The sequence below is a fragment of the Bacillus rossius genome, chromosome 1, assembly GCF_032445375.1.
Source record: "Bacillus rossius redtenbacheri isolate Brsri chromosome 1, Brsri_v3, whole genome shotgun sequence".
Lineage (NCBI taxonomy): Eukaryota > Metazoa > Arthropoda > Insecta > Phasmatodea > Bacillidae > Bacillus > Bacillus rossius.
This window is the reverse complement of record NC_086330.1, coordinates 307,267,742-307,389,981: the sequence shown is the minus strand read 5'-3', so window position 1 is coordinate 307,389,981 and position 122,240 is coordinate 307,267,742. Positions and strand designations below refer to the sequence as shown.

General features: G+C 37.1%; 1 protein-coding gene across 1 annotated transcript; it reads right to left on the bottom strand.

Annotated features, from left to right (window-relative positions):
• Positions 1 to 556: 556 nt before the first annotated feature.
• On the bottom strand, positions 557 to 76,286 carry LOC134527873 (synaptic vesicle glycoprotein 2B-like). The gene is made up of 10 exons (XM_063360857.1): positions 76,155 to 76,286; positions 39,603 to 39,764; positions 33,520 to 33,682; positions 32,546 to 32,667; positions 24,639 to 24,877; positions 14,286 to 14,461; positions 4,869 to 5,164; positions 2,212 to 2,371; positions 1,905 to 2,032; positions 557 to 663 (listed from the first exon to the last, which is right to left on the bottom strand). The coding sequence occupies exons 1-10, from the start codon at positions 76,237 to 76,239 to the stop codon at positions 623 to 625; spliced, it is 1,572 nt and encodes a 523-aa protein (XP_063216927.1). The 5' UTR covers positions 76,240 to 76,286; the 3' UTR covers positions 557 to 622.
• Between the last annotated feature and the right edge of the window lie 45,954 nt (positions 76,287 to 122,240).

Genomic DNA, 122,240 nt, shown 5'->3' with positions numbered 1-122,240 from the left:
ACAGGCTGGGAGTGAGTGAGAACGATAGGATGATGCATCAACCAAAGCTGCAAGTCAGTGAATGTGTAAGAATCTGGCACTAAGTGAAAGGTTCTCACACATTCACCTATTATTATAACACAGCATGCTCTTGAGTTATATATAGGCCCCGATGCATAGCTGTGAAGTCAGCCACGAGGAGTCTGCTGCAAGAGGCAGTAGTCTTACAATTTGTATCGAGGAATGGCTGGTTGATTTTGGACGTGTAATGAATTTTTTGTCGTATTACCAAAGAGAAACTGAGTAGTTAGATGGTTCGGATCCAGGGCCTTCAATACCTGCGAGTAGAATAGGTGAGTTCACTGAGAGTTCAGCTCATGAAAACGTACGAGTGACAGAATGATTCCTTGGTAATGCCCCAGGGGAATATATTGGACGAGACTACAAGAAGCAAGTCACCTCGCTTGCCCACCTAAGCAGTTTGTGAACTAAAAATAATAAATATATTTTGAACTAATTTTTCTATATTTTTTTTTAAAAATAAAAATGGATATATAGTGGGGAAAAAAATAATTAATTGCGAGATAAAAAAACGCAGGATTTATTTGAAAATATATATACACAAGTATAAAATTAACATATCTTATTTTCTCCCTGGTAGCAGGAACGTCAGAAGTGCACAACCTGAAAAAAATTGCACTAAATTTAAAAAACAGTTTAAGAACTTTAGTTATATTTAAAACTTCTTAGATTATCTTAATAAAACGACAATCATATAAACGAAACTACGTTTCCGAATTAGCAAACGTATACGAATAAGTTTTACTGTTGTCCAGAGAAGTACATATCAAAATTAATTATTACTTTACCGTTTTTGCAATTATTTAAATACTATAATTAATGGTCTTCAAAAGTATATTGATGTCAATCACAACTATTCGCAAGCCCAGTGCAAATAAATTAAAATATGTGTAAAAAAAATTACGACACAGAATGTCAAAGGTACAATATTAACTTAAGAAAACCTTTTACACAAATGATTTTGCAGAAATCAATAAATACACCGGTGCACCACATATATGATGCGAATTCTGATCTTTAAAGAAATTTTTTCTTTGTATGTGTAATTTGAACACCATGAAACTATAACTGTACTTGACAGAAGGCTGGGACAACATTCATAATAAGTAACTTATCTTCTTGACAATAATTTATGTGAATTATAGACCATAACCTTTTCTTAGTTTTAAATTATTTCAGTTTAAAATGTGCATAGTTTATTTTGTACACAGAATCACATGTTGAGAACAGCTTTAACCATGCCTAGAATAGAATTTTTCAATGGAATGGAAGAATTTAAATCGTCAAATAAATGGTATGAATATGGTACTTGGTAGTACAGTGAACGATGGTTGGTCTTGCCATTATAAGAACACTACTCAAACCCCTACTCATGATTTCCTGTTCCTCCATACCCTTAAAGGAATAATTTCGCATGAACAGAGAAAGCTGGCCCATTTACACGATCCTCAAGTTACCTTTCACTGCAGGATAATAAACTAAATGAAGCATAAGTCAAGTTAGACCATCCCTCTTAATTTATATCTCTGTGAACGCAGACACTCATTAAGCAATTTTCAGAAAGTCAATTTGTTTAAACGTGAATGTACAGGATTATCTCACATTGCCACAATCTATACACCAGTGGTTAGTCGTTTTATAAAGTTGGCTTATGAGCATGATGCAAATTTTGTTATTCGCAGGATAGATAAGAATGGTAATATATGATTAAAGACCAGTAAAGGTATTACAAAAGTAATAATTATAAAGTTAAACCAGATTATAGCTATATTATATTTTCTGCTAACCACAGAAGACACGCAGACACTCGGTATGATGAAGTGGCTTAAGACCACGGGACTCACCCAGGCAAATGGCAGCGATGAAGTAGAAGACCACGTCGCAGTCATGCTCAAGGAGTGCTCCCAGGATCATGTTACCACTGACAGTTCCGATCCTCCCTGCCATCAGCCCTAGGCTCATGGCCATGCCTCTGCAAAAACACCTTGTCCATCAGTTAAGAGTCCACCCAGCCTCACTGCGTTTCACACACTGTTCATCTTAACATGATATCTCTGCAATTATCAGTGTCAATATTTTTTATAAACAGAGCATTTTAAGTTTTCAAGCTCAAAATACTATTTATATATCAGCATTAGCAGCCAGCCTCACCTGAGATGAGTGGGAAAGACATCGACGACAAAGGAGCTGACAACACTAACGCCGGTAAAAAGCACGGACACCATCACACAGGCGAGCGCCGTCACCAGTGATGGCATGTTGACGAAGTCGAGGCCTAGGCCGCAGGCCGCTGCTACCACCAGCACCAGCACTGCAGGCACATCAACAACCTGGATTGCTTGCAACACTTTGTTATTCCTTGTCAATAATCTTGTATCACATCCAGTTACTTTTCTACATCCATCTTTCTATTACACATTAATGGTACCAGAACCAGGATAGTCGGTATGGTGACAATAACCCGGTGCCCTGCTGAAACTGCATTATCACCGATCCCTGACTTTTTTTCATGGATCCATCGGCAAGCTAATTGCCTACATCTACATGCACTCACATATGAATTCCACCAGCCCTGCGACATGGTAACCATCTAGGATCCTGCTGAACTTGAGAGATTTTCCATATCTGCCTTTCTTAAATGGGGCACACGGCCAGTAACTTGCGTACATTCATGTGTCCTTCAAAGAAGTCTTAGAACACTAATTGCTGTGCAATTACAACTACAATTTAGTTCCTGCCTACACTGCATGATTCCCCATACCTTTTGTGAATATAGAGCACATATTTTAAGTAGTCTGCATTTAAAAGGCAGTTGGGTTTGAAGATATTCAATTACGATTACCTAACAAACAACAAAACAAGTGATCACATTAATATTAACAAGCCGTTAAATATTGGCTCAAAACCCTAGACACCTGCTGCATGTGTGACTATTTTGTAAATTACAGCTCAACCATTTTAAACAATCATGACAGACATTATGAAATTTATTCATCACCATGACATAACATTAATTGAATGAAACTGAATCAATTTTATTACCTATGACCATAGTGTTGATTTAGGTCTTATATACCATTGACACTGAAATAAACTGCAGGACTCCAAATCATGGATGATGAGACAATAGTAGACTCACAGGTGAATGACATCTTGCTGATGAAGTGCTCAGCATATCCGGCCGCCAGGTACATAATTCCAAAGAGGTCGCCAGTACCATAGTACAGCGATAGGACTAATTTATCATGGAAACTGAGGTAAACTAAAGGATCATGTTTTAGTTATATTTTGGCTTGTGCTGGGTCGCCTCGGTACCTGCACCACAATGGTATAACCCGAATAATTACCGGTGCATCTTTTAGTGCTAGAACAAGGTTACCAGTCTTTCAAAAGACTTCCTAGAGTCTTAGGGATATGGATACACTATTTAAATGTGGCATGGATACCAGCAGTACTGGACTGGCATCATTGCCACCAAGCACCGCCAACCTACTGTAGGATGGCAAGTGCATAGAGTGCAAAGTTCCCACAGAACAGCTTTCCAGTATGTTTCCTTGCCTCTCACTCTCTCCCTGGGACTCCTTGGTTACCCAGAGAACCCATGATCCGGTCGAATACTGTGCACCCTCCACTAGCTGTGCATGCAAGTACCTGAGCTGTATGCCACTTAATGTGCCCACCATTAACTGGGATTATAATGCCTGATTGGTGCTCTCCAGCAAATGAGTTACCACTGCCAAACCTGAGACCTATACAAATCTGATACATAGCTGTTGGAGGAAACATTAGCAGAGATCCATCTTGTCAAGTGTCAGATCCGAGGCACCCTTCATATTTCCAGGACAGGTGATTTCCAGAACTTATATCAGCTGGGCCCACTACAGCCCTACACCAGGCCACTGATATTCTTGGTTACTCACCTCAGAATCTGAAATATGTTACAGCCAATGAAGACCTGGGCTGGCTTAGTATGGGCCTGGTACAAGGCAAAATACCCACTGTTGCTGTTACCATGTGAACTGTGGGGTTTTTACAGTAAGCCCAGTTTCTTGAGACAAACATCCTGAGTATGTTTGTGTGTCCAAACCCCCCAATGAGTATTCGGGACCATTGGTGTAGCCCCAGGAAACAACCACTAACGCACCAGATACCAATATCGTACTCACAGAGGAATTCAGAGGAGCGGAAATATATATATATATATGTACATGCCATTGGTGCCACAAAAAGTATACCGGCCATAGGTGGGAGAGGCTACATATTGGCTTCAAGCGTCCATTATGGGGCCTGGAGTGTGTGCCCCTAAGATACTAGAGCTGTCTTCAATTTCATCACATTCCAGGTCGACTCCTATTCCCAAGTGAGTCAGTTCCCCTCACAAGCTTAACTGTATGAACACTCCACATCTGGGACACTAAAGAATGTACAGATAGCAGGTTCAGAATTGAACGACCTCTTGCTGATGAAGTGCATAGCCAATCCAGCCACCAGGTACATGATGCCAGACACCCCATCGGTGTCCATAGTGAGGCGATAAAGCAAATTTACCATTGACATTGAGGTAAACTGTAGGAAACTCCATATCTCAGACACTGACGGATTTGAAGATAGTAGACACACAGGTGAACGACCTCCTACAGATGAAGTACTCAGCCAAATCAGCCAATCCGGCTGCCAGTTAGATGATGCCAGACATTCTGCCAGTGACAATAATGTTCCGATTGGGCTACTTTATCATGGAAAATGATGTAAACTGCAATAAAAGTCTACTTTTTTGGCTCTGAAAAATGTGGCGATAGTAGACTCACGGGTGAACGACTTCTTGCTGATGAAGTGCACAGCCACTCCGGCCGCCAGGTACATAACGCAAGACACCCCGCCGGCGATCAAGGTGTTCTGGAAAGCGATGGGGTCGATGGCAGTGGAGCAGAGCATGTCGCCTTGGCCGGAGTCGTTGAGCTGCAGCAGCGCATGCGCGGTGGTGTTGAGACTGCCCAGGCCGTGGTAGGAGGCGCACACCGAGCTTGGCTCGTCCGGTGCCAGCGCAGAGAACTGCGACACCGTGTTGAAGATCTCCGGCAGCCACAGCATCACGCCGTTGCCCCTGCCGCCACACACGTCAGCTCGTCAAGCACATATTTTCAGATGAAGACTTATGTTTTATTTTTAAAGTGTACATTTCAAACTGCTTGTAAAATCATTAGATTACCTGCTATATTGAGGTTTGAAGTTTGATTTTTAAGTCAGACTGGAAATAATTTTTAATGCAGTAATACTCTTTTTTACAATGCTGGGTGTTCTCCGTGTTTTTACAACCTCATTATGGATAACAATAGGAAGCACAGCTTAATCACCTGCCTAATATGTCTTGGTCATCCATAATAATAATTATTCTAACAGTAATGAATGGGAAACCAACAGCTAGCCTTCAACCCGAAGAATCCTTCATATCACTGACAGCTAACTACAGGATGAAACCAGTTGGTAGATTTCTAAAAAAGACTATCTATTGTAGCCGTTACAGTTTATATATATATATACACACACACACCAGATGGCGTTCCTGGTTTCCTAGGCTCAACACAGACTGGAGGGAATTATTTTTCGAAATCTTATGTAGACATTAATTGTCTACTTAATTTAAATTGCAAGTGTGCAATATTATATCAAAGGTTGCCCAATTTCTGATTAAATGGGTAGAAAAGGTGGATATATAGGGGTGGGGTGGGTAGGAGTGGGAGGAAAGTAATTTTTCAAAATCTCATGTATTAATTAACTTGTTATTAAAATCAGATGTAGATAGTAGTGTTTTTTTTAAGTGTTAACATCAAGTCTGCTAAATTTCATTGAGTAAAAGAAAATATCCTTAAATGTGGGAAGATGTGGGGTAGGGTAGTTTTATTGAAACATCACATATTCAAACAATTGTTTTATTTATATCAGATGTAGAAATTAATTTTCCTCTTCTTTTGATTGTCAAGTGTGCGAGATGTTATCAAGTTGTACCATTACTATACTTTAAATGGCGGGAAAGTTAAAGAGAGGTGGTTTAAAGAAATCTCACGTAGATAATTTGGTGGGGGTAGATTTTTAATAAAATACAGACAGTTAATTTTCTTTTAACTTTAACGGCGGGTTGGCCTATATTCACAAATAATTATTTTAATACTGCTTTAGGGATAATAAGGAAAAATAGAGGTGGTTTTTCGAAATCTCGTTTAGAAGGGTGAATGGAAGAATTTTTTTTTTAAATCGGACACAGACAATTATCTTCATCTTAATTCTTATTTTTAGTGAGCAATATTTCCATAAATAAATTCCAATATTATTTTTTTAAGGGATGGAAAAGGAGGATGGGGTGGTTTATAAAACCTCATGTATAGGCCTACTGTATACAGGAAATTGAACTCAGCTATTCAGAAACAGGTAAAGCAGTAAATGTCCTCTTGTTTTTAAAAAGAATTGTGCTTATTTTTTAATTTGTACCAACATTATGCGTTAAGGGATTAAGATAGGGGATAGGGTGGTTTTTTCAAAATCTCATGTTGGCAGTAACTTTATTTTTTTTTTCTAAATTATATGTTGAGCAGTAATTTTCTTCTTATTTTCAATGCAAACTGTGAAAATTTTCATCAAGCAGTACCAAGGGTGGTAAAGTGGGATGGGGGTAGTTTTTTGATATTCCTTCCTATTTCATTAATTATTTAAAGATTTTGATTTCCCCTTTTATTCAAATTCAAATGTACTAAATTTGATCAAAACAAAACAAAAACTCTAGTTTTAGGTGATGGAAAAAGGGCGATAGGTTTTTTAAGACAGATTTCGAAAAAAAAATACTACCTAATGTAACCGTTACCATGGTGCGACTTCCGGAAAATTTTAGTGTAATTTTTCGTTTCATGGTCCATATATCCCAAAACCATCATCAACTCAAAAGTGTATATATATATATATATATATATATATATATATATATATATATATATACAAATATATTTCTTTATAGTGGACACGATAACTGCCGCGACTTTTCACAAATATTTTCCAAATTGATACATAAAATCTAATTGTGGTAGAACTTGGTGGAGTTCGTTAATGGCCAAGTTCGACCAAAGGGATAGAAATGGGGAGGTTTTTTTTCAAAAGAGAAAACTCGCTGTAACTCTCATAATATGGAGAATATCACAACAGTTTGAACGTATTATAACTCGTAGGAGTAATATCAAAAACGTTTGTCTAAAAACATTTTTGATACGACCAACCATAATTGCAAGGGTTGAAAGAAACAAGGGTTGGAGGACAAAAAAAAATCATAACTCTGTTCGTAGGCATACCACCGGATTCATTCCGATAGATTGTAAATCTTATAATTTTTATCAAAAAATTTGTCTCAAACAATTTTTTATAAGATGAACCTTTGCTGCAAGGGATTGAAAAAAAAAGTGTTTTAAAATAGCAAAAAAAAAAAAAAATAATCCATACCTTTTACACTATTCAATACATTTTTTTATTATAAAAATATTATCTACAGCTTTCATCCGAAAATATATTTTATATGACCAACATTACTGCAAGGGGTGGAAAATAAAAAATGGTTGAAAGACAAAAATAAATCATTCACTCCCATAATATGCACACTATTGAATCCGTTCAAATGGATGCTAAACCGTTTACATATCATCTAAAACTTTTGTCTGAAACAATTTTTTACATGACCAACTATAGTTGCAAGGGGTAGAAAAAAAGGGTTGAAGACAAAACAGTTAATAACTCTCTTGGTAAGAAAACAATAAAATCATTTCTTATTGTTTGTAAATATGGTCGCGGTTCAGAATTTTCCCGGGTGTTTGACATCAAACTATTGGGACTCAGGGGCGGCGGCTGTGTCCACTCTGCGGCGCAAGTGGCGTGACCAAGTGTTCGGGGCGCGGGGCTGGTGAGGCGCGCTGCTGGCTTGCAGATTGCACATTTACTTGTAGTTGGTTTGTCCGGCCGCGCGCTGGCGCAGCCACTGGCCGCAGTCACTGGGGCGCGCTGTCGCAACAGGCCGCGCGTGCGGGTGGAGGGGGTAGCCTGCTCAGCTGTCCCGGTTAGTTGTTTGTGCATTTGGTTTCAACAACCCAGAATTGTTCTGGTAGGCGCGGTACGCGGAAGATTTTTCAAGCGGCCGAGAGTGGTTGGTCGGGGCTCACTCAGGGAGAGACTATTCCCTCTGTGGCAACGAGTAGGATTAGACTCACTCCGGCGGAGGCTATGCCTCTCGGAGGAAATGAGCTGGCAGTGTTCGCGTTCGGAGATGTAAAAGTTTTACACTCTAGAGTGAGGCTTTGCCTCTCCTCGTCAGTACTGGTTCCAATCGAATTGAAAACCTGCCTCAATAGTTGCTCATCATGAAACTTGTGAGTAAGGTTAAGTTATTAGTACTTTCAAATAACAGTTATATATTAAATTTAAGAAACATGACATAATGGTTAAGGTAAAATTTCGAGATGCTCTCTATAATTTCTCGTTGTACTGTTTTCATCACTACCTAAATCATTATCTAAGTTTAATAACCATGGCGCCAATTTTTAATTTTAACTGTAATCTATGTAGACATAGTATTTGTAACAAGTTGTTTTAACTCTTTTAAAATAAATGTAATTAGGTTTTGAATTGGTTTTAAGTTATATTAAATAAGTTCAGCCCTAAGTTTTAGAATTAAAACTTCCGTCAGTACTGTCCTGTAAATGACGATGAAAACTATGATCTGAATATGTACATTGGTACATTAAAAATCTCGCTGGAAGTGGTACTCTTACCTTTTTGAGAAGTAAATTCAAGTTACGTTTCCCCCATTGTTGTGTGAAGATGTGAATAGTTTTGGTAAGTTACTTTAAGACAGAACGTCTTACATTTTTAGTTTAACGTAACACTTCTACTTTTAGGTATGAGTTTTCATCCCTGTATTTGCTATTTATTTACATTATATATTTTCGTTTTTTTAACCCACCTTTACAATACTATATTTTTTATCTAAAACTTTTGCCTGAAAACATTTTTGATAAGATGAGCCATTGCTGCAAGGGGTTAAAAAACAAGGGTAGAATTTTTAAAAACTCATAATTTTTATACTATATACACTATCATGTAGTTCTGATTTATTGTTGAACCTTTAATTATTCTCCACGACTTTTGTCTGAAATAATTTTTTATTTGACCTACAATGACTGCAAGGGGTGAATAAAAAGGGGGTTGAATGATAGCAAATTCATAGCTCCCTTATTAGATACATAATCAAGTCCATTAAAATTGTTTGTAAATCTTATAATTTTTATCTAAATCTTTTATCTGTAACAATTCTTGATTAAAATAAAACATTATTGCAAGGGGTTGAAAAACATGGGGTTGGAATAAGAATAAATAAATAAAACTTCCCCACCATGTACACTACTGCATCCATCCTTATTTTTTGTTTTACTTTTTAAATATTGACTAAAAATTTTTTAAAATAAATTTTTATGTAACCAACCATTACTGCAATGGGTGAAAATAACAAAATTTGTAGGTAAAAAAATGATCATTACTATTTTAAAAAATAATTTACTATCAAATCCGTTATAATTAATTGTATGAGTCCTAAACTTCATCTAAAACTTTGGCTAAAACAATTTTTGATGAAACGAAATATAACCGTAAAAATAGGAGTTAAATTAAAAAAAATTCCGTGGTATAAAATTTATTTTAATTTATTTTAATCCAACATATTATCTTAACGCTTGGTGCAAAGCTAAATTTTTATACAACCACGTTATTAGTGTAAGGGATGAAATACATTGTTTGAAGGTAAAACAATTAAATAATTACCTTAATTGACGTACAATAGAAATTCGTTCGAAGTTATTCAATGGTGGATAGATACATTGAGTTAAAAATAATCGGAATATTTTCGCTGCATGGAAAATATTTAATTAATTTATAATATTAATAATAGTCCTTTTGTAATTTTGAAGAACATATAAGATATGTTAGGTACATTAAGTTCTTAAAATTTTCCAGAAGTTTATCGAAGTTTCCATTATATTTCCAGAATAAATATATTCTTCAAAATCTACCTACTCATGTTGGCTGTACCGAAAGGGATTTTTCTATTGCATATAGAAAGTGATCCGGCTAATTTTTTAGAATAAATTATAGTAAAGTAATTTTCCCCTTTTTTAAAACGTAATATAAACCAAATTTCATCAAGTAGTGTCAAAGATCCTTTTTAAGGTGTAGGAAGAAGGGATGGAGGATGTTTTACAAAATCTCACCTAAATAGTGACCGTTCTCATGTTTTGAAGATCAAGTGTGTAAAGTTTCATCGCAACTTTTAATTCCGTGTCATAGATTCAGGTTGTTAATTTCGCAAGTTATGAATGGAAATGTTGCACACTAAAAAATAAAAACAATTTGCATCGCGAAAATGTGTAAACGTACGTAACGTTTATAGCATTCTTCTAAAAAAATATCACTTAATGATTTACATTTTGGTGAAAAAAAGAAGAATTAATGCTCACGTCTCAAGGCTAAAAGCAAACTTCGTAAACTTATTCCAGTCGTAGTCTGCAGTCACTAATTATGCGAGCAATAATTAAAAAGTGTGTTTTCAGTTTCAATAAATTACTTTAATTATTCTGTAAATGCAACATTATGAATTCGAAGTATTATCTTATCTAAATTAAAATAAAGGGTTGGTTGTTTAGGTATATGTTTAATATAATGAAAAACGTGTTGAAAAGTTTATTTGGTTAAGTTAACTAAATTTAAAATACTGTAACAAATATTTGAACCTTTTTTTAAAGTAAGATTATGTGGGATAATCAAAGAATTATAGTTGTAAAATATACAATTATCAGATATTTGCCATGGGATAGATTACACGATATAATATTACTTTTACGTCAGAACACTCAAAACCTTTAAGAGCCTTAGTCCTTACTTTGTCAAGCAATTGGCAAATTTAAACACTATAATTATAATTACACAAGTATGTTAATTTGTTTGTCAAATATGGAGACCACAAGATTTAAATCAAATGAAATAAATTTTTATTAAAATACTTTACGTGTAAAAAAATAGAGCACACCAAGTTATAGGATATTGGCTATTTTAAAGCTACGACTTGTTTTTCTAAATATTACTAATCAGTTTACTTCAACTCCAGAACTGACATGCGATCCATAGACAAAAAACGCAATAACTTAGGCACGTTATTTCTCTCAGTTCTAATGCATTTATTAATAATCCATTTTGCGCATTAAATATCAATTAAAGTAAAATAGAAAACAAAAAATTTCGTCCCAACAATATTGTTTACATCGCTAGGTACAGCTCATGCCACCATGATCGCTTGGCGTCACTAGTGTCACGGATTTTCGACGAAATTCCTATGTTAACCTACTACAGTATTTGACTGTAGACTATCCTTGAATCACCATGTTATATATATATAAGGCCTGGCAACTCCATATTCTTTAACTTAGCATGACCCGTCCGCTTAGTGAAGCTCGTGGCGACGAGCGAACTAACGGCAAATATTGTAGTAGGTTAATACAGAAAAGTCATCGCAAATCCGCGAGACAAGTGATGCTAAGCGATCCTAGTGGGATGAGCTATACCTAGTGTTGTAAACAATGTTGCTAGTACGAGATTTTTGAAGTTTTTATTTCACTTTAATTTCTTAATGCGCAAATGGTTTACTAACCAATGCATTATAAGTGTGTGAAATTTTCGTTAAGTTAGTGATATTTAAAATACTTAGCTGTACTTTACAGCACAAGACATACTCTAAAAATACTATTAATGTTCATAAGGAAGAGCGCCTGCTCTAGGCAATTACAAATATATTTATTCTAAATATTGTACTCTATTACTGAAAGGTAGGGTTACTGTATCCATCATTTTCATGGGTAGACTATATAAAATCAAGTCAAATTTGAGAAACAAGAATGTTCAGAGTTTCTGAAACTTTTGAAACATGAATAAAATTTTTCAGAACTTTGGAGTAGTATAAAAAATACAAATTATATTCTCTCTACAAGAAAATTAGTTCCAGTAATTAGGGAAAAACCTTGCATAAGGCATCATTAAAATGTACACAAACTAGAATTTCGCTCGTGCGCCGCTAGGGGCGCTGTAATCGGGCTTATTGTGCTTGGCCCATGTTACAGACCTGAGTATCCTTTATTGCTTCTACAAAATTTGCTACAGTTCACGAGGAATAAAACCACAAAACAGACAGTTCCGAAGTTCACCGAAGTAAAAAACTAGGTTAGGTGCTTTCATTGTAATAAATAATAGTTTTTTTTAATGGTAGGTTAGGTTGGGTTATCGTAACATAAATGAAAGTTTGGTTATGTTTGGTTAGCGTTGTTTAACATACTCTATGGCCGTAAAAATATATAAATCCTTGAAATATGGAACATTTTTACAAGTGATCCGCCAACTTTGGAAAACTTCGAAAATGTTCGAGCGTGTCTCTCATCGCTGTAAACTGTAGGCTTCCTGTGATTCAAGCTTCGCGTTCTGTGCAGCATGTGCCACTTCTTACAAATCAAGCATGCATTTATCTATGATACTTACGTTGATACTGAAAACATGCGTGGATTCAGTTTATGGTTATTTCTCCCACAACTGCATGAAAAAATGTTTTTTTTTTTTTTAAGTTCGACACTTTATAATGTTCAACAATTCGCATCACACTACACACATTTTCAACCTTCCACAGTTTTTAAAGCCGTGTTCGAAACAATATAGCATATAGCAATATAGGTTTAATGGTCTAAGGAAGCCGTATTAGTTTTCACGCCTAACCCTAAATAACACTTGAAGTATTCAAACTAAGCAGGCATATCGATGAAATATGCAAATGTGTTCTAATTAGGTTTTATCGTAACTCCATCTGTTATAAGTATCTAACCCCCTTTTGGGGGTTTGGGAGCTTCGCCCCCAACGAGCGAAAGCGAATCCACATATATAAAAATGAATGTTTGTTTGATGGTTTGTCCCTTATGCATTCCGAAATATTCATCCTCTTGCGATGAAAATTTTCACACTTAATCTTCGAAACACGAGGAAGGTAAGATTTCGATAGAGCTAACCTTTTAAAAAGATAATATAATTATTATTCATGATATTTTGCCATTTCTTTGTTAACGCCCATGGTTAAAACATCGTTCATCCGATCTCTATGAAATTTTGCAAACGACCTTTGAAACATGAGAAAGGTTACTGTTTAAGTAAGATAACGTACAATAGGTGGCGCACGAGTCTTTTCAACACATGCGTCTATTTAATATAGTTTAGTGGCAGTTCAAGTGTTTTCGTTATATGGGGGTGCAAGTATAATGGAATAGAAATTAATTAAATATAAAAGAAATTGCTATAGACATAGAAATAGATATATATATATATAGTGAGAGGTATAAATAATGAAATATAGATATATATAAAGAGATAAATATATAGACATATATAGCACTATATATATAGATATATAGAGATAAAGGTACATAGACGAGATATATAGAGATAGTAGGGTATATAGAGAGATACAGATATATAAAGAGAGACAGAAACAGAGAGATAGAGAGAGGCGGAGGGAGATATAAAAAGAGGTAGAGGTTGATATAGATATATAGATGTAGAGAGAGTTAGAGAGAAATATATAATGATAGTATGAGATATAGAGATTTATATAGAGACATAGGGAGTGATGAAGAGAGGTAGTAATAGCTAGACAGAGAGAGGTAGTGAGATAGAGATAGAGGGAGATATAGTGATGTACAGTAGATAGAGAGACAGATATATAGAGAAATGTAGATATATATTGAGAGAATATAGATATATATTGAGAGAATATAGATATATATATAGATATAGAGATTTAGAGAGAGCGATGCTTTACTAGGTGTACCTACATTAAACATGTTTCCAAAACAAAGTAACGAGGTATTTTAACGCATGCCGGGCATTGGCTAGTTATTGAATAAATAGTAATTACCCAGAAATAGTATAAATAGAAAATGTAATGAATAATAATTAAAAAAAATCTAATAGTATACGCAGAATCGCCTCGCTGATATAGCTTTATAAATTCTCCCATAAGTGTACTCCATTAGGCACTTTTTTTTTTAGTCGTGAAATTATTTTTTTAGGATCTTAAGACAGCCACATTTCACTCGGCATGATGTCAAGACACTCACACGCAGAAGAAGACGAAGAGGAGGAGGAAGCTGATGACGGTGGAGAGAAGGTGAGGAGGCACAAAGAGAGGCGCGGTCTGCCTCCACACGCTCCTCATGACGTCCTGGAAGCTCTGCGAGGGTTGTTTGCTGGCGGGGGGGTCGACGCTACTTTCCGACAGCATGAGTCGCTGCACCTATGGAAGGGAAAAAACCAGTCTGTCTTCAGGCCCAGTTGCCAGAAGGCAATACAACCAGTTTAGAAGAGGGCGTATGAGGTACATGTAGGAAGGCACAACCACGGTCATATGCATAGGTCTGACAACTTACCTTCATTCTCCGTCGACTTAGTGAAGCTCGCGGCGGCCTGCGAACTAACGGCGCTGGTAGTAGTTGAACCCATCATTATCTCTGTATTAAATGGGAGTTTCACATAAAAGTAGGTATATTCTTCAAAACCTGTATCGTTTGAAACGACGGGTAAAGTTTAGGGTTTTTAATTTATTTTGAAACTTTGTAGAGTTTCAATACATAGGGATTGTTAACTTGTAACTTTTTCACAACTATCAGTTAAAGTTTAAATGCATTAAATACACTATGTAACCATTATTTGTTTAGTTAGTGGCGTTTTGTAGTGGTAACATTCATGGACAATCTGTGGGCTCGGGTTCGATTCCCGCTATGTTATTTTACAATTTAATTTTAATATTTCTCGCAAAATTAAACTATATATACAGAAATAAAATATGTATATACAATGAAATTACATAATTAGGCGTTATTTGTATTAAAATAAACATTTACGAAAGTAATAGCAATTAATTATCTACTCTGCTTTTTATTTATTATCAGGAGAAACTTTACATTTTTTAATTTTCCAATAAACTAATAAGTTTTAACAGAAACTAAAAATATTCAAACAGTTAAAAACGTATTATTTTATTGGAAAATGAAAAATGTAATGCTTCTTCTGATAATAAATAAAAAAAACAGATTAGATGATTACTTGCTAGAATTTTCGCAAATGTTTATTTTATTCCAAATCCCACCTGATTATGTAATTTAATTGTTTAGAAATATTTAATTTCTGTAATTAATAGTTTAATTTTAAGAGAAATATTAAAATTAAAAGGTAAAAATAATCCTAGCGGGTATGGAATCCGAGCACGCAGATTATCAGCCCATATATGTTACCACATTTTTTTTTTTATTGAGAAGATAATAGCTGGTACATTCGCATAAAATAACTAAGTTTAGAGGAAGGGTATACAAATGGGCTAAATACTCTCATACCATTAATGTTTTCATAACAGGAAAAAGTAACGTCCATATCGTCTTCTTAAGGTGTTGTTCTTGACCATTAACCACCTGTTACGTCGTAAATGGGCGATGAAGTCCCGCAGTAGATATGGCACTGGCGTTCTGAGCACGAAAGCAATAAAGTTTGTCATGAGCCGTACGGCAACCCTCCTCTTCACGGTAGGAAACGTTATTATGTCAAGATAGCACATCCTGTCCGTAAACACGTCTCTCTGTGGCATGCCTAGAAGTCTTGCAAGTGTTCGCTGACACCATTCACACAACGGGCGAGAGAAAGAGCAGTCATACACTCGATGTATAGCAGTGCCACGATAGCCACAGAGTTCACATCGTTCGTCCTAGGTTGATGCGATCCGTTTCCTGCGATATTTTGTGTTAGTCAAGTCGTTTACGAAAGCAAATGCTCCGGCACAGAGATGAGTGGACAGTTCCGAGTCCGCGACATTTTTCCATATTTGCGTCCAACGCAAAGAGAGGATCTTGGTCTAGATTTTCGTTATGGTGTTTGTTGTTCTTCGGTGCAAATCATAGAGGACACAAGTTCATACAGACGTTCCATATGGGAGTGAAGAAACGGCGGTCCTCAGATGCTCTGCGGCTGTGCTGTAGTGCCAAGGAAGCCTCCCTATAGCATCCCATGCTTCTGTGTACAAAGCCGATGAACATCCACCCGTTAAGACATGCTGTATGATGGACTTCTGGAATAAAGCTCTTGCTTTCTGCTCGTGTTCAATGAGCCCTAGACCTCCTTTGACGGCAGGAATCGTTATTCTCTGGTGACCTTGAAAAGGGAACCTTTCCAAATAAACCATCCTGCATACTGCCTGATGCGAGCTGCTATTAATGCTGGCAGTGGGAACACCTGCGCCATGTACCATAACTGTGACAGTGAGTAGGTGTTGATAATGTATATTCTCTGAATAATGTCGTGATTTCGGAGGTGATATTCGAGCATGCTGCCACGTACCTTTTGAGCAACTTTATCCCAATTCTCTTGAATTGTCTGCTCTATGTTGCTGTTAAGCTGTATCCCAAGCGTTCGCATCGCATTCGCGCTTTGGAAGGGATGCCATGGAGTGAACACATCGGGTTCCGCTTTCAAGTTTAGGACAAGCATTTTTGATAAGTTGCATTTAGCCTGCGTAACTTGGTGATACCCTGAAAGAATATTGTGAACACATGTTATTTCCGTCTCATTGCGCCCAATAATTGTGACGTAGTCTGCGTAGCCAATGCATGTTAATTGGTTACAATTATTACTCAGGTTTGAGAGTGAAGCAGTTGCTTCGTTTTCCGGCACTGTCCAGCATTCCTTCCCCTCCTTTCCCTTTCCCAATCCTCCTTTCCCCTCCCTCTCCAATTTCCCCTTCCTACCCTCCCTCTTCCTCCCTACCCCGCCGCCTCACCAGCGCTCTCTGACGAGTGGTTTACCGGGCCTATATATACTTCGGCTCCTAGCTTATTCTTCGCAGTCTCTCGGTCTCTGGACTCGAAGGCTGTCACTCCGGGGGTGGCGCTGCGTTCTGGTATGTACTCGGCTGTGAAACTTAGCATCTGTATTTAAGTATGAAGTATTATTCTTGCCTGCGCGTTGTGGCCGCACCTTCATTTTTGTATTCCTGCCATGTAATGTAATGTTTCGTAATTGCTATCAATGTTGGACCCTTAAGGTCATTTTGATTTGAGTTTCTTTTGCTCACGCCGAGTACTGCCCGTAGCTATGCGTAATATTTCTGGGTTGTATATAGGCATGCCACGATGGCATTGGACACTTCTTGTCAAGCCGCATTATAATTTCTTTCTCGCTTTTGCTTTCAGCCTAGCGGCCCATATTACTTGTTTGCTACTTCCAACGCTTCGCCACCATGTCCGCTTTACTTTTGCATTGTTATAATTGTATGTGTCCCGCGGGAGCGCATTAGGAGTTGCCCCAATGATTATTATAAATTGCTTACCTGTAATTATGTCATAATGTATGTCATATGATCCATTTTCTCTCTAGAGGCATTTTATGAATAAAAGTATTGTATTTTTCTAGATATTTATATTTTTTTGCTAATGCACCAGCTTCCCACTGTCGTTGGGTTTTAATCTAAAAAACCCCTCCCTGCTTTGTCTTTCTCAGTGGTAGTCTAGGCGGCTACAAGAGAGTGGCATTGAACTTCCTTATAATGGGATTGATGTATATGGCGAAAAGCGCCATCGAGAGCGGGCACCCTTTTCTAACCAAAGACAGGGGTCGGGAATTTGTCACCAAAGCTACACCATCCGGGTTTTTTCTGTCACAGTATCTTAACATCCCGAAGTGCGGTGGTGGCGTGTGCAATGGACGTTCTCTGCACTGCACAGTTTTGATCAGGTCCAATGACATCCTAGAGCAATGTTTTAATTCGATAAGCATACACCTGTTCGGTTAGTTTGTAGTCAGCGCAAATACAGGCCTCTAATGAGTGATTTCATGCTGTTGTTTCACCTTAGGAAGGAGAACAATAATTCCTTCTGTTTGTGTGTGTCCCAGGGGTCCTCGTTGGATGACTGTTCGAGCCATTTCACAGAATTCACCTCGAATTATCGGCCAATAATGTTGGTAAAATTCATATGGTATACCATCTACACGAGGGGATTTTGTTTTCGGAGCTCGACGAACGATGTGAGTCATTTCTTTCTCCTTCGGCTCTGCCACTAGTCCATAGGCTACTGTGCTACGTCATCGAGGTATATGTTGATAAATTGAGTTCCTGAATCAAAGTCATAAAGCTCCTTGTATGTACTCGTAAATGCTTCTAGGATTGCAGCTGAATCTCTAATCACTATACTGTTCCTATTCGTTTATAGCGCTTATGTGCCTTTTGGTCCGCATATTCCGCTCCCGCATAGTAGAGGTACCCAATAGGGGATTTTGGGATTCACTCGATCACGGCAAATGAACATAAGGAGAGATACCTTTCATGTTGTTGAGTACCTCCATCATATATAAGCCCTTTATATATGAACGTGCGTCTAGGGAAACTCATCAGAATAGTAAAAAAAAAACGATCGTCAGAAATACTCAAGTGCATCAGATTGAGGAAAGGTGGGTTAGTTACTAGCTGAAAAGTATGCATTTAAATAATTTGACGATTTGAGCGTAACGTACGGAAGTGGGAGGGTCACAAACTTCCAAAAAAAAATCGTCTTGAAATTCTCGAGCGTGGTTGATTGTTTTTTTTTTAATGATATAATGAAAAACTAACGGGCAAAATATAATCTGCCGATTTCCGCAAGCCGAAGTAACAAAAATCGTCTAAAAAACTTAGTGCGTTCAGCTGGGGTAAAGCATGTATTCCCCACTCCACACATTTCTTTCACTTCCACTTTTTCCCTATCTATGACTCTCTCGCACCTGGTACGTTGGTAATCACCTACCAGAAGCCTGTGAAGATGTTGTCATAACACCAGTTATTCTAGGAGATACTTCTGATTTAGGTATATTTCTTTTCAATACTTTAAAAACACGCATTTCATGGAATGAATAAAATATTGTTAAGTGTCATAACGATTTCTTGTGACAAATATGGAAACCGCAGTTAATATAGATGACCCAAATAATCAGTATATTTATAGTACGACGATAATTCCTCGGATGACAATGAAAATTGAAAAAAAAAATTTAAAAAATTCATCAATTATATATTTTTCTTCTGAATAAATTAAATTTCTAAATAGGCTTAATTTTTCGTGCTTTTATTTGTCACATTTCATAGTTATTAGGAAAAAAATCATAATATTTTTCCGTCAGATTAAGAATTCCCCTTCAAATAATCTTCCGATTTAAGGCTGGCACGACTGGGACATCAAGCTAAACCGTCTGTATAAAAATCTGACACGCTCGAGTATTACAATATGGTGATTTTTTATCATTTTCAAAAGTTGCTACGAGCCTGCGTCACTTCCGAATCGTCAGTATTTTGAATGGGAGCATTTTCAGGGTTCACTTAACATTTCCTCTGAATATCCGATGCGCTCGTATATATATATATATATATATATATATATATATATATATATATATATATATATATATATGCTCTTCTGTTTGGCCACCCCCACCACGCAAGCCGGCAGATAAGTATATTTTTGATATGTTGGGGCACCTAAAATATCAATATCTGACACGCTCAAGTATTTCTATGTGATGGTTTATTTTTACATTTTTGGAAATCTGTAGACGCTTACCCCACCGCTGAAAGAGAAAACATTATAAAACCTTTTACTCTTCTTATCATCTAATATAAAAAATCCAAGAGGTCCCACGACGCTTAAGCAAATCCTCATTTAGCCTCATGGGCTCCCCTACTATTAACCCGGTCTTGCACTCACAGCACGAGAGACAAAGCGCGAGACCCGTCGCGTAGCACACGTCCGCTCACCTCGCGAGCTCGGGGTGGATTGTAGACTACACCTCGCCGAAGACATAATATATCGAATAAATAGTGTCTTTGATGGCTTAAAACTTTAACTGACAATCGCGGGAAAGATACAAGTTATTGATTGCTATGCATTCAAACCCTACAAACCTTTCAAATAAATTAAAAACCCTAAACTTTACCCAACGTTTAAAACGAAACAGTTTTTAAAGAATATACATACTTTTATAAGAAACTCCCATTTAATCCAATGTTATTGAAGGCGACACCTACTGTTACGCCCCTCGTGTACTCTTAAGTACATCATCAGATAGTTCATGAAAATCCCAAGAAGCTGTTCGGGCGGAAAAAGGGAGTACAAGTAAACCCGAGTCGAACACGAGGGTGAACATTAAACTAATTTAATTACTCTCAAAAAGGAGGAGAATAAAGTAGATCAAGTGGTGATTCAGTTAAATAAATAAAATGTGGTTTATTTCAAAGCTTACTCTGTTTATTTGGCATTATAGTTTTCATTGTTTTATTTTTATAGTTTTTTGGTACAGGTTCATCTTTTTTTTGCTTAACATTGTTGGTTACATGATATCGCAGACCAAACGTTATATTTTAACAGTATTAGAGAACTAATAACTGATTAAATATTAAATTTAACCTCATTAGTTTCAAAAATTACAAAATTACACATAGAAAAGATACTGGGGCCCCGGCCGTCAAAACTATCGATTACAAATAGATTATTAATTGAACCTGAAATAAAAATTTAACATTTTTATTTGACCAACTAAGACATATCATAATCAAGCTTTTACAAAAAGAAACAACGTTTAATTTTAATTCGATAGTTCATGATTAAACTACTGCCTTAAAACGTTTGTTAATCCAACCAGTGCAGGACTATGTATAATTTAGGTAACAGTTTCTGATTTAACATTATCAGATATCGGTGACTGTTCGCTGGCCCCGACTAGAAGCGAGGAGAAGAGGAGGCAGCTCAAATGTTAGCCGGTTGGAGAGACGCGTGGACTCCATATCAATTCAAGAAACAAGAGGATGTAAACTAAATTTAGCGGTGGACTGGAGAGCCGGAGAAATACCCGAACTCTTGGACCATCACTTGAATCCCACTGGAACCAAACGAAAAGGACGCCCAGTGGTCAAGAATATGAATAAAGGGTACAAGAAACATGGATTGTGAAATCAGGGTAAAAATTAAGTAAAAAGTCAAACTGTAGGCGAAAGGAGTAGAATTTCCCACTTACCATTCTGGGGGTAGAATGATAAAAATAACTCCCTCTGGAGATACATTAACGCACGCGGGAGCAACGCGGGAGTCATACTAAATAATTACCTAGTAAAAAAATAACACGATAATTAACCAAGAAATAAATAATATATGGGTCGTGTCCCTTGGCGAGTCGGCCAGTCACCATGAGTTTGATTCGCGTAAAGGTTTCGCAGGCGAGAAGCACCGGAAAGAACCGACCGCGGTGACGGCATTAGGACCAATCCCTTGTCTCTTGAGCTGCATGTAGTTATAGTAGACATAACATAACTTCGAGCCTGGGTGACAGTTAGAAAATCGGTGTGTATGTGTGTCACGACATTGGGGAAGGCAGACGTGGCGCGGTAGTGAGCGATAATGCGTAACTTGACAACAGGGGCTACACGCTACTGCACAGAATGAAAACTTAGTCCTTCGGTGAAATCCGACGAATACGTTCGTTAACACATCCGTGGTACTTACTAAACGTTTTCGTTTACAGTTTGGATCTGAGGTTTGTGTGAACTTTTGTTCAGAGCCAGTGTTACATATGTAGTGCAGTACTTCAGTAAAGTACAACTTTATACATAAAATGCCTCCAGTGTTGTCAAAAGTTAAGAGTAAAAAACTGCACTCGCAGGCGCGGGAAATCGTCTATAACGTTCTGCAGTTTGTGGAAAATGAAGCGCGATTGCAGGAACCCTCCATTTCACTAGAGAAAGCACAGCTGAGAACAGCTATGGTGACGGGTGTGTCTCGTACGACTGTACAAACAATTAAAAGGGAGGCTAAGATGAATGAAGCTGGTGAAGGAACATCTTTCGAGATGCCCAACAAGAAGCGCAAGAAAACATGTAAACACGAACTTGACACCTTTGATGAAGCTGTGGTACAACGTACTGCATACAATTTTTACTTACTTGAAAAACGTGTGCCGACTGTCGAAACTGTACGACGTAAACTAAAGAATGACATAAATTACCAAGGTAGCAATACAACCTTAAGGACGACTTTGAAGAAGCTAGGATTCAGGTGGCAGAAAACCAAATCGCAGCGCTTACTATTAATAAAAAAAATCAGATATTCGGCAAAAACGTATAGAATATCTCAAGAGTATGCGTCAATATAGAAACGATGAACGCACAATTATATACATGTATGAGTCGTACATAGTGTCGTCTCATGTAAAAAATATAATGTGGAGTGACATGTCCTCAAATGGTTTACTAGTGCCTGTCGCAAAGGGTCAAAGATTAATAATGATTCACGCAGGTGGCGAAAATGGTTTTATCCCAAATGCTCTTGCAATGTGGAAGTCGCGCCAGGCAACAGGGGATTATCACAAAAACATGAATAAAGATAATTATGAAAAATGGCTCACCGAACAATTAATATCAAATCTTCCACCAAACAGTGTTGTTGTGATAGATAATGCTCCCTATCACCATGTAAAAATAAATAAAACGCCTACCTCCAGCTCGACAAAATTGAAAATGCAGCAGTGGTTAAGTAAGGAGAATAATTCCTTTACTAGCGACATGCTCAAACCAAACTTGTATAACCTCATAAAGAAGCACAAACCTTCGCAAGTGCAGTACTCGGCAGACAGACTATTGGTAAATAGTGGCCACACATTACTTCGTCTACCCCCTTATCATCCGAATTTGAATCCGATAGAAAGCATATGAGCTAAGGTAAAAGGAGAAGTCGCTTCAAGAAATGTTACTTGCAAATTGGCAAATGTAAAAAAAACTTTGCGAGGAGATATTTAACCGAATGGGTCCAGAAGATTGGATACCGATTTGCAATCACGTCAATACACTCTAGAACGAATACTGGGATAAGTATGTGCGTTTTGACATTGAAATTGATAAAGTGATTGTTCAGTTAGGTGATGCAAACAGTGACAGCAGTGACGTTTACTCATCAGACTCTTCGGATGGAACAGTCAGTGGCGTTGAAAAACTGAGGTAGTGCTTGAAACGTCAGTGTTAAGTGGTCAATGTTTTCTGCTTTTCTCTACCTGCTGTGCAAGGTCGCCGTATCTGCTTATACCCCCTCCTCATCCACCCGACCCCCCACACGTGTTGCAGTCCCTACTCCTCATGCGTGACGTAGCTAAAGCTCGGAGTTATATTGCGCCTTGTGTAAAACTCGTGCTAGGAGCTCGGAGGCCTCGTAAGTTGGGGAACTGGCCTCTGATTGGCTAGAGGTTGCGGTCGAGAGATCGCGCCGACGACAAAAAAAAACTACTGGTAGCCTAACTTAAGGGGTATCGGAGGTAACTTGTTGCACTACGAAAGCAGCGCGCTCTTTCGGGACACGTGCAAAACAGACTCCGGGATAGTTCCGTGAGAGGGAAGGGGCGGGCGTAGTTGACTCCCATAAGCCTGCTGCTTACTTAAGTATAGTAGTTGGCATCTTTGCCACAAGAAGGCGAAGTCAGAACTTTCACTGACCAGCGAGATGTCCTCGATTTCGGCCCGTCAGGAGCCGAGTTTTTAGGCCCAGTCAGTGCTCTCGGTGAAATTCATGGAAAGTCTGGAGATTGGGAAGGGGGGGGGGGGAGAAGCTGTCCTGATGTGAAGTGGACTTGACCGGAGCCCAGATCATGCCTAGCAGGTCTGATACCCTAAACATGACCGTGACAAGATTTCTCACCTCAGGGCAGCTCTCGGAACGGAGCTGCCCTGGGAGCACGTTGAGGAAGGCCTAGGGAGCACGAAGTAGGACAAAGTTACAAGAAGTGGTCGAGACGGTAAGAAAATGAGTCTAGCTGCTTGCACCGCAATGGGTTTGCAAATCCTCAATTTAGGCACTGTGGAACCTCTCGAGGAGCCCGGTGGAAAAAGATTTAATGGGCGAGAACAATAAGATAACAAAGTTTACGTTAAGCTATAAATTCACTGTCAAAATTTAAATGCAAAATTAAACTTTAGGTCAACAATAAATTCGTGCCGATAATCCCAGATTGGCAGCACACTACTACTAGCCCCATTAGTTCGCAGGCCGCCGCGAGCTTTGCTAAGCCGACAAGACACGCCAATGTAAAGGATAGGAAGTGGCCAGAACTATCTATATGACCATGGGCACAACACAATGACGGCTGTGGAATGAGAAGACAATGAAATTTCATGCATCAACCAGGTTCGGTATGGAAGGAAAAATAATGCTATAGATAAGCCAGTTGTTGTACTCAATTGAAATTTTTGGCCAGCTCTTACTCACATGTTTTAGTGTGGCAACGTGATACCAAATCGCAGAACTAATATTTACATTGAATAGCTTGTAGATGGTTTGTACGGTGGTGTTCTCCTGGAGGAGATTCTTAGCGAGCAAGTGCTGTGCGAAAGGAAGACGACTCGCGCAGCAGACGAGAGGGCTCACCGGGTAGGTGTCAGAGGGCTTGCTGGTGTTGAGGCTGTAGATGCGCCGCAGGATGGCGAGCGCCTCGTCGTGACGTCCCTGGGTGAGCAGGAACTTGGGGCTCTCCGGCATGAGCGTGAAGAGCGCCGCCGTGACGAGGCTGGGCGCCGAGCACAGCAGCAGGAACACGCGCCACGAGCTGAACGTGAAGGCGGGCAGCTCCACGCTCCACGGCTGTGGGATCACCACCCAGGCGAGCCCTGCGACCAACAGCCAGGGTTTACCCTCCCAGTTGCGCGGCTGTTCAGCCAGGCAACACCTAACATCTCCATGTCGTCTCCAGATGTAACTAATAAGTTAGTCGGAGTGCATCAAAGAGAAAATATGGGTTACAGCGTCCAAACCATTCGATAATTAGCTTTTCACAAGAACTTCAGTCTTTTAAGTATATTCTGCAACATGAAATAGTTTCACAGAATTACTTAGAAACTATTTTTTTTGATTAACTGTAATTCAACAGCAAAAAAAAAGGTATAAATATTTCTAAAAATAATTCATTCAGGATACTCTACAGATGTTTAATGTTTCTCAAATTGTTTACTGCCTTGTAACGGAGTGTACATCCTTTGCGAATGCAATCCCCGCAAACATAGTCTTAGTTATAATTTAAAAGTAGCGAAAACAGTGGAAAATCGTCGCGTGTAAGTGTTACACCTGCCCTAGTCCCAGTGTGCTACCAGGAAGGAGAAAAAAATTGACTCCACGCCATATATCGGTTATATATATATATATATATATATATATATATGTGTGTGTGTGTGTGTGTGTGTGTGTGTGTGTGTGTGTGTGTAGGTATAAGAGCAGTTCCCCAGAGTAAAAACGACAAAGTAGCCAGTAGTCACTGGAGAAACTAGTCGTCCGCTCACCAAATCATCGAGGTATCGTTGCAGGAACGGAGGTCGGTAGCGAGTAGCGAGATCTGAGGGCAGCGCCCGGAGTGTCAAAAAGCATCCACGACATCATCCCGGCTCGAGACAAGTGTCCAGTTACTCGCTAGCGACGAAAATGTGTGATCTGCCAGATGCACACACCACAGCGGACAGGTGACTGCGAGTGAAGAGGATGACTAGCAAGCAGGAGGTTTCCAGTTGGTCATCGGGCCGCTTGCAGCCGCCACCAGTCCAGTAAGGAGTTAAGAAAGCCAGCGAGTAAGATCGCTATCCGGAAGGTTGTGTGGTTTATGGGATGCATGCACGTCAGTGGGTTGGTGCCTGCAAGTTACGAAGACGACTTTAACACAGAAGGTTAACAGCGTGTCATCGGACCGCCTTCAGAAAGTTCAGAAAATGCAGAGCGAACGTTCGAGCAAGTCACCAGGAAGTGACGTCTTAGTCTAACGGGTCGGCGAGTGGAAACGGGCTGGGTATCAGAGTCGTCTTGCGTGCGAAGAGCGACGATTACTAGCAGTGAGTGTATTCTCTGTTCTGTTCATCTGAAATCACCTAGCGAGCCGCTAACTAGGATTCCAATCTGCCGCCAGTAGCAAAGAAGCTAACGTAAAATGTTGGTTGTATTAATGTTTTTAATTGAACAAGTGGTAGAGTAAATTTACAAGGGGTTAATTGAATCTTTTGCTAACTGTAATAATATTAGTTTTTAGGTTAATAGTCAACTACAGTGTTGATCACATATCACATGAACAGTCGGCTTTAGCCAGAATAATTGGCATTTATTTTGTGCTTATGTTTGATAAATGTATTATAAGTTAATTTTGATGTTGAATCACAAACTGCCAGTTTTTCTTTGATTGTAGAAGATTGAAGATAGACTTTCATAGTAGTTATAATACATATTTAATCCTGCAGATGACTACGGTATCACCCGATGGCTGCAGTAGCATCAGCGACGTAGACATCGATGACGCCCGTACCAACGGCAGTTAAAGCTTCTTCGGTTCAGTCTGGTATGTCGCTTACAACAACGGCAATGTCAACTCCATCATCAACAGATCCTGGTGGCAGCGACGCTTACAAACTCGGAGATATCAGAAAAAAGTACCTCCAATACCGTCTACAGTCACAGCACTAGAAATACTTCCATCAATACAATTTCGACAAAAGCGTAAACCTTGATGGCGTCTATGACATCATGGCAGTGACATCGTTAACACATGCATCATAACCTGTTAATATTCCATCACCCAGCTGTACTTGCTAATGAAATGATGCAAACTTGAAGGTTCATAGGTGTGTAAAACACAACTGTAATAATAACCCTTAATATATTATGTATCAGTGCAACATGTCTTCATACACTACCCTGTTTACACATTATGGAAACTTGAAAGTGCACATAAGATATTGCAGGTGAATGGTTGCACATTCGTCAAGACCAAACTTTATATTTTGTGGAAAGAGAATTGTACTCATTATCAATGGAAGGAATCATGAAATAAATTACTGTCAATAACAATTTATAGAACTCTCAGATGTTGTAAATATAATTCTATGCCCCACTTGGGACTACTCTCTGTGACAGAACTATAGCTCTAACTCTGTTACATAAAACTTCAATCTGTAACAACACGGGACTGTTAATTGTTTATTCTTTGCAAAGATTTATCACTCTCGTTATTACTATAATAAAGCTCTTTGAAAATAAAATACTTAATAATTTCTGTAATGAATGTATCAAGTAGCGTTTGACATGCATTGACAACAAACATGTATGGGAATATAAATGGCAAAAATTTATCACTAAATAAAAGAGAATATTATTTATGTAGACAATAGACCGTTCCAACACTATTACGGAAATAAATAAAATGTTGAAGAACAAAAAAAAATTCTATTTATCGTTGCTAGATATGTTGGTCACAACCTATAGGTACAAATTAAATTTAGTTTTCAGTAATATTATCAAAGTTGATTAAATTTTTAAATTGTTATTTCTCAGGGAATTTTTAAAATGTAATTTGACCAACTCAGAGAGATAAAGCAATTCAAATCCGTTGCTGAAGTCCTCTGACCTTGATTGTCTCGGTTTGACTGTTTATGTATACAATAAATAGTGTTCAAAACACAAAACAGTTAAATAAATATAATTTGTATACCTGTAAACAAAACAGATATTTACGTCAGGCATCGTAACAACGGTAATCGAAACGTAAACAAAAGTTTTTATAGAACAATGTAAAAAGAAGGTAATCAACTGTCATATAGAACCACCCTAAAAATAAATGCCAAGAATTACTAAAGACTCGCTTCACACTCTTATGAGACTGAAGAAATCGAGAAGCGCTAAAGTACTAATACTTCATGTACTTGTAGTAGAGCACAGGGGCGTAGCCAGGGGGGGGGGGGGGTTTAGGGGTTCAACCCCCCCCCCCCCTTGGCACCAAATCTTTAAATAATTTCCTATTCATCACTCAAACAAATTTCATATTAAAATCAATAAAATTTTTACCATTACAATATTTAAATTTAAGAACCGAAAACTGCTAAAATAGCACTATTTTACACCTTAAAATCCAAATGTTTTCCGGGGGAGGACCCCGGACCACCCGCTTCAATACGGGGGGGGGGGGGCCATGCTTCTTAACCCCCCCCCCCCATTCACAAATCCTGGCTGCGCCACTGGTAGAGCAGAATTTTAATAAACAAATATTAGTTTTCTAAAATTTGCGTTTATTTATTTCTTGTAATGTCTCAGTCACTATGTACCTAATTAGTTTATACCAAACAAGCAATTGAAACAATTAATTAATAGAATTAATCTGTATATTTAAAGGTTAAAATTTTGTTTGGTAATTATGGATTTTCAAATTGAAGGCAAGATAACCAAGATAACCGACAATGAAGCGGACGCAACAAATAAACAAATATGGCTTTAGCACATTATAGCTGAAGACCAGAGAACCCAAGATGGCGTGTCCAAGATGGCTGCCTTGACGTCACATTGTCAGTAATAATATATAATTATTACCTCAATAAAAGTCTAGGTGTCAATCTGCTTGTGGACACTATGGGTGAATTATTATTTATATTGTTCTCTTTGGGTTTGGACCGAGGGCAGACAATAATGTTTTAAAGAATTTTATAAACTATTTTAATTTACTTTTATCTAAAAACATTATCTCAGTGTCAAATTGCAGTCGTAATATCATATGTCAGTCAAGAATAAAGTTCATTGTCACGACCTCATAAGCTTAAATTTAAATTTTTAAAATTATTGAAGCATTTCTAAGGATTTTCCAAGCCACCTGCAGTTTTGGAGAGGAAAACGGGCAGTTTACATTGAGAACATAATTTTTAATAGAAAATGTTTAATCCATTTTGGTAAATTTTGCGTAAATTTTAAGTTGGTTTTAAAATCAAAATTAAGGTCAAAAGTCAATGCAAGGTAATGGTTAAAAGTCATAGTCATCCAGTATGGTGGCCTTTACGTCAAAATCCAAGATGGCGTAAACCGACGGATACACCACCTACCAGTATCAGGCACAGGAGTCCCATAAGAATTTACTACTAACGTCTTCACCCAGAGTTGCGGTGTTTCTATCAGCATGCAGTAACAGCCCAATAAGTCACCAGCATGTATCAAGTTAATAATACACCATTCAACACCAAAACAATAAAACAACTTTAAGATATATTATTATTACTTAACCTGCAATTGGGCTTTCACCCGGTGGCAAGAACTCCCACTCACTCCCCTCTCCCCCCCCCCCTCCATCAGCTTTCTCCTCAGCTCCCTCCCATCCCTGACCTCCACCATTTCCTCCCCCAGCCCATTCCACTCCCTCCCCGTCCTCACCAGGAAGGTGTTCCGCCCTCTCTCTGTCCGCCTCCACACCCTCTGGAGCTTACATCTGTGGTCTCTTCGTCCTCTGTACTCCCCTCTATGTACTTTGCTTCCCAATTGCCCCCATCCCCCTTCCCCCTTCAGCACCTTGAACATCCTGACCAACCTTTCCACTCTTCTTCTCCTCTGTAACGTTTCCCACCCCAACTCCTTAATCATTTCCGTTGGGCTATGCAGTACTTTCTAAAAATGTTACTTTAACATCTCCTAACAGACCATGGTTATCATACCTGCATATAAAATCTTGTGTACACAAACGTGTACGTGATGAAACTAAGATTTTCCATTTTTAATTACTCAGAACGTTATTCCAGGACTTAATACTAGGGCGCCAGAGGTCATCAAGAATTAACAACAAAATAACACAAAAAACTTATTTTATTGTTTTAATCATAATGAGAAACCTCGAGTCATGGAAATAATAACCAAACAAGCAAATATTAAATAAAGTCTATGGGATGTCGTAGATAACCTGACTCTTGAATAAAATACAAAATAAATAAAGTTCCTGAAATTGTTCACTGAGTAAAAGTTTTGGGGTTTTGCTCCGGCTTGCTCGAGCATGAAACGCCTAACCAAAAGACTTCTGGACTTGTGTACATATAGTGTGTGCCAATGTGAGTAAATTTGCTGTTAATCGCCGAAAGTCAATGTTCTACTAATTTTATGATAATCCAAAGTTTATATAATTATAGTTCGCGTATGTTGACGGTAAAATTTACGCCAATTTTAATATATAGCGATGATGCAGACCATACCTTAACTATAGATGCTTAATATCGTTCGTAAAATACTTCGTCACTCACGTGAATTGAATGCGATTATTCTGCATTCAATTACAGGGCGTCAATTAATATTGCCCAGTATTTTGACGTAATTTCCAGATCAATAACGCCGAAATTAGCATCGCCACGAACGAAATATTCCCAGAGGGAATACACTACCACACGCACTAAATGGCGTCATTTTCCACTCTCTCTCTTCTCTCTTGCCGAAATTAAATTGTTAATTGAAAAGGGCCAATCACGGCCGCGACACGTTAGCGTCCTTTTTAATGAAGCCAATGAAATGTCAATATCAATCAAGCATAGGCTCGTTAAAGCTGTTCCGAACGCCGCGCGATTATTTATTTTAGCAGTTGTCATGACGATACAGCACGAGATGCGCGCGCCGCCATGCGTGGAACAAAACAAAACACTGCCGAAAGTATCGGGAAGCGGTATTAACCTCGAACGTAAAACAATAATAAACAGTTTCAGTTAGTCTGATAATACCGTAGTATTACACTTGAACAAATTATATGTTTTTGAATGATTCTTGCAATGGAGAGGATTGATGTAGAACAGACGATCACACTAGGTTTCCCATGAGAAACAGCGTTTGCCGTCATCATTGTGTTGTCCAAAATATCTGTTTTTTGTGTCATCGTTGGTTCCGATCGTTTTGTCGCTGTGATGTCCAAGTGTCCGTTTCTTCTGCTCTTGTTACAATTGCCTCGTCATTGTGAGCCCAATATTTTATGTGACTAATTACTTCCACTGAATTCTCAGTGCTGTTGTGCTGTTTATGCATTCATACGTTTGACATCGGCTAATTATGTATTTTTTTAATTTTTTTTAATTTTCAATATTTTTTTCCATATTTGTTGTTTCTCTATGACATACATTAAAAACCAGCAATAGCGTTTGTCGATTAAAATGCTTTAAATTTGATTGTTCCATTGCGCCACCTTTTTCTTACATGCATGTAAACAACTTATTTCAATAAGCCCCAGTGATACTACCAGCGTGTAGCAACGCCTCGTATCCAGGGCCCGTGCTCACTTGTTTATTTGCTTCTATTCTGTGAGCGATAACACGGCGCGAGCATGAAGAGATTAGGCACACGTTTTCACGGCCGCTTGCGAAACACTTTCTGTTGAGAGTTTGTTGACGACTGACTGTGTATGAGTCGTATCCGTTTGAAAACTCCTGACCTTCCTTACTCTTTTTTTCTTTCTTATCTTATTAAAGTCTAACAATGCAAGTCATTGTCACCATTTTGTTTCTCAAAACCAAATGACTCTAATTCCCAAATGGGCAGCTTACCCGGTAGTAAAAATTTTCTCTTTCAATGATTCTGTGGTTTCTATCAACCTAATGCGTGTATGGCTGGCAGGAGGTTATAAAGATTAACTTCTTTGTAACGTTGTCGTTTCTTTTTTGTAGCCAACACTGGTACATTACATTGTAACTGGACTAAAACTTTTATTGTTCAAAATAAGCTTTGGAATTAGGCATTTATATTTCACACTTAATGGTTTCGATGAAAAAAAAAAGTGAGTTGCGATGCTAAGATAAGACAGAGGATGAACTTTTAAGTAACAAAATCGCTAACGTTGGACTTAAGACTCGTTTGGCTCTAAGCAACTGCTTTAGAACAGTTGAATAAACATGTAGATTATTTAAACATACATATATATTTTTTTAATATGGTTTTAAATGCAATTTTCGAATGATAAATTTTGCTAAATTAACTTATCACATTTTGAATTATTGCACTTTCTATTGGATTTAAGAAAGGTACGTCACTAATTTTCTTATCTTAACGTAAATACAGTAAATAAATGTTTACCAACGACGTATCTGTTTATTAATTTGAAGCATTAAGAAATTTATTTATTTTTTTAGCTGTTGACTTCAAATACCAAACGAAGGGCATAAATTTAGGTCACATATCATGACATCCGAGACCACAGGTTCTGGTAAACCTAATCATTTCAAACCAAATATTTTATATCGGTCATAGTTCTAAAGAAAAAAAAACTTAAATGACAGGAGAGAGATAATAATGGTTTATCGCCAAAAGCTAGATGGTACAGGGATGCATGAGTGGACACGCATTACGTGGGATTTTACTCCAGGTAAATGCTGGTATGTAACTACCATATCCTCGCCTCCTACATCTCGTGTGCTGGATGTCTCCCTTGAATGACCTCGCTCGTGCCAGAAGTCACTCTGGACTCCAGGAAGTGCAGCACACAGATGATATAGCAGCAGGTCAATGAGCCAGCCAGGAGAGAGAGATACCTGGCAGCAGGATGCTGGCCAGCGACACGAACACTCCGCACCACATGATGGCCTGGGTGCGAGTCGAGGCGGGGTGGAACTCCCCCAGGTAGGCGTAGTTGATGGCGGCCGTCGCGTTGATGCTGCAACAAACACGCAAACACACTACAGATGAACCGCTGTAAGGTAGCTCCCACAAAGCGAGGTTACTGTCGCAAACATGCAGCAGATGCGTCGACTGGACAAGTCAGGGGGGAGGGGCATTTTGCCATTGGTTAAGTGAGTGTTGACTACACCGAACTCAACTTGCACTGTCAACATACAATATACATATAGGCCTTAAAGCCTGGGTCTCTCTGCAGTGCCAATCACTATAATATAAAAATTTTGTTTTTGGAACCTCTGACAAAATTGTTTTTGTTACGTATTTTTTAAATCAGAAAGTATTTGAGTTTAGAGAGACAGAGAAAGAAAGTGATAACTTTTGCACGTAAAAGAGATTAAAATAATTTAAACTAAGAAAAAACCACTGGCTAGTTTATTCATTTAAAGAATCCTTGTGGTTTAATTGTCAAGTGGGTTACAATATCTTCACCTGAACCCGAAAAAAATTAATGCCCATTTGCGTATGCAAAGTGATTGGCATATGATGGCATGTGATTATAATGTTTAATTTGCAATGAAATATCTGCGTTTCAGGCAAAACACTGAACTGCCTGGTTTGCAATGTGTTTCAAACATGCTTGACTGTGTTACAAGTAGCATTCAGTAGTCTGGTCACAATATGGCTGTAACTGGTTCAAATATAAGTGTCTGATTCAACGAGATAGCATTAATAGTCCGCTTGGTTTGGTTTACGAGGAAGAGGGGGATCATATGCCCAAGACCACAGTGAGATGAGTCCCGACTCGGTGCTTTAGAACTGACCTCTGCCACAGTACCATACCGAGCACAGTGAGCAGAGAGTGGACTGGGAGGACGAAACTGAGACTCACGCGAAGCCATTGAGAAAGCGCAGCAGCAGGTAGAGCCAGTAGGAATGCGTGAAGCTGGAGCTGATGGTGCACACAGTGTCCATGAGGAAGCCGGCCAGGATGATGGGCTTCCTGCCGCGCGTGTCCGCCAGGAACCCCCAAAGGTGCGAGCTACAGATCATGCCTGCACATACACACATGATACTAGGGTCACGTCGCTTTGTTGCAGCTACCATATCCTGTTCTTGCATAGTAGCAGTACATATTGGCCGGAATTGGCTGTGGTGCTAATGTCCGCAAACTTGGATTGTAATGTCACGGCGACCATTTTTGGTGTCAAATATCATTAAAGTTCCTCAAATTTGACTTAAATTCTTAGAAATTTTCCTATTTTAAAATAATAACTCCCATTTCGAGGAAAAATTTCCAGTTTTATTCTCCAAAAATGTCAGAGGCTTCAAATGTCCCCAATGATGCTTAAATTCCCCATTTAAAAGCTTCGAATAAGCCTCTGGACTGATGCTTTGAACTTGACCTTGAACTCAACTGCACTCATTGCAATTTTCGGTACAGCCACCATTTTGAATGTTATAAATATTAACCTATAAATTTGGGAAAATATATCCTGACTTTCTAGCTTAATGTTTGCGGATTTTAAATATGACGGCCATAACAAAAATTGCAATGATAGTTGTCGATGTAAATTTCAAGGTCAAAGCTCTCATACCGAGGTTTATTAGAGGCTTGTAAATGAGGATTTAAGACTCAATAGGAACATTTCAATTCTCTGTCGTTTTATGGGAAATACAACGGAAAATGTTTCCTTAAAATTGAATTTTTTTTCCTCAAAATAGGGACATTTCTAGGAATTTTGAGTCATTTTTGAGAAATTTTGAGGAAATTCGACAAAAAATGGCCACCGTGACATCACAATCGAAGATGGCGGACATCGGCACCAGCACCTCGGCCAGCTCCGGCCAAAATTTACTACCTACTCATAGTATGTGGAAAAAGGAAGGATGAGTGTGTTTAATTTAGTGTCTTACTAATGAGAAAAGACTGCCATAATAAACACAAAATGGGTGAGTAAATATGATATAGATAAATACTTAATAAAATGGACTATCTTACATGAAGTAAATTAAATCAAGATATAGTCCCAGATACCTATACATTAAATGTGTTAAATGTTAAGAGTCTGCTAGACGTGTAAGTATTGATGTTTAAAAAATAGAAAAGTAAAAGCTATGCAAGAGAATATTATGCATCTTCACAAAACTATTTTCAGCATTAAAGTGTAAAATTTTTAAATTTGATTTAAAAGTTTATTGATGAAAAATGGTGCAAAAATGTTCTCTTGGTTAAATTATAGAAAAGGCGAAGTTCTCGTAGCCACAGGAACAATATGAACTGCTTGCTAAATAATACCACGGCAAGATCCATCTTAGAGAAGCGTATCACTGATCGCCACACTGAGTACAATAAGATGTCAAGATAGCCTGCGAAAAATAAAGAGACTTGATGTAAGTTTTTGGACATACGCCATTGCTAAGATTTTTTTCTGTTGGAGAAAAACTAATAAATAAAATAAATAAAAATACACAAGAAAGACAAAAAACACACAAAATTAAGCAAACGATTGCTGTTGTCAACAAGAATATAAACACCACAACATATTCCGAAACAGAAATATGGTCAACAAACAAAGAAAAAACAAAGAAAAAAGTACTAAGTGAACAAAAAACACACAAATGATGACAACACAAAAATATTGAAACCAAAATAATTCAGCACAACAGTTGAAACGAGACAAAAACACGACAAAACAAAAAGACAAAAAAATACAATAGTTTTACCAAAACAGAAACAAGCGACGTTTCGGGAACTGCTATCTGTTCCCGTCCTCAGGCAGAGACGCACATGGTACGGAAACACAGGTGCGACTGAGAAGAGGCTGGAAAATGAGGGTATTTATCAGAGAAAGGGCTACATCTGTCTGGATTTTAGGGTTTCACCCTTCTTGCAGTTGTTTTTGTGTTCTTTGATTCGGGTGGATAGAGCTCTGCCAGTTTCACCTATGTACATGTGGCCACATTCACAGGGGATCTGATACACACAGTTGTGAGTTTGTAATTTTTCTGTGGCTGGTTTCACCTTGGTAACAATACTTTTAATAGTAGATTTAGAACGGAATGCTGCTTGAAGTCCATATTTGTTTCCCAGGCGTCTTATTTTTTCTGAAAGCCCTTGAACATACGGAATAACTAGGGTTCCTGCAGGTTTCTCAGTTTCTGTGGATTTGAGTGTTTTGTTGGATTTCATATGCTGTTTGATGGTGTTGACAGGGTAACCATTGGCTATGAGTTCTTTTTTTATACGATTGTGTTCAACCGCAATAGATTTCTCATTAGAACAAATAATCTCAGCACGGTTGGTTAGTGTGTGAATTATGCCAGTTTTTGTTGTTTTGGGATGGTTGGATGCAAAATTAAGGTATTGGCCTGTGTGCGTAGGTTTCCTGTATACTTTAGTTTCCAGGCTGTTGTTTTTTCTGCTGACTAGTACATCCAGGAAAGGAATGCTACCTTTGGTTTCTTTTTCATATGTGAATTTTATTGATGGTCTCAGAGAGTTGAGGTGGTTCACAAATTCCTCCAAAGTTTCAGATCCATGTTGCCAGACAGTGAAGGTGTCATCCACATAACGGAGCCAGATTTTAGGAGGGCTATTACTTTTGCTAAGTGCTTCCTGCTCAACGTTTTCCATAAATATATTGGACATAAATGGTGAAAGAGAAGAGCCCATTGCCATGCCATCGGTCTGTTTGTAGAAAATATCCTTGATCTGGAAATATGTTGTGGTGACACAGAGGGTGATCATTTCCATGATGGATGGGATTGGTATTATAGTTCTGTCCTTTAGGGTTGGATCAGCTTCCAATTTGGCCTTGACAATGCTGAGTGTTTCGGCTACTGGCACATTAGTGAAGAGGCTTTGGACATCAAAACTCACCAGGGTATCGTTGTTTTCTATTTTCAGTGTTTTGACTATAGAAATAAAATGATTAGAATCTTTGACAAATGTATCTGTCTGTCCTGCTAGTGGCTCAACAATTTTCAGGAGATATTTTGATAGTTTCTGGCATGGGGAATTACAACAACTGATGATCGGGCGCAGAGGCATGTCGGGTTTATGAATCTTTGGAAGACCGTAAATGTGGGGTGCTTTACTGCTGTGTGGTGTCAGTTTTGATCTAGTTTTTTCTGGGATGTGATTCTGATGTTTTTTTTAGAGTTTGGTACACTTTTCTTTCAATGCTGGCTATGGGATCTTTTACCAGTTTTGTATATTGATCTGTGGTAATCAAATCAGTAATTTTTTGCTCATAGTCTGATTTGTCAAGTATGACTGTAGCACAACCTTATCGGCTGGGAGGATTACAATGGTATGGTCGGATTTCAGAGTTTTGATGGCCTTGAGTTATCAGGCGGCAGATTCGTGGTGTTTATATTCTTGTTGACAACAGCAATTGTTTGCTTAATTTTGTGTGTTTTTTGTCTTTCTTGTGTATTTTTATTTATTTTATTTATTAGTTTTTCTTCAACAGAAAAAGTTCTTAGCAATGGCGTATGTCCAAAAACTTACATCAAGTCATGCGCTCCCATTGCACAAATCTTTTAAAGATAACAAAAATAAAGAGGTTGAGAAACATTTTGAATGGAAAAGTTCTCTATTAAAATTGTATGTTAGAATATAGTTACTCAGTCTCATGTGCAAAGTAGGCGCTGACATAAATGAACCCTTTAAAATGATTAATAAGTTTGTAAGAGATTTAGAAGAAATGGGAATTAAGCTGGACATTAGTGACGAAGTTTGTGAACTTCTTTTGACCTTGCCATTTTAAAATGACACAATTATTTTATCTTTAGAGAGAATCACCAAAAACCTGACCTTAGATTTTGCCAAGGGAAGGCATATTGACGCTGAACTAAAAATGATGAACGGAAACTCTGGTAGAAAAGAATACGAGCGTGTTTCCAATGAATTAAAGTATATAAATCGACAACGGTTTGGGTGTAGTGATTTGGGAAACTGCGTCACAAATCCCTAGCAGAAATCCAGGTTTTATGCGAGGATGATGAAGAGATACTACAATCCTATTAGGCAAAGCTGTAGTTAAAATCAAATCAAAATTAGACTTAAAGGCAATTAGGTAAACGTTGGCCTAGAATTAATAGCATTGGCGGCGGTGCTGGTGGCGGGGACGAGCGGAGAGTGGCGTGCATCAGTGTTATGTTTGTATTCGTAAGGCATCTTTCTTACCTTTCATTTTTAACACAACACAATTTAACCCCAGTGCTTCACTATTCAATCATTGACAATTTGTGTTCTGTAACAATTTTTTTTGCTTGATATATAGATTAGCCTACTACTTTTTGTTGTTATTTGTAAACAATCAGAAAAACCAAATTAAAAAAAACCGAAATAATTGCGTCGCGGGTCACCCTCTAAAAGGTTTTTTTTCCCCAAGTTTCCACAGACGAGCAATCAATGAAAAAAATACAATTGCTTCTATAATCTCATTTTCAAAATTTTCTAACACAAAAATTTTACCATTAGAAAATATATTCTAAATGGCAGGTGAAAAGAAGCTAAATTCAAGGAAATTTAAAGATTACGGTGGCATCCGAACTACTTGACTTACGATTAGGAGCTCATGAACTTGAGATCTGTTGGACCGAACCACGAGCGCGACGTGTCGCTGGTACCTCCAACAGCCCTGGGCGCCACTGGGGCGTCTCGGACCGCCAAACGGTGTGAAAATAAACGACATAAATCCTTCATGCGCGATGGAACAAAGTGAGCATACGTATTACTTCGGCGAGACACCTCGTTTTGGGTGTATATATATATATAATGTTGCCTTGATCTAGTAATAGGCATGTATACTGTTGGCGTCTTACGTGTATTTTCATAATCCCGAATTAAGCCAGAAAATTATCATAGGACGCTTTTAGGTTCCATTGACACTGAACGTTTGTCACACATTTAAAAGAAGCTCGCAGAATATATATTTTAGGCTATTGCGAATAAAGTATGTTCTAGCTTATCTGAATAGTGCTTAAAATCTTTTTTTTAATTTCCATGCAAGAAGTTAATAAAATTTTTAAATATTTATTTAATTATTTTGTTAATTTGAAGGAGTTATGTCAATATTTTTTAAATAACGTTTGGACTGGGATGTATGTTACAAGTTTATAATCAAGTTTTCTGATTGGCGAGAATTCGCGATGTGCCATTTAAGGTTGGTTATTTTAACATTATTTTCACAAACTAAATGCTTTATCCAGGTAAACAAACTTACATTATATGTAAGTTTGCTTAGCAAATAAATGTTAGTTAAACCAGTTGATTGTTATTCATACACATTCAACATAGTGAATGCACGACTCACCATAGTGACACTAAAATTGTCTACTGAATTACTTAAAGGATGAAGCAACAGTGAATGTTAACAGAGAATGGCTACCAGTAACATTTCCAAACGTTTACCATTTACTGTCCTCTGCCTTTTGTTTGCCTCTTATGGCAACCGTCATGCACTGCCAAGGGTTGCAGATATTGGCATGAATATGTGCCACGATGTTTGAATACACGACTCGCAGGAACAAAGCATGTACCGCCAGGAGCGCATCGCTACCTGTGCAGTTCCTGTAGCCGAGTCCTACCCAAGGAGGGTGGAAACAACGGATCGTGTAAGTAAAAAGTTAGGTAGTTGGTGTTTGCAGCCTTTGAAGTCAAAAAGAGAAGAAAAAACAGGACAGCAAAATATTTGATTTTTTTAGTGAATTTAAACATTTATTCCTTGCTGATTTATTATTAACATCTATGTTCTAACAGTACGCGCTTCGGGAATAAATTTTTACGATTATACCTAGCGATTTCCTCAATCTATTAAAAAATTTCAAAAATCGGCCTTTGTGCAGAATAGATGTGTTTTGCTAATCAATTGCCAATTATCGAAACTTTAACTTTAGAACAGACGCCCACTTCATACCAATACCTCCATGCAGTAGACTGCACTCAGGATCGCAGATACTGACCTATGTAGACCATGGAGTTGAGCAGGCCCTTCTCGTGGGAGGTCATCAGGAACTCGCAGCCGACGGAAGGCATCACATACGAGGTGTTGATGGTGACCGCTATGACGGAGGCGAGTGCCATACCGCAGCACACCAGGAGCAGCCGGTGGAATCTGCCGTGGCCTGCAACAGTGTGCCCGAAGACCATTTTCCTAACATTAAAACAATAAGTAATGTTCAATTTAAATATTTATGTTGGCACTGTTGTAAGTGCTTCTTCTTAACATATTCTATCCTGAGCTGGCAATAGCATTTTTGGATTTTTTTAAGGTTTTGAAAACTGTAAATTATATATAGGCTATATTAATATTCTGCAACTGGTATTCACAGAAAAAAATAGATATAAATAATTTGTAATATTTCAGTTAAAATGTTTATGCTTGTGATTATAATGGATAACTGAAATGTGTATCAGCTAAATAAAACAGAACTAAAAACATTTTATTTTTCTATCATAATCCTGTTTTGTTAAAGCTTTGAAAAATAATTTACTAAATCATACATGAAATATAGCACTCACAAAAGCAAGTTTTGTGTGAATGCTTCTAATCACTTTAATCTATGTGCGGTAATTTGAGTAACACAAACATTTTAAAAATGAAGTGTGTTTTTAATGATCCATGTGGCAGCACTGAGAATAGTGGCAGAAAAATCAGATGATACAAATACAGTCGTGCTAAGCCAATGAGACAATAAATCGAGCAGCAAGTGTCCCAGAATTCATGAGGCGGCTACCAGAAGAATGTGGTAGAGACTCGATTGACAAGGTGAAGGCCCCAAATACCTGTAGGTAGACCAATGGACGAGATGAAAACCGAAGGACCAGAATAAAGCCAAATGGAAGGCAGAGACCTGATGGTTAATTTGGGGGCCTGATTAACGAGGAAGCAGTCCGATAAAAGAAGTAGAGTACTGATGAATAAGCAGGCAGCCAAATGGAAAATATAGATGCCTGATGGAAGAAGTGGAAACCCGATGGACGAGAAAGCAGTCCAAATAAAAAGTAAAGGCCAGATGATTGAGGAATGAGCCCAATGGAAGTGTTACAGGCCCAATAGATTAGGAGGCAGCCCAATCTATGATGTAGAGCATTGGTAAATAAGGAGGAATTCCCAAAATATGAGATACAGTCACAGTGGTTGAGCTGGAAGACCGATCATCTATGTGAAGGCCCGATGGACGAGGAATGAGGCTAATGAAAGTGTTCAAGGACTCATAAACAATAATTCAGCCTCATAGAGAGGGGGAGGGCTAATGGAAAAGGGATCTGCCCGATGGACAAGGTAAAGGCCTAATGAACGAGGCAGAGATAGATGCGGCAACCCGATGACTAGGTTAAGGTCCGATGGAAGAGGAGGCAGCACATAAAACCAGGTAAAGGTCTGTTTGACGAGGATGCAGTCCGATGAATGAAGTGAATACCCAAAAAAACAAAAAAACAGTGGAATGAACAAGGTGAACACCCAATGAATGAGGAGGTATCCTAATGGAAATTTTAGCGGCACAATGGATGAGGAGGCAGCCTAAAGGTGATTGGGAGGTCTGATGAAAAAGGAAGCTGCCCAATGGACACAAATTTGTAGTGTCTTAAGGAATTGCTCCTCCTTTGTTTGTTAACCTAGCCCTCTTAGCATTAGCCCTACCGGCCTGGGGCTCCCATAGGCAAGGATACAGAAAATGTCATATACACGAATCGGAAAAGGGGTTAAAGCTTTAGCTATGACCAGAGGCTAGGGCTACCCATCCCAGCATGGTCACCACTATGGCCCTCCGCCACACTCAGCTAACCAGACAGTTGGCTGTGTTCTTAGCCTTATTACCTTATCAGTACTGATGATGCATACCCCGATCTACCACATCACACTGGGACTCCTCAAAACACCCAGTTAACCCGTGGTCCGGTGGATGCCTATCCAACCTCTCCTGGCTATCCAGGCTAGTACTGTAGCTGTGTCGTCGCTCACAATGTCGACTTGTTAAAGACCTAGGGAACCCTTAGAGTCTGCTCTAAGCGATCGGAGCACCCCCACCAAGTATGGGTCCTACCCAATCAAATCCAGGGCCTTAGAGGTAACATCAACAGGGATTCTTTCACTTTCAGTATCGTTCCCATCTTACTACCAACTTCAGTGTCTTTAATGGGCATAGTCTGTTCGCCAACAGCTAACCTAACAGTCATGTATCAGAGCCACTCCACTGGATCCATCTCATATCCTTGATGATCCTCTGACCAATCGTACTTCGGCCTGGTGGGCTTACAGCCGATTAAGGCCCAGATGTGCCCGGACGTGCCCAGACTCCTCCGACGGCGAACATGAAGCCATGGCTGTAACTAATCATCTAGACTGTGTAAAGAAGCAGGAGGGCCTCGGAGTTGCCTTGGTACCTTCCCCGACTGTTGGACAGAGCTCAGACGGTTTACAGCCCTTTCGGCCTGGGTGCCCCCATTCACGCCAGTGGCATTATCAGTCCTTACCATTGCCATGGGCCTTTCCTCATTCCCTATAAGGGGCCTTTGGGACCCAGAAACCAGGGCTCGGCAGTCGGAACCCCCATAAAGGTTTCAATCGCATCTTCTGTTGTCCGCAGATTCCCCACTGGACACAATTGATTTATGATAAACAAGGTAGAGACCTATTAGACGAGGCAGATCGGTGGACGAGCTGAGAGCCTGATGGATGAGGAGGCATTGCGATTAATGAGGTGAAGGTCCGATAGAGGAGGTTGAGGTCAATGGAAGTGATGGAAGTTCGATAGTAATGAAAAAGCCTAATAGATGATGTAGAGGACTGATAAATGTGAAGGAAGCCAAATGGATGAGGTGATAGCAAGATGCTAGAGAAAGCATCATTATGGACGAAGTTGAAGCATAACAATGGAAGAGGTGAAGTCTCAATGGATGAGGTGGATTACAGACTAAAAAGTAGATGGCCCAATAAATAGACGAGATAGAGACATGAATGACATGGAGGCAGCCTGATCTATGTTATATAAGCCAAATGGACGAGAAGAAAGCCCGATGGTCAATGTGCAAGTGCGATGTACAAGGAGGCCGCCTGATGTACGAGGGGAAAGGCCCAATGGAGAGAAAGCCTCGATGGATGGATTGAAACCCCAATTGTGGCCGGCAGGGCCACATTTTTACTTGTAATTTATTTTGTTGCTGGTCTCTAAATTTTATATGGTTTTTTATTTTACGTATTTTTATGCCTTTTTTAATTATTGTTAATTTATCTGTAATTTTTTAATTATATTTGTTTCTGTTATTTAGTTATACGCCTTTTGGTAGTTATGGATTATAAGCTTAAGAATATCGATTGTGTTTCACGTAATTACCACTTGGCGAGCGCCCGGCGGTTGGCTGATGACGTCAGACATTCGGCTTGCCGGGAATGGGAAATCAGCTGGGGCCGCAGGAAGTGGGTGGCCAGCGACCGTGGAGGACAGAGCTATGTGACGGTGTGGACTGGTGTGCCGGACGGCAACGGGCGACGAAGAGTATTGGGATGGAGGATCCACGCTGGGTGGCAGGGCAATGGATTGCCCTGTGATACAGAAGAAATCAAGGTAAAGAGAGGCCGCAATTTTGATTTTTACCCACGTGGTGCTGCACTGGTTTTTGGCAAACCTAGTGAACTGTGTATTTTCCCATACTAAATTTTATTTGGACGGAACTTTTATTAGCCTGTTTGGTGAAGAGGCCCATTTGTTTCACACGTTGTTCCAGTGTGGGATTTTTTTAAAAAGGTCGCCCGTTTGCCTGTTTGGAAGAAACGAACATTTTGCAATTTGTTTTCGAGACTTTGTCTTCGGAATTTGCATACTTAAAGTTGGCTTTAGCTATTATAATCAGCTTGTGCAGTATTATTAAAAGTATGCGATCGGTATTGGACTACATGCGCAGCCTGATGTTGGTTGGTGCGGCCATTCTACGTTTTTATGAAATCATTGGCAAGTTAATAAAGAAGTAAGACTTTGTTTGAAGTAGATGATAAATACTTCTGTGGTAACATAGTTATGTTACGTGAAGAGTTTTTGCGACATTTCCCTTAAAAATAAGATAATTTTTTTTTGATCATCGTTCACGCCTTTGTGAATTCGTACCTATGGCCCGGCGTGGCATTAGACTCTGGAGTTGGTGAGGAAGGTCAGGAAGCCAGCGCACGCCTAGGATATTAACTTTGTTTTTTGGCAAGTCTTTAGCAACGAACATCTGAAGAAAGACTAAACCGTTGATTGAGAGTTTAAGAACTTTATTTAAATAAATTTTTTTGTACTTCAGTTTTATTATTGTAGAATTTTTATATATATGTATTGATTGTCTTTTTTGATTTTTGGTATTAGGGCAGTCAGTAAATTTTGATATTTTATAGTGGCCACGCCTCACGCCCTTATATATATTTTTATACTTGTTGTTATCAGTATTTATATTTTTACATTTTTTTAAAGGTTATTGTTAGTATCGCAAATGGGGATAAGATGCTGCCATTATTAACGTCAGCTTTTGTAACTAAGCTTGTATGGTTATGTATAGTAAATACTATTTTTGCAAATTTCTATTTTTTACTAACATACGTCCAAAGTCTTGCCTCTTGTTTGTTTAATGGTTACTCTGCTTTTATATCCTTTGAAGTTTTTGGCCTGACCCCTGGGCAGTGGTGTGGGGAATTTATATTGTTTAGCTTTTTAATATTTATTTTTTCCCTTCGCGCCCAGAGTGAGTCGGGGACGCAACCCCTCTTCCAATTAAGGAGGAAGAAGGGTTTCACAATGAACGAAGTGGAAGTCTTACAAATGAGAAAGCAGCCTGATAGATCAGGTGAAGCTCCGATGAATGAGGAAGAAACCCATTGAACAAGGTAAAGGCCCATGGATGAGACAGTCGATAGACAAGGTGAAGGCTCGATGGAAGAGCAGTATGACTAATGGTTAATTTAGAGGCCTTGTAACTACGCTTTGATCTCCATTTATTTAATATAAACAAAGGCATCTTATATACAACCCCCTTGGATAGGTTTTGAAACGTGCTCAGCAAAAACAGTAACTTATCCAGAGAAGGAGGTATGAAGAATCACATAAATTTAGCACACACACACCTCAAGTTGAGTGTAAATGTGGATCGGCAAAAGCACACTAAATTAAAACACTGGATATCAGGATCTAATTTACTGATCTAGTTTCGTTGTCACCATAATAAAGCATACAAAGATATATCAGATAAAAAACAGGTTAATTTTTGTTATGGTTAGAACTAGGCAATCACTATTTATGGATGCTTAATTTGTAACATTTGACAATTCATTTTTACAGAACAGAATTATAATTTTATCAATTTTACATAATAATTTATCTCAGGCCGGCCTGTTAGTTGTGAAAATACATTATGCAATATTTACATGATACTAAATAAAGTCAAGGCTCTAACTGTATAATATTACAGATGTATATTTGTCTATTTTTATAATTTCTTATGATCCTAAAAGGTCCATTATGAAAGGTCTTCGCTCTGTGGCAATCTGTTGATTATTTTCGTTTTTTAAAGAGTCTAGAGATAATATTGTTTACATTTCATATTTTTTTATCTACTCATCCTGCCAGCCAGTACACGACGGAAGCACCGGGGATGGCACTGGCGGAGAGTAGGGGTCCGTCCGAAAACTGGTCCTTGGACTGGAGTGGAAACGATTTCCGTTCTTGACATGGAACCCAAAGTGAAACAGAAGGTCACACAGTGGTAGAAAAAGGAAAAATAATTTAACTGGAAGGATCAGAGGTTAATTTTAATATGGGGAGGGTAGTGAAATCTTAGTGAGAGATAGAGAGGGAGAGAGAACACTTACCACAAAAGTGGGCACGATCCAGAAGATTTACTCCATAGATGGGGATCGGAGCACCACAGGAGCCGATCCAAAACGCACTACCGCACGCGACATGGTGACGACTTTTAATACTACTACAGATTGTAAAGTGAGTTAGTATAACACCCTTACTTTAGGTAACTACATATTTCCGAGTCGATGGGTCGCGGAACTTCGTCGCGAAAGAAGACGATTAGTAGTAGTGGCGGATGTTGAGCCAAGACTCGATGATAGCAAAAATCACAAGTACCCAAAAGGAACTGCGCCCCAGGGTGTCGAGACCAGAAGGGAGGGGAGAGAAACAAAATAGGCGGAGCTAGTAAAACTTACCGGGGGGAGAAACACTTTATGATTGGTCAGTTGTACAGCCTGGGTAGGCCCTACAAGAAAATTAAAACAAACCGCTGCTGTGCAACTTGGTTCACGAGGCTGCCGCTGGCTCGCGATACTAGTTGGGTGCTCTAAGCTAGTAGCACAGCATACAGGACTCCAGGAGGTGTCGCCACCTGGTGAGCAAACCCAGGAGTTACCAATGATAGTTCTAAACATTTCCAAGAGATGACGCACGGCTTCAGTTAAAGGCATAGAATACAGCGGGGAAGGAGGGATGTTCAGAGGTTCTTGGGCGGAGCAATGGTTCATGTAGACTCAGCATGAAACTTTAATTGGGCGGGGGGGGGGGGGGTGAGGGAAACTGCGTGCGCTTGCAAAGACAGCACGATACGTTATCCAACGAGCGTGACCCATCGTGGGACAAAAAAGACAAGAGAACTGATTAGGTATGTTGGGCACCAGCGAAATATTAGCAGGAGACCAGACTGCAGGCGCTGAGGAGGCATAGACAAGTCTATTTCGTACGTGAGGCGAAACGAGAGCTACATGAAGCTGACAGCCCGCAAGCGATGGGAGCGAGTCTTGCTTGGAAACTCCCAGCCCTGATGGAAATGGCGACGCACTAGCTGTCCGGACCGACCCGAAATATGAAAGAGGTAGATGAGTTAAGTTAATTTAAAAATACATTTGGGCCAATGGATGGTCTACAAAAATTAACCGGTATAAAGCCAAAGGTGAATTGGTGCCGAGGCAAATGCTGATTTTCGGTACAATCTCCCCCACTGATGACGTAGCACAGGGTAGATAATAGGTCAGACTCCTGAGGTAACTACCCTGATAAATTTGCATAAACTTTCATGTAATGATAAAAGTTAAAATTGAGATATCTGTATTATAGATTGTTAAAAAAAACTCTTTGGTGAATAAGGAACTCTAAGAATGTTGTTCTCAGATGTTGGACATGGTGTAAATTCTCCAAATGGGCACTATGAGGAAGGCCGAAACACACTGAGGAAAATCTGGAGCTCTGTCCTAGGAATCTCAGTGAAAAATGTGGATTGTATACCCATGTAACTTAAAACTGAAATGGGAATGAAAACCCCTGTACAAAATGTCTTTTCACAAGAAGCCGAAGGCATTGGGGCTTGGCCCGCTCAATCAGTCTATGGACAGAACGGAATAAATTTGACGCTTGCTCAAAAGCGAAGCGAAACCTCGGTCCCAGAATGAGACTTATTAGCTTAGCATAGGATCCTATTGTCCATGCTCTGAAGGGTGATCAGCCCAACGGGCTGGAACAGTGAGGCCTAAGCGGGAAATTCCCGAAAGCTAGATTGGGTTTGAAACCCAAAAGAACAACTACAATTTCTAGAATGATAAATTTAGAAGAAAAAAAAATTTGTAAAAAAGGTGTAGGAGTTTCCGCTAAAACGACTCTGATATTTAGAAAATAGTAAGTTTAATATTTACTACTTAAATGTTTCTGTAAAAAATAAACGTAAATCAATTACTCTTAGCACTCAAATTTAAATAGTTATATAAAAATTATAAACCTAAAATGAACCACATTATAAATCTAAAATGGTTGAATTTACTTAATTGAGCAATCGGAGCTTCCATGGTAGGCATTTAGGTTTTACACTGCCTGAAAAGGGATTTGAACAGAGGTCGTCCAAATGTGAGTGGTGGGACTGGAACCCAAAGAACACTCAAGTGGTCATGAGATATTTCACTCAGAGGACCCGGATCATGGCGCGTTTTGGCTCAGTGACCAATTTAGTGCTGCACTGTGGCTAGTGTGACCTAAGTTCTACTTTAGAACACACAAAAATAAAAACTAGTTTGCCGTCTGGAAGTCACAAGGCTCTAAACTATATAAAAAGGTCATGTTAATTATAAAAAACAAATTACGAACTTTGGGGCGAGTGCGAAAGAAAAACTGTTTTTATGTACCTAGATGTACCAGCTATAGTGCTCAGATTTTGTGTACATCAATATTTAATTTTTATTTTTTAAATATGTTTTAAATTTAAATTTAAAAATGAGAAATTAATATAAATTGCCACAATTTAAACTTAAAATTCACTACTAAATGCATGAACAGGAAACATTCAATTCCTAAAAAAATATATTAGTTGTTTACTTTGTAAATTATTGACTTGGTAATACCGCAATTAAATTTTACATAATAATTTTACACATTGAACGTTATCGTTTGTTATCAAAATAAATACAGACAGTCAAATAATAAATTGAAAATTAGGTTAAAATAAACTTTTGCGATTAAAGAGGCTTCGCTGAGCTACCTTAAAAACATAGGAGAGAGAAAGAAAATGACGATCAAAACTGTGTCAACATTAGTGAAATGAACAAAGTCAATAAAGATGATCACTAAAAAAATTAATATTTGATCATCCAAATGAGAAAATTAAATTTGTTGCTTAATAGTAGATATAAAGTTCGATGTGAACGAAAATTCATAAAATATTTTGAGTGTCACCAAGATTGTGCTAGCCTAGGGAATGTGTTGAAAACATGACCTACACATACATAAATTGATTTAAGAACCTTTTCAGGAAAGGCAAGTGTGATTACACCAATTTCAGCACTCACAAAATTATCAAAACAAAGCTAGACACATCGATAGGTGCTTATTTAAAAAATGTATAGTATCATAATTAAATCACATGTATTTTTGTACCATTGTAAAGAACAAAAGTTGATGGGAATAATACTGTATTATTATAATAATTATTTTATGTTGCATCTATTGGAGTAATGTGTAGAGTCCCTTTAGTCTCAATCAAGTTCTTAATAAAAAAAAATATAGATACTTCTTTAAATGTCAAGTGATTTTTTTTAGATATAATTTACAAAACATTTTCTCTGAATGTTATGTACTTAAGAGAAAATAGACTAAACTATAAACATAGGGCGTGAAATAAATTGTTATTTACTTAATTATCTGAATAAAAAAGAATTCTTAATTTTATTATTATAAGTATATGTTCTTTTATAACAATACTGTTTAGCATACACTTAAATTCCATGTAGTTAAAAAAAAATAATCGTAAAATATTAAATTTGTTTTATTTTTATTTTATGAGACACTGTATTTTGATATTATGTGCTACCTTTATGCATTAATGTTTACTGTATACTTAAAATCTACAAAATTTAAATACTAAGTATAAAACACTTTATTTTAATCTTATATGCTTAAGAGTAAATGTCCTTCCACATAAATAAAGAAATTAGGGAAGTTATTTCGTTTTATTTATTTTATAACTATTATTACTAAAATTATTTGAAGTTACAAATTTTCAACAATCAAAATTTGATAATGTATTCATTATTTCTCACACTATTAGGTTAATATTACTCAAGGAAACATGGTAAATTGCCTTAACACAGGGCTCGTGTGTTGGCTACAGCTAGCAGCTGACATGAGTTTATCAACAAGGACTAACGTCGTAGACCAGGTGGGTGTCGCAGGTCACCGACCACCAAGAGGAGGGGGGAAGGGTGGTCTATTTACGTGTGGGAAGCCTACAACTCACGTAGTTTCGGTTCCCTGCAAGAATTTCCGAAGATTTCCGAAGTTTTGCCTTTTGGTATTAACGCCACTTCAGCCGCTAATTCAGAAGTTTCCAATGAAAACAAGCATGTTGTGACTGACCTAACCTAACCTAACCCTCCGATTTTTTTAATTTAAATTTTTGAGAGAAATCCGAAGTTGCACTAAAGTGGTAGGGAACCGAAACTACGTGAAATGTAGGCTACCGTTTACGTGTGGTGATAAGACGCGCCACTTCCGTTCCTCTGGCGACTGCACGCCAGGTCATTGCAGGAGGGGGGAGGGGTGGCGGCTGATAGCTCGCCCAGGGCTGACGACGCCCAAAGATAATGGTGTGCTGGCATCGCGCAAGGCAAAAGACGTGGCGTTAGACGGCGGAAAATTTAGGTACGCAGATTTGACAGCCTTGTCAAAATGGCTGCTCCCTTTTTAGTCAAGATTCAAAAAGTCAATTCAAGTGTGTCAAACACGGCACTGCTAAGCTATAGAAATAATAGAAATGAGCCTTAACAAAACACTGTATGCTGGGAAAAACCGATAGCAAGCTGGGCGAAACACCTTTTTTTTTTCGTGGTGTCTACTTGGATAGATAATATAAGAATTCACGTCTCCTGCGATTTACGATGGTGCGCTGGCAATCAGTTTACATGAAATTAGATAGAAAAAAAATCTTACAAGATTTGTGATAACAAAAGGTAACCCGAGTAAACGAAGGTGAAACATGATAAATGCGATGAACCACACTAAGTGGTACCAGATGTAACCACGCTCTGCTACCAGATGCAACTACGCTTTCATCTCCTTTCATTAAATATAAGCAAAGTCATCTTATATGCAACCCCCTTGGAGAGGTTTTGAAAAGTGCTCAGCAGAAACAGTAACTTATCCAGAGGAGGAGATCTAAAGGAGCATATAAATTTAGCACACACACCACTCAAGTTGAGTGTAAATGTGGATCGGCAAAAGCACACTTAATAAAACACTGGATATCAGGATCTAATTTACTGATCTAGTTTCGTTGTCACCATAATAAAGCATACAAAGATATATCAGATAAAAAACAGGTTAATTTTTGTTATGGTTTGAACTAGGCAATCACTATTAATGGATGATAAATTTGTAACAGTCGACAATTCATTTTTACAGAACAGAATTATAATTTTATCAATTTTACATAATAATTTATCTCAGGCCGGCCTGTTAGTTGTAAAAATACATTATGCAATATTTTCATGATACTAAATTAAGTCAAGGCTCTTAATGTATAATATTACAGACGTATATTTGTCTATTTTTATAATTTCTTAAGATCCTAAAAGGTCCATTATGAAAGGTCTTCGCTCTGTGGTAATCTGTTGATTATTTTCGTTTTTTAAAGAGTCTAGAGATAATATTTTTTACATTTCATATTTTTTTATCTACTCATCCTGCCAGCCAGTACACGACGGAAGCACCGGGGATGGCACTAGCGGAGAGTAGGGGTTCGTCTGAAAACTGGTCCTTGGACTGGAGTGGAAACGATTTCCGTTCTTGACATGGAACCCAATGTGAAACAGAAGGTCACACAGTGGTATAAAAAGGAAAAATAATTGAACTGGAAGGATCAGAGGTTAATTTTAATATGGGGAGGGTAGTGAAATCTTAGTGAGAGATAGAGAGGGAGAGAGAACACTTACCACAAAAGTGGGCACGATCCAGAAGATTTACTCCATAGATGGGGATCGGAGCACCACAGGAGCCGATCCAAAACGCACTACCGCACGCGACATGGTGACGACTTTTAATACTACTACAGATTGTAAAGTGAGTTAGTATAACACCCTTTCTTTAGGTAACTACATATTTCCGAGTCGATGGGTCGCGCAACTTCGTCGCGGTAGATGACGAATAGTAGTCGTGGCGGTCGTTGAGCCAAGACTCGATGATAGCAAAAATCACAAGTACCCAAAACGAACTGCGCCTCAGGGTTTCGAGACCAGAAGGGAGGGGAGAGAACAAAATAGGCGGAGCTAGTAGGACATACCGGCGGGAAAAACACTTTATGATTGGTCAGTTGTACAGCATGGGTAGGCCCTACAAGAAAATTAAAACAAACCGCTGCTGTGCAACTTGGTTCGCGAGGTTGCCGCTGGCTCGCGCCAATAGTTGGGTGCTCTAAGCTAGTAGCACAGCATACAGGACTCCAGGAGGTGTCGCCAACTGGTGAAAATACCCAGGAGTTACCAATGATAGTTCTAAACATTGCCAAGAGATGGCGCATGGCTTCAGTTAAAGTCATAGACTACAGCGGGGAAGGAGGGATGTTCAGAGGTTCTTGGGTGAAGCCATGGTTCGTGTAGACACAGCATTAAATTTAATTGGGGGGGGGGGTGCGAGGGAAACTGTGTGCGCTTGCAAAGATAGCATGATACGTTATCCAATGAGCGTGACCCATCGTGGGACAAATAAGACAAGAGAACTGATTAGGTATGCTGGGCACCAGCGAAATACTAGCGGGAGACCAGACTGCAGGCGCTGAGGAGGCATAGACAAGCCTATCTCGTACGTGATGCGAAACGAGAGCTATGTGAAGCTGACAGCCCGCAAGCGATGGGAGCGAGTCTTGTTTGGGAACTCCCAGCGCTGATTGAAATGGCCACGCACTAGCTGTCCGGACCGACCCGAAATATGAAAGAGGTAGATGAGTTAAGTTAATTAAAAAAGACATTTGGGCTTATGGATGGCCTACAAAAATTAACCGGTAGAAAGCCAAAGGTGAATTGCTGCCGAGGCAAATGCTGTTTTTCGGTACAGTCTGATGTACAAGGATGTCCTAGATGAGGACCGATGGATGAGAAGGAAACATCGATGGATGAGGTGAAAGACGAATTGACGAGGAGTTACTCTAATGAACAAGGTGAGAGACCAATGAATATGATTAAACTAATTAGAAGTTTTAGAGGTATGATGGTCGACGAGGTATCCTGATGGCCAGGTAGAGGCCCGATGAAACATAAGGCTTCACGATGGATTAGATATATTATAAACCTTGTAGAGACTCAATAGGCAAAGCAGTCTGATGAATGATCTGGGAGCCGGATGTATGAGTAGGCATCCCGTTGAATGAGGTTAAGGCTCAATGGAAGTGGTACTTGACAAATGATTAGGATGCAGATCAGTAGATTATGTAGAGGACTGTTGGACATGGAGCATCCAGAGGGACGAGATGAAGGCCCGATGGATGATTAGGCAGCCCGAATGCGAGGGGGAAGACCCAATGGAAGAGAAGGCTTCCCAATGTTTGAGGTCGAGACCCGAAAGACTAAGGTCCAATAAGAAGAGGCATCTCAGAAAATTAGGTGTAGTCCTGTTGGACTAGAAGACATCCCGATGAACTAGGTGAAGGCCCAATGGACATGGAGACAGTTGGGAAATAAATAGACCATTGCACATGTCATAACGAACCACCCCAGTATTTGCCTGGAGTGATTCCATAAACTATGGATAGCAGAAATAAGGATAGCCTAGACTCAGATTGGAATGAGGTGAAGGTCTGATAAAAAATTAGTAATCCCAATGGAACTTTAAGAATCACGATGGGCAAGGAGGCAACCTGATGGGAAGGGGCAGTTCGGTGAGAAATGAGGCTGACCAATTGCCGAGGTAGAAACATTAAAAACAAGGTATAGAACCGATAGTCATGGAGGCTCGATGGACGATGTGGCAGTCCAATAGGTGAGGAGACAGGATGCTGGTCACGTACACTCCCCCTTCCTCTTATTTGGTTCGGGAAATACTTGGGAAACGCTGGTGTCACTCCGTGGGCCATCTGTTGGCAGAATTATAACTACCAGATATCCTTCCACCGCAGTAGCGGATCCATGATTTTGGTTTGGGAGGGGCTTAACCCAGCTGAGGCTAGGCTTTATCAAGGCAAACACTAAAACAATAGAGGACCTAGATGCTTTTGGAGGGGGCTTGAGCCCCTTAGCCCCCCCCCCCCCCCCCTCTGGATCCGCTACTGTTCCGCCGGTTCTTCTTTCCAGGTTATCATGCGGCATCCTGCTAATTGGACAGCACTTATCAAATTCGTTCTGTTTACCGATATGAAGATTCATCACGCTCTATATGTAGTCGTTTAGTGTCGGAATAAATTCCTAAATGCCTTTTTATCAATATGTAGTGCTAGTAAAGTGATTAAATAATTTTGCGCCTAGATATTCTTCATTCAAAATTGGAGGGTAATACATACATAATAGTGAGTCCAGTGCCTGGATTTTCGGTTTGGATCCGATAGCTGATATCCGCCATCTTTGATTGTGAATCATGTTGGCCCATCTGGGATGATATTGACATTTGACATTGGCCCTAGCCACCATTACCTTGACTTAAACAGCAGTCTGTCTTGGATTCCGCCATTGCCATCTTTGATTATGACATCACAGATGATATTTTGTTCTCATTAACTTTCGGTATTCTTCGACTACTCTATCTTAGATCTTATAGAGTTCCGAAATTATTTATTCCACCATTATGATAATAACATCTCGCCCATAATCTTGGAAGTGTATTATTACTATCAAAAATTCTTATTTAACTAAAATTTTAATAACAATTTTAATTTTAAATGTGACATAATGATCTTCGGAGTGCTCGATTCGACACCAGTGATTGTAAAACTGAAAACATATTATATATTTTCCCCATGGTGACTCCTGGACCACTGATCCTCTGCTATTGTTGCATCCTCGAACTTGTCGGTATTCTTGACCCCCATATTAAAAATCCATAATTATTAATCTTAATTTAATAAAGAAATCCAAATATCATTTTAAAATTAGTTATTACCTTATTGCTAAATTTCACCGATTCTTGCCTTGGTTATATCTGTTTTATGCAAAAAGTAATTTAAGTTAAAATCTATTTATTAAAACAAATGATTGTAATCATCAGAGTAATTGTAGTGGATAAGGGGTGGTGAGATGAGCAGTGAAGTCAGGAATACCCCGAGGAAACTTACAGCACTCGGCCACGTCCACCGGGCTTCCCCCTGGAGAAACATCCTAGACTGACTCCCCGGTAGTCTAATCATTGTCAGGAGACAAGACCTGCTCCCTGGTGATGGAGACTGCAAAGTCGACCGAAACGTCGGTGATATCCTCACCTTCGACGCGGCTACAACCCAGAAACCAATCAACTCCAGACAAAGGCCGTGAAAGCCTGCGATATTTATGTATGAGTACTGTTGAATGCTGTGAAATAAAGTTCTTCTTTATTGCTTTACTCGCAGGCTTAAGCTGTCAATATGGTGCAATCGCGCGTGTAGCAGCATGTACCCGTATATGTTCGAGTTTGTGGACATCGAAGAACGTACCAAAAACATTAGTGTGGAAAATTAAACTTTGTCATAGCGAAACTAATCTGAAATATACTTTGTCAACTTAATATTAAAGAATCACCACTTTAATTTGTGATTTTAAAAAATTTATTATATTTAATAGGTAGCTTCTCAAAGTTTAGGTTATATTTTTCTGCAGCGCAACGCTAAAGTGCATGGTGTCAAATCAAAAGACATGTTTGAAATCTTATCAATGCATTAATTTTGTATGTACTTCTCCTTAGAAAACAACTTAATAGCATCAGTAAAAGGCTGAAAAAAAAACCAAAAACTAACGGTATTAGGACCTTTACGATTTTAAAATAATCTTATATCTTACGTTCTAATATAGTAAAAAAAGAAAACAAAAACACCAATGAAAACAATAATCATTATAATTAAAAACGAAAAAAGACAAAAAATATCAATACTATTTAATGTTAAAGACTTTTACTTAACCTTAACGAAATTTGTTTATAATGATTGTATTTCTTTATCGAATTGCTTTGTAAACATTTATACATATTTCTGCCTGTTTGTTCTGTTGTTTTATACAAGTTAGGACTAAAGAATTTTTTTAAAATTGCTGTTAAAATAAACATAAAACACAAATTATTCAAAACATATATAACTGTATATTAAATGTGTAACTGAGTAACATGTACAAGGAAATGAATGTCCATATGAAGGATTTTCAAACAAACAGTTGATAGGAACTGTAAACCTGTTTAATGAAAATGCGTGGTGGTTTTCTTTCACTTACGATTTTATTTTATGATGTTAACTTGTTTCTTGGTTATAACATGAAAAAAATATTTTTTGTTTATTACAATTTCTCAAAAAGATTGAGGAGTAATGAAAAATATAATAATACTTACATTTAATTAAATATAAAAAATATATAATTTGTTGGTAATTTTAACTATTAAGAATGAACATATTTATTACTGTAGACGTGGTCTTTCTCAATTAAGTAAATGCGGGTTATTTTACGATTAAGTACATATCAAAAGAATCTTTAGTTAAATCAAACGCAATTTCTCTTGAAAACTTTTAATAGTAATATTACGTTACTACGTTTATAAATTAGTCAGTCAAGGAAAAAATTAATCTTATTTAGTCGGGAGTTAGGCAGAATGTTTGTATCAATTGACGACACATAACTTACAATATTTTTAGCAAGTGAAGTGTACTAGAATAGCATAAAAAATATATTCTGCTGGTTTAATTCTTTTAGAATCAATGGCTTACATTTTTATGTATTTTCAGTATTTGGTTAAATTGACAGCAACATGCGTATTTCTACCCATATATACAGCTGCCGCACAACTTTAAATTTACAAAGATTAAAAAAAATTATAAAAATCATGTAAAAATATGTTTCTTGATTCGACCTTGTTGACATAACAACTTGCTTGTCTAAGTAACATAATAATTGCTGTGTCAAAAGTGAAATGTTAATGTAAAATATGAGTTATCAAGCTTTATTCTTGTGAAATTCTATATAATTTTACAGTGAACAATTCAGAATCGACGTCTTTGTGGTTTTAATATCATTGAAGCTTAAAGAAAACCTTACAAAATATAATATTTTGAAATTCAAACAAATTCGATTATTTATTTCACAGTTTAATTTTTCCGTGTTATACCACCAATGAAATAATTAATTGCTCAAATTAAAATAAGCGTAATAAAAGGCAATACCACGCATATTACATAAGCATAACTAACAGAATTTTCTTTGTATTTAAATTAATTTTGTGACATATCGACCAGCAGAGACTTAAGGTAGCTATTAAGCCCGTCCTAAATGCTGTTTAAATTCAGTCGTAACTTATTTTATGTCCACGAGCAAAAACGTGGGTATGATAGTTTGTATAGTAGTTGAGAAAAATGAATAAAGTTTCTTCACACGCGCGATACCAAATGTGCTGTCAAAAAAAACAACTACCATGTTGAAATAAACTTATGGCTGCAATTTAAGCAAATACGGAAGAAAAAAAAAATACGAAAATTTCCACAGTATAGTCTAAAATTATGTAACCCAGGGAATGTTAATTTGTTATTTTATCTTCTATACTTTACTTACAAAAAATGAAACACTTTATCTTAATAGATGTAAAAATATTTCTGAGCAATTTTTTACATGGTGAAATTTAACTTTTCTGTAAAGCTAGATTAAAATTTAGTAAAATAAAATAAATATAAAGAATAAATTTATTTATGATATAACCATTAGTAGTATATGAATGACGGAGCTGGGACAGGCGGCAGGCGGTGGAGCCTGTGGAGCCGACCGCCATCTTGGATTGTGACGTCACGGCGGCCATTTTTGACTCAAAATTCCTCAAAATTCCTCAAAATTGACTCAAAATGACTCAAAATTTCCCGTTTTCGAGGGAAAAATTCCCGTTTCGAGGAAAAATTAGGATTTCGAAAAACCACAAATGTCTTTTGCCTTAGAAAGAACACAAATTCCTGATATAGGCTTAAGCATCCTTAACTCAAGCCTCAGTTAAGCCTCTTTTAGGATTATGACGTCACCGTTGCTATTTTCGTTACGCCCGCCATCTTGAAAATCCGCAATTTTTATGTTAGAAAATCGGGAAAAAATTTAAAAATTTTTAAAAAAAATTATTTGATCGAATTAAAAAAATATTAAAAACCACTGTTGCAGTTATCGTTACGGTCGCCATCTTGGATTATATAAATGTTGCATATTTCGTTACACCCGCCATCTTGGTTGAGTACCATGTATTTCTTACACTTTACGTTACGACCACCATATTGGATCCTATTAATGTTGCAATTATCGTTATGGTCGCCATCTTAAAATTTAGACGCCATCTTGAAAATCCGTAATTTTAATGCTAGAAAAGCGGGAAAAAATCCAAAAATCATTAAAAAAATTAACTAATCGAATTAAATAATAAAAAATCCTTAAAACCACCGTTGCACTTTTTCGTGACGGCCGCCATCTTTAAATCACCCGCTGGAGGTCACCATCTTGTTTTCGTCTGCTAGAGTGTGCTGATACCATGTTAGTATAAGTATCTAGTCACCATACCTTTGTCCTCAACTGTTGACATTGAACTTTGACCTTGACCTTGGACTTTGACCTTGACCTTGAAATTTGACCTTGACCTTGAACTTTGACCTCGACCTTGAACTTTGACCTTGATCTTGAAATTTGACCTTGACCTTGAAATTTGACCTTGACATTGAAATTTGACCTTGACCTTGAACTTTGACCTTGACCTTGAAATTTGACCTTGACCTTGAAATTTGACCTTGAACTTGAAATTTGCCCTTGACCTTGAAATTTGACCTTGTCCTTGAAATTTGACTTTGTCCTTGAAATTTGACTTTGTCCTCGTCGTCCATCATGAATCCGTCATTTTATGTTTAGTACATGCTACCAGGAGCTACCGCCTGCTAGTGGTCATTGCCACCATCTTGTTTTCGTCTGATGGAGGACGCCATCTTGTGTGTACTCATCTTACCATCATGATAGTTTTATTCTAACCCGATACAGTGCAGTAATCATTTATTACTGAGGTGCCCACCATCTTGGAAATTCGTAATAACTAACACATAAATTCGGAAAAAATTCCAAAAGTCTCCGAAAAAATCACTCATTAATTTACAAATTGAATCGATGGATTCGTGTCCACGGTTCTATTCTTGACCAGTGACAGTTGTAACTAATTATTAAATAAATTTTAGATTCTGTTTACCATTACCTTTCGCGGAGTTTATTGTCCATTCACTCCTAAATTCACCTAAAAAATCACCCATTCAAGTAATGATTGATTCGATACTTGGTTCGATCTATGGTCGAAGCTAAAAATAAATTTAAATACCAGATAAGTGTAAGGCTCGAGAAATAAAACACTGCAAGTTATTTTACAAACATAATATTTATTACATCATTTCTATTCTACTACAGGATCACTTGTGAAAGCCAGCAATCTTATAAACATTTAACCCTGCATATGCGTGAAATGACTAATTCTTAACTCCAATCGGTTTATACTAGACAGAGACCAACCAGAACCTTTACTAACATAGTTCTCCTCTTCTTGACAGAGTTTCTGGATACCGTTTTTAACAGTTTGCTTCACATCGTCAGAACTGTAAATTACTGCAGCCGATGTCTTGAATGCACATTTCTTCAATTTGTCATCTAACGGATATGGCTTTCCATAGGCCTATATACAGTCCAGCCACAAGTTATATTTTAATGGTCCGTTTGATGCTACATCATCAGTAAGCTGATTGATTATGTCCTGTCTGATATCATCGAGAAAAGTACAAATGTCCTTCGACTCACCGAACGTATTTAAATAATAGTAGTCTTTCAACGTTCCACGAAATGCTGACTGCGCCAAGTAGAAGCCATTATCATTCACCAGTAGAGCACCGACCACAGTCTTAGGTTTAGTTCCATGTCCAGATACCATAGCAATCGGTTGCTGCACAACTGTTTTTTTGCCTGTACGCTCACGAGCCTTCAACCTAAACCGAGGAGTTGAAATTTCTGCAGGTACTTCTGCAGTAGGCGCACGGACTTCACCTTTACATTTTTTCACATGTCGTCGCAAATTATCAATTCGAGTAAACCATTCATGACACTCATCACAGCGAAACTTCATGCGAGAAGGATTCTTCATGCATTTGCTCCGTTCATGTCTTCGTGCATCATGGGAAAATGCGAACGACGTATCTATCACAGTAGCTGCAAGGATACCGTGGTGATGAAGACGAACCTTTCAGACCTGATCCAGATGTCGATGTTACTACGATTTTACCATCTCCAGGCATACTCTTATGAACATCAATGCATCCTTGTTGCACCGAAACCTTTACTTTCTGCCGCACAGCAGGACCTTTGCATGCCTTCATGTGCGTTTTCATATTATCTTTTCTAGCAAACTGCTTATGACATTTCTCACAACCAATCATTTTACGATAAAGGTTCTTAGCACATTCGCTCTTCTCGTGTCGTCGAGCATTGCTGTTGTTTGAGAAAATCTTGTCGCAGTAACAGCACCGATGTTCGTTAGTTGTCAAATCAGCATCCATTGAAGTCTCCATCGAGGTCGAATCGTCGTTCGTCGTGGTTTCCTGCACAGCCAGCTCTGTAGTCATTAAGCTCTCTTCTGCTGGTGGTACCACGACTGATGAGGTCTCCTCCAATGTTGTCGTTCTCGTTGCCAACGGGATCTGCACCTTCTTCGTCGTCGCTGACGTCAAGGTTCCCGTAGACGATGGTACAACGTCCATCATGTTCGTCGTTAAAGTCGGTAAAGATGCCATCAAGTTCGCAAGATCAAGTAATTACGCGACTTATGCACCAGATGAATCAAATTAGGTGATCCTTGCAACGTCGTCGTCAGTAACAAACTGAGCGACCAGATGTCTAGTACTCGCTTATATACAAGCACCGGATGGAATAATACGCTAGTCAAATCAAGATCAATTTACTATAATACTAGAGTCAAATCATCATTAAAAATAGAAGCACCATCAAAAAGGCAGCACATTTTGGACGCGCCGTCAATAAAAAGAGAAGCACATTCTACAAAACGAAAGCTCATTTAACGAAAAGGAGGTACATTCGCACTTACATTTAACTCGATAGGATGCGATCGTCAGTGTTAAGCTAGGATATAATGTCTCCATCAGTCTATGAATCAACCAGTTTGTAGTTCTATAAGTAATTGGCATCAACAGTCTTTTGGCTCCAATATTCGTTGGCACCAATATTCATTGGCTCCATTATTCATTGACTCCAATATTCATTGGCTCCAATTTTCATTAACTCCAATATTCATTAACTCCAATATTCATTGTCTCCAATATTAATTGACTCCAATATTTATTGGCTCCAATATTCATTGACTCCAATTTTCATTGGCTCCAATATTCATTAACTCCAATATTCATTGGCTCCAATATTTATTGGCTCCAATATTCATTGGCTCCAATTTTCATTGGCTCCAATTTTCATTGGCTCCAATATTCATTGGCTCCAATATTTATTGGCTCCAATTTTCATTGGCTCCAATATTCATTGTCTCCAATATTTATTGGCTCCAATATTCATTGGCTCCAATATTCATTGACTCCAATATTCATTGGCTCCAATATTTATTGGCTCCAATATTCATTGGCTCCAATAGTCATTGGCTCCAATAGTCATTAGCTCCAATAGACATTGACTCCAATAGTCATTGGCTTCAATATTCATTGGCTCCGACAGTATTTTGACTCCAAAAGTCATTGGCTTCTAAAGTCATAGGCTCCAACTGCTTTTTGTCTCATCAGCGCCAAATATATTTGGCTAGAATGCTACGAGTCTAAGAGACTATGAGCCGCAAGACTACAAGTCTAAAAGGATCTAGCTGGTTACGAGTTATACATGCCTGCGAGGCTACAGAGCTACGAAGCTTCTAGAACTCAAGTTTAAGTGACCGCGAGGATACTGGACTACAAGTCTGCATGAGTACTTGACTACGAAGCTACTCATCTACAAGGCTCCAATTGACGCATCTGTCTTCGTCGGAATTTTCTCTTTTGATCCATCTGCTCCAACAGCATTATGTTATAAGAATTACAAGGCTACTTGATTACGTAGCATCAAGTCTACAAGGCTCCATTGCATCATTACTACGAGAATACAAGCCATGAGGTTACGAGACTATGCGATTGCAAGTCTTAAAGGTTACGTGATCGCGAGGCTATAGGACTACGAAGCTTCCAGAACGCATGGTCACGAGACTGCATGACTAATTGGCCGCGTGGCTACGAAACGTCATGTCTCTAACTGACTACAATAGCAATATTCAGTGGTGAGAGTTAATTTATCTCATGCAAAGGTACTTGGTGCAAGTAGTTCCACTTTTCAACATCAGATGACGTTACGTGTTGCTTGTAGGTAAATAATATTTCCTTTATGCGGAATGCGGGATGCTCACTATCGATCGCATAAGAAGGATGGCTTCGATAGTCTCCAAGGAAAAGGAAGTTCATCCTTCTTGCTAGTGCTTCTCAGATTTCTCACGGTCCGCCATATTGGAATGCAACGTCAAGACGGACATATTGGATGGATGTGACCTTGACCTTTGTCCTAAACCGCAAGATTGATCGCAAGCACACGGATTAACCATCAAAATATTGATAAGAATAATCAGGAGCACACGGAGAAAACCACCAAAATATTGTCATGAATAATCAGGAGCACACCGAGAAAAACGACACACATATTCTTTGATATCATAAAATTACAGGAAAAAAATATTTAATAAATAACAAATAAATTAATAAAAAATTAAAATGACAAAAAAATACCAAAAATACATAAACAGATTCTGCTAGCTTGTGAACTTCTCATTGTTGAGCAAAGATATAGTTCTAGTACAAGCCAGAATTTTATGTATTTTTGGTATTTTTTTGTCATTTTAATTGTTTATTAATTTATTTGTTATTTATTAAATATTTTTTTCCTGTAATTTTATGATATCAAAGAATATGTGTGTCGTTTTTCTCGGTGTGCTCCTGATTATTCTTGACAATATTTTGGTGGTTTTCTCCGTGTGCTCCTGATTATTCCTATCAATATTTTAATGGTTAATCCGTGTGCTTGCGATCAATCTTGCGGTTTAGGACAAAGGTCAAGGTCACATCCATCCAATATGTCCGTCGTGACGTTGCATTCCAATATGGCGGACCGTGAGAAATCTGAGACGCACTAGCAAGAAGGATGAACTTCCTTTTCCTTGGAGACTATCGAAGCCATCCTTCTTATGCGATCGATAGTGAGCATCCCGCATTCCGCATAAAGGAAATATTATTTACCTGCAAGCAACACGTGACGTCATCTGATGTTGAAAAGTGGAACTACTTGCACCAAGTACCTTTGCATGAGATAAATTAACTCTCACCACTGAATATTGCTATTGTAGTCAGTTAGAGACATGACGTTTCGTAGCCACGCGGCCAATTAGTCATGCAGTCTCGTGACCATGCGTTCTGGAAGCTTCGTAGTCCTATAGCCTCGCGATCACGTAACCTTTAAGACTTGCAATCGCATAGTCTCGTAACCTCATGGCTTGTATTCTCGTAGTAATGATGCAATGGAGCCTTGTAGACTTGATGCTACGTAATCAAGTAGCCTTGTAATTCTTATAACATAATGCTGTTGGAGCAGATGGATCAAAAGAGAAAATTCCGACGAAGACAGATGCGTCAATTGGAGCCTTGTAGATGAGTAGCTTCGTAGTCAAGTACACATGCAGACTTGTAGTCCTGTATCCTCGCGGTCACTTAAACTTGAGTTCTAGAAGCTTCGTAGCTCTGTAGCCTCGCAGGCATGTATAACTCGTAACCAGCTAGATCCTTTTAGACTTGTAGTCTTGCGGCTCATAGTCTCTAAGACTCGTAGCATTCTAGCCAAATATATTTGGCGCTGATGAGACAAAAAGCAGTTGGAGCCTATGACTTTAGAAGCCAATGACTTTTGGAGTCAAAATACTGTCGGAGCCAATGAATATTGAAGCCAATGACTATTGGAGTCAATGTCTATTGGAGCCAATGACTATTGGAGCCAATGACTATTGGAGCCAATGAATATTGGAGCCAATAAATATTGGAGCCAATGAATATTGGAGTCAATGAATATTGGAGTCAATGAATATTGGAGTTAATGAATATTGGAGCCAATAAAAATTGGAGCCAATGAAAATTGGAGCCAATGAATATTGGAGCCAAAAATATTGGAGACAATGAATATTGGAGCCAATGAAAATTGGAGCCAATAAATATTGGAGCCAATGAATATTGGAGCCAATGAAAATTGGAGCCAATGAAAATTGGAGCCAATGAATATTGGAGCCAATAAATATTGGAGCCAATGAATATTGGAGTTAATGAATATTGGAGCCAATGAAAATTGGAGTCAATGAATATTGGAGCCAATAAATATTGGAGTCAATTAATATTGGAGACAATGAATATTGGATTTAATGAATATTGGAGCCAATGAAAATTGGAGCCAATGAATATTGGAGTCAATGAATAATGGAGCCAATGAATATTGGTGCCAACGAATATTGGAGCCAAAAGACTGTTGATGCCAATTACTTATAGAACTACAAACTGGTTGATTCATAGACTGATGGAGACATTATATCCTAGCTTAACACTGACGATCGCATCCTATCGAGTTAAATGTAAGTGCGAATGTACCTCCTTTTCGTTAAATGAGCTTTCGTTTTGTAGAATGTGCTTCTCTTTTTATTGACGGCGCGTCCAAAATGTGCTGCCTTTTTGATGGTGCTTCTATTTTTAATGATGATTTGACTCTAGTATTATAGTAAATTGATCTTGATTTGACTAGCGTATTATTCCATCCGGTGCTTGTATATAAGCGAGTACTAGACATCTGGTCGCTCAGTTTGTTACTGACGACGACGTTGCAAGGATCACCTAATTTGATTCATCTGGTGCATAAGTCGCGTAATTACTTGATCTTGCGAACTTGATGGCATCTTTACCGACTTTAACGACGAACATGATGGACGTTGTACCATCGTCTACGGGAACCTTGACGTCAGCGACGACGAAGAAGGTGCAGATCCCGTTGGCAACGAGAACGACAACATTGGAGGAGACCTCATCAGTCGTGGTACCACCAGCAGAAGAGAGCTTAATGACTACAGAGCTGGCTGTGCAGGAAACCACGACGAACGACGATTCGACCTCGATGGAGACTTCAATGGATGCTGATTTGACAACTAACGAACATCGGTGCTGTTACTGCGACAAGATTTTCTCAAACAACAGCAATGCTCGACGACACGAGAAGAGCGAATGTGCTAAGAACCTTTATCGTAAAATGATTGGTTGTGAGAAATGTCATAAGCAGTTTGCTAGAAAAGATAATATGAAAACGCACATGAAGGCATGCAAAGGTCCTGCTGTGCGGCAGAAAGTAAAGGTTTCGGTGCAACAAGGATGCATTGATGTTCATAAGAGTATGCCTGGAGATGGTAAAATCGTAGTAACATCGACATCTGGATCAGGTCTGAAAGGTTCGTCTTCATCACCACGGTATCCTTGCAGCTACTGTGATAGATACGTCGTTCGCATTTTCCCATGATGCACGAAGACATGAACGGAGCAAATGCATGAAGAATCTTTCTCGCATGAAGTTTCGCTGTGATGAGTGTCATGAATGGTTTACTCGAATTGATAATTTGCGACGACATGTGAAAAAATGTAAAGGTGAAGTCCGTGCGCCTACTGCAGAAGTACCTGCAGAAATTTCAACTCCTCGGTTTAGGTTGAAGGCTCGTGAGCGTACAGGCAAAAAAACAGTTGTGCAGCAACCGATTGCTATGGTATCTGGACATGGAACTAAACCTAAGACTGTGGTCGGTGCTCTACTGGTGAATGATAATGGCTTCTACTTGGCGCAGTCAGCATTTCGTGGAACGTTGAAAGACTACTATTATTTAAATACGTTCGGTGAGTCGAAGGACATTTGTACTTTTCTCGATGATATCAGACAGGACATAATCAATCAGCTTACTGATGATGTAGCATCAAACGGACCATTAAAATATAACTTGTGGCTGGACTGTATATAGGCCTATGGAAAGCCATATCCGTTAGATGACAAATTGAAGAAATGTGCATTCAAGACATCGGCTGCAGTAATTTACAGTTCTGACGATGTGAAGCAAACTGTTAAAAACGGTATCCAGGAACTCTGTCCAGAAGAGGAGAACTATGTTAGTAAAGGTTCTGGTTGGTCTCTGTCTAGTATAAACCGATTGGAGTTAAGAATTAGTCATTTCACGCATATGCAGGGTTAAATGTTTATAAGATTGCTGGCTTTCACAAGTGATCCTGTAGTAGAATAGAAATGATGTAATAAATATTATGTTTGTAAAAGAACTTGCAGTGTTTTATTTCTCGAGCCTTACACTTATCTGGTATTTAAATTTATTTTTAGCTTCGACCATAGATCGAACCAAGTATCGAATCAATCATTACTTGAATGGGTGATTTTTTAGGTGAATTTAGGAGTGAATGGACAATTAACTCCGCGAAAGGTAATGGTAAACAGAATCTAAAATTTATTTAATAATTAGTTACAACTGTCACTGGTCAAGAATCGAACCGTGGACACGAATCCATCGATTCAATTTGTAAATTAATGAGTGATTTTTTCGGAGACTTTTGGAATTTTTTCCGAATTTATGTGTTAGTTATTACGAATTTCCAAGATGGTGGGCACCTCAGTAATAAATGATTACTGCACTGTATCGGGTTAGAATAAAACTATCATGATGGTAAGATAAGTACACACAAGATGGCATCCTCCATCAGACGAAAACAAGATGGTGGCAATGACCACTAGCAGGCGGTAGCTCCTGGTAGCATGTACTAAACATAAAATGACGGATTCATGATGGACGACGAGGACAAAGTCAAATTTCAAGGACAAAGTCAAATTTCAAGGACAAGGTCAAATTTCAAGGTCAAGGGCAAATTTCAAGTTCAAGGTCAAATTTCAAGGTCAAGGTCAAATTTCAAGGTCAAGGTCAAATTTCAAGGTCAAGGTCAAATTTCAAGGTCAATGTCAAATTTCAAGGTCAAGGTCAAAGTTCAAGATCAAGGTCAAAGTTCAAGATCAAGGTCAAAGTTCAAGGTCAAGGTCAAAGTTCAAGGTCAAGGTCAAATTTCAAGGTCAAGGTCAAAGTCAAGGTCAAGGTCAAAGTTCAATGTCAACAGTTGAGGACAAAGGTATGGTGACTAGATACTTATACTAACATGGTATCAGCACACTCTAGCGGACGAAAACAAGATGGTGACCTCCAGCGGGTGATTTAAAGATGGTGGCCGTCACGAAAAAGTGCAACGGTGGTTTTAAGGATTTTTTATTATTTAATTCGATTAGTTAATTTTTTTAATGATTTTTGGATTTTTTCCCGCTTTTCTAGCATTAAAATTACGGATTTTCAAGATGGCGTCTAAATTTTAAGATGGCGACCATAACGATAATTGCAACATTAATAGGATCCAATATGGTGGTCGTAACGTAAAGTGTAAGAATGACATGGTACTCAACCAAGATGGCGGGTGTAACGAAATATGCAACATTTATATAATCCAAGATGGCGACCGTAACGATAACTGCAACAGTGGTTTTTAATATTTTTTTAATTCGATCAAATAATGTTTTTAATGATTTTTAAATTTTTTCCCGATTTTCTAACATAAAAATTGCGGATTTTCAAGATGGCGGGCGTAACGAAAATAGCAACGGTGACGTCATAATCCTAAAAGAGGCTTAACTGAGGCTTGAGTTAAGGATGCTTAAGCCTATATCAGGAATTTGTGTTCTTTCTAAGGCAAAAGACATTTGTGGTTTTTCGAAATCCTAATTTTTCCTCGAAACGGGAATTTTTCCCTCGAAAACGGGAAATTTTGAGTCATTTTGAGTCAATTTTGAGGAATTTTGAGGAATTTTGAGTCAAAAATGGCCGCCGTGACGTCACAATCCAAGATGGCGGTCGGCTCCACAGGCTCCACCGCCTGCCGCCTGTCCCAGCTCCGTCATTCATATACTACTACCATTAAATTAAATTACCTTATAGAGAATTTTTTTTAGCAATAATAATGCTGATTTAAGGGGCCCGCCTCGTCAGGGGTGTATGTGTGTTAGTGAGGCGGGATGATAAGCGCGACGCTCGCTGGTGCTTCCAGCGCGGTATAGCCTCTAAGCGTAAGGCTCTGAACTGGCGCGCATTCGTCTTGTCGTCACAGGATAACTGTGAACTTTGAGCGGTGACCGTAACATTATATGGCGGAGAAATGAAGATAAAGGTGTTATGCAAGCCCCTTAAGTGTTTTCAAGAATCTGTACTGATTGTTTTATGCCTAAAAATTACTCTGAAAACACGCGTTTTAGGCATTTTAACGCTTCTAAAAATACAGTTTAAAAACTTAATCCGAAATTAAAAGTACTTTTCGGTCATCAGCGAACTCTTAAATGCTATTCGTAAATAGGCCCCACTCGGATATGTTGAGTAGATTTGAAATCGCGTTGTTTTTCCTGAAGCTCTGCACACCGTCTGTGTGACCAGGTAGGCGGGCCCCTTAAGGGGATTCGTTACTGAAAATGTTAACTTTTTTATTTATCTTGTGAGGCATTCAGATATATATTTTTTTTCTTTTTTAAGTGTATAAAAAACATATACACAAAATAAGAAAAAAATTAAAATGTGTACGGTGAAGGCTTTTTGTAAATTTTATGTAATATATATGTAATGTACAAAATTTTATATAACTCTGGAACTTTTTATTAGATTTTCATGAACCAAGTGTAATTTTGCAGATGATGTCCTCTTAATTATTAGGTAGGTTCATAATTGTACTTTTAAAAATGTGGATATAATACAAATAGAACGATTTGTTTTTATAATAATAAATATTTACACTAACAAAAAAATTAAAATCTCAATTTATACAAAAGTTACATTCATAAATCTACCTAAATACTTAGTTCAAATTCTGAAGAATGCACTATAAAATTTTAATCCCCGTGCAACAATTACTTTTTGAGTTATATCAATTCAAATTTTTAAAAACACGAAATATATGATTTGCAGGAATCACCTGTTGAAAGTTATAGTACCTAACATTTTGCACAAATTCAGTTTAATAGACCAACAAACTTTTGTTTTGATGTCTCTGCTTTTGTTAGTTTATGAGCCTGATTTATTTTACACAATAAAATTCTTATAAGAGTTTCTTGTACATTATTTTTTTGTATATTTTTAAAAAAAAAAAAAAATGACAAAACTTACTCCGGAAAATGAAAACTAAGAGAAAGTTTGTTTGGAAATAAATAAGTTTTGCACGGCTTCAAAATTCACCAGCACAATAAGTTAGGCCCTCCTGTTGTTTTTTTCTTTCTTCTTCTTGAAGTTGTGCTTGTCTAAATTTATTTTTGTATTCTGAATATTTTTTGTGTTTTCGGACCCTAACAAGGCAGAGTCGTTTCCGATCAAAGCTTTTTGCAATTTTTTCTGTCTGTGGTCCTGGACTAAGTCCACCTTCCTTTTGAAAAATAGACACAGACTTCATGCATCCAGTGTTATATTGACAAATGCCCTAAATGACTCCAATTTCTAATTTCTTCTTTGAAGCAAAAGTGGTTTTTGGGCATTTCGACCATACAACACCGTGGAGTGATTCATTTGCATTTTGTGTTTTTCCTGTTACACACTTTCTTAGTAAGTCATCTGAAGATAACCTTTCATACAAGGGAAGTATTTTATCAAATACTTTGTCACTAATAGGTGTTCTAATCATTTGGTTGTGTGGTCTAGGTTTTTCCATTTTTGCTAATGCTCTGTTGAAGAAAAACCAAGAACTCTTTCCTTCGGGACATTTCTGATGTTGGAGATTTTGGTCTGTTGAGTTACAGTGATGTAATGTAGCAAAAATTGCACCTTTCATTTTTTTAGTATCTCCTAGATTGTTCTGGATAGCATTTATATAGTATCCTGTAAGTTTGTCTATAGTTGTAGCCTTCAAACTTCCATGTTTTCTCCCTCCAAGGGGATCACCTTTCCCTGTGTTCTCGGAGACTATTTTTCTGAGGCCTGTCCCTAACCTTTTAGCCACATGATTCAAGCATTAAACTTTTTATATTGCTAACTCCCCGTAAGGCTTTATAGAACTCAAGTGAACAAATGTTTTTGAACCCCCATCTGATACCAAGGTAGTGTACTGAAAACAATGTTCCTCTGACCTTTTCCAAAGCCGTTCCGCTGCAATAACCTCCATCATTGGAGAGGACCCTTCATAATTTTGTTGACAATCTGTTATTTTATGACTGTCAAACCAGTTCTGAAATTCTACAGAGTCTTTTCCCAGCTAGATTTTCATCTTCTCACATACCCTACAGTATTTCGATAGAACCTCATAATCAATAACAAGTCCTGTTACAACTTCCACGCAACAGCCAATCCCATTTTTTGACGTGAATCCTCTCTTTTGCCAACTTCCGTCATACATTACGCTTATATTGAAGGGACCTTCATCATCCATTCACCTGCCATCAAGTTGACAATTTGCTTTACGAACTTCAATTCGAGCAGCTTCTAAATTTTTCTTGGCAGCTTCAATGTAAATTGTGTGCAGTTTTCCAATGTGCCAACTGTAGGCTTTACTTTTAGTGTTTTCATGTTTAGGTACATTCCAAATGTTTCTAATGTTCTATGACCCTTGCCAATTGATGAGAAAGCCTGTACACTGAGTTTATTATTTTAATTTCAATTAATTACTCTTACTTTTAATACTAGTTAGATAAATTGTAAAAACACGTTTTACCGTTTGAGACAAAGAACCAGACATTTTTTAACATAGCATTAATGCCCATTATTCTTAAATACTTAGTGAAATAAAACCAGCTAGCTTTTACTTTTAACAGGGGCGCAGTTTCTATAACAATAAATTATTTCCATTAAAAAATTATGGAAGCTAATTTACTACAAACTAATGCTTGTTCAATTTGAGACTTCTTTGTTTGAGGTTATTGTGCTCATATCATTTACTTTTACTTTAAGTAACAAATAAAGGCCACGAAGTGGAAAATAACTAAACAAATATCAGAGATATGTATTAAATGTTATTAAATAAATTAGACACACATTAAAAATAATAATACATTATTACTTACAGTACAGTTAATTCATATAAAAAAATTAAGATATTCCAGTGTTAGAATTCGAACAAAATCAGAAAGAGCTAATAAAAAATTTAAACCGTACGCTTTGTCACTGTGCTATAAAAGCATAATGTATAATGTACTGCGATTGTGAGTACGGTAATTAATGTAATAATGCCTCATTTCTATCATATTTTTAAGTTTTTATTACTTCTTGCTACGAATTTTTAAGTTTACACTATATATTCTGAGAATAGTTTTACTACTATACGATTGTTCACGAATTAATATATATACATATATATATATGTTTGCGCTGCAACGTGTGGGTCCGCCATGTTGACGACTTCATTTCGGCGGTAGCGATGACGGGTTCTCCCGCCTATGGGCCTCATTGTGGTAGTCTTAGATACTAACGACAAGCCACCACAGGCGGGAGTTCCACCGCAGCTCATCACAACTCGTCAATTCCCAAGCTCCCGTGCACGAGGCTACCATCACTGCCCACGTGAATGAACTAGTCAGTCCGCAGGCACTGTCATCAGCGGGTATAGCCTCGCAACTGGGGAGCTCGTGAAACGACGCCCTGGTGGCAGAGAGCGCCCGTGGCTTGTCGCCAGTATCTGAGAGCACCACGGCACGGTCCGCAGGCGGGAAACCTGACAACAACCACGCCTACCGCCTGCTCGCGGTGAGCCGTTGGAGAGCGAGTCCTAGGCCAATAAGCCCCCGCGGATACAGACAGCTGGAAACACTGTGGGACAGTGGGTCTGTGAACAGAAAGACACTAGAGAGTGTTAGCAAGAGAAGTTTGTGTGATTTCTGATAAAAATTGAGGGTAAAATTACTTGGGGACATTTAGACGGTACGCACGTGAACAAGCCCCAGAAGATGCTCAGTAAAAAGCGGACGTCGGACGTGATATCTCTGCAGGATGAAGCAATAGCTTGAACATCAACAACAACCGCAACATCAGCTCTGTGTTCTTGAGTAGGTTTTCGCCGTTGTTGCAACGGCTGAAAGAACAATCAGAATACTGGTCTAAACAAAAGAACTGAAGCTCAGTCAGGTGAGACGTTACACAAGGAGGCTGAATTAGCAGGGTCGGCAGTGATTACGTGACGTCACAGCCCTACAGATCGCCGCTCCATTGGCGCTGACGTAACTGCTGTTGCGCAGTTCTGGTCGCTACACTTGATCGCGTGGACGCGGCGAGAAAGGAAACAGTGCAGACGAAGCTTTTAATTAAAATATGCTAGTTTAAAATGTTGGTCATGTAAATCACAGGAAAATAAAAAATATTTTAAGTTTTTCGTAAATAATCCTTATTGAGTAACGATAAGCATTAAAAAGATTTAATAAAATAAAGTAGGTATTTCACTCTATAGTCTACCGTTGGTTGAGTCCCGCTTCCGGAACTTGTAAGCCATGCTCCACTAAACTCCTGAATTAAGAAATTTGAGGCCCATTCTCTAAAACAACAAACTAATTAAGAAAGTTTTTCAAATTCACTTTATTTTCAATAAAATACAGTAATTACGAGAAATTATTTTATAACTATACAAATGCCGAATAATTTAATGGAAAAGTCGCACACAAAGTCCAAGACGACAAAAAATTTTAAAACAAATTTTTTGCAACTTTAAAGCTACTACAACTATTTAGACGAATCTTTTTATTAAGAACTACTAAAATCCTCCTTAAATAGACTAGGTACAGCACGCAACTTTCTGGACTGCAATTTTTAACACGATTTTATTAGCTTCATACTTATGTATGTTAGTATGTAACGGAAAATTTGAACATGATTTTGATCCCCCTTCAAAACATCGGATTAACTCGAAATTTGGCATACTTTTCAAGGACCGATGACAATTCAATATGTTAAACAGTTAGACCCGTTATCCTTAATAGGATAGTCAGGATTAGCGATTTTTTGTTTTCCTTAAACTTGTACCTAGTGTCTTTGCGCCAAGACCAAGAAGGGAAACTACCAGGCGCGCCGATCACCTATTTCTCATTAAGTTACCGACTTTGAATAAGATGAAATTTTCGGAGAGGAAACTTGAAAACCGGCTTCTCATCCAAAGGAGGCAGCAGGCGCCCAAATTGCTCATTTATCGGTTAGAATAAACATCAATGACCTCCCAATTTTATTGAAAATCATTGATTTTCATAGTAGGATATTGAAAATATTGTGTACTATAGTTCTTCAACACGCTGTATCGAATATATATTTTAAAAGCAGCCAATATCTACTCAAACTCACTTTAATAGTAAATTGATGTAATAAAGAAAACCAAACTAAAAAAATAAAAATAAATACTAGATTTAAAAAATTTAAAACACACTTTATAGAAAATCCGACAAAAAAATTAAAAATAAATAAATAATAGTGTCAAAAAACTAAAAACCACGTTTCTATAGAAAATCCAACTCAAAAGTGAAAAATAAATAATAGTAAAAAACTACTGATAAACACGCTTTATAGAAAATCCAACTAAAAATTAGAAAATAAATGTTAATAAATTTGAATTAAGAATAGTGCAAATAAGAAAAAAATTATTTTATTGTAAAAAAAGCGTGGGGTGCATGGTGTCAATAGTTATAAATATTTTATTGACAGATATGAGTAGAAGAAGTATCATTTTGATAATATCTTAAAAAGCACCCCACGCTTTTTTTTTTACAATAAAATACATTTTTTTCTTATTTACACTATTCTTACTTCAAATTTATTAAAATTTATTTTCTGATTTTTAGTTGGATTTTCTATAACAGCGTGTTTTTTTTATTTTTTAAACTATTATTTATTATGTTTACTTACGCAGCATATGCGTGGGCTCTAAACAGTAAAATACATATTTAACGAAAAAGTCCTAAAGTGAAAAAGATACGGTAAATTTGAATAGGTGTATAAAAAGTTTTCCATTCTTTTCCGCAGCTAAACATAGTAATTAAATTAGTTACGAACCTTTATGTTGTTTTTAAAGCACGGTGAAATATTTATAAATTGAATGCGCCTAGATTGTTTAAAAAAACAGGTTTAAATGGCATTATGCTAAGCGCGTTAAATAAATTGCCATAAAATATGCTTCATAGCTATCTAAATCTCTTGGCAGTTGTAAGGTCTGCATTTACATATTCAAACATATTATAATGGCCAAAAAAGGATGCGACTAATGGCTACACTTAAACTACTATTGTTTTTCTGGTAACGTAAAATAAAATTCAAACATAACTTCTCAATATGATTGTCATTTTTGTATCCTATAGTAACTAAGTGTTAAAAAAGTTCACGTTGGAATCAGAAACACAAACAAAAAACATTTATTTTCAGTATACTTAAAACGATACTATTTTTTTTATCCACGATTCCACTTCTGGAACAAAAATAAATAGTTTTAATATAACGGGTCCCTAATATGAAGTCCCGTAAATCCACAGACAATTGTGGAAAATGTTTGACACTGTGAAAAAGACGTCTTCGCAGTACTGCATGGACTTCTGGGTTAAGATAAGCAGTCGTTTCCTGAAACTCACGGGAGTGTTGAAGTGAAACGATTTCCTCGAGAATGAATCAAGGAAGAATACAGTAATACAAGAAAGGCATTAACAGAGAATGTGATGCAGGAGCAGAAAGTATAAATAAGGAAGCAGATGTGAAGTAGATTACAGCATATTTATGAAACTGATCGTGGGCTTTCATGGCAAGAGTGTTGACAATTTCTTTATTTGTGGGCTGAAGCCGTGTTGCTGTAAATATGTAGTGCTCGACGTTTCGGCATTGGCTGACACCCGGCAACTAGACGATACTTGGTAGCTTACAAGCAAACAAATCCTGATTGGCCGGATCCTTCTCGAATACACACGAACCAATCACAGCTGTGAATGGAAATGTGTAAATGTTGTGAAAAATCACTTGGTAATCGCTCTTAAAGGCGTCGGCAACGAAACATCTCCAAACGTCGAGGCCAGCATATTTTTAAGGTTATACCTAAGACTTCAATTGCTAAACAAAAAAGAACAAATAATGAATGTGACATTAGCAAAAAAAAACGTAGTTCTCAGACAGTTCATACGTTCAGTGTTTGGGTTTGGGCCTTTTTCGATATGGTAACTGAGTCTGCATATGTGCCCATCAAAATTTCTGACTAAGTTTGCGTATTTTGTGCGCTCTATTTGATTGTATTGCGTCCCACGCAAGGACGTAGCCAGGGGGAAGTCAGAACCCATCCCTTCCAGGATCTAAAAAAAAAATAAACACAAGCAAAGATATAATGAGAAAATTGAGGCAACTTAGCTACATAAGTGTACAGAGAGATTATTTTAGAAGAATTATTGTAATCCTTAGTGGACTGCAATAATATGTTTCCTTCCCATTATAGCCCGATATGTATCATACACAAAAGCGGTGGGAATTGTGTTTCCAAGTAATCTATATTTAATGCTGCTATGCATATATTATTTTAACTTGTTTCAGGGGAAAACATCAAATAATTGTCACAAGAACATAGTATGAAATAAAATTTAATAATATGTATAAATGTTCAGTTTTATTTTATCAAGCAAAATCATTAGGCCTACTTAAATTTCTATGCGTGAACGTTGGGAGTTCTAAAAGTCCACTGCTCCCTGAGCTATCAGTGTGGGAGTCAATATTTATTTTCAAATTCCACTATAGAGAGAACTTGCTCATAAAGATAATGTGGTGGTTGAACAAGACCCCTCCGCTGCGGGCTTGTCCAGCACTCTAGTCACGTGGGGCCTGGCTGGAGACACAAGGCGGTCCGGAGGCGGCCGGGGTCTCGATTGTCGACATTTCATTTTAACATACTGTTTGTATACACCCTGCTGTATCTATTAAACCCATTTTACAGTACCTATGTAATATCCGTGTTTTTGAGTGTGTGGGTAATCCCCATTTTCAGAGAATTTTTCTTTTATGAGTTTGGTTTCATAAGCCAAGAAATATGTTTGAAGAAAAGTGTTTAGGAGATGGAAACTGGAGGGTAGTAATACACGGATTGCATTCATTATATTGTTACCTGTGTAAAATCATGGGTGGCCCATTTTTACACCCCCTCGAAGTAAAGTATTGTTGTTTAACTTTTTAAACCCAATACTATATCTGGTCAGCTTGTACGTATTTAGTCTTAAATGTGTCGTCACACGAGGACGCAGCACGTGATACCAGCATTTCGCTAATGGTTTCGTGGCAAGACATTCTCTCCACCTCTTGTTTTGCATTGCGGACTTTCAGTGGTAGCCTATATAAGTACTAACTGTGTTCTTGTCGGTCCAGCCAAGCGTGGGGAAAGTAGGTATCTCCCGCCGACCGCAACCAATCTTCAAACACTTTGAGGAGTTCTGATTAATGTCCGATGGGCCCCATTCCCCAATAATGGTTAAGATTTTTCCCGAAATAATTAATGCCGCACGATTTAATAGGCTTATTTCAAACATTCTTAAAAAAAAAAAGGCTGAAAGTACTAATGGACTATCACCCCGGGACTCTTTAATAAAATTGTGTTAAATATTTATACACGATGTTTAGGTTTAACAAGCAGTTATACTAACACGAGCCGTGACCTGTTGTGGAATCCACGACAACAGTTGCCTGAGAGTAGTTAGGACTCACCCGTCAGAGCTATGGCCTCCTCGAAGGAGGTGGGCGTCGGGCGTCCCAGCCCGGGCAGTTCCACCGTGAACACTTGTGGAGCCATGCTGCCCGGCCTGCCGCTCGCTGAGCACTGAGCACAGAGCACAGAGCACTGAGCTGCCTTATCGTGGCGACCCCCCTCCCTCCCTCGGGCCTTCCCTCGTCACCGAGACGACCTCGGTCAAGGCCTCCAGCGCTCCGCGCGGGCGATCTGCGCAATCGCATGTCTTCGGCAATCGGCAGCGGATTCGGTTCGCAACGGACACAAACAGCCCTGCTCTCGCGTGAGGTCTGTTCGGCAGCGACAGACAGAGGACATGACCCGGCTTGTGCCCGAGCGACCTCAGGAAACTGCCAGAACAAGTTCCGAACCCTGGTCCTTCGGAATGCGAGTTGAGTGGTATGATAAGTTTAAAAAAAAATTCCTTTTGGCACAGCCAACAGGCGTAGGTAAATTTTGAAGTGTGTACCTATTTCTTCTGGAAATGTTTAGGAAACTTCTATAAACTCCTGGAATATTTTTAGAACGTAATGTACATAACGTCCTATATGTTCGCCTATATTCAAAAAAGATCTATTAAACATTATATCATATTACATGCACCGAAAAAATATTTTTTTTTTGTTAAATGCATCCAGCACTAAAATAGTTATGCAATTGGCAATTGTTGTTTGACCTGCAATCACTATATTTCATCCTTTGCACTAATATGTGGACATATAGTTTTTTTTTAAAAATAGGTTACGATGGTTAAAAATAAATTACGAAAATTTCATAGTAAGTAAGTTTTAATTTTTTTGTTTAATTCCAACTCCTGTTTTTACGGTAAGAATTCGTTTCATAAAAAAAATTGTTTCGGACAAAAGTTTTATTAAAAAATTATAAGGTTAACAAACAATTTATATAAATTCAATTTTGTGCCTACGAAGCAAGTTGTGATATTTTTTTTGTCTCCAGCCCTTGTTTATTCAATCCCTTGCAGTTATGTTTTGGTCGTAAAAAAAATTTTTCAGACAAAAGATTTTGGTATTACTTCTACGAGTTGTAATACGTTTAAACGGATGCAATGTTTTCCATATTATAGGAGTTACAGCGAAGTTTCTGAATTTTCCAAAAATAAACTTTCCTCATTTCTACCCCTTTGGTCAGATATTGCCTATTAAAGAAATTGACCGGTATTTTTCACTTCTAGATTTAATGTATCAGTTTGGGAGCGATTTGTGAACAATTGCGGCAGTTATCGTGTCAATTAAATTGTTATATATATAATTGTTATATATATACACACATATATGTACAAACTTTTGAGTTGACAATGGTTTTGGCGTATACGGACCATGAAACGAAAAACTATAGAAAACAATTTTGGAAGTCGCACAATGGTAACGGCAAAAATATGTAGTGTTTCTTTGAAATCTACCTAAAAAGAGAGAACAACCCAATAAGAACTAAGTAAAATTAGACTTCTTTCTATTTTATTTTTGGCATATTGTTAATGCTTTATTTGATTTTAAAAAAAACACAATACATGTGTGAAGTCTGATCAGTCAAAAAGACTGGCAATTAGTTATACCGCAGATTGCAGTAAGTTTGCATCTATACTCCTCCCTGCTCGTGGCTTGCAGTGGCGATAATGGTAAACAAGGAATACCTGAGAATCAGCATTTTCTCTGCTGTAGAAGTAGTGTTACTGAAGGAAAATAGAGAAATTTTAGTGCGAACTAAATTAAATAAAATTACCTATAAAATTTATAAATGTATTTTATGTAGAAAGTTTTATGTGTATATAAAATTATGTACTTTTTCACACTTTAAACATGTATATTTCTGCCAATGTTTAGTTACTGAAAGTAATCATAACTTCCAGCTTCCAAATATTTATAGTAGTGGCACACTTCAATCTAAACATGTTAATAATTTTAGTGACAGGAAATAAATTAAATAATTAATTAAAAGGCTTAATATGTTTTCTAAATAAAGTACATTAACGATGATACTACATGTGGTAAATACTAAATGTGGTATTGATGGAATGAATAACTAGGAGGAAACAAGGAGAACTCTGAGAAATCCCACCAACATCCGGCCGCGTCTACCGCGCTTCCCTATGGCGAAACATCCGTGTTTGATTGTGATCTGATCACTTAACCACAAAGGCACTAAAATTGAAGGATTTTTGCAGAGTTACACCAAGGTAAGTGTATCCAAACATCAAAGCATTGTCGCAGGGTTACGTAACTAGCGCAAGTAAGCTCATAAACTTCACCTTGGCTGTCATTACTCCAGAAGACAGCCTTGCTCCCAGGATATCGAACACATAGTAATGTGTCAATCCTAGTGAGACGTCGTCTATTTAATGCACGGGAACGCTTTTATTTCATTTTGACGCTTCTAAAATAATCATTGCGCTGTACAATGTTATAAGAATTGGAAACAAGAACACAAATAATTTGGACTATAAAGGCTTCAACATAACTTTTTCAACAATTTCAGCCCGTGGAAATGGGTAAGATCTGCAATTAATTACTCATTAGAGTAACTAGGTAGTCAGGTAATTTGTAAACATATTTTTATTTTTTTAGAGAAACATGTTGTAATGCATATCAACAATAGCTATCTACTGACAATGTTTGGCTACCAGCCATTCTTGCTAGAGCGTGGTTCAGATAGGCCTAAACAAACACTCAAAATAAAATGTTTCAAAAATGATAACATTAAATCTGTGCACGTGCAAACACTGTTTATAATTCCTTCTAAAAACTGCTAGATAAATTAGTACCTATCAAAATCAGTGATTTAGCCCATATTTACAAAGATAAACATTCTTGTTGGACGAAAAAGTTCCAAGTTCTATCAAAACTGGCATTACCTATACGCAGGCAAAAAACTAGTCAGAACAATTATATACGTTGCAAATAAAATAATTTACAATGAATAATTCGAACATTTGAAAACCCCCAATGGTATGTAAACCAGTTTTTTTCCTAGTGAATAGCCAAAATTATAGTTGGAAATGTCACAATTGGTTACTTTTTAATTCCATCTCTAAATCACTATGTAATACTACAGTATTAGCAGATTGACTGAAACTGTTTGTTTATTATTTATTACGTTCGAGGTTATTCCGCTTCCGGGACTTTTCGGCAGTGTTTTGTTTTGTTTCTCGCGTGGCGGCGCGCGCAGACTTTTCTGCGTCGTCATGACGACACCTCATGTAAATAAATTGCACGGCTCTGGGACAGTTTCGATATGCCTATGCATGTTTTAAAGTGATATTTAATTGGCCTACTTGAAAAAGACGCGTACGTGTCACGGCCGTGATTGGTCGATTTTACTTAACAATGCTATTTAGTCAAGAGAAGAAAAATAGTGAAAAAATGACGACATTCAGTGTATCGTGTTAATTCCCTCAGGGAATATTAACATATGTCGAGTTAATTTTCAGTGTTTTTATCGTAAGAAGTACGTCTTCCGCAAGAGAAATTGTCGGAGCAGCCCTGACATTGAATGCAAATCTCAGACATTTATTTTCCGTGAGTTACGGCGGATTTTTAGACGGTAATTAATCGTCCAGCTATCAGGTATGGCCGGCGTTAGCATCGTGTAGTGACGCCAACGCGATTTTACCGCTAATATCACCCCAGATATTAATAAACATTGATCGGTCCATTCCTAATTTCATGATAAACTAAATAAACAGTGACACTTCGGCAGAAAACTATAAATTAATTCAAAATACTTCATAATAGCTACACACAGGTCTAGAGGTCTTGAAGCTAGGACTATCGTTCGTGAGCAAACCGGAGCAAAACCCCAAAACCTTTACGTTTCAAAGACTTTAAAGGAATCTATTAAATTTTATTGTTTTAATATATATATATTTTTTGTTTAACATTCAGACATTACGCAAGAAATACCATAGACTGGACAATCTTAGCTATCTCATATTTGTTTTTGTTTAATTATGACTAGATGTTTTTTCTTTCTGAGATGTGTAATTTAATAAAATAAGTATTATAGTTTTTGTTCAATAATCTTTATTTTTCTTTGTGTTTAACATGTTTTACTTTTCTGGCGCCCAAAGCAATTAGTTCCTTTATTGATAGTTCGTCCGTATTAAAAAAGGAAATTAATTAATTAATTCGAAAACACGTTTGTGTACAGAGAGTAAAATAAATATTTTTTTTTCTGGCGCACAAACTGTGGGGCATGAAAAGTGTGTGGTTATTATGTGTGTTTTTTTTTTGTGTTATACTCGTCATTGTATATAAGATATGGAAACAAGGGGTAGGAGCAAACTTGTCAGTCAGGACAGCTCTAGGGACAGTAGTGTTGAGTCTACACACTCTTTAAAAGGATCTGTCTCCACATCACCTAGCCAACTACCTCACTCAGATTTTGATACCCCAGTAGCACATGCTGGAGCGGCTAGTTTGGAGATGACACAACCCCAAGCTATCACCACACCACACACATCCTTACCTATGTTGCCAGCTGTCATAGGTAACGAAACCAGTGTCAGCTTGCTCATTATGCTGCAAAGCATGTGGCAACTGGTGAAAGCTAATCACCAACAACAACAAGATAGTCTCCAGGGCACTAAAGATAGTATTAAACAGCAACTGGAATTTATAGATAACACTCTTCAACGTGAAATGAATTAGGTCAAAAATAGTGTGTGTGCAATTTATGTGCGATTAACCGAACACGAAAATTACACAGAAACACAGTTTCAATTGATACAACAACAGTTTCATAATACTACAACTAGGTTAGCCACCGAGTTAACTACCCAGACCAGTCAGCTGAGTGACAGACTGAACCAGTTAGCTGAGCAAGCTGCTCAGAACAGCTGTGGCCTGGAACATGTACAGGTGGACACACTAGTGAAAAGTCAGACAGAGTTTTCACTAGATATAGAACAACAGGTAAGCAAGCTACAAGAGAAAGTGTTGCAGTTAAGAGTAGAAAACCGCACACACACACTGCCAATCACCATGTAGTACTGACACCAGCCCTGAACACTTATGCAACTGAAGTTCTCAGTAGCTGTGACTCACCACAGGTCGAGCCACTTGAGATCACAGTATCACACACCAACCCGGCCACCAACCACACAACATTGGATCCAGTTGCAGTGATGCATCACCCGGCACACCAATGGTCAGAGGCAATGCCTAGATTCTCTGCCAACAAAGGAGAGAATCCGATGCCATTCCTTCGCCGTTTTGAAGAGTATTCTGATATGTTCAGGCTAAGCGATTCTGAACGTCTGAGAGACCATGCATATTATTGGTGGGAGGTACTGCAGAGCACCATCACTTCCTACAACGAATTCAAAATTCATTTCAAACAACAGTTTTGGAATGTAAAAATACAGGGCACACTGCGAGCACATCTGCATACCGAAATGTATGATAACAAAAAGAACCGAACACTGGAGACCCACTTGTCTCACATGTTCGAGAGGACAAGGTATATCGAGCCAGAGATGGGTGACATGGAGTTTATGGCGATGGTGACATCCCAACTACCCATCAAATATCAAGTTCATTTGACAGGACGGAACTTTAATAACAACCCAGAGTTCCGCGAACAGGTCCTCGCGTTCGACAGGCTGGAGCGGCTATCCAGACACAACAGTAATGAAGTAGAGAAAGAATTTAAGCCGGCGCACCGGAAAGCAGCACCACTCTACACACTCTGGCAATGCGGGAACGACAGCGGCAAGGCCAACGTCAACTGTACTTCGTGGCAGCCTGCAAAACAGTATAGAACAGGAAAATGGATGAACAGGAGGGAGTTCCAACCACTACACCAGAGGGATCGCCAGCAGCAGAAGCCCTACCCCCACAACCAGAACCAGTGGTGGGGAAAGCAGTACCATCCGGAAAATCAAAATGGAAGGCCACCCAGGTGGGAGTACAGGAGTGACTCCAACCGCCAGCCGCCCAACCACATGCAACAACAGCGTATGTTGCATTCCCCAATAGCAGAAACCGCTCCTGTAAGTCAGTCGCCAGCGAGTTTCTCTACCATCAACCACCCCATGCAGCATGGATACTTTGCTCGGCAACAGCCGATTCCACCGAACTGCACATCCACGCAGCCTCAACAGACTGTGGATTACAGCTACACACAAGCTGTAGCTGAAGAGCATAAGAAACCGTCAATCTAGAGAGGGTTGTTGACGTAACACCCCGATCACCAAACCCTATACAGAGCAAAGGGGGTAAAGTTGTTATGCCAAGTTACAATTGTTTGCCATATCGAGTAATTTTAGCCACAGTCTTACTGAAGGTAAATTAACGGGAATTCCTTAGTCAAGAGTACAGTGAGGACACCATAACACAGTTTTCTACAGTGTGTCCTGAGGTACAATTAAAACATTATTGACCAAACAGTTACTGTTCTCCTAGATAGTGGTGCAGAAATATCCTGCGTGAATGAAAATTTTGCTAAACATCTAGAACTAGGGCAGAAAACGCACATTATGCCTGTTCCTGCTATCAAGATAATAGGTGCCACATCTCGTTCCAGTCCTGTTGTCAACAGACAGATTTTACTGCAAATAAAGGGCGTAGGTGAGGTTAAACACATCACTGCACTAATAGTGAGAGGACTAGCTAAAACACTCATCCTAGGAACTGATTTCCTATAGAGCATCCCACTCTTAGATTGCAGTATGGAAGTAAATGGGCGCATTCTCTCTCTCTCTCTAACACACGCCGATTGCCGTTAGCACTGTTAAGGTTAATTCTACTACAGGTTAGGAAGAAAACGGGTTTTCTTATGGGCGAGTTTGGCACAGGGAAAAATTCTGCCGCTAGGTGCGCTGGCGTAGCGAAAGGGTAACATTTTACACACTGCCATGAGGGTGAACGTGATAAAACCGCATTGAAGTCAAATAAAATAGTCGGTATGGTATTTAGTTATGTGCTTTTTGTTTGCAATAATTATATTGAACAAGTCTTCCGTTAAGAACGTGTAAATTTCACAACTTTGTGCCTTTTGGGTACGTAAATAAAAGCTATACTGCGTTTATGTTTCGCCGCGAGCAATCTGCATATTATGAAGGTAAGCAAATATTTGAGGTAAGTTATGTCTGGATGAAAAAAGATGTGCTTGTTTGTGTTTTTATCGGTTTGATATCACAGTATCTATACTATTTAGTTTGTGAACGTTGTTGATTCTCGGATTAATGGAAATTAGGCGAATAATAACTAAAGTGAAGTTGAGGTCATGACCTCACTTTACCTTACTTCAGTTTACCTGCAGGTAAGCTTTGTACTTCAATTACAGATTTACTTGTTAATATAGCAAGCATAACATAAACAACCTTTCACTTGGTTATTATTCGACTGATTTCTCGGGATATGCGACAGTCTTTCCAAGCTTAACGTAATTTTGATTCATGCCACTAATACAATTTACATACCATATTCCATTATCAGTTACAGCAAGTCCGAATTTAAAATTTACGGACACAAAACGTGGTAAATATGTATTGTACGGATTAGCGCCAAACAAAATCGTACAAATATGAAATAACTTTCATTATATGCTATCTTACGTCCTCTTTTCAGAACCGCCTGCGGAGATAAAAAATTCCAATTACTTTAGGAGATATCGAATTTTTTAATCTTCATTTTTTGGCGATTTTTTTAAAAAAATTTTTAAAAATACGAAAATACCTTTATTCTGTGCTCTTAAACTTCCTCTTTTCATTAAACCTGGCTGAGATAAGAAATTCCAAATACTTTTGGAGATATCGAATTTTTTAATTTTCATCCTGTGCACTCATGCGGCGATAACAGTTGCTTGTTTACAAGTATGATTTTTTTTTGTTTGCGATGTTCCCGAACGGAGAAAGCTAAGATGCACATAAAGTTATGCCATTCCCGATTACACCCGAACAATTATTCTTCGGCCAACCTCGGGTTTATTTATTAATATTTATATTTCTCTGTTTATTTTAATGTAGCTATACTAACCTAACTAACCATCCAAAGGGTTTTAAAGTGTTTTAATGTAGCTAACCTATCCGACCACTTTTAATATTTCAATTCATTTTTCCTGCGCAAAAATAAATAAATCCCGAGGTTGGCCGAAGGTGAATATTCGGGTGTAATCGGGAATGGCAGAACTTTATGTGGATCTTAGGACTCTCACGTGAACGAATACATCATGTAAAAAGAAACTTACGTGAGTTTATTCAGTTCATCCTTTGTCCCGGTTTGTTAGGTCAGGTCAGCTACATTATAAATACTTTAAAACTAAACAACCAATAAAATTAATTTTATTATTTTTAATGTCCGTTCAGTTTCAAAGTATTTATAATGTAGCTGACCTGACCTAATCTACCTTTGTCCCATTTTGTTAGGTCAGGTCAGTTACATTATAAATACTTAAAACTATACAACATGTAAAATAAATTGATATTATTTTTAATTTCCGTTTATTTTGAAGTATTTATAATGTAACTAACCTTACCTAATGGAAAATTTCTGTTATTTAGACATTCACGCGCACACGGCAAAATATAAAATGGCGACGGTCAAATTATTACACACGTCTGGTATAGCAAAATAAGAACGGCCATATCTCCAAAAGTATTTGGAATTTTTTATCTCCGCAGGCGGTTCTGAAAAGAGGACGTAAGATAGCATATAATGAAAGTTATTTCATGTTTGTAAGATTTTTTTTGGCGCTAATCCGTACAATACATATTTACCAAAATTAAATAATTAGATCAATGCCATTGGATGTGTAGTTTAAAGGGGCGGTTCTTAACTAAACGATTTTACTATTTTTTTTTGTAGTTAGCCTAACTCAACTGACTATTTTAATATCTCAATCGTTGTAATGTAACCAACCTAACCAACTGTCCACACCCACTATTTAAGTATTTTAAACGCAGCTTACTAAAAACCTAACCAACCATTTTCACAGTATCAAAATTCTTGACATATTTTTTAAAAATTATGTTATTGTAGTATACTGTTTTAACATGTAGAAACGTTAGGTTAGCTACATTAAAATTACTGTGAAATGGAGTGAATGATTGGTTAGGTTAGTTTTATGTGTATATTGCAGAACTATTAGTTATTAAAATGGAAACGGGACAAACAAAATAATTCAAATTTTCAACCACATGGTTGCCTTCATAAGAGTGGAGAATACACCATGTAGATATGTGTAAAGGTTTTAAGTTGGATTTTTTATATTTAATTTACTTATTTATTATGCTGTAAGTGATGGCCTCAATTTAATTATTTGTTTATTAAATTGAAATCTCATTGCAAAGTACCACACTTAATTGAAACATATAATTCTATATCCATGTAGTATGCTTTAAAATTGTGAACTTTTATAATGAAGTACCAAAGCTGTATTTTTTATGTTTCAATGGAATTTCACTGAAGTCAAAACACATGTTTTAGAGAAGTAATATAAGCAATTGTAACTATCACGTTTTAAAATTACTAGCTGATTGTTTTTAAATATATCAAATTGTGCTGGAAAAATCAGTGAAATAATATGTGTATTTGTATTACTAAGCCTGCACTAGAATTAATTTGTCCCTTGGCATGTAGTCTCTTGCTCCTGCCCTCTCTGTCGTCACCAGGTGCTCAGAGGCAGGGAATGCCACAATTGATATGTCCATAAATTTGTCCCTATTTTTCATTTTCAACACTGATTACTTTCCTGCATTTCATAACATTTTTTTCTGGGGTCTCAAAAATAGTTATTGAAAATTTTATAAGGCAAAAAAATTAAATTCCAATTGCAATATTGAACTTTTCCTATAGACATCACATAAGGATTAGTTAATTAGCTATTATTTGCTTTAAAAAGTCAGCAATGAATGTTTTTTTTAAATAATACATACCTCCAATACGTTTTGGTTGACCTTTGATGTGAGAAGGTAACGAAAGCCAATAGAATTAAGTGTATGTGACAACTCAATGATTGATGTTATCATTACTCTTATTCCACAGGCTGTTGATGGTGAAAGAAACAATTCTGGCTGATATTTGGTGGATAATTCCCACGTGTCAATATACTCCAAGAAACCAAGAAGTGTCTACATAAGAAATAAAGAATCATTAAGTATTTTTAATGTTTCAATACAGGAAAATCTTTATTTTTGTTAAGTGCAGTTTATGAAAAGAAGCTGTCTATAAAATTATTTTTGTGTACTTATTTAATAAAACAAGTATATATATTTAATTTACAAAATAATTTTTAATGTGTTGTGTGCACAGGATGTGAATAAATTGGCCGAGCCCATATTTCCCATTTCATTCCCAAAAATGCTCTTGGAAGTAAAAGAAAATTGTGTTCATAAATTCATTAGTGCCTCTGGTAGTTAGTCGGTAAAGAAAACAATGACAAGTACCATTATCGCTTAAATTTTGATGTGTGGAAATTTTATTATGAATAACTGCATTATGGAAATTACATAATTTGTACAGCAATTTTTAGTTACCTGCTTCATGAGAGTAACACTCATTTTCTGGAAATTTTTTGGCTGCACATGTTTATATGTTAAATTTGGGGCCATTCTTAGGCCTGCCGCTTTACTGTCATACTTCAATAGAAGTTCCAAGTGGTTCATGCATGCTGCTTCCATCCCGATCTTAAATGAAACAAATTCCGTAACAGATTTTAACAATCAAATAATCATATTGAAATGTCAGCAATTTTTTTTTACATTTGAAAACTAACCTTAAATACACGTGATTTAAGCCATCTGTTTCTTATACAAGTGTGGACCATCAGAAATGAAATATAACTTTCTGTCGCCTGTGTCACTACATGGGTGGGTAACTGAATTACAAACGTTCTTCTCATATTTTATGCCAATACCAAACTTTTTCCACATTGAACGGTTTGTTGTTGCTCCATCACACACTACGCAGTCTACAAACAGACCAGCTGCATCTAGTTTCGCAATAGCATCCAGAACCAAATTTGTAAGGACATTGCCAGGGGCTGCATTTTTGGTGAGATACAGACCAACAACCTGGCCCCAGTTACAAATAAATGGCCGAAAGAATAGGACCAAACCATGGTCAGCATACTGAGAGAACTGTGTGTCTGTTGTATTAGAACCTACATCCACTAACCCTGTGATTGTACCAGACACTGAATTTAAATCCAAATGTTGTGTTAAACTTATTTCGTCAAACGGCAGTACACCATGATGTTCAATAGTGTCTTTTCTTATAAGCAAGGATTACAGTTTACATTTAATGCACTGCAGAATATAATCTGAAATGCCACATTCTGCCTTTATACCTCGGATGTGTGTGTTGATAGTGCGTACTGTGGGAACAAAAAGAATTTTTTGTTCTTGAATATGCTTGTACAAAGAAGGGCTCTTAAATCGCATAAGAATACATTCCAGTATCCATTTCTTACTAAAAGAATTTTTCTGCAACGTACAGGAATGAAAGCACTGTTTTACAGCTTCTTGCTGTTTTTCTGGCAGATTGTTTATGGCCTTTTGTAAAGCAGTAGTAGAAAGCTGTTTGTTTTTTCCTTGTAAGTGTTTTATCATTGTAATGGCAGATCTTTCTTTTAGTACCGAACGCTTCACATTTCTAGTTAGAAAGCATCTTCGTGGAACTTTAGATTTACTTATTAGTCGTGTTTTGAAGCATTTGCAGTGTAGGAAAACTTCATTTGAAACAAAGCAACATTTTGGACTAAACAAAATTCCATTGCATATTGTTGCATTACTTAATATTTTTAATGACACTTGAGGTGAGTTCATGCTGGTTATTTCTTTGATATGTACCCCTTTGCAAAACTCTATTATTTCCAACTTTCTGAGAAGTAACAAAATGCTGTCTGTAGTATGGACATAGTTAAAATTTAACCTCCTCATATTTATTTTACAATTGCAAATGTACAAACTTGGCTGAGCACTGTCACGTTCCCAAACAACTTTAATTAACAAATCTGCATTGTTCTGCTCAGATTTTCGGTAGTAGAAATATGTCAGTGAAGCATCGTTTTCTGTTTTTCTGCCCCAACCATTATCAAGAGACCTTGATGTTAGCCACTGCCACACATTTTCGTTTTTTGTGGTGCTAGGGGAGCTGGCACTTTGTGGCTCCAAGCGAGCAATATTGACAGAATTTTTGTTATCAATGTTCTGTAAACAAGAATGTTCAAACATGATTATTATTTTGCTATATATTTCTAACAATAAATATTCTGAAAAATTTTTATAACTATTTGTTTTACTTCAAAGTTATATGTATGTAAAACTAAGTATGTATGTGTATTTAAAACTGTGTACATGTAAAACTGTATGTATATGTATAACTGTAAATATGTAAATGACATGCTCCATAGCCTTATGGTTTCTACCAAAAAGAAGGCTCAATGGAATACAAATAAATAAATAAAAAATAATATAATAGTACACTGTTTACCTAGTTTCATGCATTGTTTTATGCTTCTGATATAACTTAAATTATTGCCAAAAACTAATGTATTCCAATTAGTAACAAATCAGAGGTGGTAATTGAGTAGTTAATAAAAACACAAGATGATTTTTTTTAATCACACTTACCTACAGTTTTTAAGATGATCCCTTCTTTTACGAACTACTGGATCTATTACAGATTCCAATGAAGATTGTTTTGACTTCATTTACATTTGCGTATTCTTTAAAGATGTGTGTATGTATGTGTAAACCATTGTGTGATAAAATAGGATTTTCTAAGCCCAGTGTAAATTAATTTTTCAGATTGAAATTAAAATTCCCTTAAAGTTTTACTTAACAGTGATTAAATTAACTCAAATAGGTTTTGTTTTATAGAAAAGCAAATACTTTGAAAATTATTATTATTCCTATTGTAATGCACTCAAAATCTTTAAAGAATTTCATCATTTTTTTTTTCCTTCTGAATTGTGCTGGTGCCCAAGTTTTAATAAACATTGCAAATTATACTGCAATAAGGTAATTTTAAACAGACAATTATAGTCAAGTCTTTAAGTGAACAACTGAATTTCATGTTACGATTCTCAATTCTATACCTTTAATAATAAAACTTAAATGTATTTCTTTCAATTTTATGTTTTACTTAAAAGATATGAAAGAGCACTTTGCTGCCATAATTGTTTTACAGCAGATCCAATGTTCCTGAAGAGCCAAAAAATTGTGGAGAAATAAAAAAAAGGTAAGTTAATTTCCCCTGCCATGAAGAGAAAAAAATATTTTGTAGGACTTAATGCAATAAAACTATCATAACACACACACACAAAATTCACAGCTATGCTATAGCATAAAATCAAGTAATTAGGTATCTTGAAAACCACTGAGTACTGTGTGGTAAAAAAATTTCATTAAAAGTAAAAATGCCATCAACTGTAAATGGTTTTAAATGAGATTTTGGTTACTTTGAAATTTTAAATTTAAATGGTCATAACTGCAGCAAGTATTGTGTTTGATTCAAAAATGAACTTGCACTCATCTCTAGTTTTCTTCTGTATGTCTTGCGCTGTGTCAAGTATGGAGGCAAGTTTGGAAAAATAGTTGGCACTGCAGATTATGTTAAAGTTATTTTACCTCTTGGTATCTTGATGGTATCACCTTTAACTTCGTGAACATAATATCTTAATATCATTTGTTCCTGAAATGTGTATACATAGTTGCTAATTACTTGACATTGCAGCTGTAATAACAGCTGTGTTCAACATGTATGCCACATGCCACTTCATGTCCTGTAACACTTTGTGCTCTTTAAAAACTGTGCATCTTTGAATTTGAGCACATTATTGTTCGAGCTAAGTGGTTTTTAATGGATTTTCTCTTTTTCAACACAATCCACAATAATAAGCCCTCATTTGTGTTAAAATATAAGTAAAACTAAAAATGTTCAGTAACATTACAGTCACCCTAACAAAAATTAAACAGTTATCTCATTTTGTATTGTAAGTTTGGAACTATTCAAATCACTTCATTCATATATATATATGTGTGTGTGTGTGTTTTCTGTAAATCAACTGTGCTTTTTGTTCATCAATATTTTTCGCATGAATTTATTTAAACCCAAATAATATTTAAAATCAAAATGCAATTAAGGTAATAAGAAAGGGATTTTGAATGAGCTTCAAATAGTCATTGGCTTCATTATAATTTAAATATTAAATAATGTACTTACAGCACACATTGATATACTTTTCAGTTGGTTGGAGCAAACTCAGGGTAGTTGTATATTAAATTATTATCTTTATACACTTGTGGTTGGGCTTTCACCCGTTGGCAAGGAGCTCCCCTCTAGCTCACTCTACCAATTTCTGAAGCCTCCTCCTGAAGTCCGTCCCTCCTCTCCCATTCAGTACCCTTCCCTCAAGCCCATTCCACTCTCGCCCTGTCCTCACCAGAAACACCTGCTTTCCTGATTCAGTTCGTCTCCACTCCCTCTGGGTCTTCCACTGGTGATCCCTGCTCCCTCTGTACACCCCTCTGGTCAGCCTATCTCCCGGATTTCCGCAGCCCCTTTACCCTTCAATTATTTTATATAACCTCACTCGTTAAATATATTTTTCCTACTTTATATTAAACTGAGGATCTTGTGTACTAAGTCACGTGCATTTAGATTTTCCTAGTTGTGAAATGAAATTGTATAGGTCTATAAATATATCATCTTGGGACATCTGGCTTCCACAATGTGTTTTTTTACGTTCCTTAATACACAGTGTATGTTCTCTGTGTTGTGTGTCTATTGGAAGATTGAGCAACAATTTAGACTGAATTGTTATTAATGCCAACAAAGTTTCAAAGTGCTGTTAACTTTCTCTAGTAAGTGCAATTGCATTTCAATTTAAATTAACACACATGCAGTTCTGGTGAAAACCTTTTCAATTGGAATATTTTGATCTAATTGGTTATCTAAAAAAATTTGTTAAATATAGTCAACAGATTGGAATCCTTGAGCAAAATGATAACCTGAATGAAAATTGAAACGAAAGAAATATTACTTATGGTAAGTAGTATTATAGCAAACTAGAAGGCTATTTGAAAATTTTTTAATTAATTAATAGGTGAATAAATGTTGATATTTAAAGTACCTATTACAATTATCAACAGCCCAAAACGTACTGAAAATATGAATGCCATTTTTTTTTTTTTAATTTTGGGGTTATTGGCATACAAAAGATATAACCTGAAGTTTTTTTTAATAATGATACAGAAACGAACACGAACCTTAACATAAACAAAAATATCAAATGCATGTTGTAATACCATTTTTATATCTGGTTTGATACCAACGAACTCATCCTACTCTATTGCAGAGCCTAACGTGACTATCAAGCTGGAAGTCGGGATGGAATTGGTTAGGATATACTATTTATTTTCACGAACCTCGAAATTAATTTCACAAACATAATCAGCTTTCCTCAAGTCTCTATCACTCATTGGGATCTTTCTGTTCCATAATTCTCTTATTTTTTCGTCTGCAGGAGCCTTAAATACTTTTTAATGCTTGCGTCGTACTTTCTACAACATCCAGTTTTGCAACCGGGCACAAAACAACACTTAGGCATATTGAAAAACTAAATTAAAAACTACTTAGAGATGAAAGTTAAGCTATCCTAATTTTAAATTCAAAACGAACTGACAAGTTTTACACATATTGTTATTTCACTTTGAAAAATGCAAACGGCCCATTTAAATACATTGAAATAGATGAAAGTGACCACCTCATGGAACACTACTGCTACCTGGTGGAGAAACCAAATAGTGTGCCAAACTTATAACATTGATCTTCCCAACCTGTAGTAGAATTAACCTTAGCACTGTCCTTGTTTCTTCGTGCGTTGTTGCCAAATATCAAACGAAATTTAAAATTTTAATTTTTGGACCAAGCTTTTTTCATATTGTATAGAATCAAAATACGCATCAGGCAATGCTTATTTTGAATACTTAACAATATTTTAAGTGTCCGAAAAAATTAAAAAACATAACTTATTCGCTGCGAACTGTTTTGAAGTATTCCGATATGTTTCACATCAAAAAAAAAACCTACATGTGTATTTCATTCAGATTTTTTTTATTAGTAAATTAATGCCTTAGGACGCCACCGAACAAATGTTAAGACAAAAACTGTACAGGTTTCACTTAAATAATTTTTTTAATATATTGAAATGCATTTTCTCACAAACTGACACATCAAAATGTTGACCCGCGGAATTTTGTTTTTCTATTAAAGATAGATGGGGGACGAAAGCGAGAAAAATGTTCACAATGAATTGAATTAGTTTTTAAAAGCAGCGCCATCTCAATTGCTTCTACAGTTTCCGTGGAAATAGCTGTTAAAGATGTGTCTTATCAGTACAAGAGCGCGCGCTGCCGTCGTAAGAGGAAACAGGGCCGTGTGTTTAGATAAGTGGGGTTCTGTCCTACAAGCAATTTCAAATACATGGCTTCCTTAGTCAACAAAAAATATTATAATCGAGATTCTTGAACATAATATTTAAAATGTATGAAATAAATACAAAGGAATTTAATAGCGATCATGGTACAAAATTTTGAATTATTTTTCTATCCTTCTCACCAAGCATCTTATCAAACATTGTTTTAGACAAAGTTTTGAAAAATAATTATGATATTATTACAAACAATTTAAACAGATTTGATAATGTGTCTACTAAGGCAGTTACGTTTTTTTGTCCGGTGAAAATTTTTTTCGAACCCATGCAGTTATGGCTGGTCGTATCAAAAAATGTATTTATAAAACATTTTTCGGCATTAGGTAATCCGAGTTATCATACGTTAAAACGGATTCGATATTATTCATATTATGGGAGTTGTTGCGATTTTTCTGTTTTTCAAAAAATCTTCCCCATTTTGAACCAATTGTTCGGATTTTTCCCATAACTTACTCGACCGAGAATTTCCATTACCGTATTTTATTTATCATTTTGGACATGACTTGTCCAAAAATACGGCATTTATTGGGCCCATGAAAATGTGATACTATATATATATAATTATATAGGTATATATATGGGATTTTTAGAACAGAAAAGAAAACTATAAGAAAATTTCGTCTACAATAGGTAGTTTTTATTTGAAATTTACATAAAAGTGGCATTATTACAAACTTATATGTGTAATAGTATAAAATATTATAAATTACGATATGATTTCTTAGAATGCTTCTTGTTCTATCCAAATTACAAAGACACGCATCTCCTGAAATTCGTAATGTGTTAGAGATTTGGCAACAGCGCGTGCCATAAGCCGTGTACTGCAATCTAAGAGTGGGATGGGCTATAACACGCTATGGTGTGACACTGAACTTTGATAACCTAACAGTCTCGTCTAATGAAAACAAACTACCTACAACTGTAACTATAGGACAATGGAAGTTGCAGTGTAACTATGCAAGTCTACTACCCAGATAAATGTTGTACCAGCATGTTTTCACTGTAGACATTAATGGGGACCTAACCGCATCTGTCGAAGAACTCAATAAGGCAGTCCAAGGTATTTTAACAGTACAGCCAACTCAGGTACAGATGCTATACAACTTGTTGTGCCAACACCACAAGGTTTTCAGCGACAAGCCAGGTTACAACAAATTCTACCAAGCCAAAATAATAGTACGTCAAGGGGAGCCATTCCATAGGAAGACTTATCCTAGTCCAGCAAAGTATCTGAACGAAGCCACTGAATATCTATAATTGATGCTGGATTGGAATATCATCAAGCGTGAAGCCAGTCCTTATGCCAATCCTGTGGTATGTGTGAGGAAGAAGGATGGATCAGTGTGTTTGTGTCTGGATGCACGTGAATTGAATAGATTCACAGTAAAGGACAGGGAGAGTCCTACCCAGACCAACGAGATCTTAAGGCTTTACCAAGGGGTAAAGTATTTGACAACTTTGGACTTATCTGCTGGATATTGGCAAATACCTCTACAGCCTGAGTCATGTCAATACACCGCTTTTCTCTTCCGCAACCAACAGTACACTTTTCAAGTGTTACCTTTTGGATTATGCAACGCTGTGGCAGAATTCTCAAGATGTTTGTCAGCCACATTGGGACCAGAATGCCAATCGTTTGCTAAAGCTTATGTGGATGACATTCTCATTACCTCATCAACTTTCAAAGAGCATTTAGATCACATCAACATAGTACTGTCCAAATTATAAGAATCTGGAATGACTGTGAAAATAAGAAAATCTTTGTTTTGCAGAGAGGATCTTCGTTCTTAGGGCATATCCTAACACCAACTGGAATCAAGACTGCACCTGACAAACTGAAAACTATACAATAGTTTCCAGAACCTACCAATGTGAAGCAGCTACGAACCTTCCTAGGTGTTGTAGGTTTTTACAGAAACTATAGTAATCAGGTAGCAGGAGTAGCCATACCTTTGTTTGCACTATTCAAGAAGGATTGTCCCTGGAAGGGGGGAGAAGCGGAACAGCCGGCATTTGAAAATCTGAAACAAATATTTCTAGAGAAACACGTCATCTCACATCCAGTCCAAGGGCGTGATTCTTGTTATACACCGATGCATCCAATGGGGCATTAGGCTGCAAATTGGCACAATTAGACAACGACGGCATTGAGAAGACAATATCCATGGCCAGTCGGACCTTAAATTCAGCTGAACAAAATTACACTGTAACAGAAAAAGAGGCACTTGCCATTATTTGGTCCCTGCAAAAGTTTAGAGACTTACTGCTAGGTGAGAAGATCAAACTCCTGACAGATCATCAGGCTTTAACATGCCTCAAGGCGGGGAAAATATTTGGGCAAAGATTAACCAGATGGTACCTGTTGATGCTTGGAATATGACATTGAGATCAGTCATATTAGGGATCCAATAATGTTGTAGCAGACTACCTTAGCAGAGTTTCACCAGATGGAGCGGCGGAGTTGTCAACATCCAACAGGAACAAGGAATTTCTGGTAACAGCTGTGAGTGTGGAGTACCTCTGGAAAAACAACAAACACTGAAGAAGATGCTGGAAGACATAAAAACACTGCAAGAATCAGATCCAATCTGTGAAGGACTTCGAAAGAAGTTAGCATCCAGTGAGCCTATGCACAAGATCCACAGGTACTTCTGTACATCATCTGTAAAGCAGACACTTGCTATGACCACTGGAAGCCTATAGTTCCAGTGTCACTGCAGAACAAATTTACTTGGGAACTACACATAAGTCTGGGACATGCAGGTTCCAGTAAAGTATATGGAGCTATCCGTCAACAGCTGTACTGGAACAACATGTCGCGAAGTATAGCGAAGGTAACAGTGTCGTACTTGCTATGTCAACAAGCAAAACATGCTCAAGAGAAATTGCATGGCGAGCTACAAGCCATACTGCCTAGCAGACCACTAGCACAGCTATCTGTCGATTTGTTTGGTCCTTCACCTAAATCCAAGGCAGGAGTACAATATGTATTTGTTATCCTGGACATCTACAGCAAATATACAAAATTGTACCCTATTGTAAACGCTAATGCTAAAACTGTACTCGCAAAGATGAAAGATTTTGTGGAAACTGTAGGAAAACTTGCCGTGGTACTATCTGACAGGGGTACACAATTCTCCAGTGATACCTGGCGAGGTGTCAGGAAGTTGGACATTGTGCCAACCACATCTTCTATTAGATACCCTCAATCGAACCCCGTGGAACGTCAGATGAGATCGATTGGCAATATGCTGCGGATATATTGCCATGACAAACAGCAGTCATAGCGGGATCAAATAAAATTTATTGAATGTGTATTGAATCACACAACTCACTCGTCGATTGGCATAACCCCCCATGAAGCCCTATGCTCTGTAAGGTTGGAGGTGTTACCACCCAAACTTATACCTGAATGCGACACACCTGGACAAGACATGGAGAGGCCAACCCAACAATATATAAAAGAGTTAGTTAGAGACAAGTTGACAAGAGAAGCCAACATTAGGAGGAAGAGGAAGCCAGCCTCTCGGGTCAGCAAGTTTACAGTAGGAGACTTCGTTCTACGCCGAACATCACCAACCAGTAACAAGTGGGCTCATGTAGCTAAAAAGTTGTTTTTATTGTATTCAGGTGCTTACAAGATAGTAACTGTAGAGAAAAGCAACTGCTACACTCAGCAAGATCCTAATACAGGGAGAATTGTAGGAAATTATAACTCAAATCAACTTAGGCCATACAGAACACCTGTAATGTGTTAGAACACCATATATGTATGATTATGACTTGTGTTATGCTAGGAACATTGTACTATTTATGTTGCTAATGAATTTTAATATTATATATCCTCGTATGTTGAGAGAGGTAATACATGTGTATATGTACCTCATTGTTTCGATATGGTACTTTATTGTCGAAGAATTAGGGTGTTCGTCAGTTGATGAATCCAACTGATATTTATTTTGTGCTTGGAGCATATGTTTTGCCTGAGCATTGGTTCGGTACCTTATCCTAGAGGGATTTACCGAATATGATGTACTGTGTGTACAGTTACTGTGTTAAGATACAGTTTTTACCACCCTGTTAGTCGATTTCGACCGTATTAAGGGGCCTCCCTAGTAAAAATGTTTAGCGCGTTGGACCACTGGCCACATGCTACGGCCAGTGGTTGGGCGTGGCGATATACCTGAGCCTGTCGCCTGCGCCGCGGTGGAGGGGGGAGAGGGCGTTTCAGCGAGGGGGGCGGAATAATGGGAGGGTTGTCATTGTGTGGACTTATACCTGCGTTATCTGCGAACAAGATCGTGGCAAGAAAGGTGACTGTTTTTCCCTTTCGCTACATTCAACCAAAAGATAATGTTCTCATATTGCCTTGCTTGCTTCCTGACAGTGTTTATTAACTTGAAACATTAAATTAGTGTTGCGATCCAGTCCATATCCATTAAATGCAAACAATCGTCAATTCTGTTTAAAACATTTATTTTTATTTTTTAATTATGTTCTACATAATTAATAGATTTACATACATTACAAAAAATTGTCACCAAAAATTGATGCGTTAGCTTGTGTTTTTTTAGAAAAAAAATTGTAAAAATTGTTATAATTAAAAAAAAATTTACAACATTATACTTTAGAACTGACATTTGTGTGATGAATGGTTTTGCACGAACATTATGCTTTCATTCATAAAAGTCTTCCGCACCGCGACGAGAAATCACGTCCTACTAATAGATTGAGTAATAAAACTGGGAATAAAATGATGAAAATAATATTAAATATTTTTACTCTTAGACACAAATCAACTTTTGAAATCGCAATAACGACAAACAAATTTTTAACTTACTTCCTGAAGAAAAAGTGCATGTCAAACTCACTTTAAAATTCTGTAGAGAAAAAAATGTCAGGAACAAACAAGTGATCCCACCAACGACACATCGTCAACTTTGTATTCTAGGGTTCACGTCGTATTTAGTTACACTAAATATTACAGCATATTATTATTTTCTGGCACTTATTACATGTTTAGCATTTTATTTTTTTAATATTTTTTAATGACTTTAACGTTGCATAATATGATGAATAAATATACACGAATGAACTGGAATCCCGTTCCGAGTTACATACAGACTGTTTACGAGCAGTGTAAATTTCTTAGCTGTTGCAACAGCGGCCTACAGGTGGATTCAGACTGCAGGCTTAGTCAGTCATGCTGAATCCACCTGAGTTCAGATTTTATCGAAGACAAGTGCGGGTGGTATGTAAGAACTCAGTGTGCACTGACTGTTGTGCTCAAGGTGTCAGTGAAATGTATAGCTGGAATCACGGGCGAAAATCTGTAGGATTCCCTTGAGGCCCGCGCGATAACGTGAAGATTTTGCAAATCCAAGCGGGCCCCCTCCGATGGGCTTTTTTTTTCATTTCAGGGAGGTTCGGGCCACCCTGAGATTCTCCCCTCCTCTCGGAATGTACACATGCAGCTGGAATTAATTTTTAGCCAAGTACGTCATTTGGTGCTGTATTTAGGCTGTCAAAGAAGATACGAAACATGGCTGCTTTGATAATAATTGACGATAACTCCTTTTTATTGTGAAATAGTAGTCTACCCATCTACAACGAAATCCCTACATATACCACCACTACTGTTGGGGATTTTCTATACAAACTATGAAAATAATTTTGGTTTCGTCACTGTCACTAGCTATTATTGTATCATACGAAAACATGTTTGTTTTGTGTATTAATTTACGGTATTCATCTCTGTCAAAAAAAAATCCTTTTCGATAATAAAGTGTAAGCAAGGTAGAATATAAGGCTAATTTTAAAATAAAAATTGAATAAAGTATTTTTTGCTTGCAGTAGTTCAAATTTTTGAATTAATTTTGTTGTTTGTTAAAAAAAACCTTCTAAAATCAAAGAAACTACCTACTTCCTAAATAGATAAATAGCGGTTTAAGAGTTCACACGCTTTTATAAATATTTAAACGCCAACATTTCAAATGTAGGTTTCACATAATGATAAAATCTTATCTATTTTCATGGTTACGCCTAATGGAAATAATACACAACAATTCGTCATAAATGTTTTTTATGCTTTTAATAACTACTCTACACATGAGCAAATTTCGATATACATAAAACTAAGGAACTCTGCATTAAATTTTAAATCTGTGTACGACACTAACAGAAATTGAAGCATAAAATAACATTTTTATTTTTTGATTAATAAGTATTTCATCAACGTGAGCTATGCTTTCATCTCAATGAAGCCACGCTACATAGAGGAAGTGCACATGTATTCAGTCATAACAACAGACCCTGCGGATCACCGAGTAAACTAATGAATAGAATTCATAGCATTACCAGGGTTTTAAGACATATTTTCGCTTCTACTCAATCGCAACATCTCACTTAGCATGTATAATGATATTGTTTCAGTAAACATAACATAAGACATATTCGCCCCATGTACAGTAGAGGAAACTAAAATGTTTGGAACACTGTAAACTAATTGTATTGTCATTTCTGTAGTCGCTCGAAGCGGCAAACTATGTATTATTGTTCAATAAAACAAAATATTGAAACAAACAAACAATAACATTACGTTCAGACAATTCGTTTCGTAAAGTGAATGTAATAAAATACACAAGACAGTTTCTTATAAATACACACACCATTACCAAAACACAATCCCATAAAAATCATATAATATTCCATGTCGACTTAAAATTATTATCTATTATTCACCATGATAATTTCTTGCGGGTAGCCAGCAGCAAAGGGACACAATTTTTATTCATTTAATTAACTTTGACCAATCTTGTAAAACCTGGCATGAGCAAAGTAAGCTAATTCACAATTTTATTTTGCGTCACAATATTAAACATCAACTAGTAATGAATTAAGAGTTTGCTTCGCTTGGTAGAACATCGAATATAGTCATCTCCAGGTATTAAACTGAATTTTGAAAGAGGGACTCAAGTTTCTGAACAAGTTGTTGACTTTCCTGATGATCCATCGACAGTTCGTAAACGGTCTCATCGTCGGGATGTCGATCTTGGGACCTTTTTCCTCACCATAGACCCGTGGTCTGTTCTACCATTCGCACAGCTATCCCAACCTATACAAATAGCCGAGTGCTACTACTCCCGTTGCTTCTATCATGGAGCTCGCCCGCAGTCGTACTTCCCTATCCAGTCTGCGTAATACACGCGTCCTACCTGCTAGCCGCCAAGAACGCGTCCATTTGTGAAAAAGCCTCACCCGCTAACAAATACTAACTCATTAATTATAATATGCAAAACATAAAAACATTACATATGCGATAAAACAAAATTTGCTGCTGTCATAAGCCGAAGAAAAAGAATCAAGTTGAAATACCTATAACATAGACAGATAAATCTAAAATAGAGTTATCGATAGTAATGTATGTCATATTACACTAAATACGTGTTCTTACTAACAACCGAATTTAAAAATAATATAAATTACTTTTTTTTCTTTTTCAACCATAACCGCATAGACGAAACAATAATTTTGATAAAACATTTTGTATAACTATACGACAGGACTAAAAGTACATTGTACGTAATAAGTATTTGCTTATAGGAATTAATGCTGCAGAATATACTAATAGATTCAAATGCATAGAATTTAATATATTTTGGAATTTATTTGGCAATATGCATGTACAAAAGATTGAATTTGAAATGAATTATCTGTTTTTAACCACAAATATAATTTTATCATTTCTCACTTTCATTCAAACTTCAGAGTGTCATTTTCAACAACAAAATAGCCACAACTTCACTTAAAAATATTTTAACTTGATACTTATATTGTATAACTTTTGATGAAATTAAATGTTAAGAGTTTCATTTAAGTTCGAAAGGAAACATAAATATTACGTTCAAAATAAATAACAAACGTTTTGTCTAGTTAGGAGTTCCGCGTCATGCAAATAAAGGAAAGTTAAACTTTTCAGTATACGGCTGCAATAATTATAGAGGAAAATGCTATTTATTCATTACATTTAATTCCCGTTTGAAGAAGAATAAATCGAAAAGTGCTATACCGAAAGTATAAAGTTGAAGTTCAATATTGCTTGTCAAGTAAGTTCAAGATCAAAATAAAAAAGAAGAAAATTTGTTTTCTTGAATATATTTTTTTCAGAAAAGTATACATACATACAATATTTTTTAAAACTAAAATAAACGTTTTTAGTCCTTGAGTATAAATTTACTGAAATATTTTTTTAGTTAATTAATTTTTTCATGCGAAGAAATATTTAATTGTTAAAATCACGAGAACATAATTTATTACGTTTATGTATTCTAAAGCTTATGTTAAAGATCGACTATATGCTATTCAATTTGCCCAAGAATTTTACTGCAATAGGAGAGCATTGCAAAAACACAATTTAACTAATAGGTAGGCCTATTATCACAATAAGTTATGTTCATAAACTATATTAAAGGGAAACAAATATTTATTATTTAATGATATGCAACTTTTTCCTTTGAGGTAAAAATTGAGGTATATTTAATGTAATAAGTAAATCCTCTCATAAAATTTACTGAAACTAATATTCTTCATTGTCCGTCATATTATGATTCCAAACAGTTCAAATCAACTGAAACATGAAATAAAATAGTAAGGTTAACCATGAGGTGTGGAAGAAATTAGAGAGTGCTTTGTAAAAAGTGTTAAAAACTTCTTATGAAATATTGTAATTATTATGTTCGTACATAATGTAATAAAAAATTCAATACATGAAATTCAACACATGGGTACTTTGTATTGCAAGTTATTAAACATACCTATATTTTAAAAACACATGTGCGTATCTAAGTCGAATTGTTATGTAATACATGATGAACAATAACTTCCCTTCCAAATAACTTTCACCCAAAGATAAGGCCGCGGACAAATTATACACACTGGTCGCACGAGGAGCTGAAATAAGTCTTATAAGAAAGCCGGCCGGAGTAATTCTTTTCAAGCCAAAGCTGAAAGTAATGGATGTTGTTTGTCTAAATCAGGCAGTGAAATTACATACAAGTTTACAGAATAGCCATATAAGATCTTTGACGCTTCTTATCCCGTCAGTGGACTGTACGCGAAGAACCAACTGCATCATGGCCCGCCGCCAGTTATATACTTACGTATGAATACACTTGTAAACGATGGTTTGTATACTTATGTAGGTTGCCGACATCGATAGGTATTCTTTGGCAGCTCGATGTGGATTCATTCGAACACGTTTGCGCTAAACACGACATATTTTTACATAAGAGTGACATCGCGCACTGAAAAAAGTTGCAGGTCTGTAACGCAACAGTGATGCAAATATTACATAGTTCGAACATTTTCTGGAGCACGACATTCACTTTAGGTAATGCTAAGCTACTTGATAGGTACACTTTACCCGCTTTAAAAGTGATAGCTTAAAAAAAAGTGTACATGGAAGCAGACTCAGCCATATGTTTATTGCTGTTGTGTTTGTCATAAACCTAATAAGTTCAATACGGCCTGTAAGTAGAACCCATGTTTTTTTACGACTTGTGTACAAGCTGTGGTTGTAAAGCGAATTTATATTCTTAGTTAACAAACGTCTATCATAACAAATTTGGAATAAGGCTACCTTAATTTTTTTTCTAGAACGAAAATATCTGGAAATAAAAATCAAGGAAAAAAGCATGAAAGATTACGGATTTTTTTTCCAAAAACAAATAATTTATGGTTTAACTGCTTTGTGTACTATATAAAAACATAACAAGATTTCAAAATTTTACATTTTTTTTTACTATCCGTTGTTTTAACTCATAAATATTTAAGTTGATTGCCAACGTCACGAGTGTACAATAATTTATGTCACACTGCTCCGGGTTGCAGGTAAAGTAACAGGCGTGAAATTTGATTAGAAACGCGTTCTATTAATTCAGGCCCTTTAATTGGGCGTGACGGACCATGTGCCAAATATGTAACAATTATAAGTAGGTGAAGTATTAAACAAAAAGAACTTGAATGCAAAATAATGCATCTAAAAAAAATAATTTGCAAGGTTCTTTCATGGATGTTGTAATGTATGGGCAATATTTACTTAATTTTTGTTTTTGGATAAATTAATTGTGGTTTGTAAAATTTTAATAATTTTGTATAATTGCTGTAAAAAATTTATTTCCTGTCCTTATTAATTAATCGAGCTGTAGAATAAGTTTATCTGAAAATTTACGTCATCTTCATTAAACATTGCCACTATTTATACTTTTTAACTTCCAAATGGTTTTTGAATTTTGTAATTAATAACGTACCATCCATAATTACATATGTGAGCGATCGGTCACTGACCTCATCTTCAATACTCCTCGTGACTCCTGCGCCAGGAGGAACATATATATACTCCTGACTAGCTTATTTAATATAGATCTTCCCTTGTTTTTATTTTTTATTTATCATTCCATGAACATTTTTAAAACAGAGAAGACCATCAGATATATATCTAACCAAAAAGCATAGAAAAATAACATTTAGTTTTCAAAATATGATTTTTCTTTTAGTTTAAGATACATTTTATATAAACCTACATTTTTAAGTATGAAAACTTTTGTAAATAGTTAACCATTTGGTTAATACCAGTACAAATTTTTCTTCAGCGTTGTAAGATGTGTAAGATCATTTTGGAAAACTAAAATAATTAAAAAAAATATTGGGTAGTATAATAATTGTTTTTTGAATATTTATTAAAAATAGAAGGAAAACACTGAAGTGTATATTCATGTTAAAAGTTAAATAAATTTTTTGTCGAATTAGCTAGCGAGACTGTAAAGCCACCAATAAATAGTTTGTAGGACAACTTTCAATGTGTTGATTGATTAGTTTCAATACTTTATTTCGTAATACATGATCTAGTATGGTAAGCTTTAGGATATTTGTAGTTTAAACAAAAGCAATGTTTTAGAGATACACGAATATAGTCACAGAGTAAGTCGAGCACATGGTACTGTGGCGAGGCACACTAAAAGCAATTCTGAGAATTTCTTTCGGTCATGGGATTATCTTTTACCGGTGCCGGTTGTGGGTTGTCTCCCTCTCACGCACGCACACACACACAGGTAGCCTGCCTCCCCTCCGGGCACGGGTTCCCTCCCGCGCTACCTGAGCTGTGGGCTGCGAGCTGGCTTCGCCGAGCGGCAGCACGAGACGGTGGAAAACTTTCAAGATTTGCAGAAATTGCGGAAAAGATATCTCGGAATTCAAAGCGATGACTATATGTTTTAAATACATGAATTTCTTCAGAAAAAAATTACATTTTTTTCTAGACTTGTACTTTTTTTCTGTCATTCTCCTAAGCAGTATAAAATGGCCCCAAAGTTGGACAAGTTGGTGATTTTTTATTTCATATTTTGATAGAAAAAAACATAAATGTAAAAGTATACAGACAGTTCGTGTAGTATCTTCTCGTGGGTGAAAAATTTTCAGATTCGTAGTGTCGATCAATAAAGTCCCATCATTATTTAAAAAACATAGTGTTCCGCTAACTTCTGAAGCTACTAGGGAGGCCCCTTAACAATGAATATACATGTGATGTTTGAATAATTTTTGGCATAAGTTATGTGTACAGACACTATGTGACATGTGTACAATGTGAAAATAAGGCAGCACACAATTAACTCCTACATATTTATGATGGTCTAGATGAGTTGACAAGGTCCTAACAAATGAATACACTTGTTGGTTGGTTACTTACAGTTTGATCCAGGTTACTGCCTTGCCCCTACCTATACTTCTTCGTCGTCTCTTAGCTAATAATGCACTCTAATTGGGTTCCCACATGACACCCGAAACGATAATTGCATATCAACTTCATCCACATTTCTTTATTTATTAGGATATGAAAACACTTCATTTTATTTTGGAAGAAGAAGTATGAGAAAAAATTTTAAAGACTGTGTTTAATGAACAGCTGTCAAACACAAGCACTATATACACTTGCAATCACTCAAAGATTGGTATCTTGAGGTTAATGTCATTACTTCAGAGCTGAGTTGAGTATAATGTCTTGTAAATAACATCTGTATTGTACCTATTGGGTAACATATGATGAGGGAAATTATTACCATATGTTTATATGAAAAGCATATTAAATATGTTATGGTTAGTAATGAAAATCCAATATTATTAACATGTCTCAATTATGGAATTGAAGGTTATTATTTGTTAGGTGATGGTATTATATTAATGATATCAAATAAATAGTAAATCTTTAAAATATTATTTATCAATCACCAGCAAAAAAGTAAAAGGTAATCAAATAACATATTGTTATTGCAAAGTGTTATGTAAGGTTATTGTTGCAAGTACTGTTATTTTATGTATCACATTATTTATTTAATAGATTTATTAGGTCTTTAATTAATATTTATAATTATTATTAAGTTGATATGAATTATTAAGGTTAGGAGTTTAAAGAATCTCGAGTCATTTAATTTATGTTAGATTAGGGGAGCAAGAGAAAAAGAGGGGTTAACCATAGTATGAGGCACGATCACAGGACGCTTTATAGTCATATCGCGCGAGTGATAGGAGCTGTTTATAGGACGTGTGACTAACGTGTGTGTGTCTTCTGATTACCGACGAACTAAACGTATTTGTTGCGGTCCCCTTTGACACCATCTGCAGCAGTAGACACAGCGGTATATGCAGCAGCAGCAGTCCAGGGCACATGTAGAGTCGTGTGCTGGACACCTGACTCAGCCGCTCGTACCGGTATGTACGGCCCCAGCTAACACGCCGCAGACCCGGTGTGTCCACATCAGCCACACACCACAGCAGCCTCGTGATGTCAAAGGTGACATCAGGCGATGCAGTCAGGGCCGGCGCGTCCATATAGGCGAACTAGGCAACCGCCTAGGGCGCCAAGTAGCTGGAAGCGGCGTAGCACGACACATAACAGCTGATATAATATGTTTAACGATTATTGAAACTAGATGAAAATTGATTTTGGTAACAGTTTGGAATGTTTATTATATTGATATAAGTAATTATTTAAAAACCACAGTGACCAGTTTATGATTTGTAATAAGTAAAAAGTAAAAAAAAAACACAAGCATGCTTACATTAGATTGTTGACAAAATCTTAGGCTTACGTGATGTATTTTGAGGCAAGGAAATTTGTTTTGGGTGATTGACGGGGGAGGGGGGGGGGGCAATTAAGGTTTTTCGCCTAGGGCGCCAATTTACCTTGCACCGGCCCTGGATGCAGTCAACGACGAACAGCACCCTGGTCCAGCAGTCTTCACGACGTCGACCGCCTACAATAGTGTATTGTTGGCTGAACGGCCATCCCAGCACTGTGATTTACACCGCAGTTGACTTCTCTGCTCAGCTGTTACTTACCATATATGGATATTGGTGAGCCGTCTTCTACGTCCTTGCTTCGCCTAATCAAGTAACTGATACCCCACAACAGGTGAACAGCTCATGTTTACAAACGACAATGCGACTTTCCAGCCTACGTAGTGTAGAGTGTCGGTTGGCACTAGGGATGCAAACGATACATCGATGTTTTCAAAACATCGATGTATCGTTCATGAAACATCGATGTTAGCATCGATGTTTTGAAGAGCGATACATTGCCGATGCATCGACGAAAAAGTCCAAAAAGATCGACATCGTTCATCATTAAAATTACCCTAGTTTTTTAATAATATTTTGGCTATCAGTAGTATATAATAGGGCATCCGAGGACTGGCGCTGGCGCGTGGAGCCGGAGCCGGTGTCCGCCATATTGGATAGTGACGTCACGGCGGCCATCTTGGATGGATGTGACCTTGACCTTTGACCTTGACCTTGACCTCGGCGGCCATTTTGGATCCGCCATCTTGTATTCGCCATTTTGAATGACGTCATCGTGTTCTCGAAAATTCCGGTGATGTGTTTTCCGCCATATTGGATGACGTTACCGTTGCATTTTCCGTTACGGCCACCATCTTTAACTTTTTTATTTATTATCCGATTTCAACGAAATTTCTTTTAAAAATTATAAAAAAATTCAAATAATAAAATTTTAATAAATTATTTATAAAAAATATACTTTTACGACACGGAGCACAGAGTCCTCGGTTCGAACCCGATGGGTGCAAAAAAAATTAAAAATGGCGACCGATCCTTCCCCCTAGGTGACTGCAGGCAGACTGACCCCCACCACTTATGTCAATGCACATATACCATCAGGTAGTATGACATCATGTCCGCCATCTCGAAATTTGGACACCATCTTGAAAATCTTTATTTATTATCCGATTTTAATGAAAAAAATTCCAAAATTCATTAAATAAATTGACAATAAATATAATGTTTGATTATATCGATGTATGTCCTCGGTTCGATTCCCGGCGAGAGTAAACAGTCGATTCTTCCTCCATGAAAGCTACCTAGACTGATCTACCACCACCAGTACCAAGGTATATATCATCAACTGGTATGACATCATGCCCGCCATCTTGTCTTCATCCGCTGGAGACCACCATCTTGTTTTCGTCTGCTAGAGTGTGCCGATACCATGTAGTATAAATATCTGGTCACCATACTTTTGTCCTCAACTGTTGACATTGAACATTGACCTTGAAATTTGACCTTGACCTTGAATGTTGACCTTGACCTTGAAATTTGACCTTGACCTTGAAATTTGACCTTGAACTTGAACTTTGACCTTGACCTTGAAATTTGACATTGACCTTGAAATTTGACATTGACCTTGAACTTTGACCTTGACCTTGAAATTTGACCTTGACCTTGAAATTTGACCTTGACCTTGAAATTTGACATTGACTTTGAAATTTGACTTTGTCCTTGTCGACCATCATGGATCCGACATTTTATGTTCAGTACATGTACCAGGAGCGACCACCTGCTGGAGTACACCATCTTGTGCGTGTACTTGTATTATAGAGTACATATTACATCTGGTTCATTTTATTCTAACCCGCTACAGTGCAGTAATAATTTATTATGGAGGTGCCCCCCGCCATCTTGAAATTCGGCCGCCATCTTGGAATCATGTAATAATGTAGCTAGAAAAGTGGGAAAAAATCCAAAATTCATCAAAAAAATCATTCATTAACTTACATATTGATTCGATCGATTCCTGTCCTTGGTTCGATCCTCGATCGATGCAAAACATTTAATTTTATGAAAAAAATAATAATTTCAATAAACCATGTTCAACATTCTTAAAGAGACTTTAAATCCTCTACTACCATCATCCTATCCGACATAAAGACCATCATCTTGGAATTTTCGTAATTGTAATACTAGAGATTCGGGAAAAAGTTAAAAATTCATTAAATAAATTTGCAAACAATATACTGATTGATTAGGTCGTCTAAGGTCCTTGGCACGATCCTGGACGAAGCTAAAATAAATTTCATTTAAATACCAGAAAAGTGTAAGGTTCGAGAAATAAAACACCTCAAAGTCTTTTACAAACATAATATTTATTACACAATTTCTATCCTACTACAGAATCACTTGCGAAAGCCAGCCAACTTATAAATATTTAGCATTGCATAGACGTGCAACGACTACTTCTTAGCTCCAAATGCTTCAGCAGCTCCAATTGCTCCAACAGCCTCCAAATGCTCCAACAACCTCCAAATGGCTCCAAATGCTCCAAATGCTCCAACTACCTTTTCTTTCAACAGCTCCAATGATATTGGGCCACAATGCTACGAGTCTAAGAGACTACGAGGCTACAAGGCTTCAAGTCTAAAAGGATCTAGCTGGTTCCGAGTTATACATAGCTGAGAGACTGCATGACTAAAAGACCGCATGGCTACGAAACTACATGTCTATGAAGCTACATGGATACAAGTCCACTCGGCTCCAACACGCTATGTACACACAGTACACACAGGAAAACGTAATGTACACACAGGAAAACGGAATTTACACACAGGAAATCGGAACGTACACACAGTACACACAGGAAAACGAAATGTACAAACAGGAAAACGAAATGTACAAACAGGAAAACGAAATGTACAAACAGGAAAACGAAATGTACAAACAGGAAAACGAAATGTACAAACAGGAAAACGAAATGTACAAACAGGAAAACGAAATGTACACACAGGAAAACGGAATGTACAAACAGGAAAACGAAATGTACAAACAGGAAAATGAAATGTGCAAACAGGAAAACGAAATGTACACACAGGAAATCGGAACGTACACACAGTACACACAGGAAACGGAATGATCACACATACAGTAGCGGAAACACAGGCTTATTTGGAAATCAGGATACAAGAAATAAATCATACTTTTTTAAAATATAAATAATTCATTTTATTTTTCATTAGTACACACATGACAGTTAATCAAATGATTATTGTATGTAGCCAGCGTTCCGAAGTTCTTTAAGTATGGTCGATACTTCCACGATATGCGAGTAGTTCCCTCTACGAACAGATGCCACCATCAGTCTTAGCCGGTCAACCAATATTTTTGGATCTTTCCATGATGTGGAATCAATCTCTTCTGCCACCATCTTCATTGCTTGTTTATTATAAATATTATGATCTCTGGTGTCTTCCGTTTTAACACCATCCTCAGGGTTACTTTCATCATCTAGCCAGCGATCATCACAAGCTTGATCAGATTTATTTATTATAACACGACGTTTCCATCGCTTCGGTCTCAGGACACCACCACATTCTTCGATCTTGTCAGCTTTAGGTTCTGCATCACAGTCTATGCCTTTGTAAACAGCCTCAGAGTCACTGTAGCAATCACCGTAGAAGACAACGTCTTCACCCAGATTACTGCAAGAACTCAATATCGTTGATGTCGAAGTGTCTTCATCGCCTGTATGCTTCCTTTTCAGGAGTCCACCATTTATACAAAGTATGGAGGATCTGCTAAATATAGGCTTGAATGTATTCTCACTTTTCACAGTGTTGATACCTTCATTAGTTTCAGTCTTCCCGATACCATCAACATCCTTCAATATTTGTTTCTCGTCACGATCGGCGTGCTAAGGCTTCCATCTTTTCTATATTAATAATATTATTTGTCTTTAAATCTCCGCGTCCGTGTCACTAACACAGATGTAAATCATCATCATAGCTGTCATCAATATTGTCATGAGCTGCATCAATATAACTCATTTTATGATATCGTTTCCACATTTCAGTTGTCAGTGATTTACCACAATCTACGATCTTGTGAGCTCCATTCTCATTTTTCTGTAAAAGCCTATGTGTCCAGTTTTATTATTTAAACCTTCAACCCATCATCCCAAACTCAATTAAATTATTTAATTATATAGAACAAAAATCATCAAAGTTCCTTTCATTTAATCATAGGAACCGCATCATCCTTTCCACCTATAGTAGGTATAGTTTCTTGAGCCCAAGAGTCTTTCATTATATATACCATGCAGTGTTCTTCAAGAGATGTAGTATACCGCCATTTCTACATACAAATCCATCCTATCATTGATTTTTTACACATAAAAAAACCTTCACGTTATTTTTACACGTTTTATTAAAATAATTACCACTCATAGTAAAACATACAAATCCATCCTATCATTGATTTGTTTACACATAAAAAAAACCTTCACGTTATTTTTACACGTTTTATTAAATTATCACTTCGACTAAAATAATTACCACACATAGTAATACATACAAATCCATCCTATCATTAATTTGTTTACACATTAGAAAAACCTTCACGCTATTTTTACGTGTTTTATTAAATTACCACTTCGACTAAAGTAATTACCACACATAGTAATTTCTACAAAGGACACTTTGTCCAAGACAATTTAACCATAATCTGTCTGAAAACAACCATGTCCCATCTATATCACAAAGTAAACGGGGGTTAGTGGAGATAGGTCAAACAAGTGCTAGTCACTCATAGGGTAAGAACCATGTGTTCGATACCTATCTCAGTCAATGTAGCATCTATGTATTTTTATTACCTCATGTAGAAAAATATGTTCCAATGCATACGAATTTAAACTTATTCACATACGACTAGTAAAAAGTACATAAATTCAAGCACGCCAACCGCAAAAAAAAAATTCTCAAGGATAGAGGCAGAGACTTCTCGATCGAGACACGCCTACCATCACCTGCAAATGAACATTGACCCCTCGCGCGGGAATTGCAAGCTTGCAGAATGCTGCGACACTCATATGTTTTGTTCAAGACATGCATACATCACATCACTAGCCTTCCAACTCAGTACACGTAAAACTCCAGTGAAATCATAATCCAGCATACGTAAAGTACTTGCTGGAGCCACTTCAAAGTATACATCACCGAACCAGAGCAGAAAATCAGCCTACGAATGTATATCTTGCTACCTATAAAAATAAATGTGTAGCACATATACGAGAGGAGTCGAACTCCACATACCATACTCAATACTCTGATAATTATGAGCGTCAAAATATTTTTAATCAAGACCTTAGCCAGTATACAATTTTTTTTCCATGTTGTAAAAATTCATGTTAGTAATCAGCAACGAAGGAGTGAGTAACTTGGACGAAGAACCGCTTACCAAGTATCCAGAATCTTACAGATACAGCCCATCCAGTGCACCAGCTTACTCCGAAGTGTGGTCAATTGATTAACACTCATTAATTTTTTAATATCACCACCATAGTATACACCAATATATGACAGGTTACGATTTGAGACCATAAATTTCCCACAAGTCTGTTAGTTTTATTTCGGGAAGTAATAAATTATTTCTCAAAAATAATAAATCAAGTTCCTAGTCAGATTTGCTCTAATGTTGCGGTATTACCTGTACCAGCACTTTACCAAAACATCTCCCATAAAAAAAAATCTTAAGAATGCAGATGACATACTCAGATAAAAATAATTTCAGCAAAAAAAAACAGACTTCATCATTATTGGTAAAACAAAATAATACACACAAACAAGACAAAACGGACATTACAAACCCGACCAAAATTACGTGTCACATGTAGTTTATTACATTAAGATAAACGATGTAGGTTAGGGAAAAATAAATAAAAAATTCTTTAATTCTATAATTTATTTAAAATTGTACATTTATACACAATAAAATTTGACACTGTATATATTTTTTATATTTCTCAGTCCATGCGACATTCAATATTATTAAAATAAATTATTATAGTTCGTATTAAGAGTGACAAAATACAAATAATTCATACAGATCACGATACATCAGTTCAGGAGTGTAACACCTTAGAGGGCCAGAAATTATGCTGGAGACGTTCCTTTACAAAATTTATAATGTTTTTTCAAGTAAAATTTTCGTGTAACCTGTATACCGCACTTCTCACACAGAAATTTTACACGGTCAAGATTTCTTCTGCAGCCATGCTTTTCATGGATGCGTGTACTTCGTAGTCGTTCAAATCGTTTACCACAATAGCAGCACTGATACAGATACTCATCGCAATTACCATCGCTTCCCCGATGTACAACCTGCAAATGAACTTTGCTTTTACAATGCCTAATCAAATTACTTTTGTTTGTGAAATGTACACCACACGGGTCACACGGAAATGTCTCACGATTAGCGTTTCTTCTACAGACATGATTTTCATGTCTTCTTGCATGTTGACGGTATTTAAAACTTTTGTCACAGTACGTACACAGATGTCTCGTCATTAGACCTTGAGTCACCGACGGCTCGGAAAGTATCTTACTTTCAATGTGCACTGCTGTTGCAGGCGACGAAGTCCCGTATGTTGCATGAGCTGGGGATTTCCCAGTCGACATTGACAGATCATCTGTACTGGATGCCAAAGAATCTGATGTATACACGACTGATGCAGAAGCTGGGAATTGCTCACAAAATGTTTTATTTACCAAATGCGGAGTAGTTACAGGTATTGTAGTCTCCTCTTCGTTCGTTAATGCACACATTGAAGTCTCTTGGAGTGAAGAGACAGTAGATACAGCCATCATTGAGATCTCTAGAGATGGTAGGCTCGTTACCATCGGAATCTCTGGAGCTGCCCTCATCGTTGTCATAGGGATCTGCTTCGTCATCATCGCCTCCGTCGTCAGGGACCCCGGTGAAGACGCGAGACCCTCCGTCAAGATCTCTGCAGTCGGTGACCCCGTCACCATTGGGGTTTGTACCGATTTCGACGTTGCTACCATTGAGTTCGGATACACATCAATATTCATGTATCGGACTTATATGCAGACAAGCAAATTCATCAGATCTGCACTGTACCACTACAAGAGGTGGACTGAGGAACCTGCTGTCAAAGACTCGCTTAAATAACAGTGTCCGTTTGTATAATACGCAAGTCAATACATCATCCATTGTTATTACTTAAAAAAATTAGGAATTTCAAGGAATGAGAAATTAAATTATATATACAATCAACTAATCACACATCCTACATACACGGTTAATTTAGACTTAATAGAGGAGCAAGAGTCTGTAATCAATGGAACTTTCACAACCCAAAAAAAATTTAAAGTAGGTACCCAAATTTAAATATTATTATGTAGAGCTACACATAACATCCAACTGACTCCAAATGACTACAACACATGACTAAAATAATTTATACGATACCAGGCTAGGTCCAAAGTCAATTTTTTTTGTACCTCTCATCTACAGTTCAGAGGGCCTTCAGTGTTGATATAGCTACAGCCAAGACATGTCCAGTACCATACATTTTCAAAGCCTTCAAAGTCGATCCTTGTTAAGCCTTATGACAAAAGCCTCCGAAACAAGAGACCTACTCTACAAGATGACTAGACATTTTAAGCTTGTCATAGCACACATCGATAAAAATCTTCGTAAATAACCCTAAATATTATCAGACCACTAGCATTCGATTTATGCACATACAGTAGGTCACCAACATATTCGTCAACACATGACCATTCTACATTAAGCTCCTCACTTACTTATATCAGCCTACTCGACTACACCCAGCACACATAAACTAAAAGAAGTCAAATAACATCCTATTATTTATTTACATTCGGATATTTAACAGCATGCCGACTGCTAATTAAATAAGCCTGACAGTGAACATGTTAGCAAAGTTTACTTTTATATAGGACCAGGAATCCATTGAACCTTCAGAACCTAGCTACACATACACAGTGCTGGATGCAAGGAATTCTACACTCATTTGTCATCACTGACACTCACATTCCATAATCTAATCTCAATTCGGCACTCATTTTCCATCATTAACATTCACACAAATGCAAATTAACCACCATCGACACTCAATTCAACACTCACTTTCCATAATCTAAACTCAATTCGGCACTCGTTTTCCATCATCGACACTCATATTACATCATAGGCACTTAAGTCAACACTCATTTTCCATCATTAACATTCACACAAATGCAAATTAACCACCATCGACACTCAATTCAACACTCATTTTCCATCATCTAAACTCAATTCAACACTCATTCTCCATCATCGACACTCAATTCAACACTCACTTTCCATAATCTAAACTCAATTCGGCACTCATTTTCCATAGTCGATACTCAATTCAACACTCATTTTCCATCATCGACACTCAATTCGACACTCATTTTCCATCATCGTCACTCAATTCCTCACTCATTTTCCATCATCGACACTCAATTCGACACTCAATTTCCATCATCGACATTCAATTCGGCACTCATTTTCCATCGATGACACTCAATTCAACACTCATTTTCCATCATCGATACTTAATTCTACATACTCTTTCCTTCTTCGACACTCATTTTCCATCATCTACATACAGTAAAATGGAAACTTTCCATCATCCACACACACACACACACACACACACAGACACAGATACATATATAAATATATTCATACACAACTCAATTCTTTAAAGTAGCAAACACATGAACTTTATTAGAGCATGAATAACGACACATTTTAATAACAATTTTTAAAATTATATTTATATCAAAAATACAAAAGTATAAAATTTCATCAGTCAATACACATTACTAACTTATATATACCCTGAAATTCTAAGTTCATCAAATATAGCCCACGTTTCTTTGATAACTGATAAAATTTCGTCATCTTGCGAAACAAGTAAAAGTCGCAACCTGTTCACCAACACGTTCGGGTCTTTCCACGATATATAATCAATTTCACTTGATGACACCATCTTCTTCGATTGTTTGCTGAACATATTCTGAAAATCGTTGTAATAATGATTATGATAATTTGTATCATCATCATCGATGCTGTCCACATCTTTATCAAACACACTGACATCTTCATCTTGCATATCCCAGTATTTTGAATTTTTTGACATTGGAGTACCGTCATTGGCATCAAGCTTACTTGCTAATTTTCCAAAAAAATATTCCAAAGTCCGTAGAAGTCTACTATAAGACGTCTTGTCACTTTTTCTGGAGATGTTACTTTCATTATCTTCTACCTTACTTATATCTCCAACACCATTTAAGCTATATCCTTTCTCAAGACCTGGAGAGATTTTAACACAATCGCTTTTAAGACTAGGTCGATCAATTTCATTGTAAGACATACTGTCCCCGAGCATATCGTCTCCATCTATGTACTTTATCTCCTGAACGAGCTTGGCTTTACAAGTTTTATAGTATCTTTTTAAATTCTCTCTTCGTGTCATCCGCCTACCACACTTGCCACAACTTAGTATTTGACGGAATGGACTTTTAACACAATCGTTCTTTTCATGTCTTCGAGCATTATAGCTTTTATCAAAGTATTTGCTACAGTATGTACAATGTCCTTCAGATCGAGAGCGATATTTGAGTATCGTACCTTCACTAGACTGTACGTACTCCATAATGGTTGAAAAACCACTAAAAGTATTATTTAGGTACTTCGTATTTTTATGTATGAACATTCATCAATTATTTACGAAAAAAGATTTTTTTCTCATTTTGACTAAAAAACTCATGTTCCACGTAGTTTTACTACCCACTTTCATATTTCCTCATATGTTATGTTGTAAAAGCAACCAAAGTTGGTTGTAGGTTACGGAATGCTCACTCACGATCTGTTGAAAAAGGTGTGCTTCCCTAGATCTCAAGAGGAAGAACATTGACCTTATTTAAAAATTTGCGAATAATATCATGGCCTAGCAAGAATCACAAGATAATCTATTCTCATATTAGCAACCATCATGTATCAGTTGTCTGTATATGCAGTGTCTGTTGTCTGTATAAGTAGACAATGTTTTGTGTGGGATGCGGGATGCTCCCTAACGATCGCAACAGAAGGAGGGCTTCGCTAGAACTCAAGGGGAAGGGAAATCTTCGTGTGTGATAGCGTTTCTCAGTTGTTTCATGACGTAGTAATCGTCTGATTAATGAACTTTTGTTTTTGCCTGATTTCCACCTGTTAAAATTCTTTTTTAAGTGTTGATTTGATAATATGACTTCGGAAATTTATACGAAACTCTGAATAAAATTACCTGTCTTAGACACCAAGGACAGTACAGTTTGTCTTTCATGTAAATGCTTTTTAGCTGTCTCAAAGCATATTATTTGTCTGAGTAAGGTTATTATTTTTTTAATCCACCTGATAACAATATTGTAAGTGCTGATTTATTGACAGAATTTCACTAATTAAATGTAACTCTGAATAGAAATGACACGACTCAGTAAGTAAATATCCTTCATGCAGAGATAGATCTCTCACAAATAATCAGGAGCACTCGGAGAAAACCATCAGATGTCTAGCCAGAAATAATCAGAAACACTTGGAGAAAGCCATCCATATAATAACAAGAATAATCAGAAGCACTCGGAGAAATCCATCAGATGTCTAGTTAGGTATAATCAGAAGCACCCGGAGAAAACCTTCATAATATTGTCAAGAATAAACAGGAACACACGGAGAAAACCACCCTAATATTGACAAGAATAATCAGGAGCACACGGAGAAAACCACCATAATATTAACAATAATAATCGGAAGCACACGGAGAAAACCACCATAATATTGACAAGAATAATCGGAAGCACACAGAGAAAACCACCACAAGTTTTCTTTGATATCATAAAAATACAGAAAAAAAATATTTAAAAATAAAAAAAAAATAATAAAAATTAAAAAAATACAAAAAATACATAAAATTCTGGCTTGTACTAGAACTATATCTTTGCTCAACAATGAGAAGTTCACAAGCTAGCAGAATCTGTTTATGTATTTTTTGTATTTTTTTAATTTTTATTATTTTTTTTTTATTTTTAAATATTTTTTTTCTGTATTTTTATGATATCAAAGAAAACTTGTGGTGGTTTTCTCTGTGTGCTTCCGATTATTCTTGTCAATATTATGGTGGTTTTCTCCGTGTGCTTCCGATTATTATTGTTAATATTATGGTGGTTTTCTCCGTGTGCTCCTGATTATTCTTGTCAATATTAGGGTGATTTTCTCCGTGTGTTCCTGTTTATTCTTGACAATATTATGAAGGTTTTCTCCGGGTGCTTCTGATTATACCTAACTAGACATCTGATGGATTTCTCCGAGTGCTTCTGATTATTCTTGTTATTATATTGATGGCTTTCTCCAAGTGTTTCTGATTATTTCTGGCTAGACATCTGATGGTTTTCTCCGAGTGCTCCTGATTATTTGTGAGAGATCTATCTCTGCATGAAGGATATTTACTTACTGAGTCGTGTCATTTCTATTCAGAGTTACATTTAATTAGTGAAATTCTGTCAATAAATCAGCACTTACAATATTGTTATCAGGTGGATTAAAAAAATAATAACCTTACTCAGACAAATAATATGCTTTGAGACAGCTAAAAAGCATTTACATGAAAGACAAACTGTACTGTCCTTGGTGTCTAAGACAGGTAATTTTATTCAGAGTTTCGTATAAATTTCCGAAGTCATATTATCAAATCAACACTTAAAAAAGAATTTTAACAGGTGGAAATCAGGCAAAAACAAAAGTTCATTAATCAGACGATTACTACGTCATGAAACAACTGAGAAACGCTATCACACACGAAGATTTCCCTTCCCCTTGAGTTCTAGCGAAGCCCTCCTTCTGTTGCGATCGTTAGGGAGCATCCCGCATCCCACACAAAACATTGTCTACTTATACAGACAACAGACACTGCATATACAGACAACTGATACATGATGGTTGCTAATATGAGAATAGATTATCTTGTGATTCTTGCTAGGCCATGATATTATTCGCAAATTTTTAAATAAGGTCAATGTTCTTCCTCTTGAGATCTAGGGAAGCACACCTTTTTCAACAGATCGTGAGTGAGCATTCCGTAACCTACAACCAACTTTGGTTGCTTTTACAACATAACATATGAGGAAATATGAAAGTGGGTAGTAAAACTACGTGGAACATGAGTTTTTTAGTCAAAATGAGAAAAAAATCTTTTTTCGTAAATAATTGATGAATGTTCATACATAAAAATACGAAGTACCTAAATAATACTTTTAGTGGTTTTTCAACCATTATGGAGTACGTACAGTCTAGTGAAGGTACGATACTCAAATATCGCTCTCGATCTGAAGGACATTGTACATACTGTAGCAAATACTTTGATAAAAGCTATAATGCTCGAAGACATGAAAAGAACGATTGTGTTAAAAGTCCATTCCGTCAAATACTAAGTTGTGGCAAGTGTGGTAGGCGGATGACACGAAGAGAGAATTTAAAAAGATACTATAAAACTTGTAAAGCCAAGCTCGTTCAGGAGATAAAGTACATAGATGGAGACGATATGCTCGGGGACAGTATGTCTTACAATGAAATTGATCGACCTAGTCTTAAAAGCGATTGTGTTAAAATCTCTCCAGGTCTTGAGAAAGGATATAGCTTAAATGGTGTTGGAGATATAAGTAAGGTAGAAGATAATGAAAGTAACATCTCCAGAAAAAGTGACAAGACGTCTTATAGTAGACTTCTACGGACTTTGGAATATTTTTTTGGAAAATTAGCAAGTAAGCTTGATGCCAATGACGGTACTCCAATGTCAAAAAATTCAAAATACTGGGATATGCAAGATGAAGATGTCAGTGTGTTTGATAAAGATGTGGACAGCATCGATGATGATGATACAAATTATCATAATCATTATTACAATGATTTTCAGAATATGTTCAGCAAACAATCGAAGAAGATGGTGTCATCAAGTGAAATTGATTATATATCGTGGAAAGACCCGAACGTGTTGGTGAACAGGTTGCGACTTTTACTTGTTTCGCAAGATGACGAAATTTTATCAGTTATCAAAGAAACGTGGGCTATATTTGATGAACTTAGAATTTCAGGGTATATATAAGTTAGTAATGTGTATTGACTGATGAAATTTTATACTTTTGTATTTTTGATATAAATATAATTTTAAAAATTGTTATTAAAATGTGTCGTTATTCATGCTCTAATAAAGTTCATGTGTTTGCTACTTTAAAGAATTGAGTTGTGTATGAATATATTTATATATGTATCTGTGTCTGTGTGTGTGTGTGTGTGTGTGTGTGGATGATGGAAAGTTTCCATTTTACTGTATGTAGATGATGGAAAATGAGTGTCGAAGAAGGAAAGAGTATGTAGAATTAAGTATCGATGATGGAAAATGAGTGTTGAATTGAGTGTCATCGATGGAAAATGAGTGCCGAATTGAATGTCGATGATGGAAATTGAGTGTCGAATTGAGTGTCGATGATGGAAAATGAGTGAGGAATTGAGTGACGATGATGGAAAATGAGTGTCGAATTGAGTGTCGATGATGGAAAATGAGTGTTGAATTGAGTATCGACTATGGAAAATGAGTGCCGAATTGAGTTTAGATTATGGAAAGTGAGTGTTGAATTGAGTGTCGATGATGGAGAATGAGTGTTGAATTGAGTTTAGATGATGGAAAATGAGTGTTGAATTGAGTGTCGATGGTGGTTAATTTGCATTTGTGTGAATGTTAATGATGGAAAATGAGTGTTGACTTAAGTGCCTATGATGTAATATGAGTGTCGATGATGGAAAACGAGTGCCGAATTGAGTTTAGATTATGGAAAGTGAGTGTTGAATTGAGTGTCGATGGTGGTTAATTTGCATTTGTGTGAATGTTAATGATGAAAAATGAGTGCCGAATTGAGATTAGATTATGGAATGTGAGTGTCAGTGATGACAAATGAGTGTAGAATTCCTTGCATCCAGCACTGTGTATGTGTAGCTAGGTTCTGAAGGTTCAATGGATTCCTGGTCCTATATAAAAGTAAACTTTGCTAACATGTTCACTGTCAGGCTTATTTAATTAGCAGTCGGCATGCTGTTAAATATCCGAATGTAAATAAATAATAGGATGTTATTTGACTTCTTTTAGTTTATGTGTGCTGGGTGTAGTCGAGTAGGCTGATATAAGTAAGTGAGGAGCTTAATGTAGAATGGTCATGTGTTGACGAATATGTTGGTGACCTACTGTATGTGCATAAATCGAATGCTAGTGGTCTGATAATATTTAGGGTTATTTACGAAGATTTTTATCGATGTGTGCTATGACAAGCTTAAAATGTCTAGTCATCTTGTAGAGTAGGTCTCTTGTTTCGGAGACTTTTGTCATAAGGCTTAACAAGGATCGACTTTGAAGGCTTTGAAAATGTATGGTACTGGACATGTCTTGGCTGTAGCTATATCAACACTGAAGGCCCTCTGAACTGTAGATGAGAGGTACAAAAAAAATTGACTTTGGACCTAGCCTGGTATCGTATAAATTATTTTAGTCATGTGTTGTAGTCATTTGGAGTCAGTTGGATGTTATGTGTAGCTCTACATAATAATATTTAAATTTGGGTACCTACTTTAAATTTTTTTTGGGTTGTGAAAGTTCCATTGATTACAGACTCTTGCTCCTCTATTAAGTCTAAATTAACCGTGTATGTAGGATGTGTGATTAGTTGATTGTATATATAATTTAATTTCTCATTCCTTGAAATTCCTAATTTTTTTAAGTAATAACAATGGATGATGTATTGACTTGCGTATTATACAAACGGACACTGTTATTTAAGCGAGTCTTTGACAGCAGGTCCCTCAGTCCACCTCTTGTAGTGGTACAGTGCAGATCTGATGAATTTGCTTGTCTGCATATAAGTCCGATACATGAATATTGATGTGTATCCGAACTCAATGGTAGCAACGTCGAAATCGGTACAAACCCCAATGGTGACGGGGTCACCGACTGCAGAGATCTTGACGGAGGGTCTCGCGTCTTCACCGGGGTCCCTGACGACGGAGGCGATGATGACGAAGCAGATCCCTATGACAACGATGAGGGCAGCTCCAGAGATTCCGATGGTAACGAGCCTACCATCTCTAGAGATCTCAATGATGGCTGTATCTACTGTCTCTTCACTCCAAGAGACTTCAATGTGTGCATTAACGAACGAAGAGGAGACTACAATACCTGTAACTACTCCGCATTTGGTAAATAAAACATTTTGTGAGCAATTCCCAGCTTCTGCATCAGTCGTGTATACATCAGATTCTTTGGCATCCAGTACAGATGATCTGTCAATGTCGACTGGGAAATCCCCAGCTCATGCAACATACGGGACTTCGTCGCCTGCAACAGCAGTGCACATTGAAAGTAAGATACTTTCCGAGCCGTCGGTGACTCAAGGTCTAATGACGAGACATCTGTGTACGTACTGTGACAAAAGTTTTAAATACCGTCAACATGCAAGAAGACATGAAAATCATGTCTGTAGAAGAAACGCTAATCGTGAGACATTTCCGTGTGACCCGTGTGGTGTACATTTCACAAACAAAAGTAATTTGATTAGGCATTGTAAAAGCAAAGTTCATTTGCAGGTTGTACATCGGGGAAGCGATGGTAATTGCGATGAGTATCTGTATCAGTGCTGCTACTGTGGTAAACGATTTGAACGACTACGAAGTACACGCATCCATGAAAAGCATGGCTGCAGAAGAAATCTTGACCGTGTAAAATTTCTGTGTGAGAAGTGCGGTATACAGGTTACACGAAAATTTTACTTGAAAAAACATTATAAATTTTGTAAAGGAACGTCTCCAGCATAATTTCTGGCCCTCTAAGGTGTTACACTCCTGAACTGATGTATCGTGATCTGTATGAATTATTTGTATTTTGTCACTCTTAATACGAACTATAATAATTTATTTTAATAATATTGAATGTCGCATGGACTGAGAAATATAAAAAATATATACAGTGTCAAATTTTATTGTGTATAAATGTACAATTTTAAATAAATTATAGAATTAAAGAATTTTTTATTTATTTTTCCCTAACCTACATCGTTTATCTTAATGTAATAAACTACATGTGACACGTAATTTTGGTCGGGTTTGTAATGTCCGTTTTGTCTTGTTTGTGTGTATTATTTTGTTTTACCAATAATGATGAAGTCTGTTTTTTTTTGCTGAAATTATTTTTATCTGAGTATGTCATCTGCATTCTTAAGATTTTTTTTTATGGGAGATGTTTTGGTAAAGTGCTGGTACAGGTAATACCGCAACATTAGAGCAAATCTGACTAGGAACTTGATTTATTATTTTTGAGAAATAATTTATTACTTCCCGAAATA

Bases quoted from the DNA above. Each gene is read 5' to 3' on its own strand.
- LOC134527873 (XM_063360857.1), bottom strand. From the start codon at position 76,239: ATGGCTCCACAAGTGTTCACGGTGGAACTGCCCGGGCTGGGACGCCCG. The intron at 33,683-39,602 runs GTCAGTATCTGC...GTGTATGTGCAG, and splicing joins CAACTCCATGGTCTACATAG to GCATGATCTGTAGCTCGCAC. The intron at 24,878-32,545 runs GTATCTCTCTCT...TGTTGGTCGCAG, and splicing joins GGCCAGCATCCTGCTGCCAG to GGCTCGCCTGGGTGGTGATC.